This window comes from Tinamus guttatus, unplaced genomic scaffold, assembly GCF_059628265.1.
Source record: "Tinamus guttatus ecotype Peru unplaced genomic scaffold, ASM5962826v1 Tinamus_guttatus_pri_ptg000071l, whole genome shotgun sequence".
Classification (NCBI taxonomy): domain Eukaryota; kingdom Metazoa; phylum Chordata; class Aves; order Tinamiformes; family Tinamidae; genus Tinamus; species Tinamus guttatus.
Window position 1 is genome coordinate 937,670 of NW_028288605.1, and position 144,179 is coordinate 1,081,848.

General features: G+C 43.3%; 1 protein-coding gene and 1 pseudogene across 1 annotated transcript; one reads left to right on the forward strand and one right to left on the reverse strand.

Moving 5' to 3' along the window:
• Positions 1-13,024: 13,024 nt before the first annotated feature.
• On the forward strand, positions 13,025-18,308 carry LOC148595728 (uncharacterized; annotated as a pseudogene).
• Positions 18,309-32,040: 13,732 nt separating this feature from the next.
• LOC104567862 (microtubule-associated serine/threonine-protein kinase 4-like) lies at positions 32,041-111,296 on the reverse strand. The gene is given in 28 exon segments (XM_088519786.1): positions 32,041-32,382; positions 32,384-32,632; positions 32,634-36,030; positions 36,857-37,038; positions 37,701-37,837; positions 39,677-39,799; positions 41,540-41,769; positions 43,833-44,033; positions 45,757-45,989; positions 46,117-46,244; positions 47,987-48,099; positions 48,324-48,446; positions 51,234-51,335; positions 54,253-54,418; positions 55,144-55,276; positions 56,271-56,409; positions 57,111-57,319; positions 67,631-67,716; positions 69,956-70,023; positions 73,636-73,768; positions 77,940-78,041; positions 80,325-80,534; positions 81,893-81,968; positions 84,249-84,406; positions 88,028-88,106; positions 88,843-88,863; positions 90,981-91,050; positions 111,146-111,296. Coding segments are annotated over 28 exon segments (7,230 nt in total). The 3' UTR covers positions 32,041-32,171.
• Between the last annotated feature and the right edge of the window lie 32,883 nt (positions 111,297-144,179).

Here is a 144,179-nt window from a genome sequence, read left to right on the forward strand (position 1 = left end):
GTAAGCTGAGACTTCCACTGCAGAAAATGTTTTTAAGGAGAAAAGTTCTTCCACAGACGTGTCAAGTCTGCAAGAGAAACAAGCTCTGCAAGGTAAGCCGCCAGCCTGGGTGAGCTGTGCTTTGCACATATCACCACACAGGTTTCGTTTGCAGGGTACCAGTGAAGTGTCCTTTATACTTGCAGTCAGCCATGCGCCTGCACACCTGGTGAAGATGAGCGAGCTGTGGGTGACAGTGACAGCTCCCAGAGCTCGTATCCTGGCAAAAGGATGAGACCTTTAGGGCCAGGTGTTGATTAATTCCAAAACTCTCTAGCAATGGCTGAGCACCATGGCTTGGCCTGCTCCAATCCAAGAAAGACAAGAGTAGACAGTCTGTTCTATAGGCAGACTAGATTAGAAGATAAGGTCATTTCTTTCATCTCACCGTGTCTCCATATTTCTCTCCCTGCATCCACAGCACATACTATCCCATTTAACATTTTTATCAGCAAAAGGCCTATGATTTGACTGACAAGGCTTTCCATATACCACACACCCTATCCCAGCTCATCACATCAGGAAGATACAAATAGGTGTGTAAGTATGGCTGCATCTTAATCCCATCAATCAACTCGGTGGTGATGATGGAGCCAAATGAAGTCTTTCCACTCATTAGATTCCTGTGGTCTGTGATTTGCCAAGAGTTTGACCACAACTCCCTGGTGTGTGTAGATGGCTTCTGTGATTCCCAGGTGGTCTCTCATCAAAATATATCCCAGGCTTGGGTCTGTTTAGCTTTCCAGAACAGATGAGACTGATATAACCAAAAGCTCCAAAGATTTGTTTCTTGAAGAATTCACTGCTTTTGGTATAGGAATAAAGGTCAGCAAACTGCCACCAATTGTAGAGACAAAGATAAGAAGTTATAGCAACTCCAGAGATAGGAGTTTTACTACACCATTTTGTCTGGGGACAGAAAAAAGGGCAGATTTTTTGCTGTCTTTCTTTTAATGTTAGTTGAAAAGCAAGACTTTAAAAAGCAGTAATTTTCTTTATTTGGCTATAAGAGCTACTAACACATGCTCACATAGCCTTAGACTCTGCCCTGTTTTCTCACTCCTCTGTTCTGGTCAGCTCTGCTTCTACACTCCTTAGGCCCAGGTGACTGGGAATTAAGACATTAATTCTTACTGTGACAGTAAGATAAATGATTTTTTTTTATCATAAAACCATTTTCAGTGGAATTTGATACTATATTATGATTTGGTTCTGCAAGAAGTGCACCAAACTAAGCCCCGAATCAATACAGAATTCATTAAAGGATTGGTTAGCTGTGTAGGCAGAATAACAAGGTCTTCTCTTTCCCTTTGCCTATCCTTTTTATCACACTGCAAGCATAAAAGGGTATGAAACATAGTAGGAAGATCTAATAAATCAGTAGAAAGACATGTAGCTTTTTCTTTTTCTTTTTTTTTTCTAAATGGAAAGATTAAATTTAGAAAAAAGGACCACTGGAGCAAGGAGGGAGAACAGGGAAAAGGCAGCAGATGTTGCAAGAGATCTACTTTCATGTTTCCTGTGCACCAGAAATGTGCAGATGTATGTTGGCAGGGCTACAGTCAGAGTCCGCAGTGAGGCTATGTCTTACACATCTGGAAGCTATTTGGCAGTGTGCAGAGTTCAAATGTTTTCTGCTTCAGCTGGTTTCAGACATACCTTGCAATGCAGGGCTGAGCATGAGACCGCTCAGCGGACACATTTGCTAACGAAGGCGCTCACCACAGCCTCGTCGTGGTTCGCTCCAGCTGCTGCCAGGCACGAGACTGGGGGCTGCTCCCCACTTTGGCCCACGCGATGCCAGTAACACTCAGAAAATGAGCATGATAATAGAGGAACAGGAAGGAGAGCAGGGAGAAGCAAACGGCACCACAACTCAGTGCAGCCTGGCCTCCTATCAAGAAACAAAATGTACTTGGACAAAATCCAGGGTGTGAGTTAACTTGAGTGCAGAGCAAGCCATTCAGGAAATCAGAAGGTCTGCGCTGCACAGGAACATGGAGGAGTCACATCAGAGCCCTCTGACTCCTTGCAGAAATCCCTTATCCTCAAAAAAAAAAATAAAAAAAAGTTGTTGCCCTCTGCCCCAGAGGACTTGGCACCTTGAGTTGCATGGATGAGCAAGAAGCTGCACACTGGGTCTGGGCTGCCCTGGCCCTTGTGCAAAGGGAGCAACTGCCTGCGGTGCTGCCCTGTGCACAGGGATGGCTGCAGGGCCTGCATGGACACCATTTACTAGTGCCACCCTCTGCCAGCAGCCCCAGGGATGGCAAACACATGGCAGCAGCTTAACTGCAAGGTAGAGGGTGGCTTTTCCCACCTCCAGGTGCCATTCCCAGCTGGGTTGGAGCACTAGCTGGCATTTTTGCTGCTGAATGAAGATGGCTCCTGCAAAATCTCACAGAAAGGGAGGGACAAACTGCACCCTGGTGAGCAGCTCTTGGACCATCCAAGCTCCGGTTGCTCCCCTCCACATATCATCCAGTGCTCCAGACCTTAAGAGTAATATATTCCTCTTTCCATTGCTTGCTGCATTTCAAGCTTTTGGATCTGCTTAATTTAGATATAGAATATCTTATACGCCTCCACTTCTGTCTTCATCTTCTCTGTCTGGAGCCACCCTCAAATTAAAATAGAGAAGGATAAGAGGAATGGGATGAAACAGCATCTAAAAGTAGCATGCCAAGATGTTATCACTCAATATTTTTTTTCAGTTGCAGGAACATTTTTCAGCACAGCACATATCTTGTAACACTTCCACCTTCAGCTTCCCTGTCCCTCATCTCACTATTTTTGCTTGCACTCTGCACTCAAGGCACACAAGGATGCATGCACTGGGGAGTGTTTTCTTCACTCAGCTTCAAAACTTTGAGAGCAGCAAAATTTGTAAGCTCATGTAGTGGCTGAGGACACAGGCACTTGTAGGGATGATCCAGAGCATAACAGGGAGAAAAGATGGAGAGGGGGAAACCTTTGTGTGTCCCCATCGCCTCATGATGCCACTTCTAATTTCCAGTTTGGAAACTTTCTGCAGCTGGCGCTGCCAGTTGCGCATCTGCCATGAGACACAGTGGCAGTGGGAGGACCTGCCAGCTCCACCACCAATTCCTGCACTTCCAGCAGGAACCACCTAGACCAGCAGTTCCAAACATGTTCTTAATCCAACCATATCCCTCTTTTTCCATGCCCTCCCCACACAACTGGCCCACTTCTCCAAAGCAAGTGCCTGCCCACACCTCAGCACGTGGGGGGCTTGTGCCACAGCCCCATTGCCTCGTCCCTGGCCTGGCCATGGCTCTGGCATCGAGGAGCCACGATGGTTCCTTAGCTGACATAGAATGAAGGTCAGTCAGGGATGAAAAAATTTCAAGAGAAATGATGAGATGCTTTATTTCAACTTCAAATGAACAGTGAGGCAGGACTTCTTTGCTAATTCAATATGTCAAAAATACAGCCAAGACAAAAGGAAAAACTTGTAGCGGTGAACAGAAAACTGAACCCTGGAAAGCACCAGTCCTTCTGACCTTGTAAATGCAGAGAGACCATGGAAAATGGAAATTTCAGTCTAGGCTGGGGCCAGCAGCTTTGGGAAAAGGATGCAGCATGCCTTAAGAAACAGGCCATCTTTCCCAAATCCCCAAAAGCGGGAAAGGGAAGAGGTGCTCTGGGGACTAAGTCAGCCATCTTCCTCAAGAGCATTTCAGAAAACCATAACCACAGTAGACTGATGTGAGCAAACTCCCGGTCATGGTACAAGCAGAACTGAACAAATTACCACAGCTTGATAATAGCAGTGCTAGCGGCCATGGAGTTGTAATGGTCTAAGAATATAAAACAACAAGGTTTGAGGACAGAGAGTAATAGCTTTTATTAGAGCTCCTAAAAAGCTGGAAAAAAACAGACAAGCTTTCACTACACAGGGGTTCTCTCAGGTCTAAATGAAAGTGTGACATCCTAGGATGGAACCGAGACACCCACCAGAGAGCACACAACATCTGAGGAAATTATTGAGCACTGAGCGTTAGTGGATTATTTATGCATATTTGAAATATTAAGTAGTAAGATAATTGTTTACTACTCTAATGTTTGAACAGGGAAGGCGGACATCAGGCTCTCTCTGCAAGGAGCTCTCTCACAAGCCAGTTGGAAGGAGATGTGTTGTGGAAAGACTGACATTGCGCAAGGCAGGTCGTCTTGCGCCTGCCCGCTGGCCGGGCCAAGGCTACGAGCAGGGCGTACGCCAGGGATTCCCAGCCAAAGACACGGCCTGGATGAGTGTCTGGGGAGTGAGAGCCGGCACGAGGCGTGGGGTGCAGAGCCGGGGCAGGAGGGAAGATGGCAGGTATCCACCAATCTGCAGTCACAGATGTTGTGCTGTAGACAGCCCCTCACAGCCAGTGACATGCGGCAACCGCAGCAGCGCCACACACAGCCCATGTGGACAACGCGCTCACCCAGTGGCCCTCAGCAGCACCGGAAGGAAACCTGAGGAAAACCGCAAACCACGGAGCCCATTTGACATGGGTGTAATAAGGTGGGCCAGTGTCCCCTTCCTGGGGTCTACAAGGTCTCTGGAAAGCATGGCCATAGTGACATGGGGCTTTGCTCTCAGCCCTGGCTGAAGTTGTGTCTATTAGAAAAGCTGCCTCAATTGATAAGGACTGATTGATTTCCCCTACAAGGAATAGGGCCTGGGTTGTGCTAAAACTAAGCCAAGAGCCTTCCTGGGCAATGTGCAGAAATGGGACCTTTCATGAATTTTGTAGCTCTGCAAAAAAAGAGGCTTACAAGAAATAACACTTTTTTTTTTTACTAGCTGTTAACAAAACTTGCCACATCGCTAGAGTGTGTGGGAGGATATCTAAGTAACGGAGGCTACCCAATAGAAGACGGATACGATGAGCCGGACTAGGACCAAGGCGAAAAGATCATGGGAAAGTCACTAGCTGGAAGAACAGAGAAGTAGGAGAGGAAGAACCTGTAAACAAGCTTATCAGTACAGAATAGAGGACTGTGTGCAGGCCAATCATGTAAACGCGTGCCCCGATATCTACAGCCAATCTAGTACGGTAGAAGAGGCGTGGACAGTAGTATGTAAGCAATCGCAATGTAAGCATACACGTGGCTAGATGACTTAGCAGAAATGTAGTAGATAAATAGAGTGCTGTAACGCGAATAAAGCGATTTCTATTAGACTCATATTGAAGCCTTCGGGAGTCATGTCTGGCCTCCCACAGATGGTGACCCCGACATGATGCGCTTTCAGTGCATTTGAAGAGGGACACCCCGACGGGAGCACCCGGCTGGGGAATGACTCGGCGGGACCAAGGTCTGGGACGGATTGGGTGGCAATCCGTGAAGATTTGAAGATTCGTTGCACCTGGTGGAGGTGAGCAGCCGGGGCAGGAGATGGGGCAGTCAGTAACTAAGGAAGAAAGTGCAATTGTTAAGCTCCTCCTGCATATTCTCTCTAAGAGAGGAATTAAGCATGATGAACAGACCCTCTGCAAGCTTTTGATCTGGTGCAGAGAGAATGGGTTCAAAGCCGAGCCCCACCTAGCATTCAATGTGGAGACGTGGGAGGATGTAGGGCGGCAGCTCAGGGATCATATCACTGACGGGGATAAGCAGGCCAGGGACCTTGCTACTATATGGAAGCTGGTCCTGTCTACCTTATCCGATATGAAAGCAGAAAGCAAAGTGGCCGCCGGAGCCATGGCAGCCTTTGCGAGCACTTCAAGAGCGGGACCACCACGCCACCGAAAACTGCTGGTGTTTGGAGATCCGTCGCCAACCCCCCCGCCCGCGTCCTCACCTGTGCCTGCGGCGCCTGCACCGTCTGTGCCCCCACTTCCGAACCCCTCTGGCAAGCCTGAGGCACGGCCCGGCTAGGTGCAGGACTTGTTGGATCGCCTTGAAAACTTAGAGAAGGGGGCCGGGGAAGGAAAGGCGAAGGAGACCAAGGAGCCTTACATTGCTGAGGGTTTGACAAAACCCGGAGGGGTGGTGCAGGGAAAAGCGGATTGCGATCCCCAAAGTCGCTGGAGGGAGCTAAGACTATTACTAGCGGAGCAAGGAGCATTGTCAGCATTTCCTGTGATAGGGGGCCCCCGTGACAGCCAAATCAGTGGACACCTTTGCCGTTTGATTTAGTGAGAGAGGCACGTAAATCGGTACAGCAGTACGGCTTACACGGTCCACAGACTGTTTGTGAATCCGATACTGAGAAAGAGATTTGATCTGTCTTTTAAAGTGGGCATTGGAGAATTGTAATGCTTTAAGTGTGTACACAAACCATTATTAGGGCTATTCTTTCTATTTGCTATGTTCGTCTGTATTATGTGTTGTATGCGTTGTATAATGATGCTGACACGAGGTATGGTTGAAACTGCCATGAAAACGTTATCTGTTCAGGTCCTTCGCTACAATAGATTGACCTCTACAGACCACAGGGTGGCATGTATTGGAGGTGGAAATTTGTATGATCTGCAGAGTCATAAAACTATTGTGCGAAATAGAATCCAGATCTTGAGAAGGAAGATGTTTGCCTGCCTGAGCTGAGCAATAAGGAGCACGGAGGCGGCTGCTCAGCCAGGTTCACAGCCGACCTCCTCCAAAAGCAGTTGCAGGCGGCTGCTCGACCGGGCTTGTAGCCAACATAACTGCAAACATCCTCTAAACTAGTTTGGAGGTCATACACCCGAGAGGGAGGGAGATGAGAAAGGCAGGACCCTCAGACTGACGGCTGGGACCCCTTACTGGTATGAGCACCTGCGCATCCAGGAGGGAAGGTTATGTGACTGAAGGTGGAGTTTGTCTGCCCCCTGGTCTGCCTGCTGGCACGTACTGGCCTTACGTGGCAGGACGCACCAGGCATAAAAAGACAGTGCAGAGAGAGGGGGGGGGCGAGGCTCCTAACACCGAGGCCTACGTTGTCTCCGCGGGGACGCCCGCCGAGTTGGGAGCCTGTCAGCAACCCTCTAATTCGCCAACTCAAGAGAATGTTCAGTCTCAGTATCCTGCCGACAAGTATTACCTCAAGAGTAATTATTCATACTTTGCTTCTTTAATGTGCTTTCACCTGAATAGCTGTAGCCACCTTGTTTTGTGTGATTATTGCTGAATCCCAAGCACATTCGCAACCTAATTGGCGACGAGGATGGGATTCGGCAATTGAGACAGTGGAACTCACTAGCGGAGCGCACAGCTACGTGAGGTCGTGCCACTGGATAGACCTGTGTTTGCGCTGTGTGTGTGTGTGGTCTTTAGATCTTTATTGTGTAATATATATCAGCAGAGAAGGCTGAATAAGCACAACCAGAAAGCGCAGAATTTGAAAGCGGGAAAGCCAGGAATAACTCAGACCGCAGCACCCCCCGCCCACCCCCCCTACCAGTGGAGGTCTGGGAGCCATACTCTGACTTGTATCCTTGGAAAGAGACTAGGGAAATACTTCAGCATGGGAAACAAGAATGAAGCAACGGCCAAGCTCCAGTGCGACTGACACGGAAGGACCAGCAATGGTCCTTACAAATTGTAAAAGCCTCAGTTGCTACTGGAGCGGAGGCCTCCTTAATATATGGAAATCCCAAGCAATTTCTGGGGAGGAAACCAAATTGAAGCTGTGCAAACATAAATAGAAATGGAAATAGAGAACCTCCCCAAAAGACTGGGACATCTTAATGATCGATTTAAAAGATTGATTCCTTACCATACCATTGCATCCTGAGGATCATGAAAAATTTTCGTTCTCTGTACCCTCTGTTAACAAACAAGCCCCTATGCAGTGATATCATTGGGTAGTGCTTCCCCAGGGTATGAAAAATTTGCCCACCCTGTGCCAGCTCTATGTCTCATGGCCATTAACTCCCATCCGTCAGATACACCCTGAACTAATGATCTACCATTATATGGACGATGTCTTAGTAGCCGGAAAGCATCTGGAGGCAGAAAGTCTTCTGACAGAGATGGAAAAGATCCTAGGAGCGGGAGGTCTGCAGATAGCGCCAGAGAAAGTACAATGGCAGCCAGCTTGGCGGTACCTGGGCTGGGAGATTACCAGAACAGTTGTTAGGCCACAAAAGCTCTTTCTATGAGCAGAAGTCACTACCCTAAATGATGTGCAGAAGCTCCTGGGCGATATCAATTGGGTACGCTCGGTCTGCGGTATTTCCAACGCGGATATAGAACCCATCGTCCAACTCCTTGGTGGGGGAGGTGGAGTTGATGCCCCACGTGAGCTTTCCCCCAAAGCAAAACTAGCACTACAAAGGGTATCCGAAAGGGTATCAACCGCATATGCCAGTCGCTGGGACCCTGATAAACCGGTGGGTTTGCTCTTGCTAAACCACAACCACTACCCGCTGCTGCTATTAATGCAATGCTTTGAGGATAGAGATCCCCTTCATATACTCGAAATTTACACAAAATTTACAAAACATAAAATCATACACAAAAACCATACCACACAAAAATCATACACAAAATTTACTAACAAGTGCTCCGAACAAGCACAGACTCTTACAGCGTCAAAATATGCACTTTTCTTAATATTGTCATGGTAGGCAATCATTTTATATTTGAAGACAGACAGAACAGAATCTTTGTTTAGATCTGTCTCTTTGAACATGTATTTTTAAGCAGGATTGAACAAATAAACATTTTTGGTATTGATCAAGTGACACCAATAGGCTCAGGAAAATCTTCTCCCTCTGATTGTTATGTGCCAAAAATAAAGAAAATCTGGTTACATTTTAGAGGAAAGTAGCAATCCATGGCTACCCATATTTAAATAACAAAAACTTCTGAGTGAATTCTGGATGTCAGCCATGTGTTATGGTTTAATAGTTCAGTTCTGACTCACAAGCACAAAAAACTGTTATGAAACACATATGCCTGCCCATGTGCATGCACACGCACATTAGTGTGAACTACTTAAAAAAAAAAAAAAAAAACTTTTTTTGTAGCATTAGTAATGCTTGAAGAAAGTGCTTAGTTTAAGTGGAGGTGGGAAAATTAGCAAAGTCTGTCATGTGCCTTGGACCAAGGGCATGATGGTTTGCAGTTTTAAAACTTACAAAGAATGGGTTGAAATTGAGGAATAATACCCACTTCACAAGCAAGTCTAGTCCTTCCAAATCCTAAAAATCTAATCACACCCCATGTCTTGAATAATCACCAGTCTAAATCACTCATACCCTTACCATGTGAAGCTCATGGAAATCTCAAATAATTCCTATCCCAGGCCTTTCAACCAGTAATATTTATATGGCGGGTTATTAGCTCCTTTTACTGTTTTTTGTCATCTAAATAAATAGCCATGGCAGGGGTGTTTATAAATAGATAGCATGTGCCTCATCTCCCTGGCAAAGAATGGTAGGGGAGAAGTGTTCACCCTAATGGTGCTTCAGGGCCTTGCGGGGCCATCTTGCTGGGCTGCTCCAGCTCCCACTGCAGGCGCACGGCCCCGCTCGCCTTAGCTCTGCCTTGGAGAAGGGACCTGCACACAGGGGCGACCAGGCAGCTGGGCTCATGGGCTTTTCACCCATCCCTTCCTTCTGGAAGCAGCGTTCCCCGCATCACACTCCCACACGGAGCAATCCCTCCCTCCGACTGGGCAGCTCTCCTGGAGGCAGATTAAGTCAGACACTTCAGGACCTGGAACAGTTAGTTGGAAGGAATTTACACAATAGTGAAGTCCATAAGCAGTTATGGACATTTGCCCGTCCCCAGGAAACCTTCCCCATTTAAACCCAAACATGCACACACGACCACGCATTTTGGGTTTTCTTGAATGATTTGAAACATGTTTGTATTTGGACATGCAAATGGCAAGTCACTGCACCTACACAGGCACTTGCGTGTGCAAATCAGATCCAGATAGGCAAGTATGGCAACTGCACACACACAGACGAGGTGCATGGTAGCTACGTGCTAGGCATGCACAATTATGCCCACACATTTATGAAAATTAGGCCTTTAAGCCTATATTTAAAGAATCTGTATTAGCATCCCTATTACTGTCCACAAAAGAACAAGGAAAACAAGGGCAAAGCATCAGCCCAAGGAGCACTACATCAAAGAAGGTCACTTTGAGAGGGGAAGACAGATTAACAAATTTCAGCTGATGGGAAGGCAACTACAGCAATGTGCATCCCAGCAGCAGCACAACCCAACTTCTGCCTACTCCCTAGAGCTTCCTGCTTGCGTTCTTCAGTCACTGTGGGATGGTCTTAAGAGTAAATGCATTGAAATTACAGTGACTCTGTCACTGACCCTGTCTTGAAGAGACCACGGTGCTTGCAAAATGCCTACAGCATGTTAGAGATTTTGCTTGAGCCCCAGCAGTTTGTGGAAAGAGGATGACACTCTGCTTGGGAGCTATACCTCCCAGGAGGTTTTTGCCTTTCCTCTAAAGTTTCCCCTGTTATTTTCTCTGTTATAAAAGCATGGGGGGTACGGGAGGAGGGAGCTGGGGAGGAGGAGTGGGGGAAGGGCCCTTTTAAAGCGTATGGAAGAAAACTTTTAAAATGTAGGCTTTGCAAACTAAGATTTCGCATGGGAACTTGGACAGGTGCAGTGTTACCAGATCTGGCTGCGACAGCACCCTGCCCTAAATAGCTGAACCCTATTTACCTTGCTGTGATTTCCACACAGCCAATTCCTCTGGCAGTGAAAATTTAAGACCCCGCATGCCTGGGAAGCAGCAATCAGCTTTCCTGCTGTCATTGGAGCAGGGAGGAATAAGCTGCCAAACAAATTCCCCCGGTGCCTCCTCAGGAGCTAAACCTCTGCCCCACCTGCTCCACTCACCCGTTATCATGGCCGTAGCCGCTCTGAGGCAGGCGCGTGTTGCCAATGACATCCTTCTGCAAAGATAACTGCTTATCTTCTTCATACAAACAGATACATCATGTACAGAAAACACTAACTTGACAATGCCAAAGCAGCCCTCCACAGCTCACAAGACAAACAGCAAGCAAAATGTTTTCAGGTTATACTCCCTTCAAGCATTATGAATATTGCATATTATCCTGGCCCTAATTACAACAGTTTCTCTAGAAACTCCCACAATGAAAGCCATGGACCCAGCTGCTGCTGTTCACCTTCTCATGCTACGTGGTGCAGGTGGGAAAGCTGCTCAAAGGAGGGGGAACCAGGGGTTTGACTTCACCAACATGACTTGATCGAAGGCCAGCTCATGCAAAAGAGGTTCTTCAGTACTCATAATAGGAAAATACCATCTAAATGCTTTTCCTTCCACTGTGAGAATTCACAGGGAGTGGGGCCAATGAGGACAAAGCAGAAAGCGAAGGGGTGGGTGCTGGCAGCAACAAGGGATGCAGAAGTGGGAACTTCTTGCAGTTTGGACAAGGAAGCGGAGCCATCCATCAAGGGCTGGTGCATGTTGTACGTTGCCACCTGCATGCAGTGCAGGTGTGGGACACGCTGGGTTTCCCTTTGCAGCACCAGAATAACGGAGGGACAGAGCTGCCCTCCAGCACAGCATGTTGTCTGGCAAAGACCCACTGCCACCATGAGCAGGTTCAGCACTTGGTTTCCAAGGAGCCGCTTGATGAGGAGGCCTGACAAAATGCACATCATGCTCCAGGGTTTTTTTTTTTTTTTTTTGAATGCTAATTTTTCATAAAAGCCTATGCAATTTAGAAATATTGTAACGGAAATAAAATGTGTAGTAGCGTGCCATTGCCATCTCCCAGCAGTTCTACAGAAGGGCTGTGATGAAGCATGGAGTAGCGGTGTTGGAAAAGCCCCATCTCGTGGGCATCAGCTGCAGAGCAAAAGCAAAAAACACTGAAGTGGAATAAAAGCTGTAGAAAAATGTTGGCAACGCGTTTCTCATATGCATGTGCCAATTTTGGATTTGGTTCTCATCCACAGGAGTTTCATTAGTCCCTTGCCTCCCAGAGTTTCACTCTGAGTTGCAGGTTTGAATAAAATGAAAAAATCTTAGTGCAAAGCCAACGGAAACAGTACATTTTATCTGATTTTGACATATAATATTTGCACAGTTGCTGTATGGACCTGCTCAGAGCTTATGGAAAGACTTGGGGCTGGGTGGTTAAGTGCTGCTACATAGAGCTCTACTTCACCCCACCTCCAAAAGAAACTCCTTTTCCCCTCCTTCAGCTCTCTGCCTTTATCGGTTAATTTATAACTATGTTTCCATCTTACTTGGTACCTTTTAATTATCTCTATAATCTAGCTTCTCCTCATTCTACAGTTTATTTCAGGAGTGCACATACCCATTTGTGTGTGTGCTCGTAAATCACGGAGAGCAGCTGCATTCCAGCACTTAAACACGCTCCCATCTTTGCAAGGGCTTCCAGTTCAGAGAAGCAACACTTTCAGGCACAAATGTGAAACAATACATCGCATTAAATCCATGGGTTATATTTGAAAATAATTTCTTACTCCCTCTTTCCTAATACACGGTTAAATTTATCTTCCTATTAATCCAGACTCTAATTTTTACCCTTTGGCTTTGATTACATGATTTAACTTGCAAGGCTATTTAATCCACATTGTGGGAGAAAGGGGAGCTGAGAGGAGGATTTGAGCATGAAGGGCAACATCCTTTTGCTTTTATGCTACAGCCCTGTTATTACCACTTATAAGGAAAACATGAAACCTGTCAGGCTTAAGAGGACTGACAAAAATCCCATGAACCACAAAAGACATCAGCGAGCCGCTGTAGCATAGACCATTGAGCACAGATGTAGTAACCTCCTTGTGTGAAATCCCGCTCGTCCGCAAGGTGCATGGACACACAGCAGTAATGCAGCACCCAGCCCTGTAGCAAGTGGCACAGGGCAGGGACCAACCACTCCTAGCAGCCAATGACAAAATAAGGAACAAGAGCTAAAGAAGATCAAGGAAACACCATCTCACCACCACAAGCGCCAGTGAGCATGGTCAGGCAAGGGGCCCTGCTGACAGAGGAAACGCTGAGAGGAAACGCAGCATGCGCCAGGCCAGAGCTCCTAATGGCCTCGCGTTGGAGGCTGGAGCCCAGCCACCATGGGAGCTGCTCACCCCACAGATCCTTCTCCTTGAGGTGTGGCAGTGGTTGGCAGCGCAGGGAGCGTTTCCGGGCACACACACTCTGCTGGGGGCTGCTTATGGTGTCGGCACAAAGGTTGCTGATGCTGTGGAGGTGGCGCAATACGTGAGCACAAAGTTGAGCCACAGCGCCAAGCTCGGGGGCACGGCTGTCACCACCGTGGAAGGCCACTGCTGGATAAGACTCCTGCAGACACCTGATCGCTGCCCTGCAGCGAGGTACCCTGGCAGCACAGCGAGGCCTTCACCCAAAGGTCTCTGAAAGAGCTGAAAATCAACCCTGCTGCTCCGGGCCTGGGCCTGACAAACTCACCCAGCCTGGACACGCGGCGAAGCCCTGAGCTGCGTGCTCTGCTTGCTCCTTCCTCAGTGGCACACATCTCTCCAGAGCTCATACACAGTAATAAGGCAGGATCACTGGGGAGATAAGAAGCAGAGAAAAAATGAGGCACATTTCTGAAGAACAGCAAGGGAAAGTGTCGTGCCAACAGCAAATGAACATCTGCAGCAAGTGGAGCTTGGGACTGAGCAAACCCCCAACTGGAGCACTGTGGGTGTATGGAGGAGCAGGGTCCCTGCAAGGGTGAGCCACAGACCTTTATTTAGGGTTAAACGCCACTTACAGAGCTTCCACGCCCGAAGCAGCCCCCGCCCCGCCCCGCCCGGCAGCATGCGGAGCCCAGCAGGCCAACCAGCCAATCAGGCAGGTGATCCCGCGCCGACCACGTGTGAGGCCGCCCAATAAGCTGTCTGGTCACGCGCTGGCCGCGTGGCTGCAGCTCCCGCCTCTCCCGCTCAGCTCCCCCTCCCAGTCTCCGAGGAGACACTGCCCCTCACCGGCCCCAGGCTGACCCCAACAGAGCGGCGCGTACGGTACCTGTTACCTCAAACACAGCCACACTGAGGCGGGATACCTTACGTTGTTTGGCACCGGGCTGGATGCTGATCAGGAAAAGGTGCTCACCGGAAAAGGAGCAGATGTTAATATGTTTCTTTGAACTGGGGACAAAAAAGAAAGAAAATAAAGTCTTTAAAATAGAGAAGTTGAGTGGGTAAAAGAATGCAGAGATATTATTGACCATTTTCACAGAGATATTATTCACAATTTCCAACCCATCTGGCTGAACACAGCCACAGTGGTAGAGCCTTTTATTAAGCACCTTTTATTACTGATGTTGTGAGAATGCTTCTGTAAAACCCTTACAACCAAGGAAAGAATTGCCTAATGAAGATGACCAATTCAAAGAGAACCCGTGGCGATCAGACCTTAAAAGGAAATACGGGATTTTGTGTAACCGCCTTCCCCTTGCTGGTATATAAACCCTGCGCGTGACACCAGGGGGGTCCTTATGCAAGATTCCCCCTTTGAGGGTGAGCCGGGGACCCCAGCTAGCTGGTAATAAAGTTGGATCCTGCATCTATCGGCCTCTCTGCTTCTGTCACGCTTGTGGGCTGGGGAATCGGACTTAACATTTTGGGGGCTCGTCCGGGATTCCACCCTGTCGGCGGGCAAAGCCTAAGAGACGCCCAGGACAGCTTAGGGTAAGCAGGATAAGCGGGCCCGAGGGAAAGGCTGGCGAGCGCCCAGGTGGACGCACCGCAGGGTAGCCAGCCGGGTAGTGTGGGAGACGTCCCCACTACCCTGTGGTTATTAGGAAAACGGGGGTGAAAGGTAAACCCCGTGGTGAAAGGTAAAACAGGGGTGAAAGGTAAACCCCGTGGTGAAAGGTCAAGGAACGCGTGCAAAAGGAAAAGAAATTTTGGGTGTTGTGTGTGTGGAATTGTTGTCTGTCGCTTTATGTGCTTTGTGTCTGTGTTTTCCTCAATCGAATATCGCTTGAAATGGGGCAAAGACAAACTAACCCTCCTTCTTTGTTCAGCATTAATTGATCTTTTAGCAGCTGTTAAAGGTTTTATTTACAACAGAGGAGCGGGAACGGATCCTATCGGAAGCGTGGAAACTTGGACCAGGGGTGGATGGGAGACCTACCACCCAACAGAACCTGATAGAGGAAGGATTCCCGTTAATGCGACCCCCGTGGGATTTCGACTAGGCGGAAGGTAGGGAGCGTCTCCGAGTATCCCGCCAGACTCTGATGGCCAGCCTCCAGGCGGCGGCACGTAAGCCCACCAACTTGGCTAAAGTTAATGTGGTAAGGCAGGAGCCGACTGAGAGTCCAGCGGCATTTCTGGAGCGAATATTAGAGGCTTTTAGACAATATACTCCGTTAGACCCCTTGGCAGAAGAAAACAGGGCAGCCGTCATACTGGCATTTGTAAATCAGGCAGCCTCCGATATCAGGAGAAAACTGCAAAAGGTAGATCGAGTGGGGGAACAGACTATACAGGACCTATTGAAAATAGCAGAAAAGGTTTACAATAATCAAGAGACGCCCGAGGAAAGGCAGGAGAGACTGCGAAAGGAAGATAGGGAATTCCAAGCGAGGGAAAACCGGCGTAACCAGAAAGAATTAGCGAGAATCTTTTACGCCGGCAAAGGGAAAAAGGAGGCAGGGAGAGAAGTGCGGGAAGGTGGGGGAGGAGAGAGAAGGAGGCTGGAAAGAGACCAGTGTGCCATATGTAAGGGGAGGGGCCACTGGAAGAATGAGTGCCCCGAGAGAAGAAGAGGAGGGGCCGGTGGGAAGACAGGGCCTTTTAACTATAGACTCCAAACCCAGGTATTACTGGCGGGGGAGGGGGAAAGTGACTGAAGGTGTCGGGACTCGGCCCCCTTCCCCGAGTCTTGGGTAACGTTAGAAGTGGAAGGGAAACCAGTAGGATATATGGTAGATACGGGAACGGAACACTCGGTATTGAACAAGGATAGGGGGAAGCTAACAAAGAAAACCAGTTGGGTGCAGGGGGTGAATGGGATTAAATCTTATCAATGGACCACAAACCGCCGGGTGGATCTAGGTACTAAGCAGGTTACTCACTCTTTCATCTATATACCGGAATGCCCGGCACCCCTGTTGGGAAGGGGCCTATTGACCAAGCTACGGGCTAGAATATACTTTGAGGAAGGAGGGGTGAAGGTTAGCGACGGGGAGGGAAACCCGATACATGTACTGACTATGCGATTAGAGGACGAGTATCGGATATATCAGCAAAGGGGGACGGGGGAAATACCGAAAGAAATGGAAAGGTGGGTGCGGGAGATTCCAGAAGCATGGGCAGAAACGGCAGGAGTAGGAGTGGCTAGTCGCAGAGCCCCGATAGTTGTGGAACTGAAACCAGGAGCGGAACCGGTCCGAGTCTGGCAATATCCTATGACAAAAGAAGCGAGAATGGGTATAACCCCTCATACATTTTCGCTTTTGAATGGGAGGACATGCAGCAAGGGATAGCAAGACAACTCACATGGACTAGGCTACCACAAGGGTTTAAAAACTCGCCAACCCTATTTAATGAGGCTCTGAGTGAGGATCTGCAGTTGTACCGTAGCACCCACCAGGAACTAACACTGCTGCAGTATGTAGATTACATACTTCTGGCAGGAACAACCAAAGAGGAATGTGCAAGGGGCACTGAAGATTTGGTTAGGGAACTGGCTCGGCTAGGATATAGAGCCAGTGCAAAGCAGAACTCATTGCTCTAACAAGAGCCCTAGAAATGGCAGAAGGGAAAAGATTGACTGTATACATGGACAGTCGCTATGCGTATGGGACTGTGCATATACATGGGGCCATTTACAAGGAAAGGGGATTTTTAACATCGTCGGGAAAAGAGATTCGGAACAAGCAAGAGATACTTCACTTATTGGAAGTCATACATAAACCTAGGGCGATAGCCATGATCCATGTCCCAGGGCATCAAAAAGCAAGGGACCAAATCAGCAGAGGGAATCAAGCAGCAGATGAGGCTGCAAAACTGGCCGCGCGTGAACCCATCGGAAAAGAAGTAATGCGATGGCGCTAAACCTCCCTCCGCCGGGAATGGGCCAGTTGCCACCAACTCCAGTATACTCTGAAGAAGATCTGCAGTGGATAAGGCACAATGGGAACTTAAAGAAAGGAGAGGATGGGTGGTACCGAGGTTCGGATTCCACCTTGATAATACTACAGACTTTGGGGGAACAATTATTAACTCAGCTGCCCAAGTCAACCCATCTGGGAGAAAGAAAAGCAGCTAAACTCTTGGAAACGGCCAAACTGCAGTTCCACAACCAGGGGGCGGTAGGCTGTAGAATAATAGAGGAGTGCATAGTGTGTCAGGTGATGAAACCTGGAAAGAGGGCAGGACAACATCTGGGGATCGGGGAAAGGGGTTGGAGACCTGGAAGGTCGTGGGAGGTAGATTTCACCAAAATCAAGCCTGGAAAATACGGATATAAGTACTTGTTGGTTATGGTAGACACCTTTTCGGGTTGGATAGAAGCCTTTCCCACTAAGCGTGAAACTGCCCAGGTGGTAGCCAAGGTGTTGTTAGAGGAAATAATTCCATGCTATGGGGTCCCGGAGATTATAGGATCGGACACTGGACCTGCCTTTGTGGAAAGTATCATTCAGAACTTAGCCCAAATTTTGGGGACTATGTGGAAATTACATTGTGAGTATAACCCCAGAGCTCGGGGCAAGTGGAATGAACCGAACTTTAAAAGAGACTTTAACAAAGTTGGTAACAGAGACTGGCGGGGACTGGGTGACACTCCTTCCCTTTGCTATTTTCCAGGAACGAAACACACCCTATGTTCTGAATCTTGCCCCCTTCGAAATCATGTATGGGACTCCACCTCCGGTGTACCCACTAAGAGAAGGGGAAAGGAGAATTGAACCGGGAACAAAAGATAATGCTTCAGGCAGTCCAGGCCGTGTATCAAGTACATAAGGATCTATAATCAAGGAAAAGGGCCTATGGAACCCATGCATGATCTTGAACCGGGAGACTGGGTATGGGTAAAAAGGCATCACCGAAAGTCATTAGAAGCAAAGTGGAAAGGACCTTATGTTGTGGTTCTTGTAACCCCCACTGCTCTAAAGGTTGACGGAATCGGCCCGTGGGTACATCGCTTGCATGTGCGAAGGGCATCCCCTCCAGAACGAGAGGAAGCTGAGAAGTGGGAGGTCCAGCAGAATCCTAAGAACCCCCTAAAGATCCACGTCAAACGACAGAATGTGGCATCTCCTGGTCCTAGTTCTGGTGACGACTCGACTGGTAACAGGAAAGAGCCCCCATCAGCCTTATAAATGGACTCTGGCAAGGTGGGAGGATGGGCAGGTGATACAGACTAGGGTAACGGCGGGCTCCCCTAGTTTTACTGCTGATCTATGTACTCTAGCTCCCATATCCCCGTGTCAGAACCTAAGAGCGTATTATTTCTGCCCTGCTTCGAATCCGGGGAAGGGGTATTGCAATAGCCCCAATCAATATTATTGTGCATATTGGGAATGTGTGACCATTTCAGCATGGGATTACCCTTCACAGATTGATGAGTACTTAAAGGTGGAATGGGGACCAAAGGGCTGTGACCCTCCCAAATATGATTGGAGCGGGGGAGTCAGGGGTTCCGGTTATAACCATTTCATCCTCACTGCTACAAGCCCTGAGGATCCAGGATGGAGGTTGGGGAAAATATGGGGGGTTAGATATTGGGAACCAGGGACGGATAGGGGAGGCTTAATCCTTATTCGAAAGGACGAAGTTGGGTTAGAACAACTTATAGGCCCGAACAGAGTATTGAAGGGGGTCTAAGGGACAAAAGAAACGGAAACAAAAAGACGAAACAAGAGGGAAAGCGGGGTTAACCACCCGTAGCCCAGAGGGCTATGTATCCTCCCCTCGTAGGGATGACACTACCCAAGTCCCTGGGTTTGGAAAAGAAGAGACCGGTGACGACCCTCTCTGGAAATTGGTTAGGGCAGCATATGAGACCTTGAACCAAACCAACCCGAATGCCACTGCAGCGTGTTGGCTGTGTTACGACATTAGACCCCCCTTCTATGAGGCAATTGGACTCAATTCTACCTACAACCTCAGCACTCTGGATAGTCCTCCTCAGTGCAAATGGGAAAACAGGAAGGTAAAGGTATCCCGCAATAGAAAGATGCTTTGCGGGGTGGAAGTGGAAGTGATCAACAGGACAGGAGGAGAGAAATGGGCAATACCTCAAGAAGGAGGATGGTGGATATGTTCGGAAACAGGATTAACACCCCGTCTTGCCTTAACGGTGTTCAATGAGAGCAAGGAATATTGTATACAGGTTTCAGTAGTTCCTCACATATTGTATCATCAAGAAGAGAGTATGTACATTCACTGGGGGCAGGGGAAGTCAAGAATAATGAAAAGGGAACCAATAACCACACTTACCATAGCAACCTTAGTAGGGTTGGGAATAGCGGGGGCTGGAACAGGAATAGCATCCCTAACTTTACAACCTCAAAAATTGGCCTCATTACGAGCTGCTGTAGATGAGGATAATTGAAAAATCGATATCATACTTAGAGAAGTCACTGACCTCCCTGTCAGAGGTTGTCTTGCAAAACAGATGAGGGTTGGACCTTTTGTTCCTACAGCAAGGAGGGTTATGCACAACTTTGGGCGAGGAATGTTGTTTTTATGCAGACCACAAGGGGGTGGTCCGAGATTCACTGGCCAAGGTTAGGGAGGGGCTCGAAAAGCGCAAAAAGGAGCAAGAGAGCCAACAAGGATGGTTCGAAACTTGGTACAATCAATCCCCTTGGATTATCACTTTGGTATCCGCTTTACTCGGGCCGGTAATAATCCTACTCCTGATCCTGACGTTAGGACCTTGTATCCTAAATCGTGTAATAGAATTTGTAAAGGATCGGGTGGGTACTGTACAATTAATGGTGATGTGACAACAGTATCTAGATTTGGACGACCAAGATGAGAAGGAATTCTCAAAAATGAACAAGGAGAAGAGGGGAATGTGAGAATGCTTCTGTAAAACCCTTACAACCAAGGAAAGAATTGCCTAATGAAGATGACCAATCCGAAGAGAACCCGTGGCGATCAGACCTTAAAAGGAAATACCCGATTTTGTGTAACCGCCTTCCCCTTGCTGGTATATAAACCCTGCGCGCGACACCAGGGGGGTCCTTGTGCAAGATTCCCCCTTTGAGGGTGAGCCGGGGACCCCAGCTAGCTGGTAATAAAGCTGGATCCTGCATCTATCGGCCTCTCTGCTTCTGTCACGCTTGTGGGCTGGGGAACCAGACTTAACAATATGAGTATGGCATATAAAAGTAATGTATATACAGTACAAAAGTTATATGATAAGTATAATAAGGGAGTGAGAATACAGGGTATTTGGCCTGCTTATGAGAAAAATAAAAGACCATTTTTTACTTCAGTAAAAAAAAAAAAAAGAAAAAAGAAAAAAAAGAAAAATTCCATGGCTGCTTCATGCAGTAAAAGGTGGCTCCAGCACTAAGCTGCTCAAAGCATTTTCCAAAGTAGATTTTTGAAAAATCCCAGCATAGCCAGAGAGGGTAACATACAAGTGTAGCCATGCCAAAGCAGTATTTGCAGGGAGAGCGTACTGAGGCATTGCTTTGCAGATGAGCAGATGAATGCTCAAGTTTGCGTGTTCACCAATAAGGGAATTCCCCCACAGTCTGGCTGAAGAGCAGGACAAAAGGAGGGGAGAGACTGAGCGGAGCCATGAGCGAGTGGGACAAAAGAGCATCTGCCAAGAGGTGGGGGCCTTTACAAAGGAGGGAAATAAGGGAATTCCCCCACATTCTTCGGCAAGGGGGACAAAGGAGTCCGTGAGCTCAGGTGAGAGCAGATGGCAGGAGGCAGGGAGTTTGGTGTAGGCAGGCTGGGAAGGCTGTAACTACCGAGTCCCTTGGCCAATGGGGAAAAGGAGAGGGCGTCCCTCGGTCGGGAAATTAGGATAAAAGGGGGGCTGTGTCCTCCAGCAATTGGAGAGACCTCACAGCGATATGCCCCATGGATTCTCCCTTTACTTGAATCAAGTTTTAGGACTCCTCTGTCTCCTTTTTGGACATTCAGTTCTTGACAGTGAGATTTTCCACACAATTGGGGTTATTCCTGTCCTATTAAGACTATGTAAAATTCCACAACATTTATATTAATATATTTGCAAAGCAGAAAGAGGTAGGATTAGCTTAAGTCGATATCCCCATCTGATTTAAAAGTCATTCCTTGCAAAACAGCACATTTATCTTAAAACTGAATTTTCTGATATGGGTAGCTTAAGGGAGTGTTTTTACCTCCAATTCTCTGCATCCTGCCAGAAACAAGAAGCAGGGTGCAAGGGCGAGGGGAGGCAGCCAGGCTCCGACATACACCTCGGGCTGCGCTAAGGCTACATCACACTGTTTCCCACACAGGGACCCACTGCTGTGCCTGCAAGACCATTACTCAGACCTTTGAGCAGCACCATGGAAGCCCCAAGTAAAATGCAATTAGACATCTCAGGTATTTAATTGTTTGACCTTTTTGCTACCGACCTCAGGGAGAACAGGAATTTCAATAGATGTGGAATTGTCTGTAAAAATAGTATAGTGGGGTATATGGAGCTTTTCAACAGCTCATTTGGCCAACCAAGGCAGCCCCTGGGATGACACCCCTGCCCCAGCAAACCCCACACCAGCCAAGATGGCCCAGCTTGTCCTCCCCACTTCATTAACAAGGGGAGGGAGCTCCCCTGTAAAGCCCTGGAGAGGCCCTACCATAGACTTAGGAGCCTACTCTTATCCTGGAAAAAAAAAGTACAAGAAAAAGCCCACAAGTGCCTGCCTTGCAGCTCATAAGCAACATGGCTCCCCTTCAGAAGGCCGATCAGCATCAATAATCAAAATACTCGGGGAAAAGAGTTCATTTGCAGATGGAGATAACACTTTTGAGTGTTTACAGTTGCTAATGAAGAATATTTTTCAGCATAGTGATCCCTTTTACAAAAAGAAAGTTTCTTTTACCAAAAACCCAGAAGAGAAATAAGTTGCAGGACTTGTGCCTCTGCTTTAGCTGTTTTGCAGACTCTTGTGAGCTTCAGCACCAAACTAGCCAACCCAAGAGACTTTTTACTGCATTGAATTGCATGTTGGTGGAAAGCTGTATTCTCATCTCCCTCTTTTTTGCTCTGCCTCCTATTTCGCTCTCAAATAACTCCACTGCCTTTAGTGGGGAGATTTTGTCTTACATGAATGTAAAGACGAATTTCTCTCATTTTCCATGTTTTGCACCTACTCTGTCCAAGAAAAAAACATCAGTGCACAGTCATTTGACTATATTTAAAGCAAGGAAGTTCCTCTCTCACTCTGAAACTGCTATTTCTCCTGGCACCAAGCCTGGGAGGTTTGGCAAGTGCTGCTTTCTTACAGCCTGCTTTCTAACAGGCTGCTCCAGTTTGCCTCAACCTTGCTGTCCTCTTCCACTTTAAGAGAAGATATCAGAAGATCACCCCTATTAAGAATACACCTAACACTGTAACGGCTGGTTATTTATACCTGCCGGTTCTCACAGCGCTCGCCTGCGTTGGCCAGGAAGCATCCAGCGTGGCAGATATGATGTGCACCGAGGTGAGTGATGGGCACTGGTCTCTGCTGAGATAAAGGAATCTTTTATGGAGATGATCAATCTTAGAGACCTACTTGGGTGCTGACATCTGATTGTTTAAAATTGCTGAGAGGTTTTTCTCAGAGGATCTGAAAGCCTTTATCAGAGAAATAAAGTGGATGTCTTGAAATGTGCTGGGTTAAATCAGTCACTTGTGCAGGCGCTCACTTTCCCTTGCTCATTCTCACACATGTCCATGCACCATCGCTATCTCTTTTTCATCTGCCCTTTTACTTTCGAGAAAGCTTGAAAAAATGACAAAAATCTCAAAGGGATATTTATAGCAAGTATCAGAGCTAGACAGAGAACAGATATGAGGATTTTGTCTCTTATGCTATGCTCTATACAGGAATTTGTATAGGATGGGATGATGGTGCGTCTTGCTCATAAACAGGTATTTGCAGTTTAGGACTTGCTATATCACATGAAAAGAGAAAGAACAAGAAAAACCTTTTTTTTTTTTTTTTTTTTTCCCCAGGGTCAGCAGGAATGAAGCCCAGAGTAGTACTTCTATTTTTAAGATTTCTTTTTTTTTCTTCAAACTGCATGTTACAGCAGCCAGCTCCATGGGTTCTTTTTCGCTCATCAGTATTAAAAGGCCAGGCTTTTCCTGAGCCTGCCTTCAGCTTTTTCTATAGCGACATTATCTAGGTGCCTCTGGACGGGCACCCAGCCTGTGCATCACCATGAGGAGCCGGCTCTGCACCCGCTGCTGCCGTGGTAGGGACACGTGGCCCAGGGGACACGGCCCTGCCAGACCCCAACGCCCCCCAGGGAAGGGGGCAGCCAAGAAGCCTCCCCCCGATCACCTTCTTGTAAAAGCTTTTCATTCTCCAGTGGGGCTGTTTGATGAGTGCATTTCTGCCTGGTCTCCTGTCCCGCCGGAAGGCGGCAGCTCTGTTTGGTCTACAACACACCAGGCAATGCTCGTGTGGCCAGGTCTGCACGATGCACCATGCCCCAGGGCGCTGCACGCTTGCACCTAAACAAAAACGCAGTGCAGCCCCAGCACACGTCATTTGTATCTTAACATCTCTCCCTCTGCAAATGTCTCCTGTCAGCCTTGCACAGACAGGACCTTCCCTGGGCAGCCTCAGGGAAGCAGCAGATAGGGCTGCCTGGCCAGGCTCGAGCGTGCGGCTGCACATTCAGCAGAGCGTTCCAGCCACGAGTGCATAGTCCTCTCTAAGGTGGCCCTTTCAGCTGTATGCTGCCCAAGGTAACCCAAAAGCTTGCAAATTATACGTTGTGATACTGGTGCACATAGTTTAAATAATGTTTCTCTTAGCTAAGAGACGGTGAGAAAAAGAAACCCTGTGGTCATGTTAGTCAACCGTTTAACATGTGCTCAGAGCTCATACCCACTTGCACGTGAGTCAAGAGCCTCTGAGCTTCCCAGCAGGATGTTTTCAAAGCTGCTGCTGCCATCAAGCTTGTCCAGAGACCCCATCCCTCCCAGTTGGGCCTCGTGCACCAAATAATTTTGGTGGATTCAGTGGGGACAGGAGGATGCTGCTGGCGATCTCTCCTCAGTCTTGCTTGCCATGCTGCACCAGGTGTGTTAACTACTAATCACTGCTGTGCAGCCCTTGGCAACGCTCAATACATTGAGCATTCCTGTTGCCTGAAATGGCGGCACCAGGTGATTCCAGGGCTGGATTTTCGTGCATGGATCGACATCCATAGGCCCAGACTTTGATTGACTGCAGCACTATGCACCACTGTCTGGAGGCATAGGCAGGTCAGATATGTTTAATGAATTCCTCTGGTATTCAAAGAGTAGACTTTTCTATATAATAGGGCTTTTTTTTTCCACTTAAACTGAAAGTCTTCATAGAAAATTTGAAGACTTGCTGTATCAGATATTCTCAATACCCAGCATGAGCTGAGCGTTCCTACCATTCTCTTACTGCAGCATCTAACAGCAACTCAAATTCTATTAATCTGAACTTTTCTAGGCCTGCTCTTCTTCCTCCACTCTGCAAGTTTCTCATAAAATTTATTTTAGATTAAGCCATCTTACAGAATTCATGAAAATTAATATTAAAAATACTAATATACTATATATATATATACTAATATACTATATATACTAATATAATAATATTAAAAGTCTTTCTTATGGATTAATAATTCATCTAGAACAATAAACATTCTTCAAACGTGTTAACTTTGATAAGCACAATAGTATAGATGAGATGCTTCAGATTAGTGCAAGAGCTATTCAAGGCTTTCATTTTAAAAACACTCCATATAGTCCTGGGATTCTGCATTTCAAGCCTATGTTAAGATTTCACAAAGTTATGATTACTACATTTTTAAATAATTCAAAGTTCTGTTTGCTTTTTAAAGTGTGCAACTTACATAGAATCATAGAATCATAGAATGCTTAGGGTTGGAAGGGACCTCTAGAGGTCATCTAGTCCAACCCCCCTGCATACGCAGGGTCACCTAAAGCACGTGGCACAGGACTGCGTCCAAGCGGGTTTGGAAGATCTCCGGAGAAGGAGACTCCACAACCTCTCTGGGCAGCCTGTTCCAGGGCTCTGTCACCCTCACTGTTAAGAAATTTTTCCTTAAGTTCCTGTGGAACTTTTGGTGCTTCAGTTTGTGGCCTTTACCTCTAGTTCTGTCAGTGACCACCACTGAAAAGAGACCAGCACCATCCTCTGCACTCCCTCCCTTGAGGTATTTATATACACTGATTAGATCCCCTCTCAGCCTTCTCTTCTCCAGGCTGAACAGGCCCAGCTCCCTCAGCCTCTCCTCATAGGGCAGATGTTCCAGGCCCCCGATCATCCTTGTGGCCCTGCGCTGGACTCTCTCCAGCAGCTCCACATCCCTCTTATACTGTGGAGCCCAGAACTGGACACAATAAACATACATATTTATATTCAGAGTCTGTATTTCAGAGGTTCACTATGTATTTTCCACAGATTACAGTCAATAAAAGCTATAGCTGTGAAGGTTTAGGTCTGACAGAAATTCCTGAACAGCTACCTGTCACCACAGAAATACTCAACTTCAGCTTCAACTTGCTTCCTACCCTTCAGAATTCAACCTTCTCCAAGCTGAACAGTCTGTTATCCTTGGATCTAACAAGGTACAGTAGATCATTCTCACCTTCTTGTCAGGTCTTGTTGGTCAATACTCTCTGCCCTCACTCAGAGGTGAAGGCTCCCAGAGTCCACAACAGCACAGGGAAACTGGCAGTACCATTTCCAGGCAATTGCTGGTATTTTCCTGAACCAAGATTGATACAAGTGGGCAATACCTAGGCTTCTCCTCCAGTGACTGTCATTTGCTGGACAGTGGGTGAAATACACATTTTCCACACATTAAAGTTGCTAAGACTGTTCCTCCTGCCCTTGTGGCTGCCCGAGGCCATGCCGAACGCTGCACAAGCGGTACTTTGTGATGTTTCTTCTCTAGATGACTATAAACACGGCCATATTTTGGGTAGCAGGACACGTCTGGCTTTCACAAGCCTGTGTGTTGCTCATAGGCATTCCCTGCTTCTGCTGTCACTGAGGAGCAATCCACCAAAAAGCTTTTCCTGACCCTGCAAGTGCACATCGTGTTTGAACTGAAAAACTGCAGAGCATCAAAGCAGGTTGGCGCAGCTTATATCTGACATGGACTTCCTCAAAGGCTGATCTGACAAATGTCACCAAGCAAGGCACACTATCAAAAAGCTCCTCTGCTCATCTTTGAGAGCAAGACAGAAGAGCACCTGAAAACAGCCTAGAAATTCAAGGCACCTTTTCCCCTCCCTCTACAAATACAACTGGTTAAACAAGCCAACTCCAGAAATTGCGTTATCTAATAATGCAAACTGCAAAAGTGAAAACTACCTAGCAGGGCAGTTCAAGTGCTGTAAGAACTCCAACAAGTTTTTGCTTCCCAGCATTACCCTTTAACAGTCATCTAATATGAGCTCCTACGCACGTGCACGCCTCAAAACAGATGTGCTTCTCAAATGGCTTGCTTTCTTAAAGTTGTGGGTCCAAGAAAGCAATGGATAAATAGTATAGTTTAAAGGGAGTATGACAGTTTAGAGCTTGGAAACACCGCTAAAAATTGCTTCAAATTGGCAGGCAATTTGCTTCAAATTGTATATGTATGTATACACACACACATATATATATAACCTGACTATATATCTACAAATATCAGCAACTTCAGTATCAGCACAACGTTCAGTTTTCCCGTTTCTGAAGTGTCCCACTTTTCTGTCCTACTCATTCTGCTCAGCATAAGTTTGTTTGTTATATATATATATATATATATATTAAAAAAAAAAAAGAGTCATTTGTTGTCATTTTAATTTTCTCTTGAATTACTTTCAGTGTGACCAGCTCACAGCAGGATCTTGGCTTTTTCATTTGTCTGTAAAACACCAACACTTTTCAACAACAGTGCTTGAACTGTCTACACCATATATTTCAAGATGCACAAACCCTGAATATAGGAGCTGGTTATTCTGAAGGAATGTTTTGTATGACTAATATACCACAATGTCCAGATCATGTATTAAAGTTTTGCAAGGTAAAGATTTAGTCCTCTGAGATTATTTAGCCAGGGTATAAATGGAATGTGACATTAGATTTATTTTTCTTTATAGAACTTATTTACCCAATTAAGTTCTGATTTGATGCAGTCAATCGTTCTAAGACAGGACTTTGATCTCCTATTTTTCAAATAGAGCCGAGGATTCAACACACAAAGAGACCAAGTGAATTGCCCGAGATGAATGGTAGCCAACAATTAAACTTCTTACAACTATCCTGGCTTCTGGGCTACAGACACCATCAAAACTCTGGTACAATACAGATCTGAACAATGTTCTGCAAAACAGAATTCAATCTGAGTATTTGCAGAGAGAAGAAACTCAAGCAAATTTTAACTAGTAAGATACATTCCAAAGTTTAGTAAGCATCTATCTTTTTTTCAATTGTACAAAAAATTCAGAGCCAACTTCTTTCTCCAACTGTGCTGAAATATATTATCAATAAGATGCAATTCAGTTTTTGAAAAAAGATTTTATACAGGATGGTTGGTGGCAGGCCAATTCTTAAATCCATGTACTTAAAAGAACATCCTAATGTGGATGATACATCTTTAAGTACTTTCTCCTATTCACCATCTGAGTCCATATCTGCAAAAGAATGAGGTGACATCCTTTTCCAGTCACTTACTTGCACCATACCTTCCAGTCTCTTAAAAGCACAACTGAAAATCCCCCACATGTGCAGGCTATGGCCTTCTCCGGAGGCCTTCTCAAACATCCTCATGTTCCTGCATCTAGACCACACCTGCTTTTTCTGTGCGCCAGACCTTACCTTCATCTTTACCTGCTTCTCTTGTCTCATGGTAGCTCTGTCTCCTGCTTTACCATCTCTGCAACTTTCCCCACCCATCCTGATTCTCCCAACTCTTAGCAGCTTGATCTCTAACCTCTAGTGTCACAGCCTTCCCTCCATTCATTCAAACAAACAAAAAAAACCTGTTGCTAACTCCAGCCATGAACTGTGGGACACACATCCATAGTATCATCCTCTTGCCCTGTGATTTATTCTTTTAAAGCTGTATTCTCCAAAACAAAGCATGGCATCCCTTGCTAACTATAGAAGAGCATATATGGCCTAAAAGGTGTTTGGTGGAGGAGGGTCACTCACACTATATCCCTTTCACACCATGAAAGGACACCCACTCAAGGTGAGTGCAGAGCCTCTTTTCTTATGGTAGTAGAAGTGGGGTTGACAAGCCACAGCACATGAGGAATGGGTAACCTGCTGACTTTTCTCTCCTCAACAGAAATGCCTTACATTGCCCCTCTCCTCCAGCCCTGGACACTATGGATAACCATGCCGGGCATGTGGCGTTTCATATCTCCCTACACAGAGGCGATGCTGCTGCGCAGTCAGAGAGGGCACAACAGGTGAAAGGGCTGCTCAAACCCAGTGTCATTCCTCAGTGCTCGCACCTCCTTCTCACCCCCAGAACTGGTAGTCCCCACTCTCCCTCCTCCGATTCACGTCACTCCCTACCAACGCACCCATCTTGCAGGGCACCTGCTTTCTGACAGCTTCCAGTGACTCCAAGAGGTTGGCGTGACCTCCAGACCCTCCTCACCCATTGGTTTTAGGGAAAGAGCACAACAGCAGCAATCACTCTGCAACGTTTCCCCTGTACACAGCCAGCTGCAGTAGAACAGAGAAAATAATGCAAAAGCAAAGCACAAACAAAAATAACAACTCCCCAAGGCAGACACTTCCTGGCATGTGCTAAGCAGCTGTGCACAGCTCCTCTACCACCTACCAGCAACAGAACACTAAAAACCCCTATGTAATATACTATGCGCTATATTATGCAGGAGTGGAAAGATATGAATCAGGGCAGCACCAATCCTGCTGTGCTTCTCCTGCTAAAAGGATCCATGAAGCAGCCAGCAGGTGCCAAGGTCCTCTGCTCCCTCTCTCCCGTCTGGTTCACTACATCTTTCTGATCTTCTGCGATGAGAAAGAATAAAGGGAGATTTGATATTAACAGGTGGAGATTTAAAAACTGAAGAGGATGCACATAATACAAATGCTCCAGGCATTTCTTCAGGTCAGGAATTCAATAAAATCAAAGAAAAAAATGGTATTTTGAGAAGGCACTCAAAAACATGCCAGCCTACTGCAATGAATGATGATACACATTTTGGAAGAGATACTAATGCGTCACATTACGGCCTACTGCAGTTACTAGCAGATAGTCAGTAGGTGCTCAGCACCTGACAGTCCACTGCAGCCCCAGCAGACAAGGTGCTCAGCTGTTCAGACTTTCTGGAAATATTGCACAGCTTCTTCTTTTGACTGGACTACATTTTCTCATGCAACATCCTTGACCCCCATGTGCCTTCTGGGCTAACTGAGCAAAAAGGGTAAGTGCCCTCTCACCCCACCACAACATAGTAGAGACACTTCTTAAGTTCTAGCAGCAAAAAATAGTTCCAAAGAGAATGCTGACAACATGGCTTCATGCTGAAGTTTTATTTCAATATTATGCAACTGCATAAATATAAATAATTGTGTTCAATATACAACAGTTATGCCATCCATAAGGAGTTTCTTAGAGAGAAAATAAGACTGCAAACACTTTATTGCACAGACCCTAACTTTTTTTTTTTTTTTTTGTAAGCTGAGAAATCTACAGCAGGAAGTCTACAAAGGAACACATCAGATCTACAATCACAGAAAGACTGACCAAGAAGCACACAGGTAGGAGGATCTCTAACAGCTCACTGATAAGGTAAACACCAACAAACAGGTACTACATAAACACACGCTTAAGCACTGCTACACTTCCATAATGCAGAAAAAACCTTATTCGTCAGAAGTGATAAGGAACTATACAAAAATATACATAAACCTATGCTGTAAACAAATAGCTAGATGTGCTTTAAAGGAAACAAGGACAGTTTAAAAAAATCCAGAAGACTGTACACTAGGAAATACCTCCCAGACAGAAATGTTATAATACTGAAGTGCATTAGCATTCATTTGTAATAACTGCCAAAGCACAGATGAACTGTAAATGTTGAGACCATTTCTCTTAAAAACTGCTCAAAAAGTATTTTCTGTCACTCACTAGCTCCTCTGTGAACACATGAAAGGTAGTATAAATGTTCTAGTGCCACATGAAAACTCAGGACTTGTTCAGGATTTTATCTTTCTGTGACAGGCTAGTTGCAATCCAACTCAGCTAATCACTGTAATAAAGCCTTCCCCAGGGGGAAATCTGTACACCGTCAGCTATCATGCAAACCTCCAAGTCAAGATTATGCTGTGCTTTTACAAAAAAATTAATAGCTTTTGAGACAGAAAGACAATCCATAAATCCCAATGAAACAGGGAGGGGCTTAGCCCTAGTGTGGGTACAAACAACAGAAATAAGCAAAAATACCATCTTATTGATCCCGCTCATTTAAAAACACTCACCCACAAAGATATTTTGTAGCGCTCCTGTACATGTTTCAAATTTTACCTTTCATCCTTCAAAACAAACTGAATACCTCCACGCTAAAATGATCAAAGTCTACATGTTCCACAGTACACAAAATTTAAATAAGGCTTAGCAAAAGTAAAAATACAGTCACATTCTAGCACCAAATAGCTCCAACAGGTTCCTTTGTTACAAAAAAAATGCTTCTTTCTTAATTACAGTATTTATTTTTGCATGCAAATAAAAAGATTACGTTATGAAATGTATGGAGCTACTCAATGCATTTAGAAATGAATGTGAAACCCAGAATTACTTGCTAAAAACAGCAAGTTAAGTCTACAACGTAAGGCCCCAGCTATGTATTAAAATGTATCGGATGTCCTGAACTTCTCTGAGGATATGATACTGAAATTGCCTTTTTTTTCCCTCCTTTTTACCACAATTCGTAAAATAGGAAGGAAAAAAAAAAAAAAAAAAAGCCACAGCTGCATGAAGCTAGTTATGCAAGCCTGTATGTCATAATAATACACACTCTCTAAATTGACTAAAAAACAGGGATGGATAAAGTACTGCAAGTCATATGCTTATACTCATGCCTCACACTGTAAGGGCCTGAATTTAAAAAGGTCAAGGAAACCGAGAGGGTTGCAGCAGAAACTAAGCACACAGCATGTGCTCTAGAGTCTCAGCCTTGTCTGAAGTGAAGGTCACAGGACACACTCCCAACGGACAAGACGAGAACAACCATTTCACCAGAAAACACTACTCTTCCTAGGATGTGGTAATGATGGAGCGCTCCTCCCCTAGCTTTAATTATACCTATTTTAAGAGACGGGTTTTGTGCAGTAGGGAGACGCAGTTAGATCTCATGTTAGATCTGGTGAAGCAGTTAGCCAGATACAGTACTATCAAAATCTGATTATTAAAAATACATGTTACATGATTATTAAAAATACAATAAAGTCACCATATTTATTCTTTTCTAGTTTTTTTTTTTTTTGTTAACTATAGCTAGGATTTTTAGTAAGTAAAAATGTGGCATATTTTTGGTTTCCAGTCAGACCAACGTTTGTGCATGTCCATGCCAGGTCTGAGTTTTAGTAATTTCCATATTCGACTATGGCAAATAAGTGGCAAAGCAACTATCTTAAAAAAAGGGGAGAGTAAACAATGCAATCAGCAGCAAGGTATATATGCTACATTCAAATCCCAAACACATCACTAGGTATTTACAGAGGAAATCTTTTCTTTAACAGTTCTCAGCTGCAAAGGTATTTTTATACAAATACTATATGGTAACAGTTTTACCAGTTACATTTGGGAAGGCATTTTGAAAAAATGAAAAACAACAAAAAAAACCAAAACAAACAAACAAAAAACCCTCCTCTGTCCCCTTGCTTTAGTGACATGAAAGCTTTGCTGCCCAAGGACACCACACAGTGCTGGTTTGAAGGTAGTCAAAACACTGACATGCTTTCAGCTAGTGTTGAAGTCCCATCTGCCAGGTACTAGAGTCAAGAGGACTTTTTGTGAGGACTGCTCCGTAGAGCGCCCTTTCCTCACCGCTGCCGGGTCGCGTCTTTGTCGCTGGAAAGTGCATTGGGGCGGTCAGGTGTGGTTGCTGACCTGGGTAGATCTTTACCTGCGTTCTGTTTTCTTGAAGCAGAAGGCTGAGCCTGTATGGCATCTTTTCCCTTTACATCCACAGTGCTAACAGAAAAAGACTTGATTTCCAGGTTTGCCCCCAAGGTTTGAAGCAGCCTGGTGGGTTTTGACTGCAACAGCGGCACTGTGCAAGGTCATCAGTGAAATACTTTTGGTCATTCCCGTCTTACCACTTCCTACAGAAGAGGTGCTTTTCTTACTCAGTTCCTTGCAGATGCCTGCAGAAGGCTCAGGTGAGGCTGCTTTAGCCTTCGCTGAAGCTGCATCGCTCTTGGCTGAGGACAAGGCAGTTGCTTCTTGTCTGCACTCGGAAATTGGCTGAAGGAGTTGGTGGCTTTCCCGGTGCTGCAGCCACACAAGAGCTCTGCCCCGTGGCAGCCAAAGAATGCTTGGCTGCCATGTGCTTGTTCACATCCTCTGGCTGTTTTTGATTAACATGTCCTTTCCCTTTTGAATCTTGAGAGCTTTTGCTACTTGTGGTTACTTTTACTGCTCCTTTCCCTCTGGCATCACAGCTTGTGAGGCAAAGGGTAGGCTCTACTTTCCCACTGTCATGTTGAACATAAAGTGCGTCAGTGCATACTTTTCCTTTGGGGGTTTTGTCTGCCGAGATTGTCTGGTTACTAGGGCTTCTCTCTACCTCTTTGCTCAGCAGGAGAGTGTCTTTCACAGTGGAAAACTTTGGAGACACAGTTTGTTTTTCACTGAGGTGAAGATGCTTTCGATCAGCAGATTCCCCAAAGCCTGCTGGTTCTTGCCTTTGCATTAGCTTAGAACTCTCTGGGCCTGCTGGTACCTGGCCAACAGCAGACGATTTGGGTTTGATTTCAGGAGTGATACTATTCGTTGGAAGGGTGGATACTGACCCATGTTCCAAACCCAGAGGCCTTTCAACCTGAACGTGTTCATTGCTCATTTTTCTCATAGAGCCTGAAACAAAGGAAGTATCTTGCACGTTTTTACTGGCACATTTCCCATCTTTCCAGGAGCTGGCAGACACCTGAATAATGGTATCTTTTTCTTTTACAGTTAGAGTGCATGTTTTTTGTGAATAAGTCTGTTTATCTGAGTGCTTAGGCTTAGAGGAACTATTATCAGAGACAGGCTTGAATTTATTACTGCTGCTTTCCACCACACAGGCAGCAGCAGGTTTCACATGTTCTACGTGAACATCTGCAGCACAGTTTCTGCTTACAGGCTCTTTCACAGCAGGGAAGCTTGAGGCATTAAGTTGCTGCTGAGGAGCTTGGTTGGCCAGCTCTTTCTCAGCAGCCTGAAGCCAAATTTCAGTGAGCTGCTTCTGATCTTTCTTTCCCGAATCTTTGGTGGTGTCCTTCTGTATAGGAGGACACAGTGCAAGCTTCCCATTTTTAGGATCACAGTCTGTTGGAGGTTGCAGAGGCCATTTGGATGGAATGGTTTCACTCTTTGACTCTGCAATAACTTTCTTGGACTCGCTGAAAATCTTCTGCTTTATGTCCCTCTCTACAGAGCTACTTGCAATGGTGACATCATTGCCTAGCTGCTTCAGTGCATCTATGCTATCCTTAGGTTGTGCCTTGGGACCAGCTGCCTGCACTTTTCTTTGCATCTGAGGTAGAATGGCAAAGTCAACAGAATGTTTTTCCTTGGTTTTGGCATAATTTGTTGTCAGGACATTCGAGACGGACACCTTCAGAGATGACTCCCTGACCACCTCCACCTTTGCAGGGAGAGGTTCATAATTTCTCTGGGCTACTGGCTGTCTGGTAGGCAACTCTTTCAATGTTTGCTTCTCTTTTTCTACAGCTTTTTCAGGAGTGCTTTGGAGAGTAGAAAGTTTGGAACATGTTTGGGTGGTTTTAAGACTTTGATTCTGAATAGCGCAAGACTTGACCTCCACAGAATTGTCCTTTTGTTTTGAAGGGGAAGTGTCTTTCTTTTGAACAGCTTCAGTAACAGACATGTTACCTTTAGCAGCTCCACTAAAGATCTTTTTCTCTGTCACTATTTCAGCAGTGACAGAGGTAGCTGATGGATTTTGAGGACTTCTGCTTGCTTGTAGAAACTGGGGCTCCAGCATGTTGGCTTTGCTAGACCTTGAATAGCTTAACAACTTAACAATGTCCAGTTCTATGTGTCCACCACTCCCTTGGGGTACAGGGGGTTTAGGAGATGCCACATCACTGTTAGTACTCTGGCCTTCTGGCAGTACATACAAAGGTAGTTCAGACTTTGAAGCCTGTGGCCCAGAAAGTAAGGCAATGTCCAATGTTCCTTCTATCGGCTTCAAACAGGAAACAGATCTTCCATCCAGTTTATATTCTGATGGACTTTTTCTGACAGGAGACTCGGTAGAAATAAGGGTTGATTTTTCAACACTAGCTTCCACTCGGACATTCAAAGCTTTGAGAGGAATGAAAGAAACTGAGCTAATCTGAGCAGCATGTGCACTGCTGATAAATGCTCTACCATCAGCAACTGCAGTGCAATCCTGCTGTATGTTTATGGGTCTGACTGTATTAAGTTGAAAGCATTCATGAACACTTGAAGTCAGTTTGGGTTTTAGCACTGGACAAACACTGTCGTCTTTTTCTTCAAAGGACATTTTCTTTCTAAGATAATCAATATTTGCAAGTTTACCATCTAATCTTTCAAATTTGACAAATTCTTTTGCTGATGCATTTTTATCTGTGTTTTCTCCCTTTTCATTTAGCGTTCTGTCAGAGGACTGAGGTAGCACATCTTGCAGCGTACATGGAGGGGAAATTCTTTTGAAGTCATAAGAAATGTGACCGAGTTCATTAAGTGGAGACCCATGACACAACGTCTGTGCATCTAAAGCAACACAGTTATTTGATCTTAAGTTTGCATTCTTTTGAAGGGTGTCTTTGAGTATGCCACCAGCTGACTGAGTCTCCAGAGTAACAATTTTTGCTTCAAATTGGTTTGATCTTTCTAAAACCTTCTGAAACGCTTTTTTGTCCCTTTCTTCCAATCTCAAGGTATTGAGATTGGGATTTTCTGACTCACTGGTAGGTTCATGTATTGTGCTTGATTTTTCAGCAAAATCTTGCTTTTTCATAACAATCTTAACCTTCAACTTCTCTCTGTCCAACTCATCAATGGATTCTTGCCTGCCTAATTTTCGGGAGATGGGGCGTTTCAAGCAGCCCTGCTCTGCAGGTCTGACCCGTGTGAGTGACGGTACATCACATACGTTCTCCTCCAAGCTCTGAAGAATTACTTCTCTTTGGCACATCTCTCTGTTCACTTCTTCCTGAGTCACTTCTAGACTGTGTTTTTGTGAACATAACTGTTTCTTATCACTGCCATAAGAGGGCGCAAGTTTCTCTTCAGACTGGACTCTCTTTAACAGGGGAGACCTTGGTGGCTCTGCACTCTTCGGCCTAACAATATGCCTCACAATAGTTGGAGGAGAGTGCATTTTGCTAGGGAAAGTCTGAGCTATTTTTGTGTTTCCAATCGAATGCCCTAGCAGCGGTGACGGAGATCGCTGTGGCGATGTGGGCTGGGGTGTAGGCGAAGGCGTTCGCGCTAGCGGGGAGAGGGGAATGCTGCCAGCTGACTTGCGTCTTCCTGATCTGTATCTTGGCCCACCAAGCTTCGGGCCCAAGCCATGAAGAGTGCTGGGTCTTATGTGTCCTGAGCCAGCCGGAGAATTAGGAGTACTTGAACTTGGCGAGCTACTCTGGGAAGAATTGGTACCTACAAAAAGAACAAACCAAACAAGCATAAAATTAGTAAGATTCTTTGAATCTTGTCTAGTAGCTCAGTAAGAGGCAGCACTGGCACTAACTCAAAAGACATACGTGCTGTCTGCCACGACATTCCAAGACCTGGAAGATTTTGAGTGACTGGCCTGCAAAAACTCATCATTCTGATCATGCTGCTACATCTCCCCTTCCTTCTCCATACTTTCACCTCTAAACGATCATTCCCTTCTATTTCTATAGAACAGCTAAAGCTTTCTAAAACTTCAAAGCAATGATCAAGGTTTTCAAATTATTTACCTTCAATAGATTTTACAACAACATTCACACTATAACTAGTGTGTGTAGCAAGTGGCATAAGAAGGGGCAGGTGAAACACTTCTGGGAGTCAGAAAGGTGTCATTACCCCATCTTTTCTTTTCAACAATGCAGCAGGATTTGAGAGCCCACGCTAGTTCTTCCACATAGCAACTACTTCCTCAGTTTCATTCTTTTATTTATCTCTCCTAAGAAATATTTTACTTTCCACTGGTGTCTTCTAAGCCTGGATTATTTATTATGCATTTTTTAATCATTCTACTTGGTTTAAGCACTGGACCAAATCTACCAGGCAGTCTCCTAAAAAAAGTGCTTCTGTATCATGTAAATGTCTTTGATTTTGCATCAGAAATGTTTTTCCCTTTCCAGAAGGAAAACAGATGCTCAGTGATTACCTTTGTCAGAATTGACTATTCTTGACAGAGTGCAACAGATTTGGGAACTCACAAGCATATGCTTCAACTTCCAGTTATTTTCCTTTACCCCCATTTCTTCCCACTCACCAGATGGGAAATCAGGAGTGGAGCGATAGCTTGGGGTGGGTGACCTGGGAGACAAACTGTGCGTTGGAGACCCTGGTAAGCTCTCTCCTGATGAGAGCGACCGGTTCAGGCAGGAGAAACTTCTGCTGGTGTGGAGAAGAGGAGAGGGTTGCTTGGCCAGCTTTTTAAAGAGAGATCTCCTCCTAGTGTGAGGAAAAAAAAAAAAAACAGCATTATCCAGACATAACTTGTGCAAAAGATACGGTTACCACAGTCAAAGCTCTTGAGGTTGACACTGCTTCACCCTCTCATTGCTCTCAAAAAAGTAAAAATTATATCTATGTTTACATAAAAGCAAACCACACTGTATAAACAAACTTTAGAAAATGGCCCTATTTACTAATAGGGGGAAGAGATGTTGAAAATAAGTCCCTCTGTAATAAAATATATTCCCTGCATTCTAGAGGAACCTTTAGCTTCATATATATGAGTATAAAAATATATCTTGTTCTCTTAAGTTAAAAGTCCACCAAAACTTAAAGAATACAGTAATGACACTGTATTTCCAAAATACACATGCTTAGCATCAAAGAACTTATCTAATCAAATAGGGAATCCAAGTTAAGATTCAACCCTTGATACACTCACTTTCCTACCTATATCTGTGTGTGCACACCATGTAAAATTTTTAAAGGGGATTTTAAGAGAACTAATTTAGTTAAAATTGAAAGGCTGTGTTACAAATACAGTACCTCAGAGAAGATAGCAAAAAGTGTAGAAGGTAAGAAAGATTATTTTTTAATGGAATTATTATATATAGTCCTGTGTAAAGATACATATTCACCAGAACAAAAGCATTACTCACCTCTCTAAGCTCTCTTTCTTCTTGGTTTTCTTACTACGTCTCACCATTCGGCTCCTGTAGCTGTTTCTCCTGGCAGGCCCTGTCTTGATAGAAGTGTTCTCAAAGGGGGTTGTAGTAATTGACACTTTGTTACCACTCTGCCAAAACAAAGGCATGAGTAAATACAGGCCCACTTCACTATAAATTGAGGTTACATTACAAAAACAAATGCCACAAAACAGAATCCCTGCCTCAGAGAGAGTTGACTGTGGAAGGAACTCTGTGCAGAAGTTGTCTGGGTAATTTATGTTAGATTAAAAATGATGATTGGAAAATTCTTAAACTTCTGTCAAATGCCTTAAAATCCAATGGAGTCAAATTTTCAAAAAGTCTCCTCTATTTTAAGAACTAGTTTCAGGACAAAGAGAAATTCTTGTAATTGGACTGACCAAGACTGCAAGTTTCTATAGAAACATCATCTCCTTTTCCCACAAGGAAGAGTTGTTACTGTGCAGGAGTCTGTTCACTAGCCAGTCTTGTCTGCGGATACCATTAGACCCAAGCAATGGCAGAGAAAACAAGCTTTATTATCAGTCCCCCAAAATAATGAACAAATGTTTTTATCTTGTTCAAAAGATAAATGTCTAAGTCAAACCTTCCAGGACTATCTGCATGAACAGATGATATCTGTTAAACAAACTAAACCAACTGTAAATATGCATCTATGCTTGAAAAATCTGTACCTCCTGCCCAGCACTTGGCAATATTACAGTGAACTTCAGTTTTTAAAGAAATTCCAACAATTGAAATTATTTTATGATGTATCACATTTGAATAAACAATGATCTCCTGAACTGAGTCTGTTCTTGTAAATAGTGTGCAGGGTTGGCATGCCTCTTTTATGGAGGTTATGGAAAACTACAGAAATACTAATTTGACTAATAAATAGAAGAAAACAGAGCTGTTGTCTTGTTTTAGCAGCACAGCATGTGAGCACTATCCAAAAAAAACACAGCAGCACACCCAACTGCCTAAAATTACCTAACCACATCTAAGATGGGCTTCCTCCAAAACTTGGAAATTCCTATTGGTTCTGGAGGAGAAAAATAAAGAGTTAAGCACAAGTATATTCTGGGTCTTTCCTCACTTCTTTATGTTCTCTGATACTTCGTTGCCTTCCAATCCTCTTTTATAACTGACTGCTCACTTTGACAAGCAAAGCTCTGCATGTAGCACCATGAAATTGTTAATAATGTAGGAAACAGAAGTACAGCTGTCTAAAATAATTCTGATCTACTTTATTCTGTGCTGCAAAGATTACAGAGAAACTGCAATATGATAAGGTACATTTTTTTTCATATTAGAGGGGAAAAAAAAAAGTTTCTGGTAAAATAGGCCTTGGAAAATTTCACCAGAGGAAAAAAACATGAGAGATCTGTCACAGAGGTCCAACTGCAGGATCAGACTTTTGTTTAAGAGAAGATGCCTTGTGAGACATATCTGGCAATATACGATACAAGAAAGCTCTGAGCCTTAAAGATTACAGCAGACAAAATCCCATACTGAGGGGGAAATAAATTAAATATATATATATATATATATATATATATATACTGTTTCCATTTTTCCTTATTTCACCTTAAAAGGAAATGAGAGAGAAAGAACTCACGTGCAAGCAAATGGCATCATTATCAAAAGCTTAAATTACTTCATAAAGGTGTGGGATTCAAGAAAGTGCTTTTCTGCACTTTTGTTTTTAACTCCCGAGATGGGGAGCCAAAGGCAGCCTTGTGTCGGGACCCCAAATGAGCTGTAGCTGTAACCATAGAAGTGTCAGCTTCTTGCAGCAACAAAAAAATCACAGAAATAAGCTATTCTCCAGATCTGTGCAATATTAGAGTTTGTAACTGAACAATCACAAACCCCGATAACTAACATCTGAAGGAAACAAACATAATCCCTCAATCCTTTTTGTATTCAAGCTGTCCAAAAATTACCTTTAATAACAGCTCAATGACTTCTGTATGAACAAGCCCATGCACTGGCTCGCCGTTGATATGAGTAATCAGATCTCCAGCTTTTAATCCTGCTTGATATGCTGCACTTCCTTCCTCCACATTCTGGAAATCAGAACAAAAAAAGAATATACACTAAATGGACTCAGTAACCCTCGTAATTTCAAAAGTATTTTTTTGCTTGTTTATTTCTGTGCAAACTGATAGCTTTTAAAGACAATAAAGCAGCCTTACATCTAGAAACAAAAATCCACCTGGCCATTTTGCTCTCATTTACTTAATTGGACTTTATCCTTCTATGGTAGGGGCAGGAACTGCTTCAAAGCTCACTGGAAACACTGTGCTTGCTTCCACTGAGGTTAAGCTAGCTCTGGATAGCAGGGGAATTTTCATACATGATAAGGAAGAGGTTCTTCACTCTCCCATGCAAAATTTCAGATTTGAACAAAGATTTTTAACATCTGACACTAAGAAATACTTAAGCAGTTGAGGCAATACACATCACATGCAGTACCGATTATGACAGAAAATTTGCAACTCCACCAGAATGTTCAGGACTATTTATATTTGGATTCAATCTGCCAAGCTTTCCATTAGAGGAAATAATAGAGCACAAAGGTGATGAAAGACCAAAACAAATTTAATTACAAATGATTTTTAAGGTACTTGAAATAATACATTTTAAGATATGCTTTCTAAGAATTTCAAGTCACATGGCTGCTATTGCAGGTAACAGTGCCTACATAGCTTAAAAAAATGCAATGTTTTGAAAAATCCAAGGTTTCACTTCCACTGCAACATAAAATTTTTATTTTTCTTCCCTTCCTTTCACTGATGTGATACGGCACTAACAGCAAGAAGTCAGATTTTGGGATTTATTGCATTATCAGTCTCACATATATCAGCCTTCAGATTCAATGTTCCTGATGAATTAATGCATCTGAGAGGTAAACAACATGAATGACATGCTACCTCATCATCAGCACTTTTATTTCAAAACATGCCAGAGTTGGTTAAAACGAAATGTCATCTGAATCTTCAAAGGCTCTGAAATGCTTTAAAGAAAATTTTCAAAATTGTTTTCAGCTAGCTGAAGTAATTTAGAACAATACAGTTATATACACACACACACACATATATATATATATGCATATATTCACAAGTAAAGAAGTTGATCATCAATGACAGGCAAGTGCTGTTTTGTCCTTTAGCCTGTCCCATGTGGTTCAGATAACTAGTGACCAGGAGAGGAAAAATACATGATTTATTCATTATATTCAGCCCTTTTCCTACAGCATAGGATCCTCAAAGGTATCCACAATTCCAAATGACATGCACATTTCTACACAAAAGATGAGCCCTGGAAATCAGCCTACTTGCAACTAGTGAAATACACAAGTCTGTTGACTTTTATGAATCCCTTAGCTGAAGTAATTCAATAAGTCCCAGCTATATTGCAACATGTTCTGTTTACAGTCTCTTAGCTTTGCAGTCCCTGACTCTCAGCCTAAGAGGGGCTGCACTCACATCTGGCTTTTAAGCCATATCACACGTTTCTGCGCACATCAAAATAGCTGCTCACAAATACCAGACTTGCTAAAAGTGAAACTGAACTATGCACAGAATCAACATGTGTAGGTACTTCCCATTATAGGGCTTGCGTTATCCCTACAGCCAACACTAGTCTTCTGCACAGGCACAAATTTAATTCCAAGAAAGCTATTTAGCATAACATTGCCGTTTACACAGTAACTGTCAACAACAGATATCCTGTGTACGAAAGATCAAGAACAAATATCATTGCAGTCTTCTGTGGTTATAAACAGCCAACCAAAATTATCTTACCCAAACAATATGATGCACGGTGTAGACATCGCTGTTGCCCACATAAACCCTGATCGCTCGGATTGTGAAACCATACTTCTTGCCCGAGCTGTGAATTACTATCGGCCGATGAGGACTTGCAGCAGCAATTGAAGAATCACGGCTAGGAGAGGAATCTCGGGAGGATGAAGGATCTGATGATGGGGAATGAGGAGACATAGGGCTTCCCAAAGGAGAAACACTAAACACTTCTAGAAGAAAAAACAAGCAGACAAAACTGTCAAGAGTACATTCTGAGCACACAGAAACACAGACACAGAATAGTGAACCCCCTTAAAGTTTTATGACACCTTTGTGCCAAATTAATTCACTGCATTTGTATCAAGAACCTTCTCCTCACTCAGTGGGTCACAAGCTTAGCGTATCTTGGTGTATCACGAACTTGACTGACAACCAGATCTTGGAACTAAATTTCTTCCCCCACAGCTTAACCTTTTTGCTTTTTTAATGCCAGTTTTAACTCATTAGTTCCAGGATGCTTTTACCTTTCAGCTAGGACACACACTCATCAGCAACTCTGCAAGAATAATCCTTGGTCCTTTTACCAGCTAATACACTTGAAAAGAACAGCAGAGTTTGGCAATACTGTGAATATGCTATACCTCCCTGCCCACTCATATCCAGCAGCACTAAAGTAAGCATTAGTTACTTCATTTTCTGGATGCAGTTTTATATATAGTAAAAATTATTGTAATTAAACCATAACATCTAGTTAGTACATAGGACATAACTCTCAAGTTGTACCAAGCCTCAATTCCTACATTCTGCCATTTCACGTAAGCCCATGAGAATTTCTTGCAACAACAATATAAATAATTTGATTTCCTTGTTTTGAAAGCACTATGTGCTCCTGGTCATGCTAATATAAATGCAACTGCAGCAGCATAAAAAATATTTTGGTGACTGTAACAGGATGACAGTTGTTGAAATGAACACAGTCCACAGAGATTCCAAGTATGGTTTCTATGCCAAGTGATATCATGTGAGGGAAGATATGCTTTGATATGCTGGGCATTTTTTTCATTGCCAACTGATTGTCCTCCAAGAATTCAAGATGAGGCAAAACAGTCCTCTTCAATCAGGACTCAACATTTTCCTCTTGACTTATCTTACTAAAAAAAACCAAACACTCATGGCCAACTGGTGGTATTACAGTTATGAGAGAAGTCTATGCTTTTCTTTGAATTGGTAAAGAAGGGCAGAAGCCATTATCAGGTGCATCAGAAATTCTTGCAGTAATAGTCAAAAGATTGGCCTTTTACCTCCCCAAGGGCTTGAAGACATGCAGAACAGCACAGTATTTGCTGACCAAGGTATCATGGAGAGCAGACACGGTGCTACAGCACACGTGCTCTACACCCTGGACATGGGTGAAGTTTGGGAAGTCAGCTCATGAGATAGCCACAGCAGCCCTTGAACACTGAGCACAGTTTTCCCACTCACCTGAGCACCCGGCAAAGTTATGAGTGTGTGTCTTATCGAAAAGGTAAACACAACTCGCTGAAATTATTGGCAAAGCCACTCTTGAACACCTAAAGCAAATGCAGGGACATGTTATCAGACCTGTAGATACTTAAATATTACCCCAAATGTCAAAAAATAACATACGCCAGTGCACAAAGTTAAGACCTAATCCCACTTTTGAAGAACTCCCTCACAGTTTAGTGTGTTTGGACTTTCATTCTGAAACATTACAAAGTGAAGGGCCAATGGTTCACCTGGAAACATTCACCACTGCTATCATCCTCTACTTATTTACAGCAGTATCTCTGGCTTCACATTTTGAGCACTCCCTGTAGTCCAAACAGGAGCCTGCAGGCTGCTTCTTCCATCTTTGGGACACTACTGAGCACCTGACCTCAGAGGAGATGTGAAAGCACTTACCAGGCAGGGCATGCTGCTAGGACAGATTGTTGGCTTTCCAGGGAGCAGCACAACAGAGCTCCTTGGAACTGCAGTGCCAGTTCCACCAAAGGATGACCTGGGACTGAAAACATGCATGTGCTGTGCAGGCACATGGCTGAACATGAAGCAGCTCATGGCTGGGACTAAAGGCTGCCTGCAAGAGAAGGCCCCTCAACTGTGAACTGACCATTCTAGCTGACAGACGAAATGGGACCATTCAGTCGCATGCAGGAACACAAGAAAGTCTGTGACACAGAATCCATTTTGGACTCTCCAAAATCTTGAATTTACATCATAAAACATGCAGTAGGCACAAATCATAACACTTCAAACTAAGATTTCTCTGTACCTCCTGGAATCATGAGCGATAAAGCACTTGCAGAACGGGACTTGGTGACTTTTCCAGAGATGATCTTTTTCTCTGTGCTTTCTAATTGCTGACGAGCCATATGAGAAGCAACTTCACCGTGTGGCTTTGAGGAGTTGTCTGCAATGTCCACACTCTCACTTCTTCCATTTATCTGATCTAAGTGCTCTGAAAAACTGCCAACTGTACAAAGAAGGGATAAACGCATTGAGGGAAACTGGGGGTCAGGGAGGGGAAATGACAGAAAAGAAAATTCCCACCTCATAATTATATTAACAAGTCTGTAAAACAACATTGAGAGAAAAAAAAAAAAAAAAAAAAAAAGCAGTTCTTCCATGAGCTTACAGAGGGTAACAGAATGAACTGGAGCAGCAGGGACTGCAATGGCTTGTAATCACTGACTGAAGCAAAACGAAGACAAAAGCTGATGCAAGGTTGGTAGGTCAATATGCAACATTCACCTTACATGACTTAATCACTCCTAATCATTCATTCTGCATGTGACCTCCTACTAAAGATAATGAGAGGCTCCAATGTTATTTAAGATGCTATCAGCTTAATAACTTTACCTAAATCGTTAAAATATTAACTCTATTTTTAATTATCATTTTTTGCTTTTGTGCTTTGAGTGGTTTTCTATCACACCTAACCAGAGTAAGATATCTGGCACCACAAAACTCAGTATTACAACCACATTGCTGTCAGTTTACTGTAAGTAACAGTTTTCTTCAACAGTGGATGGAAGGAGGACACCACCACTGTAAACAGTTAAAAATAAATAAATAAATAAGTGGCTTGTACCACAGAAACAACCTGCAAAAGATTTCTTCAAAGATTCAATATGTCACAGGGAGGTATGAAGCAAGCACCAAGCACTTTTTAATTTGTCTTTGAGCTATGTCTAGTGCTGTTATGTTAATGCCATCATCATAATTGCAGAACTATACAGCAACACAAGGACTTTGACAAGGGTAGTCAGTACAGATGGTTCCAGTTACACAATGGGATGTGCTTGCAGAAGTTCTCCCAGAAAAAAAAGAGGAGGGAGGGGAAAAGGGGAAAGGCAGACTGGAAGTCAAATTAGATGTATGGCAATAGAAAGGAATTAAAATACAAAAGCTAAAAGAGACCACTCAATGAGATGCTTAAAAAGAAGTAAGCTAGAGACAGGTATATGTAGGAAGGATATTATCTGAACCTGTATCTGTATCTAAATTTCTGTTAGCTATCAAGTTTTCCCACAATAACACCAAAGTCTCCTCTGAAAGAACAAATACAGCATGGTACAGAGGTCCTGGATCCTCCTGAAATACACACAAATACTTGTGCTGTAGGTGTGCAAAAAAAAAAAAAAAGAAAATTATTATTTAAATAGGGAGCTGTTTACAAAACTCCTTCCTAGACTTCAATGACTCAAAGACAACCTTGCCAGTTCTAAAAGCTTAAGTCACTGAAATGTTTCAATTAAAACACACACAATGGTGTAAGCACTGAGTGCCAGAAAACAGCAGGACAGATCAGTTGGAAAGACTTTAGGATGATCAGCCAGATGAGGAAAGTTGTAAAAGTGCTGCTTTAAAAGCTCAAGGGATCTAAGTCTCCATTTCTCCACAGAAGGATCCTGCACAGAGTCACCATGTCATTTATTTGCATAGCAAAGTCTCCAGTCAGTGAAGTGACACTACCTGTTGGCATTTTCAAAGATGCCGACAACTTTCCTACAGGTATTATTACAAGACTTCATTAGTTTAAGCCGGTGCCCAAACCAAAGCCTTTTTGGGACAGTTCTCTCTAAAGCAGTACTGAAATAAATCTATTTCTTCTAAATCCTTGAATGCTAGTGCAAAACCCAGAGGAACCACAATTGCTTCTCATGTCATCAGTCAGAAGAGCCACTATAAATTACCTGAGAGCGTGGAGCTGCTGATGGTGCTTGCTGGAGTGGTTACCTCGGGTTCATCTGGCACTATTTCCTCATTCACAAACTCAGCTTTTTCCTGTTCCACCTGGGGTCCCACTAGGCAAGTGGGATCATCCTGTTCTCCTTTGGCCGATACAGCCAGTTTTGGGAGCAAACCAGAACTGTGTCGCTGCCGACCACTCTCAGTATCAGAGAGGATGGATGTGGATATTTGTTGGCTGCATTAAAAAAAAAAAAAAAAAAAAAAAAAAAAAAAAAAAACCCTCATGCAGTTTTTGAGATGCAGAAGCCAGCTAACAGACAACCAAGATGCAGACAACAGCTCCAACACTTCTTTCTACTTACATTTCAGAATATTCTGAACTCCAGCTTAAAGACTCCACAGAAGGCAATGTTATACTTTTTATTTTGTCTCCTGCATCTTCCTTTTCTTCACTTTGCGTTTGAGCGACTCGATCTGTGCTACTAAAAACCTATTACACACACGAAAAAAACCCAAACAAAAAACCCACAACTCATCACTGACATACTTGATATAAAAAGATACTCAGGAAAGGACATTGTCCCTGGTATTCTGCATGTTATAAATGCTTGTATGGTATTTAAGTCCATAAACTCCAAGTGTCTGCAGCCTTTTTAAAATTCCAAAAATTTGTGTTCTAAAAACGCTTTCCAGTTTTGCTCTCTTGACTCCTTACATACAGGGTCATCAACATCTGTTTTTTTGTTATGAATTCATGAGTGCTCTTGCCATTTCCCTGTGTGAACCATGAGCCTACAAACAAAATCCATGCCTTTGGGGTTTCCAGGTCACAGAATCAATGTACATCTTGTATTACTCCTTTACCATAAAGTCAATAAGAAAAAAAAAATCCCTAAGCTACCTAATTAATGTTTAGCAGTCGCATATGGAAAGGAAGAAAAAAAAAATGAACATGAATTGACTATGAAGATAAGAATAAAATTACTTTGCCAAAAGATGCACAAAAGATAATTTCTAATCGCTGGAAGTCTGTTGTTTAGGTAGCTGACAGAATATATACAGTAACTGTCAGCTGCATATTATACAGACGGAGTAACAGCCTGAGAAGCAATGATATAATGACATTAATATACCAAGCCATTGCTGCAGGTATGTTACTTTCGAAGGGATAGTTGATAATTCTGAAAAGGAAAATATTTATTACTTTAAATTGTTTATCTCTATTTGAGCTAGGAACATGCCACCAAGTCCAAACAGGCAGTTACCCTGAATGAGGACAATCAGATTTGCAGGTCCTGTCTCTGTTCCTCCATGCTACCTCAGATAGGTATATGCAGAGTCAGTATAGACTGTGTAGTACTGCAGTGTCAATATAAAATTCATCAATTAAAGAATTAGTCAGGATGAACAACCATATGCTTTCAAAATACCTTTTCAGCTCCTAGAGCAAGTTAGAGGCAAGGCTTATTAACAGAAAGCATTTGAAAAATCACTACTGGCTGCTCTGCAGGAGTAAAAGCAGACTCATTATAGACTTTCAACTTCTTAATTATTTCCTGCCAGTTTTCTTCCACATTATTTGAGCCATATGTATTACATGTTCATTCTGCTCTTGAGGACAAACCCTGCCCAGCAATAATTAGCTCTCAACTAATACTAGAATATCCTTCATTTTCAACACTCAAATTTATCCTCAGCCCACATAATTCAAACTACTCCCTCAAATCCACATTTCTTCTTGGCAAAATTATTGGTTTGATTTTTACTTGTAATCTACTGCCCCTTAAGATCACTTCTGCTTGAGACAGTAATATAATCTGTGCTATGCCTTTCATCACCTGCTAGATGCCACTACACACCTGGAATATCAATGAAACTATGAAGAAAACCAGGTAAGTAACATGGCTTAGTATGGCACAGTTTCTGTAAAGTTTCTCTTAAAATCATTATGTCCCTCACCTCAGAAAATATTAATCCATTTATAGAAAGGATATAATCATCTATTACCTTCTTAAGTATTTGGGGAGGGAAGGAAGGACACCCTTTCCTAAAGAATCCTCCCATGTTCTGAATTAATGGTATTAATTCTCACTGAATGCCAGTATACTCAGCTTCACGGAGAAGCAATGCCCTATACACGTCTTCCACATCTGCCATTTCCAAACTCTATAAAAATAGCAATTTTTTATTATATGCACACTGAATATCAACACTACAACAAATTTTACTTACTTTTGAAAACCTGTGTGAACATGAGGAAAACTGTCTAATTTCCAAATTAAAGTCTTCATCATTTGTATCATCTTCTTCCTCAGTTTCCATGTGGTGGTATTTCTCAGAACGAGCTACAGAAAAGAAATTTAAATTATTTCAATTTACCAGAAAGGAAGTATTAGTATTAATTAAAAGCATTATTATTTTTTTAAGATTATTTCTTAAGAAAAATTCCACAGTTGCCACTGGTTCATAAATGGTATTTTCAAAGCACAGGAAGCAAATGTAAAAGTGAAAAGACAGTGATTATTTAATAAGGCGTTCACCACATTTTTTAATACAATCTAACACCTACTGTCAAAATAACTTGTGTCATCCTCAGACTCTAGCTGGGGAATAAATTCTGCTTTCTGCCTCAGCAGACTATTCCAGTCCAGGCTGCAGAAGAACTGATGCTTCTTTACTTCATAGGCACCACCTAGGGGAGCCAGAGAAAAATGTAGACTGTTAATATTAACCACAACCACTGACATTAAAGCAGTTAAATTCATGGTCCAAAAAAATGCAGGCCTCGGAAAGGCCTCAGGGCAGGCATGACTACTGCTCATTTCAACTGGAGTGGTCCAAACTTGTTGGAGCACCTCCCCATCCCTCTTCTGCTGTTGCCATCTCTTCAACAGCAGTGTCTGTTTTTCCTTCTTTCCCCTTTTAACACTTATATTTTTCTGAGTAAGCTAATTATTAGGCATCTGCTACACATTAGTCTGAAGCAAAAGACATAGCAGGAGTAATAGCCAACATGCAAATATGCACAACAGAAAAGTAAGTAGAAGATGGGAAGTAATTAAGACTCTCTCCTTAATAGTCATTGATGACAGCACCATCACTGCATGAGAGCTCCTTTTAGCACATGTTATATACTGAAGTAATAGGCAACTTCAATGGAACTGTCTCACGATTGCCTAGTTGTTATAATTTGCTTTAAACAACTACATTATATTCAAATTAAACAAAACTGTAAAAACACAGTGAAGTACAGAAATTTTTATCTTGAGAGGCAGGTAGGGCAGCTGCTGAAAAGCGTAAAAGTAGCTCAGAAAATGAACAGACCAGCAACAGTAACAAGAGGAACTGCCTGCAAATTGCTCCAGTGCATAAACCTGCTTACTGGTTAGGCAGAGAGGGGGAGAGCCATGGAGAAAGCATCAGGTCTCCAAGACCGGCCGGTAAGTCAGGCTTGTTAACATTCCCAGGTTGCATTCTTTACTTTGATTTGTTTTCAATTTATCATGGAAAAATTCATTGAAGGCCAATCCCTCTAAATGAGAGCAAAATCCACATCTAATGGTACATAACTAGCCAAGGAGTGAGCTGTAACAATGGATTCTGCCTTTTCTGAACACTAGTGAAATAGTACAACAGAACTACTTAATTCTGGCCTAGATATCAGACATTTCAAACCCAAAGATCCCATCCAGATCCCATCTTCTATCATGAATTGGTGCTACCAAAATTTTCCTGCTACTTAAAATCACCATTTCTCCATCATTTTCATTCTTGGAAAGTAGCTGGGCATCGTTGTTTCTGCCCCTCTCTCCAATTCTCATCCTGCTCCATCAGCTAGCAAACTCTTCAGTCCTACATAGCCACATGGTGCTTTCACTAGCCAATACAGGCTCATTACACCTCATATATCTACCAGGCTCTACTTGGAATTGAACAAGCTTGGCACTGAATGAACACAGCAGAATAAGCAGCTTGTACTCCAAGTGATACCCATTTATTTCCTTAACACTCATGCTTTTGATTTGGTTCATTTCTGAATAATTCAAGTAAGCCATCACCCATCCTAGAGCAGGAAGGAATTAATTTGCCAGGTCGAAGTGCTTCTGGCAGAGTTGGTTGTGTTTCAATCCCCTTTAGTTATTTAATAATGTGTTCATGAAGGAACTCCTTCAAATGGTTAACTAGATCTTAGAGAGGTTTCTGTTCTACTCATCAGGGCAAGAAAAGAGTACATGAGAACCACACATGAATGCTACAAGATTACAATCATCATATTGTTAAGCTCCTTTTACAGACTTGAATTTGCAAAATAACTTAGAATCATAGAATCATAGAATCATAGAATGCTTAGGGTTGGAAGGGACCTCTAGAGATCATCTAGTCCAACCCCCCTGCATACGCAGGGACACCTAAAGCACGTGGCGCAGGACTGCATCCAAGCGGGTTTTGAAGATCTCCAGAGAAGGAGACTCTACAACCTCTCTGGGCAGCCTGTTCCAGTGCTCTGTCACCCTCACTGTTAAGAAATTTTTCCTTAAGTTCCTATGGAATTTTTGATGTTTCAGTTTCCGGCCATTTCCTCTAGTCCTATCAGTGGCCACCACTGAAAAGAGACCATGACCGTCCTCTGCACTCCCTCCCTTGAGGTATTTATATACACTGATTAGATCCCCTCTCAGCCTTCTCTTCTCCAGGCTGAACAGGCCCAGCTCCCTCAGCCTCTCCTCATAGGGCAGATGTTCCAGGCCCCTGATCATCCTTGTAGCCCTGCGCTGGACTCTCTCCAGCAGCTCCACATCCCTCTTGTACTGTGGAGCCCAGAACTGGACACAATACTCCAGATGCGGCCTCACCAGGGCTGAGTAGAGGGGCAGGATCACCTCCCTCGACCTGCTGGAGACGCTCTTCTTAATGCACCCCAGGATCCCATTGGCCTTTTTGGCCACGAGGGCACACTGCTGCCTCATGGTCAACTTGTCGTCCACCATGACACCCAGGTCTTTCTCTGCAGAGCTGCTCTCCACAAGGTCGGTCCCCAGCCTGTACTGGTGTCTGGGGTTATTCCTCCCCAGGTGCAGGACCTTGCACTTGGCCTTGTTGAATTGCATGAGGTTTTTCACTGCCCAGTTGTCCAGTCTGTCCAGGTCCCTCTGGATGGCAGCACAGCCCTCTGGGGTATCGGCTACTCCTCCCAGTTTGGTATCATCAGCAAACTTGCTGAGGGAGCACTCTGTGCCTTCATCCAGGTCATTGATGAATAAATTGAACAGGACTGGACCAAGGACTGACCCCTGGGGGACCCCACTAGCCACAGGCCTCCAACTAGACTCTGCAACTTCTGCTATAACCACGTGCTGCCAAGTGAACACACTGACAAATGCTTTCCTGGCAAAAAAAATACAAGAACAAAAGGCCCAGCATGCTGAATACAGAAGCTATTTCTAGTATACTGATAAAATATAAAATAACGCCACCTAACCTGTTCCCAGTCTTTCCAAAGGATTTTGTCTGAGCAGCAGGGTAATCAGATCCTGGGCATCTGGAGGTGGCGCTTCATCCTTTTCAGGCCAGTTGATTTCATCTAATAAGAAAGAATGTCATTTGTTATTATTAAAGTTTGGTCCCAACATCTATCAAGAGCTATATGAAAGCTGTCATACCAAGTTAGCAGTAGTTGGAGTTAAGACATCTCCTCAGTAGTTTTCTGTTGCGTACTATTTTTGACTTTAATACACTCTATGCCTTCTCTATACATCTATTTTTATGTCCCCATTTTCCTTGCAGGTATCCTTTAATCCAAAACAGTTTTTCACAGTAGAATATAGCATATGCTTGGCTCATGGAAAACCCTCGCAAAACACTAGTGACTTGTATAATGTCCCTCCTGCCCTGGAAGAGCAACATGGTTTAAATGCAAGCTCTGTTCCTGGAAACTGGTGATAAAATGGACACAGCTGACCTGACCCAGCACTCATTGCTCATATTTATAATCTTTCTCTAATGTTAGTAGCTTCATTGAAGTCATTCCTCCCACGACTAAGAGTAGAGGTGTGGGACTCTGTGGTCTGGAAAGATCCATGCCAATGTAGCTTTTTTTCCAAATCTCCTGTACTTTAGAGAAAAAAAACTCACTCTGACTCCTACATTAGCAAGGTCTTTTGAAGTGCATACCAAGTTACATCTAAATCCTGCAGCCAAATTATTACACCCTACAGGTAAGGCTGAATAGAAATTCTGCCAAATCTTTGTTTACATTAAATGATGGAAAATTGTGCCAGTTTCAATATAAACATGCACATCATAGCAATGCACACAACATTTTTTGTATGACTTTTAGCAGAAGTTGCCTCCACAAATGTAATATATCGCAGGTTCAGACAAGACTCTACATGAGTTATTTGGGATTTTGGCATCAGAGAACCAGAGTATTAGGATCAACTGCAGGAGATGCAGAAGACTTAAGGATATGATCTATATTTTTTCCTTTAAAATGATCATCACTGGAGAAAACATGATCAAAGGTTAAACATGAATTCCACCTTTGCATTACAAAGTTTGAAGAAAGATACTGAAATAAATAGGTGTGACCTGTTTCTGGAGGGTTATTTTTAGCCTGAATCATTTTAGGCATTTAGTTTATACTTAGGCCTCCCACATTTATATTAATGCAACGTGGGGAGAAGGAATGGCAACCTACAACACAGAAGAAAGGAGCTGAAATGAGGAAGCAAGAATTGTAGGCAGATTTTCATGTAGAATGTAGATTTTACTCACAGAAGTTGCATTCTGTAGTAAGTTTTCTACAGATGAATATAAAGGGACCTGACATTTTAGCATCGGAAACTTTTACATGGTAAGAGTTCTCTTGTAGAGACTGACAGAAAGAATAACTTCAGTAAATAGAGATATTTAAAAGGAAAGAAAAAACTGGTAAGTCAAAAGTGAAACCAAGCTGACCAACAGTGTTGAGGGCATAGGTGGAAACGAATCAGGTTTATAAACACTCCTACAAATAATTTCTGCAAGGTAAATAGTACATTCAAACAGATGAAGTTATTTACATAAGTATCAATGAAACTAACACATGACCATGTAGTTTATAAAAAGTAAAATTAATGTGACATGAAATACAAAATCTAAAGTGCAAATTTTGTCATTAATTTTGGACTATTCCTTCCCTCCTCCCAGTCAAAGGGCAGCCAAACGATATAAACCCAAAAGCATGCATGTCTGGAAATGCAATAAAAACATGAGTTATTTCCCTGTTTGCCTGTCTACAGCTTCTCCTGCAGTTTAAATCTGATTTGGAATATAAAGCATGAATATGCATCGCAGCCGCAAGGCATCAGCAATGAAGCAGCATTTGCTGCTTGTGTTAAACAAACAGCTGATTCTCCTTGCCACTGAGGCCTTGGTATCTCACAGCAGCAAAGAGCCCAGTTACACATCCAGAAACAGCTAATACATTGTATAAGAGGTTATATAACAGATGGCAGTGACAAGTCCACTAAAGTTCACAAACACGCCCGGCTTGCAATGTTAGAGATGCAGAAGTGTGAGATAGTGACAGAATGTCTCTCTAAGCACAAAAGTAGATTTCCTGACTCTTCAGAGAACAAGGAGAGGGAGATTCAGTTAGTTTGGAGGGAAGGGGGATGTTGGTGATAGTTTGTGGTTATTGGTATTAGCTAGTGGACCTTTTACACAAACCATAAAACACTGGGAAATACTCACTAACAGAGATGCCATTCTGTTAAACTTTTGGCATAAGCAGAGCCCTTCCACGTCTATGCATCTAGGAAATTTATGGAAACAGCAGGTAGGATAGTAAGTGAGTCTGTTTAATTATCATTTAGTTTTGCCACAAGCTGCATAACAATAGTTAGGTTCAGCTTGCAGCTTAAGATCTAAAAGGTTATTGAATTTTAAATGAAAGAAGAACAGATATTACAGAAATAACATTACACTACAACAACTGCCAATGAAATCATTAACAATCCGTGAATTGAATTTGTTTCATTCTCTTTCTCATTATTTATTATTTGGGAGACATTTGTTTTAGGGCTTTATTACGTCTCTTAATTTCTTCTTTGTGCCATGAGGCATTTTCCCAACAATGCAAATTAATTTTAATCTTTTCTTCCCCGGTATAATTTCTTTACTAAAGACTGAAAACACTGTGTCATAGTAGCATTATTTACCTGCTAATACTGCCTTTTTAAAAATTTTCTCCTCCAGACAGTGCAACTCAACCACTGTCTTCTATATCAGTCCATTTCTATACTCACCAGCAATATAAATTCAGTTTTTATTCCAAATTTTTTTCTTATCGCTTTAACAGAAAATTGCACATTACAGTATTACAAAATAGTGACTTTTTGGACCAACACTAGTTTTTCAAGCTTGTTTATCAGTGAAGTTTTAAATGGTTTTACTATTAACTAACTAAAATATTTCAGAGCAAGTTGAGAAATGAGTTTCTTTCTAATGATCCTCACCACTGATTACTTGTCCAAACAGCTCCTCTGGGGTATCTCCAAAGAATGGCACACACCCAACAAGAAATTCATAGAGGATGATTCCCATAGCCCACCAGTCCACTGGCTTTCCATAACCCTGCCTCAGTATGACTTCAGGAGCTATGTATTCAGGGGTACCACAGACCTAAAAACAAGAAACAAACATGATGGTAAAAATCAGTGTAATAATACTAATTAAGTCATGTTATTCACACATCTAATTCTTGAAATGTAAAATAATGTAAATGTGAAATACAGAGATATGAAATTCAGTAGGTTTTAGGCTTTTGAGCTTGCATAAATCTAATTGTTTAAATTGTTTACTTTTTTGACATCAATCATTTACATGTCTGTCATGCAAAGGATAGCTTCTTTTGTCGTTTGCTTTAATATGTGGGAGCTCATCCCAGGAAATATTTTAACTTAAACATATCTTTATATTTGCACAAAAGCTATGATGGTTTTATCTTAAGTAACTTCTACAGGGAACAGCTTGTGAGCCACGGTAATGAGGCACGCTTCAAGGCAAATGGGCCATTGCAAGGATTTTAGCACCCGTGGTTGTATGATGCATGTGCTCCACAAGTACTTTGCTGAGACTTCTGCATTCCTTCCTTACAAAAACAGCTTTCCATTTGTCTCTCTCACAGACTCACTGGAACACAATTAGGTCGTTCATCTTACTAACAGATGCTAATGCAGAAAGGAAAAATAATCCTAGAACAATCCACAGGACAGCAGTAAAAGTAACTGACATATACAACAGGAACACCAATGCAGAAATAAAAAACAGTTTATACATACATCCTGCTGGCAACACATGACTTAATTCAAACACTCAATGTAGAAAGGAAAACAGTTGCGTCTTACTTGTTTGTCCATGAATTCTCTGGCATCCTTCTCAATGTGCCCCTCATACAGATTGGTAGTCAAACTCATTAGCCCCACCTTAGACAGGCCAAAGTCTGTAAGCTTTATATGGCCCATAGATGTTACCAATAAACTGAAAATTAGAATGATCTCACATTACTGTGATATAATTCAACATTATGCACTATTACAGCAAGAGAAAAATGTTTCATCGGCACCACAGAAATACAAAGACAATTTAACAAGTAATTGTAGCAGGTAGACAACAAAGGTTGAAAATCTGATACTGTCATACATTTGTTACTGCTTTTACTAGATGCAAGCAAACTATTTTTATACCCAATTGAACATCATCTTAAAGGACGACATGTGTGGAAATAGTTAAATACATGTAGGTTTATAACATAAAATGTCTTGAACAAAACGAAACAGACATCCTTCTGAAAGATCCTGGACTTATGTAGTTTTTGAAATGAGGCAGGCATTTGCTAGCTAACTTTTTGAAAACAAACAAAAACAAAAAAAAACATATAGTAGGTTAGCTGCTAACTAATATTACAGTGACAGGAAGTATTATGCTATGAAGGTGTTTTTGGTCAGCAGACATGATCCCAATTATTTTTTTAATATGGGACAGAGAGAAGATTAATGGAGACACAGCAATTACACCAATCTCTACAGCTCCTTGCTGTAATGTTATTTACACATACAGAAGAGAGACTCTATTTCTAAACTTTGCAAAAAACATGCAGCAAGAACCATTTCCCATCAGATTGAGCTGTTCTTTATCTAAGATATCTAAGTTGATGGCATTTTGTATTAAGCAGCATTCTAAGAATATTTTAAAAGATTTTTTTTTTCTTAATGGATAAAAATGTATTTCCCTTCATTCCAACTATTTTTTTCTGTACCTACTCTGATACCTTTCCCATCTTAAAGGACTTTAAAAGAACACTTTTGGAAAAACACATTCTCTGTAACTGCAAGTAATGAAAATTCCTAAGTTGTGCAGAAATTGTGAATTTATATAGCATTCACAGTGAAAAACTCTGCATTTTACATAACAAAACGATACTCCTTATTTAACAATTTCCAAGTTTTCTTATGGTTGTATTCCTTATACGTACTTGTCTGGTTTCAAATCCCTGTGTACAATTCCATAATTATGAAGGTATTCCAAGGCCAGAACAGTCTCTGCAAAGTACATCCTTGCCATGTCCACAGGTAAGGGACCCATATTCTTCATCAAAGTAGCACAGTCTCCACCTGTGGACAAACATGCCAGACTGTGCTATAAATGGAGGTGATCAACACAACCCGTACGTGCTGCAGAAGCAGGCATGCATGTCATTAACGCTTATTTTTCAGCCAGATCATTTCCACGATCCAGTTTTCTATGTAGCCACACCAACCTTGTACTGACAAAAGGTGGGAGTGACTGGTACAAGGTTCAGCTAGAAATCAATTAAGCCTGCAGTGCCACTGAAAAATAACCACAAAACCCAAACAACCACAGCTTGGGTATTTCATCTCCCACTTTCTCTGTGCTCTCCTTCAACAGTAGCACCTTTTCAAATCGTTTCAACTTTTCTCTTTTAAAAATCACTTATTGTAAATACCCAAAGACTCACTGATGAAAATTTGAAATCCAGAAAGGCAAACAGCATTTTCACATGAACTTCAAATGCTGGGACACTTATGATTATATTCTATATCAACCTTATTGAAGGAGCAGTTGCTTCCCATTATAGTTGTAGCATAAGTGTTTTTTACGAGCTCCCACCAGTAGATAACAACTGGGTAGAAAGTCATCCTGGTTTTGTTTTGGATTTAGATCCTAAACCAGTATCACCAGAGCACAGATGACACACAGGAGGCCCTTCTAGATGCAAATATCATCTGCATTATTTTTTTCATGGTGTTAGAAAGCCCTGTTCTTCCACATTAAATGAAAACACATACTTTACCTTCTACATATTCCATGACCATACATAAATGGCGTCTTGTTTCAAAGGAGCAATACATGCTGACAACAAATGGATTTTCTGCAAATGTCAAGATATCCCGCTCAACGAAAGCCTGTTGGATCTGGTTTCGGAGGATGAGATTCTGCTTGTTAATTTTCTTCATGGCAAATCTTTGTCTGGTTTCCTTATGTCTCACAAAATAAACAGCACTGAAGAAGATCAAATTGGGGTGAGTAACTATTAAAAACTTATTTTAAAATAATTTGTAAAAATAGGCATATATATCTTAAGATGCTGTATAGCTATTATATAAAAAAGGCTTTAGTTTAACACAGCTGACAAGTATTTTGCTTATGAGAATAGCTCAAGACTTCATTTTGTTTCATCACCAAGATAATTCTCAGTCAACACCTTAGCACATGAGTTAATAACAAACAATCCCCAAACAAAACCAACAAAAAAAGAAGAAATAAAAAGCTCTGAACAAACATTGCACATGCTCTCAGCCCATATAGATTCTGGGCGTCTCCGCCAACAAAGGATTATGTACAAGAAGAAAGGTCTATGACAATGTTATAAATCATGCTGACAAACACTCATTCTGCAAGTATGGTATCATATAATTATGATTCAGACACTACCCAGGGGATTTTAACATTTGTCACAGGCTTCTCCTGCAGGTTTCATCTGCAACCTCATAAGTTGCTCAACGGGTGACTCCTTTATTGCCAGGTGCAAAAGGCATCATCCTCTGTACTTGTTCAGGCCTCGGCACCAGCATCGAACTGTACTGGGGCAGGTCACCACTAGGTAATTTGAAATAAAGATTGCTGCATTAACTACACAGCAACATGTTATGCTGCATCTTGATACGCAGAACTTCCTCTGGGAAATCAGGAATAAAGTTTTCTACAAGCTTGGTTAGATCAGGTCAAGGCAATGGAGGAAAAAGGGTGGAAGAAAGCCTCACACAACCTTTACTTGCCATGCTCAGGAAAAGAAGTCACCCTGCCACAAAACATTGACCCAGGACATGACTGCTGCATTTCTCACAACCCCTCAAAGCAAATCCTGAAAATGCCTGTCTTGCTCAAAATCTACTTTGCATCATTTAATGCTTGCAGCAGCTCCAGTAGATGATTACCACAGTAGTGTTTGTGGAAAGAGAGAAAATTGGGAGGAAAAAAATGGGACTCAATTATGTAGTTTTAAAATTCAATCCGTTGTTCCCATGAGGTCCAGTTATCAGCATACAGTTACTTAAATGAAAAAGGGGATTCTTGCCTTAAAGATTTTTATGAAGATCTCCACACAGCTGCCATTACAGCTGCTGAAAGAAAAAAAAAAAGAAAAGAAAAAAAGGAAAAAAAAGAAAAGGAAATAAAGAAAAAAAAAAAACACAAGATCTTCTGTTTGTCTGCATGAAGTACTTTCCTTGACGAGAAAAGTTCTCTAATTGAGTCCATAGGCTTTCATTAATCCCTTTCTCTTATCTGAGAGTAGGGCAGGTGACAGGCATTACACATTATGAAACTAGGGGAAAAACACCTTGGGCAAAACCCAAGACAAAGCCCACCCTCAGCACCTCTTACATAGCCTGGCTCCCTCACATCCCTCCCAAGCTCAAGAAAAAAAAAAACCTAGTTAATGAACTCAGCAGTTAAGCTCTCCTCCCTGCTGGCTCCAAGCCTTCTGCCTGCACCTCTTCTCACCCCTTCCCTCCCATGCATCTCTCTCCTCCATCCCTTTCTTACAACGCTTTTCCTTTGCTTTCCTGCATATTCCATACTTACACTTTCTTTCATTGGTCTCTCCCCTGCCAGTCACTCACAGCTTCTTAATTTCTTGAAATTTTGTCTTCTCCCTAGTCATGGCTCTTGGCTTGCTCTTGAAATATAGAGGAGTGAGCCTTTTGGGTGTCTAAAGCCTTGATCCATCAAAAAATGTTTTATGAACCCACTGAACTTAGCAGATTTCTGGGCAAGCAGCTCCCTGGCAGCCTAGGGCTCTGAGTGCACAGATTTCTCCAAGCTTTAATTTGGACATCATGTCAAGATGAACTTTTGAAAGACAGCTATTAGCAAGTGCATATCAATACTGCATCTTTATAATTCCTTTGTCATTACTACCATATTCCATGATGAACCACCAGTAAGGCTGAACTATTCAACCATTCCCTACATATACGTGTTAGTCATGTCTCTCCAGGTCTCTAAAATGCATTCCTCAGTCTCTTAATCATGGGAAGATAACTGTATATATTTACACCAGAATTCAGCAATCCACAAAACCTCAGGAAAAGAAAAAGAAAAAAAAAGTGCATCAGAATCACAAGAAGATGTCATCATCTTTCTCACACATGTATATGTACATACACAGCTTATCCTGGACAAAATTATTTTAAATTTATTTACCCTCAACAGAGTTAAGTCTATAGCATTATAGCATTTCTTATTTGCATTCTTCTCTGTGTACTGCAAAGCAAAGAAGATTTATGCTTTACAGAGAAAACTGCCCAAGACAGCAGCACATGACTCCTGCTGAAGCCTTCCGTTCTTTCAAGAACATCCTCCAACTTCACAGCACTTAAGCCATTCCCCCAACCTACCAGTACTCTAAGCAAATCGTAATAACTGCATCCTGTATTTACTGAGCACAAGTGCCTGGTAATACTGGGAACAGTCCTCACACAAAAAGAAAGCTCAGTGAAGGGCGTTTGTTAGTTTTCAGTGGTTCTGTCCAGCTATTTTGGAAAGAGATGCCATCTCACTTTCTACTTCCTTGCTAATTCCTTCCACCTTCTCAAAAGGTCAGAGATGTGATTGGCAATATCAATGAAACTAAATGAAACTAATGAAACTAAGGCAGCATCGAGGAAAACCCGCTGTCCAAGCCCTTTGCTTTGCAAAGAGTGTCCAGAGCACAGGCAAACCTCACTCAGCTTCTCCGCCTTGGTCACTAATTGCTCAGCTCACGACTCTCAGTGTATTATAAAGACAACTGTAATTCCAGGAATCCTTTAACACAAAAACAATATGTTCTTCCCAGGACACTGAATTACCCTGTCAAACCCATTCAATCACAGCAATCCAGCGCCTTTGCCTGTGAAACTGCAGAGCAGCTCTGTACTGGCCTCCTGTTTTCTAACAAATGATTTGCTTTCTCAGCTCACCCTCGCTATTTACATAAAACGGCTAAGAGATTTCTAAAACCATTCCTGCAAGTTCCCTGTACAGGCCTCAACACGTACACTAATATCCTCACATTTATTGATCTCATATTTCATCACGAACTTACATTTCAAGTGAAATCCATTCATAAACTCTGGTATTGTCCAAATACGGCTTCCTTTCATAGAATCATAGAATCATTAAGGTTGGAAGGGACCTCTAGAGATCACCTAGTCCAACCCCCCTGCACACGCAGGGTCACCTAGAGCACGTGGCACAGGACTGCATCCAAGTGGGTTTGGAAGATCTCCAGAGAAGAAGACTCCACAACCTCTATGGGCAGCCTGTTCCAGGGCTCTGTCACCCTCACTGTTAAAAAAATTTTCCTTAAGTTCCTCTGGAACTTTTGGTGCTTCAGTTTGTGGCCATTACCTCTAGTCCTGTCAGTGGCCATCCCTGAAAAGAGACCAGCACCATCCTCTGCACTCCCTCCCTTGAGGTACTTATAGACACAGATCAGGTCCCCTCTCAGCCTTCTCTTCTCCAGGCTGAACAGGCCCAGCTCCCTCAGCCTCTCCTCATAGGGCAGATATTCCAGGCCCCTGATCATCCTCGTAGCCCTGCGCTGGACTCTCTCCAGCAGCTCCACATCCCTCCTGTACTGGGGAGCCCAGAACTGGACACAGCACTCTAGATGTGGCCTCACCAGGGCTGAGTAGAGGGGCAGGATCCTCTCCCTTGACCTGCTGGAGACGCTTTCCTTAACGCACCCCAGGATCCCATTGGCCTTCTTGGCCACAAGGGCACACTGCTGCCTCATGGTCACCTTGTCGTCCACCATGACACCCAGGTCCCTCTCTGCAGAGCTGCTCTCCAGAAGGTCAGTCCCCAGCCTGTACTGGTGTCTGGGGTTATTCCTCCCCAGGTGCAGGACCTTGCACTTGGCCTTGTGGAATTTCATGAGGTTTTTCACCGCCCAGTTGTCCAGTCTGTCCAGGTCCCTCTGGATGGCAGCACAGCCCTCTAAGGTATCGGCTACTCCTCCCAGTTTGGTATCATCAGCAAACTTTCTGAGGGAGCACTCTGTGCCTTCATCTGGGTCATCGATAAATAAATTGAACAGGACTGGACCAAGGACTGACCCCTGGGGGACACCGCTAACTACAGGCCTCCAACTGGATTCTGCACTGCTGATCACCACCCTCTGGGCTCTGCCATCCAGGAAGTTGTTAATCCACCTCAGCATCCACTCATCTATCCCACACTTCTGGAGCTTGCCCAGGAGGACGCTGTTGAGGGACGGTGTCAAAAGCCTTGCTGAAATCCAGATAGATGACATCTACCCAGCTGGTCATTCCATCATAGAAGGCTATCAGGTTAGTCAAGCAAGTTTTCCCCTTGGTGAATCCATGCCGACTACTCTTGAGCAACCTTCTTGTCCTCCATGTGCCTGGAGAGAATGGCCAGCATGAGCCGTTCCATCACTTTTCCGGGGACGGAGGTGAGGCTGACTGGCCTGTAGTTGCCTGGGTCCTCCTTCTTGCCTTTTTTGAAGACTGGCGTGACATTGGCCTTCTTCCGGTCCTCCGGCACCTCCCCCGTTCTCCAGGACCTCTCGAAGATGATGGAGAGCGGCTGAACAATAACATCCGTCAGCTCCCGCAGCACTCTGGAGTGCATCCCATCAGGGCCCATGGATTTGTGGATGTCAACTTTCCCTAGGTGCTCTCTGGCCCAATCTTCCTCTACCCAGGGCAAGTCTTCCTCTCTCCAGGCACCTTCTCTGGTTTCTAGGGTTTGGGTTTCCAGAGGGTTGCCCTTGGTAAACACTGAAGCGAAGAAGGCATTCAGTGGCTCTGCTTTTTCTGTGTTATTCGTAACCAGGGTACCCATCCCGTTCACCAGCAGACCCATGTTTTGCCTAAACTTCCTTTTACCATTGATATATTTGAAAAAGCTCTTCTTGTTATTTTTAACATCCCTTGCCAGATTTAATTCCACTTGTGCCTTAGCTTTCCTTGTCACAACCCTGCATTCCCTGACTACGTTCCCGTATTTCTCCCAGGGGGCCTGTCCTTTTTTCCACATTCTGTATACTGCCTTCTTCTGCTTGAGTTTTGCCAGCAGCTCCTTGCTCATCCACGCAGGCCTCCTGCCCCCTCTGCCTGACTTCTTACACACAGGGATGCACTGTTGCTGTACGTGGAGGAAGTGCCGCTTGAAAACTAACCAGCTCTCTTGGGCCCCCCTTCCTTCTAGGGCTCTAGCCCATGGGATTCTTCTGAGGAGGTCTCTGAAGAGGCCAAAGTTGGCCCTCCTGAAGTCCATGGTTGCAAGGCTACTTACAGCCCTGCCACCTCCTTGTTGGATCCTTAACTCCACCAACTCATGATCACTGCAGCTGAGGCTACCCCCCACCTTCACATCTCCTACAAGTCCCTCTCTATTTGTTAGCACGAGGTCCAATAGCCCACCTCTCCTCGTCGGCTCCTCCACAACCTGCATCAAAAAGTTATCGTCGATACTCTGCAGAAACCTCCAGGACTGTTTGTGCCTGGCTGTGTTGTCCTTCCAGTTGATGTCAGGGTGGTTGAAGTCCCCCATGAGAACCAGGGCTTGTGACTGTGAGGCAATATCCAGCTGACTATAGAAGGCCTCATCAACTTCCTCATCCTGGTCAGGTGGCCTGTAGCAGACACCCACCACAGTGTCTCCCACATTAGCCTGCCCTTTAACCCTTACCCACAAGCTCTCAACTTGCTCATCATCTGTAGGGGGACGTTGTACAGGGGGGTGTCTTTGACCATCCTTAACCCGGACTGAAAAGGCTGACGTGCAGAATCACTGAGTTTCGGTAAACATCTTTTAAGGAAGTACCTCCTGTACTTGAAGAAGTTCCTAGGGCTGAGATACTGTTTTTAATCTTGCGGTTAGGCGCTTGGATACCGGCATGGCAACCTATCAGCTCCATCAACGTCAATACAGGTCAGTGCGGATAACCAATCATATTGTTACATGATGCTCTGTTGCTATGGCTTGGGCTATATATTCTGCTAATTAAAAGCTAATAAACGAGATCAGATGCAGCTTTCATTAAGTTTTGAGTCTGATTCTCCACACCGCTCTAAGTTTCCACGGCACCAGGAGAACACCCTGCGTAGGGATTCCCTACAATCATCCACTCCCAGGTTGAGCTCCATGCATTCCAGTTGCTCTCTCACATAAAGAGCAACTCCACCACCTCGCCTTCCCAGCCTGTCCTTCCTGAAAAGCACATAGCCTTTCACTTGTAACAAAAATCTTCTTCTTCAGGTTGAAAACAAAACAAAACAAACTCTTTAAAATACCTTTTGCTAGGCACAAATGTAAAACATGGATACATGTTTCCGAGGTGACAAGAGAAATGACGACTGGGTTCTTGAATTGCCCCAACTTAAATCTTACAACACAGATATCTATTTTTCCTTAAATTATTTATAAGCTTCAGACTTATTTTATATTTTCTTCAGTAGCCTCAATTTCTAGTCCTATTGCATAATCTTGTCTACATTCACTGCTTTAGGCTCACACAGCTGTATCATGTTGCAGCTTGGAGCGGGTCAGGAATGCCAGACAACAACTTCATAGAAGCTGGAACTGACTTCGTTTATTAGCTTTTCATGCAGTACATTTATATGATTCTTAACAATTAGTGATGTAATTACACAGGCTCCTAATTGGTAGACAATGATCTAACTCAGACCCTTACAGCCCCCCTTACTTGTTTAGCTCATCCTTTTAGTTCAACAGCTCTTTTATTCCCTCTGACCTTGGTCTACTTTCTTATCTCCTAGTTAGCACTCCCTTTGTTCTTTCACTGAAACCTGAAGGCTGGAATTGAGCAGGCCTGCTGGGCAGCCATGTACGCGGCTCTCTAGCCATCCCTCTACAGTATCACTTGCTTTGCTCTGATTCTCTAATCTCTTAAAGCACCTTGAAATCCTTGTGGATGCACAGGTACCATTTGCTACATTTGCTGTTTAAAACTATAGCAAACCAAGAACTATGCTTCATTTTCATAAGCGATATCCCCACTGTTACATTTTGCATTATCCTGGAGTTAGTCTGATTTGTCTCCAGCCTGGGGAGCACCTGTAAGTAGGACAGTATGATGTTTCAACCCTTCACGTAGATCCTGGTGCATAAATGCACCTCTCCATATCTAACGATAGCAATGTCTGCTATCTTGATAGCAGCTAGTTAACATAGGTGCAAAATGGTGAAACTACTGCTCAGATCTCCTGAGCAAGCTCATCAAGAGCTGGTCTATATTTGCAGAAATGCTCAGGAAACCGAGTTCTTCAATCTGCTGCACACCCAGGAAGCTGGCAATTCAAGACACTCAGCACGGTAACCTTCTTTCTCTGCCACTGGAGAGAACAGCAGTAGCTCCTACTCACATACAGATTAGCTGCAGAGGAAGATAAGGTATATGGCCTACAATACGCTGGAAAGGGACACTCACTTGGAGCAGACCCCCCCAGTTCAAAGTTCACCATTTTGGGTAAGTCTGCAATGAATGATGAATATAAGAGCCCCCACAGCACAAAAATCCCTACTCTCTGCTTTCTAAGGTGCACTGTAGAGCTAGAGGCTTCTAGTGAGCAAAGCCTTTTACTCTGTACATAATAACGATAACTTTTATTTCAACTGCTTATACTTGTAATAAACTGCAATAAACACCTATGGGTTAGTTTATTGCTTTGTATTAGCAGAGAGAATAGATATTGTACAATTATTCTCCATTTTATTGACAGGTTAGAAGGAGTTCAGGTAATAGTGATGTTACATGATGTTGCTCTTTAAATCTGATCACAGGTTTTCAGTAATCAACTACCAGGTGTATGGCATTAATGAAAAAAATGCTTAACACTTACACCAAAAAAAGTCACCAGATATAACTGTCCCTCTTATCTGATATACTAGAAATCTTCAAGCATATAGATACTTTTGAGAAAATGGTATTCTAGAGGCTTTAAGAGCTCAAGCCTTCTTAGCTATTAGCACTGTAAGTGACTTGCTGCTAAAGTCTGCATGCTAAAAAGATTTCAAACTTTTTAGTAAGTATTTTAAAATAAGTTTATATTCACACATTTCACTGAATGCCTTCCTTATGCTCTACACTAGTCACTAGTGGGTTACATCTTTCTTTCTAGTTCTTGTTTTTCTTTTTGTTTCATTCAATTGTTCATTCTTTTTTGTTGTTTAAAAAACACAATGAAATTCACATGATGCATGGAACAGTATCCCATTGAAATGGATGATATTTTCCATTTCTAATATTATCACAGTATAAACCACAGCACAGTATAAAACACAGTCAGAAGTCAGCCTACCCATTTTCAGTTTTGATAGAAGGACAATAGCGATGCAAATAGAATCTAGACACATTCCAAATTTGTTCAGCCTAAATTAAATCTTTCCTCACAAATTTATCAGGGTGCCATTCAACTTTTACTGCACTTACGTTGCCGATTTTATAAGTTAGGTTCATTAAGGTTTGTCACATAACAGATACTGGTTTTCCCCTCCATAAACAAAGATTTCACAGGAAGACTGATCTTGCACGTCTACATCACACGCGCCATAGTAAGCCTTGATTTTTCTTCTTTTCTTTTCCAGCTTCTCAAATTCTTACTTGTCCTGTTGTTTCAAATGCACAGTTGTCTCCAGCCTATGTTTCTTGATGACCTACCTAGGCTCCTTCCAACTGAAAATCTAAGCAACAAGAGTCACAGACCTATGGAGCCTATGCCTTCAAGCAGCAAGCTTCACATCTCTGGTCTCAACATGCTCTTCTGCATCCATTCCCTCCTTCCCCGCCCCCTATCCTAAAACTACTTGCAAGTTGGGCGGGTCCAGTGACTCAGACCTCCGTTTCCTCCTACACATGCCAGCCGCACACAGCTCTTCTCATCCTCCTCCAGTACAGCCAAGAGGGACTGGGTAGCAGATGAAAGGGGGGAAGGAGGGGATGAAGCAGTTGCCAACCGAAGGAGAGGGGGATGTAGCCAGTGAGAGGAGCAGCAATCACCACAAACTGCTGGAGTTTTGGAGAGTAAATAGCATACAGGAATGAGTTTGCCTAAGGAGAAATCCTGAGGGGATCAATCCTGGAGACGTTAGAGAGAAGTTGTATTTGGATATTTATGTAATGTTAAACTATGCTTTCTTCTTCCAACTTGCTGAAGCACTAGATACAAGCCTCTATACACGCTGTCATGACCAATAGTACTAAGAATGCTAAATGTTTCTTGTCCCATCAGGGCATCCTATTCAATCAGGAACACTTAAGATTCAGTCTTATTGAGCTGCTGCCAGAGAGAAGCATGGCTGCAATTTTTAGTATAAAAAAGCCTATTTTTAGTACAAAAAAGCACTGTTTTTTAATAATTTGTATCCCTAGAGATTAAGTCACATTCTGTTTCACATGTGCAAAAACAGATCGTTTCCAGTATTAAAATGGTGACTTTAAACCAGTCTTTTGATTTGTTCAGATTTTTTCTTTAGCATTACATGATGACAATTTCTGAAAAATTTTTGTGATGTGACATTTTTAGTACTTTAATTCACTGCAGTGCACAGCAATTCATTATTGCCTAGCAGGCTTTCCAAAAATTCTCTTGGGAACATTAAATATTAGCAGCAAAACAGGCAAACAGAACTAAGAACAGAGCACCAGAAAAAACGAGCTCCCTAACCTAAATATCCTTGCAATAAGAAATAATTGGAAGTTTCCAAAATGAAATGCAATAGAACTGTTACCCGCATCTGGAGGATTGTGTCCAGTTCTGGGCCCCACAGGACAAGAGGGATGTGGAGCTGCTGGAGAGAGTCCAGCGCAGGGCTACAAGGATGATCAGGGGCCTGGAACATCTGCCCTATGAGGAGAGGCTGAGGGAGCTGGGCCTGTTCAGCCTGGAGAAGAGAAGGCTGAGAGGGGACCTGATCAGTGTCTATAAGTACCTCAAGGGAGGCAGTGAAGAGGATGGTGCTGGCCTCTTTTCAGGGATGGCCACTGACAGGACTAGAGGTAATGGCCACAAACTGAAGCACCAAAAGTTCCACAGGAACTTAAGGAAAAATTTTTTAACAGTGAGGGTGACAGAGCACTGGAACAGGCTGCCCAGAGAGGTTGTGGAGTCTCCTTCTCTGGAGATCTTCAAAACCCACTTGGATGCAGTCCTGTGCCACGTGCTCTAGGTGACCCTGCGTGTGCAGGGGGTTGGACTAGATGACCTCTAGAGGTCCCTTCCAACCTTAAGCATTCTATGATTCTATAATTCTATGTTACACTCATAGATTACTCACCCATAAGCTCCATTACTAATCAGCTTAATTGTTTCAAAATCACTTTCCCGAGGTCTTCTCCGCAGCTTCAGTGAGGTATTAGAGCTCTGCAAAGTAAAAGAGGCCAAGGAGCGAAGTTAATATAGTGTATTTTTCCAATACCAGAGAACAAACAAATCAAACATCCCTGAGCTGCCTACCCCAGTGACCCAGCCAGCTGCACCGGTAGCAAAGTGAGGGAGCAAAAGGAGGCCTAAAACAGAAAGGTAGCTGTGGTCCTGCAGCTGTCTGCCCTGCACACCAGGGTTACAGCAGAGGGGCCTGAAGCCAGAAGGGCAAAGTATCGGCAATTCCCTGTCTGGAGGGACACGCTCCTGTGAACCCGGCTAAGTGCTCGCTGGCTGTTGCCTTCCTGTCTTAGTCAATCTAATTCTGGTGGTAACCATGTGTAGATGAGCGCTTGTTTACACAAACCTGTACGTAATTCTAGTTAGTGTGCTCTGAAATCATTTAGGATGCAGAGAGACATTCACAAAATGAAAAATATGGGAGAAAAAAAAATGCAGTAATGAGAACCACTACTGAGCTCAGTTATCGTAACTACTGCACCCACCTTTTCTCTAGATGTATTTTTTAAAAAAATTATCTGGTCTTGAAGGTGGAAAAGTAAATTAGAAATACGGGGAGAGGGGAGGAAGGTTTCCAAAATAATTCCACATTCCAAACCCACAAGATCTTTTTCAGGATGTTTTCCAAATTTCTGAAAAGTTCTATGATCTCTATCTAAGCAGTTGAGCTCAAATTAGATTTGTTTGGAACATTTTCAATTAAATACTTTTTGAAGAAACAATTCAGTGCAAGAAGATTAGTATGTTAATAGAATGAACTATACAACAACAGAAAAAAGATCATTTAAACTGTTTAGACCCTTTGCACAACAGTACACAATTCTTCCTAATTTCACATTTATGATTTTGAATGATCCTATGCGTCACTTTTCTGAGTAATATTACCTGCCTCTTCCTATGTGTATTTATTCCATAAATATATAAACCTATGTTTATTGCACAAAAACACTTTCAGAAAACATTTCTAAATATTCATTCTGTATTTTTCTTTCCTGATTTCACTTCATCACCCCCAAGTTATATTCCTTCATTACTTGCACTGCATTATCCTTCCTTTAACTTCAATATTTGTATTTACACAACACAGCTTCTTAGCCATTGCTGAGCTGGTTTGCACGTAGCTGCTCTCCAGTTTGCACTTTTACATTCCCCTTGTTAAGTCAACACTTCCCTTAAATATTTTTGTTATTGCTTACTGACTTTTTTTCCAACTTGTCAGTATTCTTCCACAATGCAATGGACAGGTCTACCAATGGTCCTTTAAGCACTGTGAAAATGAACCAGAGCAATAGAGATAAGGAACCACCATAGCTCTGGAAGCCTTTAAAGGTAGCATTTTGCCCTAAAAATCAGAAATTATCTCAAGGTGGTAAGACATCTAGCACAGAACAATGTCTTCTCTGTAGCATATCAGAACTAGCCTATCGGGTATCTCATGACAGTATTTTAAACTACAAATGCCAGTTAAGTACCACTGAGCTTCCTATACATGGGTTCCTTCTTTCTATGAAATTGCAATAAAAATCTATGCTAAACTGCTTTTGCAAGATTTACTCTGTTGACTAACATCCAAGGTATAAGAGCAGGGTTTCTTTAAAATAAAAATTTAAACCATACTAACCCACTCAATTCCACCAACCTGTTTTCCCTTGGTTTCCCCAAACAAGCATCTGACATATTAGAGACTCACTATTTTGTTAAAATATTTCCAGACACAGATTCAGATGAACAGTGCACAATCTTCCCCATTCCAAACTGGCTTTCTCCATCAAGACTACTCGTTAACTAGCTCACTTTTTGCTTTTCTCTCCCCTGGACCTGTACAGGCTCTCGTAACAACTTGATAATTACCTGCCTCTGTGAAAAATCTGTTTGAAATGCTTTGTTTTTAGGAAAGGACTTGGAAGTCCTTCCCAAAAGGAAAGTAAATACATTAAACAGAAATAAAGGAAGCAGCAGCAAAATAGAAACAAGCTCAGCACCATGAACACAGAATAACTTGATGGACACTACAGATACTGCTATATCTAGAAAAATAGGTAGAAATTTCTCTGTTGCTAACTTTCTACCTGCTGTGCATCATGGTGCTAGTCTGAGCACTGCTCTGTTCTCCTTAACATTCACAGACAGAAAATTCAGGCGGGGGCAAAGGAACAACATGTGTTTATTTTTCTCTACTCAGCTTCAGTGAAAGCAGAACTGTAACAGGAAAACTTACACTCATCAATTCATCTGTTTCTGGAGTTTCTGCTGTTCCATTGTCATAGTTAGCTAGCTGAGCTATTTCTAAAAAGAAAAAGATTAGAAGCTTCATTGTAATATGCGTTAATTACAAAACTGAATTAAGCAGAAAACCAAAACCTGACAAGTGTCCCTTTCTAGACTAGTTAATAAACATGCTGTCCTATCTGTAGCACTTGCTACATAACTTTTAAAGTGTCTTGCAATATTAACAGAATAAATCCCACCTGGTAAACAAAGATCTGCTACTCCCCCTCTATTTCATCTATGAAATCTTCCATCAAAGAATTCAAACAGCTACACAGTAATGAAGAGCAATATTGTTATGGCTGCTGAAATAAAGGAATTTTAGGTGATCTGTGTGATGTGAACATTAGGGGATAGACAGCACTAATTTGCTAAAACTTTACAGTCACTAAAGCTTTGCTAAAGCTTCATAGTTACAGTTAAAATGCTTTAAAAAGTAAGAACTCTGTGGTTTGCACAGAAATTGAATCATCTTTTTTTTTTTTTTTTTAAAAAGCTTATTACTTACGTCGTCCCCAAAACAGTCTACTACTCCAGGAGATGTTAGGATTTTGGGGGTACACAAGTTGTCTTGTTATCCTATCCACTCTTTGCCTCTGCTGCAGAGTTGTTAAGTCCGTTCTGCTCGCAGTGGATCCAATAAAATAAGGATTCCTTGGCATAATAAAAGCTAAATTGGACAGCTGCTAGCTAAAACACTCTTGGAAGCTTAGTATCATTTTAATTATGTACATAGTTAATTACATAGTCTACAGAGCCAAAGATACCCATCAATTCATAATTATGTGCTTGGGATCAGAGGCAGGACTGCCTGAAATTTGTAAGGTGAATTTTTATTGTTAGTACTGCTAACTGAATTTATGAATACAAAAATAACTGAGTATTCAAATAAAATATCTGAATGGGATTTTTCTATATAATAAGTGACTATGAGAAGTGAAATTCTAGGCAGCAATCTGCACAGTATTTACTATACTCATTAAGAGTAAATTAACCACACATAACCACACAGGTAATTTTGTGTTGGAATAGTCAAAATAGTATAAAATAATTCACATATGTACACATTATGCAAAATACAAAGTTTGCAATGTGTAAGAAACTGAAGCACCCAAAATGTTTCTTTGAAAAAACAAAACAAACGTGGTTTAAGAGTTATAGAAGCTAAAAATATTGAAGAATTTGAATAAACAAATAAAAGAGAACCCAAGCAAAAACTATGCAGGCTAAGTTGTGAGTTGCAGCAAATTTTACTGTCAAATCACAGTTCTGTGAACATAGAGCTTTTAAAATAGAAGTGTTGATGAAGCCTTTATTGTATGGGTGAAAATCAAGCAAGTCAGAATAATACACTTTGACAGCCTTCTCAACTGAAATTATTTTCATAAATAGTGAATTAAAATGAGCCATTTTAAAAGAGAATCTCTGCAAAATAACCACTATCTGAAAAATATGTATTATGTGCAAACAGTAGGTAGTGATGGAATAGAACCAAGAGTCAGCTTTTGAAACACAGAGCTGAGGAACCATTTTGCAATGCCTGAAGAGATTTTTAAAACTCATATAAACATTAAACATCTGCCCCTTTTCTTTCATTGATTTAAACCATTTCTGAAGACTCATGATTCAAAAAGGTAACGATGGCCATTTAAAAACCATGGGGAAAAATTCCTCCATGGGGAACTTTTGAGAAACGCAGCCACCAGTCTCTGCTAAGTGATGAATCTGTTGTGGTATCACTTTCAGCACAATATAAATTTATCTGGCATTACCTCCAAGTAAACCACGCACCACTTCACTCGGAGAAAGGACACTGCAGCCAAGGCAGCAAACAAAGGAGGAAAGTAGAGAAGAGTCTAAAGCAGGAGATGGGTTTTCTCCGCAGAGGAAGTGAGAGACCTTGCACGAACATTTACAGCAACTGCAGGCATAATTTAGCAGCTTGTTTGGAAATCCATTTCAGTGCTTCAGGACATCCACAGTTTTTGAGATTTTTTTTTTTTTTGGTGAAAAAGATCTGGTTCTTACTGCTATTCAATTATTTTCCATACAAGGAATTCAAAGATCTCTCACAAAAATGATCTCCATGTATTTAAATACAGATATTTTTTAAAATCCAAGGGATTTTGGTGTTTTCAAATATTTCATTTTCTGGATGATTAATTTGAGGGCATAAACTAATAACACTCTTCTTATTTCTGCGTATGAAATGTCCTTTCATATAGAGTTGTCAATCTAAAAGCAGAATGGATCACCAGAGAAAAAAAAATCATAGTGATTTATACTGTTTGTGAATGTCATTATTTTTTTGTGAGGAGGCAGGAAAATATTAATATGAATTATATGGCCTGAATTATTTGAATACAAATCTACATATACATTAACCTTTAAAATGATACACAAAATGTAATTGCCCTAAACCTCAATTGAGCCAGAAGTCAGTAATCTATACTACACTCCTCTGTAAAAAGCACATAGCCTGTTTTTCTCACTGGAAAAAATATTTCAATTATCCTGGAATGTTTTAAAGTTATATTTATCAATATTTAACTTATGAAAAGCATTTATAAGATGTGCTCTAGATAAAATAGATATATAAAGTAAATACTGTTTCAGTGAACAGTATCATTTATTATTTATATGTAATATTTGTACCCAGACCTCACTCACAATAAACTATTTAAAAAGATTCAGAGAAGATAGATTTTTTACTCATGCTCAGGAGCCCTTTTATCCAAGTGGTCATAAAGATTTTAATCAGTAAGATACAGTTCAAGTAGCAGAATCAGGGTCAATAACACTAACCCCTCAACTTAGACTCCAAATTCTCTCTTGCATACTTGATCAGGGAAAAACTTATGGACTGTGCTTCTAGACCAGATGAACAGGTCTTCAAATCCAGCAGACACCACTTTATCCGGCAGAGAATTAATCTAATTCTTTATCCTTCCCAGTAACATTGAGAAAATATATATAGAAATTGTTTTCTATATATGTCCTGCCTTCTTGCTGTGTTCTGAATCCAAGCAGAAAGTGCTACTACTGCTCTAATGCATTTTTTACACTAAAAAAAATATAATTTTGGGTGAGGACATTCTGTTGCAGAGACAGGAAGAGGACTAATAATAGAATTGCATTTTTCTTTTAGATCTTTTAATATAACACAAGCATTGTCTGTAACAATAGCCAGTGTAACTGAATTAGATCTAACTAATTTCCTGGCAGCACTAACTACACATGCTGCCCAAGTTGAACAGAAATGCCTTCTAACACTGAAGGGAGCACTGAAGGGCTGATAAGGGTTCATCTCCTTTTCTTTTATACTTATGTTTGGATAACAGTGACCATCGAATTAGTACATCAAATTTCAGCCATACCCAAAACCCCGAAGTTACCTTGCCTGGTTTCAGCAACACTGCAACAACGCATTTATGAAGGATACTCGCACCAGAAAATCTGAGGCAGGCTCTCTAATCCCTTGGAGCTTGTGAATAAACTGTGAAGGTTAATGAATTACTTGTTCTACTACTGACTTTTCTTTGACTTTTTGAGATACAAAGAGAGTATCAGAAGGATCAAACTCACTGAGATCATCTGGGAGTTGATAGCTGGATCAGGAGGAGTACTTACCTTCCAGTGGATCTTTATTTAAGCCCAGCTGGCTAATAATATATCGAGGAATGTCTGTTTTAATACCTTGCCCCTCTTTAGCATGGCCTTCAGCTGCTTCCAGAAGATAGTAAAACTCTTCAGGATCAAATTCCTAGAAGGAAAACAATCAATCCCCATCAGTCTCCTTGCAGAAGCTGAAGCCCCAAAACCCAATATAAAACTTTTATTTGTTACTTCTATGGCAAACATTTGATATTTCCCCAAAAAACCCCACCACATTATTCTGTTACTAGTAACTTAATATTCTTTTTACAATTGCTAAACAATGTAACATGCTGTAAAGTAATCAAATTTCAAATTGTTATTACAGAGCATTATTTAGAGGTGTAGGAAGTTCTCTGCCCTCAAAACTTCAGAATGAAATGACCTATAACCAGCAATGTGACATTCGAAGATAAAATTCCACCTACAGAATACTTCTCCCTGCTGCCACTTGCATATAAAAATATATTATTGAAATAAACTGTGTAAATATATTGCTCTCTGCTTTTACTTCTAAAAAATGTTTTGAGATTTTTAAAATCAATATACATGTACTTTGTTTTATGAAAAATACAATTAAATAAATCGTTAGTTTTAGAACCAAGCTGAAATAAAAAGTTGCTGAAAACAGTATTTGAATTCCGCTGATCCAGTAGTTCCAAATTGGGAAACAAAACATCCTCCTTCAAAGACCAAATATATTGTTATAATCATTTATCCCTTGCCTAAAAGGCAAGCCTTAAACAGTCTCTCCCGAAGAGAGGGGAAAAAAAAAAAACCCACCAAACAAACAAACAAAAAACCTAAAACCTTGCCTCTCAAGTCCCCTGCAGTTTATTTTACTACCTTAATATATGATAAAAATGGAAACAATTGGAATAAACTAAGAAAAGAGGATTTTTTAAAAAATTATTTTTAAATAAACTCTCACTAACATCCTATCTCTTTCTCTTAATTTGTAATTAAACATATAAAATAAAAACTCTCACAAAGCCCTTACACTCTTGACAAGATGTTATAGTCTACCATAAACCATGACAGGCTCAATGCTTATAGAGCAAGAGTCAGAAGTGATTTCTCCGGGGAAGGTGGCTTAAATCATGAAGCACTGGGACTTTTAGCTGTTCCAGGCTGCCCACCATCCTGTCAGCTCTGTCACAACCTCCCACAGACACCTGGTGGGACCTTGTGCGGGTTGCGTGCCAGGACTGCCTGGGCTTGGGCTGGCCTGCCGGCTCACAGGGCTCCCAGCCTTGCCCCAAACCCCTACAGCCCTTGGGAAATGCAACAGCCCAACCCCAAAGACAGCTTGGGAAATGAGGGATCATCTTTCAGTTTGGAAGCGTCCAAACTACCAGGAGGAGACAATTAACCGAAATGAAGTACATCGGAATTTTCAGTCTTGTGAAAACAATCTGGTTCTGTTTGTTATTTCATTTTCTATGAAACAATCTTCATCTCCAGCCCTATTCCACCAGATTTTCATAAATGCATAAAATGCCAAAACTCTCTTTATTAGCTTAAAGTCTCAAGAAGTTGCTAAACTGCATGGAAACCTGAACGGAGTACTAAACATTAAACGCTACTCTAGCTTTACTTGCCTCATCTGACATGTTGTTGCATTCCCCAACCGAACCACTTACACCTACACCCCAGCACCGAAGAACTCTGCAATGTTTGCCAAGAGTTCTCTTCTACCCTCATCAAGATTTTTTTCTTCTCCTTACCTGCATCATTGGCTGAAATATTTGTAAAGCTTCTCCTCCACTTGCTAGTTAAGTCAGACTAATTACAAAACAGATGCTCTCATCACATGAAAATACACATACACACATGTTTAGAAGCACGAAATTTATCTCTCACTCTCTATTTTTACTTTTGCATTTCATTCTCATGTACACTCGGTATTTCAAATGGAAGAAATTTTTCTAGATTTGTCAGTATTTGGCACAAACCAAACAAGCAAAAGCTTTACTCACATGATTAACAAATGAACACAAATAGGTGCTCACATACCATGCACATGTGAGCTAAGAGCACTAAGCAAATTGATAGCACTAACTTAAGGTATTTTTGTAAGTTCTTGTGATAAAACCACTGAATTTATTTCTTATAGTGTCACAAACTTGCTTAGAGAGGCTGAAGTTTTCTTTACCTAGTATCTATTTCAGACAAACTTTCTAAAGTATCAGTCAATGATTAAAAAGTTTCTAGCGGGATACTATGAAAAAAACAACTGTTTTTTTCCAAGATTAAAACTATTCCAGTGACATTTATGGGGTAGGGTTTAGCACTTCCTTGCATTAGAAATGTGGGGATTTCGACAGTCTACCCACCTCTGAAGAAACACTGAAGACTCTGAAGCAGTCTCTCTGCAGAGACTTGTTTCATTGCAGCTAAAATCTCCTAAAGATCTCATCCAAAATAATAATACTCTGAGGGAGGGAGCTGTGCTGGCTTTCTCTGCAGCTGCTCTCTGCGAAGCTGAACAGCTGGATGCAGTAGGCACCAGACGCAGGGAAGGAGCCCAGCTCCTGGCCTCTCATGCCTGCCCTTCTGGGTCAGGTCAACGGGCCCAGCAAAAGGAGGCAGAGGACAAGCAGCAGCTCTGCTGGAAGCACGATAAGGCGAAGGAAGCAAGCTAGGATCAAATCCCAGCAGAAACTGGGGACTAAGGGCACAGAGAATGGGACTAGTCAGCTATAAAACTTAGCATTTTGAGGGAATGAACTATGGACAAGAAGGTCCCTAGGAGAGAACCTGAATTAAAAGGCTAAAAGACAATGAAGTCAGGGTCAGGACTCGTAGAGAACAAATGAGCACTGGAGACAGAGACAATGTGTCACAGGGAACACAGGTCTCTGAGCCACAGGGCAGGTAATACGTTTGAGGATATTTCCACATACGTGACAATAGAGAAAGGCAGGGACAAGGAAGAAGATGAGACAGATCTTATGAGAAATTGGGGAAAAGTCTGAAGAAAAATTGTGTGACCCCTGAGAACAATATGTTTGAAGGTACAGGGCAAAGGAACAATGCTTGTGGCTCGGATTCAACAGCAAAAGCAGTACATGCTAAAGTCTCTTCTCTCCTCGAGGACCTGAAACTCTTTTTTTTTCCAATCACTTGTCTGCTGATTAGGAGCATACACCTTATTTTAGATTTCTTCTGATCTTTAAGTCATGAATGAATTGCAACTGGGAATACTGAGACATGATGTTTCTGAAACAAACCGGAGTCAGCTCTCACCCACAGCTGAGCTATCTAGGTCATGGATTAACTGTGCCACAGTTAAGGAGCCGCAGCACAGAGCCAGACCGGGCTGGAAAGACTGACTAGCTCTGAGTCAGCGCCATGCCAACACAGTTAGGCCGCTTCCAGGCATCGTCTGAGTCCAGCAGCAGGTTAGCAGCTCTCTTCCCGAGCAGAGCCAGGCCAGCCTCAAACAGCTACATGCAGCGTCAACACCACGAGCCTGGCACCGGCAAGTGCACTGCCTCAACTAAGGCAGCTTGGGCCTCGCACCAGGCCCCTTGGACTCATATTGGTACTTACATGGTATTTGGATGTCTAAACATTCTCCCAAGCACACTGTGTTCTGTGTGGACTTATTAGTTCCACCAAACTATTCCAGCACGTTGGCTCAGTGCGTGAGCAGCTTCCCACACCTCAGCCACGCAGATAGCGCAACACAGGGAGGCAAGGCACCAACACTCCCATGTGATCTCACGCGACTCACCCAGTCTAGCAACCTCAGCGCTATGCTCACGTCTAAGTTAACCCTCATATAGTCCTCAGTGTAACTCAGAGCAGCTGTACATCCACGTACTCTAACTCCCCTGACATGCCCCACTGTCAGTCAGGTGTTACAGAGCTCACTGCGAGCTGCTTATAGCCCAGGCAGCAGCTGCCGAGTGAAACAGAACTCACAAACTGGTACAAGCAATGATCACAAGGGAAAAAACACCAAGTAAATACGATTCTGAATGCAGTTCACAACACAACCAACAGAAAAACCCAACTGGACTTTGGTATATAAAGTATTACATTTGCAACAGAAGGAACTAAACACAGCTGCAGGAGGACCCTGACAGTCCCTTGTTTCTGAGTAAAAACCAAAAAGTCCCACCAACAGTGAAACTGTGTCCTGTAGTGTTTGGACGCTTAAAAAACAAAAACAAAACAAACAAAACAATGTAAATGGCCTTCAATGCTAACTGATGAAATGTCCCATAGCAGCAAGTAAGAAACCTACGTAGAGCAAGCAAGGATCACCTTACCAGACATTCCAATAAGCGAGCAGGACGAGCAATAATTATTAGGATCTTTTGAACTAGCTGCTTGATAAATGCCAGTTCTTCACTCTCTGATCGCTCTTGAGCCTAAAAGACAAGAAGAAAGGGATAATTATTCACTACTCAGAAAAGTAGGATCATGGGAAATTTGGGACACCTTTTGCAGTTTTTGAAGCATGCACTTCAAACAGTAACTCATTTTCAAAATGCCTGCTGAAATAACAAGGATTTGAGCAAAAAGCAACATTATCATTTCAAACTGAAGTCATTCCCTATGTACAATTCTAACAGTTAAATAAAAAAGGTTACAATTCCAAATGGAAAATTCCATTTGAAATGCAATTTCATATTTCAAGTATCTCCAAGTCTTAACTTAATATTAACAATTTGGGATAAGAAGTACTGTAATTTGAATACCCCCTCCCACATACACACAGAACAAGTCTAGAACTCTGCAATAGGTATTAGAAGAACCTTAATCAGACATAAGTATATTGATTCCATACACTATATCCAAAGAGAACTCTCTTGTATACAAAATACCTGCCTATTTTAATCACGAGCAAAATTTAAAGCAACTTCGTATGCCTTTTTAGATGCTTCGGTGTGTATATGAAGAGAAGACAGAATACATGTTAAAAAAGCGTGAAAGAAATAAAGCTTTCAGATCCCCCGACCTTAGAATTAAAAAAAAAATGTCAGCTGAACAAAACTGCTCAGGCCTCAGGGGAGTCTCTCCCCGGTTATGTAAAATGATCACAGCATGTCAAGTAGTGGCAGGAGATGCAGCTTTCTGCTGAATGTCACAGCTGGGAACTGATAACAAATACATCACAAGAATCCAAGAAAGCCCAGTTCCCATAACAGAGTTGTGCAAAGAACAAGTTCTTATAGTCATGTTAAGCTATTGACCGATATTCAAAATCTACTTTGAATAATTTAAGGAATCTAATTGTTATGAAGCACGAAACTTGTATATCATACAAAAACTGCATTACATAATATGACAGGAATGATGTGCTTTGATTGATGTTTTACTGTTTTACTGTTTTTGATGGATGTTTTACTGTTTTTCCAAGCTGTTTTACATACAGCTTGGAAAATAACTCACTAGACATTTTTTTTAACTCATTGAGCCAACTTACACTCTAAGCTCTGCTTACTGCACAGCCATTTTAAACACATATAATACACTTTTGCTAACACTACCCAGTGAATCTTAACTTTCAAAACACGTTTCTTTACATTATGACACTGACACTAGGACAACATAATTCATAGTCAGATATCTCCCACGTATCTTGGCCAACTCTGCCTGCACTTTGGCATCATAAAAATGAGTGTTTCACAAAAGGGTCACTAGTTCAAATTTCTTTTTGATTAGGTAGGAAAGTGCCATGAATTTTTCCCGCTTGAAAAACAGAGTTTCAATAATCCAGAAATACTTCATTGATGTGTCAATTTTGGAACTGCTTTATGAAGGGGAAAAGTTCAAAATTCAGAATTTGTAGCTATTTGCTAAATAGAAGTTAACAAAAAAGGAGAAGACAGAAAGAATCAAGCAAAACCTTCAGAAATTGCTCCCGCATTTCAAAGAAAGCAGAAGAAAAGACTTAACTTAGGACAGGCAGGAGAGTTTAACATCTCACTTGACAAATTTCAAGTCAATATCAAATCTGCTGCTCTGTCACAAACTCTGGGTCATGCTGCACTGTCAATCACTGTGTGCGAATCCCACACAAACAGGAGTAGAGCATCTAACATAATCCTTGCTTTAAAGGATTTATTATGTATTTATAAATTAAAGTGACTTATGCCATAGTACATTCCATTCCCTTACTTAAGTTCCAAGTTTTTCTTATCCATTCAGCTGACTAATTTAAGGAATTTTTTAGATGCTTTTAAGATTTTTTTTTTGTTAATAAGCTAATTAATTATGAAAGAAATATTAAGAAATTTTTTTAAGAATAGCCTTCAGCTAATGGAAAGCTAAGGATTGCTATGTGCTATCTCGACACAGCAGGCAATTAGTAGGGTTGATAAAGTGGAAAGAGTATGTGTTTCCTAATTTATCCATAACAAATAGAACTGTGAGTCTTCTCATTTAAGGCTTATGCACACACTTCCCTAAGCAATTTATAACTTGCAATGCATAACATAATGCTACTGTTCCTGAAATCTTTATCTCCCAGAGTAATTCACTAGGATGCCTTATAGTCCTTCTAGTGGTCATTATGCAAACTAAAATTGCTATGAATACCACTTGGACAATTATCAATTATTTGAGTGCAACAGTCATGATTATTTCTTAGGCAAACAGATTTAAACATTTTTTTCAACCAAAGATAAGACTAATCTCATGGCTCATACCTCCTGGAGTAATGTGTCTAATTTCTGCTGTAATTCAAGAAAGTATCGTGATGTGATGAGCCCCTGGTGGGATTTATCCAAGCAGTCTCGAGCCAGTTCTATGATCTGATGGTGGGTAAAACTGAGCACTCCATCTGCCAGGGGAAGGACGTTATCTGGAGAATGGTTTGTTACGATATCCTGAAGCCGTTCTTCCATCTGAGCTGTGGCCTACATACAAATACATACATGATACAAAAAAAAAAAAAAAGAATCAGCCTTTCCTGGAATTGTAACATCAAAAGCAAAAAAAAGCAAAAGCAAAAAGCAAAAAAGCAAAAAAAAAAAAAAAAAAAAAAAAGCAAATGCAAAAAAGAAAAATTCAAAAGAGAAAGAGGAAGCAGACAGGCAAAATGACAGATGGTATTTCCCCACATTACTGGTGCAAAAAGCAATAGCTAAGCACATCTTCCCTGATGTCTGCCTCTTAGGATATACTGCACAACAATCTTGTAATGTTCACAAAGCAGAGCTAGAATAATACCCGTGACAGGAAATCCTTAATTTCAAGTCAAAATAGTAAAAAGGAGAACTTACAGAGGTCTCCTCTGTTTTGCTAAAACTTTAGGTATTACAAACCAGAGCATCTTCCTTCCTTTCAAACGAGTTTAACCATGAAACTACTTCCCTGGGCAGGGTGTGAAAGAATATTAACCAACAAAAATGTAGACTCACAGATTCTGCAATACATGCACAGAGGTTACTAAAAGTGTCTGCTTTATAGAATCAAATGTCTCTTTCTCACAGAATTGCAGATACTTACTGAAGACATTTCAATATTTTTCTTATTAAATAGTAACCTAAAACCTTTTAGTTAGTATCTCACCCATTGAAACAAGTCAGCCATTTCACACTTCAGATTAGTGCTCAGCGACTCTGCAAATCCACACAAACATCTCTTTATATTTCAGGTTTTCTATTTTGTAGGTACTTTTTGAACTGTATCAGCTTTAATTTTTATTATTTATTAGAAAACATCAAACTCCTAGGAGCAAGAGAGAAGTGCTCCTGGCAACACGCCTACACCTTGGAATTCATCTGTACATTAGATCTCTGGACTTGACAGCAACCTTTTCTTATTTGGTATCTTGTAGTGAAACCCTCATAACCCTGTATTGATCTTCACTATTAAAATAAGTAAATAGAGAATATTAAGGAAATAGGAGAAAGACCACTGAAGAAAGGAATTTGAAGGTTTTTCAGTTAATGCTGCACAATATTGAGCAACAGAAATGTACTCTAATGTATACTTATTGCAATTTTACACCATCTATTGAAATCAAATTTATCACAGCTTTCTAAACATCAGAATATATTACCGGTGTGATTCATTTCAGAACCAGTTCGGCTGCTGTGTCAACTCAATGTCCAGCAGGGTTTTTCTTCATTGTGACAATAAGACCTTGGCGATGCTTTATGAAAGCCATTACAGGCTTGGATCATTAGTTCCCATAACAAAAACACCAGTTACTTAAAGCCTATATTGCCTACTAGTTTAGATACAGGGTACCTTAAATATAATTCATTACCTTTGGGAACCTTTCTTTGTAGACATGGTTCATCATTATTATTTCCTTGTCACAGCAGGCAGGAGAACGTCCAGGGCTGCAAGCAAAACAAATTATCCCTTTTTAACTTGTCTCACCATGAATTAGAATCTTTTATATTTCCATACCGTTTATTTGCACCAAAAGGTGGCATAGACTTCACTGGAAAGTTACATTCTTCAGTCAACTGCATGCACAAGTAGTCCTTTTCTTCTATTTTTGACCAGGCATTTAAGATTATTTCATGTGCTGGACCTCTAATTGTCAACATTCTCCTACATTATAACTTCACTTCAGGATACAGGCCGTTTTGCACATTTGTGACATTACGTTTTGTGACATTACATTTTTCTCTAAGGGGACATTGAGATACATATAACTTGTGAAAGCACTTATGTATATATCCATCCATTTGAAGGCAACACATAATCAAAACAGTATAACCTGACCAAAATGCAAACTGTGAGTTAGAAGGGTTGAAAAGAATCCAAAAGTCTTATTCTATTATTGAAAAAAAAATCTAAAAAAAAAAAAGACACAATCTACTTCATCTACTTCCAATCTGACTTGCAAAAAAAAAAAGCAGCAACTTCCATGAACAGAACAACACACACACATAGATTCCATCAATACCAGGAGCACTGTGCCTGAAAAAAAGCACGAGACTTGCAGGAAAACAATTCATAAAAGGTACCCATGGCCTTGCCTAACATAGTCAGTTATCACCTCTTTTAAAAAGCTCCATCTCGTCTTCCCGGGCTGGTGATGCTGGCATTTAGCCTGGTCTAAAAAGCGCAGAGTAAGAATCACAGAACAGTTGAGGTCGGAAGGGACCTCTGAAGATCATCTAGTTCAAGTCCCTGCTCAAGCAGGGTCACCTAGAACACAGGATCATGTCCAGGTAGGCTCTGGATACCTTCAGGGAAGGAGACTCCACAACCTCTCTGGGCAAGCTGTACAGGGCTCAGTCACCCTCACAGTAACCAAGTTTTTCGTCATGTGCAGACGGAACTGCCTGTGTTTCAGTTTGTGCTCGCTGCTTCTTACTCTCTTGCTGGGCATCACCAAATACAGTCTTGACTGCCCCATCCTCTCGACACCCTCCCTTCAGATACTTATACACATTGATAAGATCCTCTCTGTCTTCCCTTCTCTAGGCTGCACAGATCCAACTCTCAGCCTTCCCTCACACGAGAGGCTCAAGTCCCTTAACCATCTTAGTGGCCCTCCATGAATGTGCTCCTGATGCTCCTCCAGAATGTGTTCCTTGTACTGGGGAGCCCAGCACTGGACACAGTACTCCACATGCAGCCTCCTCAGGGCTGAGTAAATGGGAAGGATCATCTCCCTCGACGTGCTGGCAACACTTTACATAACGCAGCCCAGGATACCACTGGCCTTCTTTGCCACGAGGCCACGTTGGTGGCTCTTGGTCAACTTGCTCTCCACCAGGACCCCAGATTTTTCTCTGCAGAGACTGTCTCCAGCTGGTCAGACCCTGGCTTGTACTAATGCTGTTATTCGGACTTTACACTTCCCTTTACTGAACTTGGAGAAACTTTTTACATGTGTAATCTAATGAAGAAGCATCTTTTTTTCTCAGTAACTATTGTTTCACATATATAACATTCTGCTTCACAACTTCATTTATCATAAATTTAACACAGAGTTTTAAATAAAGTAAAACTCAAGAAACAGTTAAAATATATTACAATAAAATGGTGAATCCTGTATTTTTATATACCTGTAGAGCTATTTTAAAAATTCTGAATAAATCAACAAAACAATTACAACTCTAATACTTCCTTTTCTTTCTCTCCGGTTCTTCAAAACTCATCTGTACATCTTTTCTGTGTTTTCCACATACCACCTAAAGACAGTCAACGCATTCGTTCCTCCCACCGCTTCACTCTTTACCCCATTTCTTTCTAAATGGGCCTAAATTATAAATAAGTTTAAAATGGCTTCTCCAAAGAAAGGCTCTGTTTTGTAAATACTTTGAACTCTGGAAGCAGATCAGAGCTACAGCCAGATCAGTAATGATTAGCTCAACAAGACAGCTCACATGGATGGAAGTTATTAGATCCCTCCTTAAAACCATATAATACAATATTAACCATTGAAATAAATAAACAATGATCGAAACAACAATTTAAGTATTATTGAGCAACAATTTTAAGAGGACTATTGTTCAGCCTCAGCTTCCTTACTACTTGCATTATATTACAGAAATTTTGAAAATAGCAATAATCAGTGAAGAGCCCCAATATACAAAAGCATGATGCAGCGCAAATGTATAAATTTAGACTCAACCACTATTTCCAGACAGACAACTCACCTGAGGCTTCTGGACCGAGGACGCAATGGAGTGGTCCTGCATCTGCTATCACTGGAAATGCTTTCAGTGGTACAGAAATGTTTAGATAAAAAATGTAGTTCATCAGGTGTTGGCTGATATGGTAACTGGTGTAGCTTCTCTTGAGAGGAACAGGATGACTACAAGAGCAGAGAAGAACAGAAGTTTCCAGAATTTGTTCACTGCTCATGAACAAAGACATTTAATTTATAAAGGATAACTTTTTCTCATGCTTGACTACCAGTTTAAAGAAGCAAATAATTAATCTTGACTAATAATAAAACTAGGTTAGCCTCAGAAAGACATTAAATTTCAAATGTTTAAATTCCCCCAATTTAAGGCAAAGACCACATCTGGTGTCAGTAAAACACACCAACATCTAAGGAACATTTCAAAAAGGACCTACCGAAAATTAATTTTTTAAGCAGGATAGAATAAATATGATGGCAGTAGAGTACAATTTACAGCCACAACACATATTGCCATTCTAAATACTGAAGTATTTGATTGTCTAAATTTGCTTTTAAGACACTATAAATGCTTTATTAAAAAAAAAATCCAAATTCTTGCTGAAATTATTCACACACTTTTTTAAACTAAAAACCTAAAGCAAAGCAAAAGAACTTAATACATGTATCAAGATAGACTCTAAATTGCATACAAACCATCTACCACCGAGTTCAAGAAGGCAAGATACAAATGCTTACAAGATTGGAAGTTTTACCACAATAACTAGCCTTGCAAAATTGCAAATAAACAACGACATACTATTAAAAGCTATCTTATAATGATAATGCTATCATATTTTCCCATCTGTTAGGCAGCACTGGTACCTGAGCCACACACAACGCCAGGTGGTGAGTTCTGAAACTCTACAGAGCCTGCGTTTGATGTCCTCATGAAGGACACGTACACAGTGCAACACATTTACAAACAAGTTTGCTAATAAGGATTTAACTAGTGAAAAGAGAGCAAGATGCTGTTTCTGGTATCAAAACCAGTTTCCAAGATGGCTTGATCATAGCTATCTTTTTATCACTATACCATGAGTGGTGCCATGGCATGGAAGACAACCTTCTTTCCTGCAGCTTTTTCAACAAAATGAGATTCTTGTATATGCCAGTCTTCATGCTGTGCAAACTACCCTTCTTATCTGGCTTCTCATGAAGGGCACCAAACCTGGCTGTGCTTTTATTTGCAGCAGCACAATAACCACCTCCTCAGAGCTGCATCACAAGTGAAGGTAATCAATGCGCTCTGATACTCTATAGCTCTTGCCCTACATGGCTAAGGTCAGCACGTAATACCCAGCCTGTTAAGACAGAAACTAGGCAGTCTTCATAATTTCCTAGACACTAATGTGGTAAAAACTGAACCTATCCAAAATCCTGGGAAGAAAAAATTAATCATGACACTAGACCTCATGAAGTCTTTTTTCTTTTTTTTTTAATAATAAAAAAAGAAAAAAAACAAAACAGAAGAGCTGCCACTATGGCAGCTAGATGGAGCTAACCTTACGGCATATGTCCTAAAGCCACACTCAATAAGTCAAAAGATATTCTAGCCCAACATAACTATCCAGTAGAGACCATCACACAGGCCTATTTCTGTAAAAATCCATTTCTCTCTCTTAGACTTCAAGGCATTCTGGGAAGTAGAGAGGACAATAACCTACATCCTGTTTTGCCTCATATAAGGTGTCAGAGAACCTAGATGCAATGGGATTAAAGAAAAAAAATCTTTCTTTCACTAAGGTTGCCCAGTTGCCTCAAGGTCATCACAGGCACAGACCATGTTTTCTTGAGGGTTTGAATTCAGACCTCTTATTTAGCTCTTATAACATTAATAGCAGCCCCTTCAAATATTACTTTAGTATATATTTAAAATACATAATCTCAGTGCATCATAAAAAGTCAGCTTGCTCAGACAACAGGACAAACACAGAGACAGTATCACCTAATGCAGCCCCAAACATGAGGGTTCAACAAGCAATCTAGTCAATCTAGATTGCTTAAATTCCAATCAAGTTTGGAAACAGCATAAAACTATTCCATGGTCCAGTGTACAAGCAATAGTTGGTAAAACTAAGTGGGTGCCAAGAAATAAATGCAGGGCAGACAGACAGTGAAGGAAAGCTCTATGCCCATAGCTTGGAAATTAAAATTGTGTTCTGCTATATTTCCAACACATAGCTTTTCATTTCCATTCCAGCAAAGTCTGTTTCTTATAGCAAGGATGAGGTTGCTATAGCAATTACTTATTATCTAACATAACCCCTTTTATGTCAATAGATTTCAAGTGAAGAGTACCGTATATTTGATCTAGTTCCAATGAGAGATATCTACACAGGCACTGCAGGGACTAGCTAGGGAATTAATGTGAAATCAGGTAATTTGCTTGGCAAAAGCAAGTTCTAACCAAAAAGGAAAGTAGAGGTCAAAAATCAGCATTGCTGAGCAAGTTGTTAAGATACACAAAATCCCCCAACTTGAAGTCAGCAAGACAAAGAACTGGCTAAAAGAAACGTCTGTGCATAAAAAATGAGAGTTGATCATAATATAAAACAGTCCAGTTTTATCAGTGTACAGGATGTGGAGCTCATCATCTGCACAAGAAATACAGAACACACCCAAGGAAAGAAAAGGCTTACTTAAATTGTAAAAGCAGCATTTAAAAAAAGAAATCACATAAAATGTCTCCAAAAATATTACGTGCATAAAGCAGTACTTTTGCTAAAGATGCGAGCCTGCAAGTACAAAATAAAGCTAAAAAACAAAACTAATAATTTTTGAAGAGTGGTAGTTGGATCTACTTGACAAAGTCCCCTGCTGCAGCAATACAGTGTCAAAATGCCCACTATTCGCCATTTCTGAAGCAGTTTCATGCCCAGCTGCACCACCAGTCTCTCAGACGTGACTGTCACAAGGGAGTGCTTAGCCTCAGACTGCAACGTGACCCCATAGCTCCTCACCAGCAGAGATGCGTGTGATGTGCAGGAGCACAGATTCACACTTCTCTGGCTGCCTAGCTGCTAAGCAGCAAAGTAGAACCGCACCTACTGCCATCACGCATTTCACAATGTAGATGGTGCCTGTACAGGTGGGGATGGGTGGTAGGGCAGCCCAAAATGAGATCAGTTTTAACACAAAAAGATTGATCTAACTGGAGGGAGGAGAGGGAGAAGAAGAAAAAAAAAAAAGAGATTTATCCTATTGTGTAACTTCCTAATGGATTCACCTTTTCTAATTATAGCCTTCCCAAACCCTAATATCTCAACCAACTCATCCAATATTATGTGCTAACATCTAAACATTGTCAAAGTAGAGAGACTGGAAATGACTGATTCATCCCATCTTAAGATAAAGAGTCTAAGGTAGGACAGATGAATCATGTTGCAGGGTGCTCTCTTTCCTTTCATTATCAAGGGAGCCTCATTTAGACTGGATACCTAACTAGTAGATAGTTAGGTAAAAATAATAAGGCAATATGACTCCCCTCATAATGATCAACACATCAAAAGGGGGCAGTTTAATACTGTTTCCCTTCCAGAAAGATAGATCTCTAGGCAAAGCATATGTTCCCTTAAGTTTTTCTCTGATTCTAGAATTGTAAAAGTTACATTTTCTAAGTTGATTCCAAGCACTGTTGATTCCATCAACGGTAAACAATCTTGCATTATCTTCTGCATGAAGCAAGCTACATTCAAGAAGATACAGTTTATAGTACAAATCTATGTGCACAGCAGTAAAGTAGGTACTTACAGAAACAGTTGAGCTGGGTGTATTTGTACCATAGCCAGAAGAAGGGAGGGAAGCCAGAGACCAGCGGCGACCATCGGTCCTGTTGTGAAAGGGAAGTTAGCAAATGCATACTGCAGTATCCTTGCACAGAAACATCTGTGAACATGTTATTGTGTAAAACTGCATTCCAGAAGCATGATACAAGCAGGGTTTTTAATAGAGAGTAAACTTTCACAGGGGATCACAATAAACAAACATTAGGCAAGCATGACTGGTTTGGGGATTTTCAGGGTACATTTTGTTTTTCTAGCTAAAATCTATGAGATGAAACAACTAGAAAGCAAAGGAACGGACCAACGGCACTTATCTCTCACAAACATGCATTAAAAATTGACACAGGGAGTCTTCATAACTCTCTGGTCCATTAGATGCAAATTAATGAGAAGCAAGCTGAAAACTTGGGAATAAACACAATCCACAAGGCTCTAATCCACAGAACAGCCACTGCAGTCTGCTAGAAACATGAGGGTAAGTCTCTACAGTGCGACCCCAGCACAGGATACCAGCAAACCAGCAAGCTAACATCACGTAACTGGGATGGTGAGGTTTGAACTTTAACTTATTAAAAGATACATGGAGATCAAGTAAAAAACAAATTATTTTTCTGCTAAAAAACATGCTTTCTTAGGATAAAAAAAAAATCTAGCCAAACACAATTTCTATTGTTCATAACTTCAGGTGATCTACACACAGACATGGGATTTAAAAATTCAGAGAGACAAATCAAAAATCAACTATGGGATTGGTATTTGGATTTTTGAGGAGGTAACGTTTACCTGTCATTTCGGTGCCCATGACTGGAGCACAATTGTATCAAATATGTTAAAGAGAAAAGGCAAAATAATACACATGTAAATAACAAAATTTGATTTGCTTTTAGAAATATAATATAATAGTGTGGGAAAAGATAGGAGAATTCAAGCTCTGTTTCACAGCCAGTACAAAAATCGAATCTCAAATCTGATCTTGCTCAAGAAATACAATTCAATTGAAGAGAATTAAAGTAGTGTCAAATCAGGAGCCCAAACTTTTTGATTCAACTTCTCTACCCTTCAAGATAACAAAAAAGGTCTGCATCTGTCTCTTCTAAGGCCTTCCTACTTCCATTTGTACATGCTCCAACTCAGTCTCTAGGTCCTCTAGGACTTTGAAGAAATAAAGCCTGAAAAAAGGGCAAGAATTACATCTGAATTTTGTCAATGACATAATACAGTATACAATGTTGCTGCACATTAAAAAGGCCATGCTAAATAAAAAAAAAAAAAGAGCATGTGGAAGAGGGCCTGCTGACTGAACTCTCAAAGAACCTCTCTCTCTCTATATATATACACACACATATCTGTGCATATATGTTAATATACATACCTGTATATGTATCTGTGTGTATATATATATGTGTGTGTGTGTGTGTGTATATCTATTATTCTATTCATTACTTTTCCTTCTTTACTCTTCTTCCTCAGGTATGAACAACCATCTTCCTGATGCATGAAAAATTTCAAAATTATTTTTTTTTTTTTTGGCTCAGCTGCACAAGCTAATTTTGTTCACAGTTGATAGAAAAAAACAACCTGGAAGGTATTTAAACATGGCTGAGACCTGTATATTCTGCAGCTGTAAGACTTCCTTACTACATAATTTAGACAACAGGGTTCCTGCATCCACACAGCAATTCCCAAGGGCCATGGGAGATGGGAATGGGTTATCACCAAATGTATGCGGGAAACAGAGGACAGAAAATAACACCTGAGCCAGCACTGCAACTCCCTTCTGCCACTGCTTGCTTACTTGCACTTACTTACACCACCACTTTTCCTTATTTAAAATTATTTAAAACTTTTCATTTTGAACATAGTAACACTGCAATGCCCTTAGAAAACTCTCAAAAGTCAAAATGAAACCCTAATAGACAAATTCATTTTTTCCTTCTGAATTTTAAGGTTCACAGAAGCATGATGATTTCAGCTTTCTGTTCATTACTGATGGTACAGGAAAACTACTTCCCATCTGCTGTATTTCTAAATAATGTTCAGTCTTTCACATCTTTTTCCATTATAAGCTATTTCAGGGCTTTATGAATCTTTACCAAAAATATGTTCACAAAGAAACATAATCTAAAAAGATTACGCTGCATACCTGGCAATAGGCAAAAACAGTCGCAGCATTCCAATTTTACCTATAGATTGAGTCAACATACAAAATGTACCAACTCTCCCAGGCTTGGAGTGAATGAACGCATTACTCGAGGCAGGCTGACAAGGTGCTAGGTGATACAGAAGCACACTGGCATGACTAAGCAGTCTCCTGTGACATGCTATATCAGCTTGGGCTACGGTTCATTTAATAATAATAATTTACTTCATATAACACTTCAAATTCACTTTCTACCTTGAAAAATTCTACCAACGTTAATTAATCCTCACAGCCCTCCTGCAGGAGGGACGAGAACCTCAGCAGCAGAGGTAGCGATGCGGGTCGAGGTCAGATGGGACATGGGGCGGCTGCCAGGAGCACTGGCCCGTGGCAGGAGTCCCCCCACTCCACAGTGTCCTCGGCCGTGCTCCCCACCTTGCACCTGGGCCTGGGTGCTCTGGCTGTACCTGAAGAATCCTCCAGAGTTCAGTAGATGAGATGATGACAACTAAATTTATAGTATCTGACTCCAATCCATTGCAATTAAAAGTCCATTAACTTTTTTCTTTTAATTAGAAAGATATGATTGCATCATGCATCTAGTACAATTTTGTTGCAACTGAGGTTTAAGAGAGTTTACATAACAGAGCTAGAGTTACTCATTCTCAGTGACTAACCTGACAGATGCAGCTACTTATTAGCAGCCATCATTTAATATCTGGGTTCAACAACATTTCCTCTATGCAAAATACAGGCTACTTATTACAAAAAAAAGTCTTACCTTCGTGCAAAAGAAAAGTGGGCTGAGGCACTGGGAGAGAAGTTTCTAGGGCTATCTTGAGGACTGTTTCCTGTTTTAGGGAAGAGGATGACACAAATAAATATATGTAGTTTGTAAATATACAAATAAACAGACAAAAAGAAAATACCATTCAGACCTGCTCATCCTAGCGTTTTCAGACAGCTTAGAAACCTGTTTTGGAATTGTTCTTCTCCAAGAAACTAAAATTCAGAAGTCTGATCTTATTTCAAACTATTTCTCATTTATATTTGATTTTTAGCAATTAGATTCTACAATTTATTTTATAATTCTCTTTTCAAAGTAATTAAACTTTACAAAACAGTATTTTAGCTTGAAAGAAATATTTTGAATGCTGGGAACATAGTTTTCTTGTTGTTGTTGAATCACAAAAATATTTGACAGTTATAAAATCCAGAACACAATTAGCACAATGCAGTCCTTACATAAAGTGTCTATAACATTTTGTCCAACAGCTATGTTGTGAGATTGTCATTATTTGCAGTAGCTCTGAACTCCTGAGCGAATAAACAGGCAGAACACACAGAATGAAAGTTTCTGTCGCCCTTTGCTAGCTCCAGGCATGGAAAGGTGACCCCCACTCCCGAAGGGGTGAGCAGTTCCCTGCCCACAGAACAGGCAGAACCTCAGGGGCTGCCACTGCTTCCTAGCAGAGCATGGGAGCTCACAGGAGCAGGAGGCAGCAGCCGAGGACAGGGCCTCCTGTCACCCCCACTGCTCTGCAGCTACAGAGGAAATAGTGTCTAGAGAAGAAATGCAGGGGACACCTGTATAAAATCCAGCAGCCTGCAGTATTTGTTTTAAAGCAGCATAGGCTATTGCACATACTTAAGTAACAGACTGTATTAACAACAAATTAAAGAAAAAAGAAATGTATGCATTGTAAGTTGTTTGGGGGGGGGCATAAATGAGACTGCAATTGCAATTAAGCAGATAGAAAAGCTTCTATGTATACACTCAGAATTGACATCTAGCTTTGAGAAGAAAATTACCATTTCTGAAAAGAAAAGCCTGGTGCAATTCCTTGAAGACCTCATGTAGCCTTGATTTCTACTCACTGAGCGGAATGCTCAAGTTTCTGTATTCATCAATAAGGGGATTTCCCCACAGTCTGGCTGAAGAGCAGGACAAAGGGAGGGGGAAGACTGAGCAGAGTCATGAGCGAGTGGGACAAAAGAGCATCTGCCAAAGGTGGGGGCCTTTACAAAGGAGGGAAATAGGGGAATTCCCCCACATTCTTCAGCAAGGGGGACAAAGGAGTCAGGTGAGCTCAGGTGAGAACAGATGGCGGGAGGCAGGAGTTCGGTGTAGGTGGGCCGGGAAGGCTGTAACTTCTGAGTACCTTGGCCAATGGGGAAAAGGAGAGGGCGTCCCTCGGTCGGGAAATTAGGATAAAAGGGGGGCTGCGTCCCCCAGCAATTTGAGAGACCCCACAGGGATATGCCCGGTGGACTCTCCCTTTATTTGAATAAAGTTTTAGGACTCCTCTGTCTCCTTTTTGGACATTCAGTTCTTGACAGCGAGATTTTCCACACACACTTTTAAATCAACATTGTGTATATCACAGTGATGTCCTTAGCAGACCCTCATTTACTTCGCAAAATCATGAAGCTATTTAGATAGCAAACCCAGAAGAAACATTTTGGGGGGGGGGGAGGGGCAAGAGGGCGTCAGAAGGAGATGGAAAATACACCCCCCTCCCCCCAAGAACCCACTTCATCACTCCCCAGACATTTCCCAAGGTCTGGATGATTTCAAGGCAGCCAGGACTTTTGTTCCCTGAGGGGCTTGAGGGTGGGATCCAAAGCTGCACATGTGGCACAGATTTCGATCTTTATTTGGGGACCAACACAATTTATTCTTGTCCTGCATGAACTGCAAGCAAATACCACATTACCAAGAGCAATGGTTTGTTTAATTTAACAGCTAACTGGATTTCTTTTGTTTGTACAAAACCTTATTTAATAAAGACAAGCTAAAAAATGGTTAACACTGTCCAGATAAAATATGGTTACAAACTCTAGCTACTGCACTAGAAAGAATGAGCTATAATTAGGAATATGTCATGGATTTAGATAAGAGAGAGAAAAAAAAGCGAAACGTCTACTTTAAAGTCTGGCAGAAGAGTAGAGAATTAGTTTTAAAGAAAAAAAAAAAGCTATGGACATAAACACTTTCTGATAGGAATTAATTTGACAAATGAACAGGTAGGGTTATCTATGAACTCTTTTTTACTGATATCTATTTAGAAGCTTTATCTGGATATCAACAGCATAACTAATCAATGGACAGTTGTGTATTAGAACATATGCTTAACCTTTACATGGAAACAAAAACATAGCAAAAGATTTTTTTTAATAACTATTACAGGGGATTCAACAAGATTCAACAGTGCAAGCTACTTCACTGTGAACAAAGATCACTTAATTACAGCCAAAACACGAAACAAACTCTTATTCAGCAGAAGCATCAGATCTTATTAACATGAAAATCAGTTTTCGAGCACTGTTTTTAATAGAAAATAAGCTTTTAGAGTAACAAATTTGGAAAAGCTGTATAATAATGATTTTTCAATTCTGCACGTTTATCTGCATGTCCGAGCAACAACTTGTACAAGCGTGGGAACAGAGTGAAAAATCCAAACTTGAAATAACTGTGGAAGTAACTACTGCTATTAGAGGTTTAAGGTGTGGTGTCCAGAAAAGCCAAATAGGTTAGAAGCAGAGTCCAGAGTATGTGACCTTCATCCATTACAGCAGGGGTGCTCAAACTACGGCCCGCGGGCCGGATACGGCCCCCCAGGGTCCTCAATCCGGCCCGCCGGTATTTACAGAACCCCTCCGCCTCCCCCCGCCGGGGGTTGGGGGGGAAACCAAGCAGCCGCAGATGACTTCCTGCCACTTAATCCGCGCGCCGCCTCCGCAGACCCCAAGCACCCGCCGGGACTGGGCTGAAACCAGCGCCTCGTCCTCGACCTGACCTCCCCAGCGGGCGCCTCTCGGCTACAAACCGCGCCGCCGCCGCCCCGTCCTCCTCCTCCTCCGCGATGCGCGGCAGGCGAGAGGCGCGGGCATCTCCTCTGCCGGGCAAGCTCATTCGGCAGCCTCTGCACTGCGAGCTCCAGACAACTCGGGCGAATCGCCAGAGCCCCGGCGCGGCAAAGTCCTTCAGTCCCTTCTGGCCACCCTTTCCGGACTGCGCGGCCGGCCGAGGAGGGGGGCGGCGGCATCAGCGAGGGGGGCGGCTCCCCCGTCTCTCCCTCCCTCCCTCCCTCCCTCCAGCTCCCAGGCAGGACAAGCAAGCCAGCACCAGTGGGAAGCGCGCGCACCATCATGTCAAAAAAAAGAAACATTGACTCCGAGTGCAGGGTATTCCAAGAAAAGTGGACTTCTGATTATTTTTTCACGGAGTACAAAGAAAGAGCCGTTTGTCTGATATGCCAGAATTCAGTGTCTGTGTTCAAGGAATACAATTTGCGTCGACACTACGAAACTCAACATAAAGATAAATATGATGCTTTGGTCGGACAAGTGAGAAAAGATAAAATATTAAGACTGAAACATGGATTGACAACTCAGCAAAATACTTCTGTGAAGCAAAAGCTCAATATATCATCAGCTCAATACATCATCACTTCAAGCAAGCTATCAAGTTGCCAAGCTCATAGTGCGCACTTGCAGAGCATTCCTAGAGGGAGAATTTGTTAAAGAATGCCTTCTTTCTGTTGCCAGAGATGTGTCCAGAGAAGGCGGATTTATTTAGTACAGTGAGTTTTTCGGGAGCTACAATTACATGAAGGATTGAAGAAATGGGGGAAAATTTGAATCTGCAGTTGCAAAACTCCTCAAAAAAACTTTGCTATTTCTCATTGGCACTCGACGAAAGCAATGATGTTCGTGATTCTGCACAACTTCTAATTTTCATTCGTGGGACAAATGATTCTTTCAAAGTCACAGAGGAGCTTGCTGCACTGAAAAGCATCAAAGGAACAACTACAGGAGAGGATATCTATGAGAAAGTTTGCCAAACTATGAATGATTTGGAGCTGGACTGGGGTAAACTATTCAGTGTGACAACTGATGGTGCTCCTAGCATGATGGGGTCCATGAAAGGAGTGGTTGCACGCATTAACAGAGAGATGGACAAACGCAACCATTCACATTCAATAGCCATGCACTGCATCATCCACCAACAAGCACTATGTTGTAAATCACTGAAGCTGGACTCTGTCATGAAAATTGTAGTTTCTTGTGTTAACTTCATTAGAGCTCATGCACTCAACCACAGACAGTTTCAGGAATTTCTGTCTGAGCTAAATGTTGCCTATGAAGATATTCTGTACCACACAGAAGTCCATTGGCTGAGTCGAGGGAGTTTTGAAACGATTTTATGACTTACTTCCACAGGTTTATGATTTTATGCTTTCTAAAAACAAAGAAGTACCAGAGCTCAAAGATGCAGAATGGAAATGGCACCTTGCGTTTCTGACAGATGTAACAGAGCTACTCAACAATTTCAATGTCCAACGTCAAGGAAAGGGGAAGCTCATCTGTGATATGTATTCACATGTGAAAGCATTTCAAGTCAAATTAGACCTGCTCATTAACCAAGTAAAGGAGGAAAACTTCTGCCATCTCCCCACAACTCAAAACCTGCCTGCAGAAAAACCAGCAGTTGCATTCCCAAACAAAACATGTATGGATGTACTAGAAATGTTGCAAAAGGAGTTTCAAAATTAGATTTATGTTGCAGCTTGGAGCGGGTCAGGAATGCCAGACAGCAACTTCATAGAAGCTGGAACTGACTTTGTTTATTTTGCGTTACGTATCACAATATATAGCAATTCGCATAGCAACATCTCGGTAGAGCATCGGTAATTGGTTACAAGCATTAACGTGCTAACATATCATAGGTTGCTAAGCCGTATCCAAGCGCCTAACCGCAATGGCCACACTGACATCTCAAGGCAGCTGTACTTCCTCAAAGTTGTCTTTCACAACGAGTAACTTCCTCATTTCCCGCCAACTTAGCCCAGTCAAGGACTGGTCAAGGACACCCCCATGTCCTTGTCCTCCACAGATTTAAAGAGCTTCGTCTCCATGAACAGGACATACAGCTTTTCCGGAACCCATTTTCTGTTGACATTGAAACTGTTGATCCGATTTACCAAATGGAATTGGCCGAACTACAGACTTGTGACTCGCTGAAAGATGCATTCAAATCAAGCAGCCTTACTAATTTCTATGCATATCTCCCCTCAGAGACATATCATAATCTCAGGAACCATGCACTCAAAATTGCAACCATCTTTGGCAGCACCTATGTCTGTGAGCAGACTTTTTCCCCAAATGAAACATCTGAAATCTCCAATCAGATCCAGACTAACTGATGAACACTTGCATCACTTGCTATGACTAGCAGTGACAAACATGGAACCTAACATTGACCATCTCATTAGCCAAAAGCAGGCCCATAGTTCACATTGAAATATTATTTGTTTTTGTTGATTACAGTTGTTCTTCATTTTAAATATTGCATTCTTTTTCCTGTTTTTTTGTGCACTACTATAAATAAAATATGTGCAGTGTGCATAGGAATTTGTTCATTTTTTTCCAAACTATAGTCCGGCTCCCGACAGTGTCTGAGGGACAGTGAACCGGCCCCCTGTTTAAAAAGTTTGAGGACCCCTGCATTACAGTGTTCATCCTCCCATCTGCAGGTCAATACCTGAGAGACTTCCAAAGGAAGAAACAGCACCAGTTAATTCTCTGCCCATATGCGCAGCACTTGCTTATTACTCAAATCCTGCTGTTCTTTGGGAGCTTCTGCCCGTTGTTTTAGTCTTTGAGTATCTCCAGGCTGCTGGGATTACTGCTGATGCTTCTGACCCAGCAAAATAAACCTGACTGGTGGCCAGCCACTAGGCCTGTAATTAGCTCTGTGCTCCTCTGGGATGCAGAGCGCAGCGGACAGAACCACCCTTGGCCTAGTAACAACACAAGGGGCCTCATTTCGCAAGCAGCTATTGCTGAGAAAGCCATACCTGGGCTAATTAACCATGCCCCTGTTTTGCAATTAGCTTTGAGAAGTCCTGTGTCTTTGCCACAGAAGGAAAATGCAGCGAGTCTTTTAAAAGGAAGATGTTACTTTCACCATATACTATTAATGCATTTTAGTAGCTGTCTGCTTACAAAATAAGAGTTTCTGATGCAAAGACTTTCTGATAGTACGGAGGGAATAAGAAATTAATGATAATTGCTATCCCAAACTCCCAATGGATCAAAGTCAGCTCCACTTTAAAGACTTGGTGTCATTCTTGGATGGTCTTTTTATATGCATTTTCATCATAATATATGAACACCATAGTACAATATATCCACAGGACACATTCTTCTGTGTCAGTGTATCTGGTGGCAAACCCACGCTGTAAAATGAACAATACGCAAGAAACCAGGCGCAGTTACAGGTCTCATTTTCATGCTGTAACAAACCGGGCAAGTCCGCAGAAGGCACAGCTGGGCAGCAGGATCATTTCAAATATGTCCGCAGGTGCCTGCCACAGAGATCTGCTCAAAGGGGAGAGCTCAAGCTATTTCTGAAGCTGGATTAATGATGTTTCACAACATAAAATGACTTTCCCCTGTTTGTATTGGACATGGAAATGTCTGTGATCCGTAGAGTCATAACAATCTCCCATGGGAAGCAGAGGCCAGACCTTGAGAAAGATGTTTGCCTGCCTGGGCTGAGCAATAAGGAGCACGGAGGCAGCTGCTCAGCCCAGTTCACAGGCAGCCCCCTCCAAAAACCTGTTGAAGGCGGCCGCTCGGCAGGGCTTGTAGCCAACATAACCGCAGACGTCCTCCAAACTAGCTTTGGAGGCCAAATACCCGGAAATGAGGAAGAAGAGGAGGAAGGCAGGACCCTCGAATTGAGGGCTGGGACTCCCGAGTGTTGTGCGTGCCTGCACACCCCGAGGGGAGAGTTGCGCAGATGAAGGAGGAGTTTGTCCGCCCCCCGGCCTGCCTCCTGGGTCGTACTGACCCTACCTGCCAGGATGCACTGGGCATAGAGAGGACAGTGCGGAGAGAGCGGGCGGAGGGAGAAGAAACTCCAAACTCTGAGGCCTGCGCTGTCTCCGCGGGAGCCGGTCAGCAACTCTCTCTCTCTGGTCTGCCAGCTTGAGAGGATGTTCGGGTCCAGATTGGCAGGTATCACCTCGTGAGTAGTTATCCATACTTTGCTGCTTTTATGTGCTTTCACCTGAATAAATGCTCGATGTAGTCACCTCGTTCTGAGTGATTATTGCCGAATCCTGAGCCCATCCAGAACACCATTAGAGCAGGGAACACTTGTAAGGTCTTTAAGTCTGTTTGCCAGGATTTCTCCATCCAGACTTTTTGCTAAATAACTTTGTTACTGTTGGCAGCTGGCTTATTTTAAGGACATCTCTTACTCCCCTTCTGGATGTCACTGAAACCTGGCATGCTCAGTAGTGCTTGCTTCTAGGAAACATTAATATTAGCTAGACATTAAGGGGTAGGAGACCTTCGGCAGAATTCTGTCTCTATGTCTGTGTTATTCTCATTTCTCCTAATTGGAATTAACTGTCCAGCCTATGTCCAGAGAAATCTGAAATTTCCCCTTAAAAGACATGGCACGGTTGTCGAGGGTCACTCTCGCACCAAGTGCCAGGGCCCTCTCCACAAGCCAGAGCAAACAACACCTCCACACAGAGTGAGGTCAACTCCACCCTGCTGTTGTCTGTAGCAGGGCTTTATACCGGTGCAGGTGGGCATGCGCTGAGGAGCAGCCCTCATTGGCTACAGGCTCCCAGCTGATTGGTTCTCCTCCAGGTGTTCGGTTGCTAGGCGTCGGTCCAGTTCTGCACAAACTCCACTTTCCTATATATTCTTACTAAGGCCCCAACATCTCCCCCTCTTTTTTCCAAAAAAGAAAAATTAGCAATAAACATTGCAACATTTACAAAAAACAAATTAACATAGCTGTAATCCTCAGCATTTCCCCTCTTTTTACAAAAAACAAAAATTGGCAATATCATGCATCAAATTATTATGAACAAAAACAAAGTAACATAGTTGCAAGCATAAATATAACCATTCTGGTTACGCATAAGTGTAACAATTTCTATAATTCATGGTCCATTAATTGTTTCTGTCCTTTCGCAACCACGGTCGTACCCACTTGGCTGGTACCCAGGTCGCTCCGTCTCTTCCAAGTATGCACGCATATCCTCGTCCCCATGTAACTAACTCAACTGGACCTTCCCAGATTTGTTTCTGTGGACAAAAGACTTCCACCTGTACTTTCTTTCCCGAAAGGTCAGCTGAATTTTTTGAAAAATGAGTGAAAATGGGTACGTTATCATCATTTCTAGGGTTGAGCCAATTCAAAACGTAGCATGCTTTACTTGTTAACTCATAGGGACCCATCTCCCCCTCTTTTTTCAAAACAGACAGTAATTGTTTTAAATTTCGATGGTGTCGCTCGATGATGGCCTGACCACCCGAATTATATGGGATACCCATCTGATGGGTTATTCCCCATTGCTGAAAAAAGTTTTTACAGATGTTGCTCTTATACGCCGGTGCATTATCTGTTTTTATGATGTCCGGTTTTCCTAAAACAGCAATTACCTGAGCCCAGTGTTTGCAGGCTGACTTAGCGTTTGTAGAAGTGGCTGGGGTCGCCCAGAGAGCCTTTGAGCAGGTATCCACCGTAACATGTAGATATTTTAGTCGGCCAAAGGGAGTGAATTCCGTAACATCTGTTTGCCATATCTGCCTCGGTTGTAGTCCTCTTGGATTGGTACCCATTTCCTGTAAAGGGGTCAGTCTTGCGCAATCCGGACAGGCAGCAATGATAGCACGAGCTGCCGCTCGGGAAATTTTAAATTCACGTTGTAACGCTCGAGCAGATTGATGAAAGAATGAATGAGACGTTGATGCCTGTTGTTCCGCCGAACAAGAAATACCCGCTGCTGATACGGCACTGTCTATGACTGCATTACCTTCTGTTAAAGGGCCCGGTAATGCAGTATGACTACGAATATGCGATACCCAAAAGGCATGCTTTCTTTGTTGAATGATGTTCCACAGCTGGACGAACAAAGCTTGGAGATTATGGTTATTTACATGTCCTATAATTGCCCTATGAATTCTTTGAACGATGCCTACTACATATAGTGAGTCAATAACTATATTCATGGGCCGATCATGAAAAGTTAGAAATGCCCAAATTACCGCTTTTAATTCTAGAACCTGCACGGATGCAGTTTCCCGTCGAATCTGAGTTTTCCAACGATCTGACTCCCGGAAAGCGTACCCATATTTCCCGGTTTTGCTGCTAGCATCTGTGAATACAGTAATTGCATTTGATAATGGTCTTAAACTCTGGATTTCTCGTTCTTCCAGCTCCAAAGAGGTGTGGAAGAGAGGATGCTTGGGATAATGATTGTCCACTTTAATGCCCTGAATAGCTAGAGCAAATTCTGCACTTTTTAAACACCATTCTTCAACTAACTCCAGAGTCTTTAGAGGCAGGATAATACTATCAGGCTCTCTGCCGGCAATTGTTCGTACGCGTTGCCGGGCTTTCAAAATTCCCATTCCAATTGCTTCATGCCTTTGAGTTAGGGTACGTCGCAAGTGGCTTGGGAGAAAAACCCATTCCAGTACAAACAGGATTCCTTTTTCATCTATCTGGGCGATAATTATCGCCACCTCCCTTTCCCGATTATAGACCACCAGGGATATTGGTAACCTTTCCTGGAACCTGTAGGCCGCTGTTTCTGCTATCTTTTCCTCGATTCGTTCTAAGGCTGCGACAGCCTTTGGGGTTAAGCTCCGCTTTTCTGCAGGCTCTTTAGCTCCCCTAAGCAGTTGAAGCAACGGTTCCATTTCCGCATTTGTAATGCCGCAAAAATTTCTAATCCATTGGATGTCTCCCACCAATTTTTGTACACAGTTAACGGTGTCAATTTTCGTCTGCAATTTAAGCTTCTGGGGTCTAATTCTGGCTTCTGTGATGACCATACCCAGATAATTCCAAGGAGCTTGCCTTTGAATCTTTTCAGGGGCAATGACCAGGCCAAATTCCTTTAGACAGTTAATTAGCTCCTCTTCCTGCTCAGCTGGCAAAACTTCAGGGCTTGCTATTAAAATGTCATCCATATAGTGGTATGTGATCAAGTCGGGGTGCTTTTCCCTCCAGGGTTTTAGGGCCAAACTCACAAACCATTGACAGATGGTTGGTGAATTTTTCATTCCTTGGGGAAGAACTACCCATTGGTATCGCTCCGATGGGCCTTCCCTGTTAATTGTAGGCACCGTAAATGCAAATTTTTCACTGTCTTCTGGGTCAAGCGGTATATTAAAGAAACAATCTTTTAGATCGATTACCAGCAAACTCCATGCCTGTGGGAGCATAACAGGTGAGGGCAACCCTGGTTGTAGAGCTCCCATGTTTTCCATGCATGCATTAACGGCTCTGAGATCCTGTAACAACCTCCACTTTCCAGATTTTTTCCTGATGGTGAAAATAGGAGTGTTCCAGGGACTCGTTGACGGCTTAATATGACCCTGATCTAGCTGTTCTTTAACTAATTCCCTTAGATGATGCAGCTTTTCCTCCGGTAGCGGCCATTGGTCCACCCATACAGGGTCCTTTGTAATCCATTTTAGCTTTAAAGTAGGGCGGAAGCTGCCCCCAATGGCCGCTAGGGAAAATGTGACTGCAAAGTGACACCCCACTGGGCTAAAACATCCCTGCCCAGCAACCACAGTGAGGTACACATCACATACGGTTTTACCTTGGCCCTGTTTCCTTCGTCATCTATAACCGTCACGAAATATTGACTAACCTGCGTAGGAGATTGCCCCCCGATCCCTGTCACAGGGGTGTCAATCTCCTGCAGATCCCATTGTGGTGGCCATGCGAATTTAGGGATGATAGTAATGTCAGAACCGGTATCAAGCATCATGGCCACATTGGTAAGACGAGTGCCGTCTGGTCCTTCCATGCTCACAATTTTTGTCGGCCGCTGAGCAGTTATCTTTTCGCAGAAAGCAACCTGAGGGGGTCCGGAAGATCCAAAGCCCTTATCTCCCCGTCGGGCCTTTCCAGGATTGGGGATTGCAGCTCGAAAAGGTATTAGTTGAGCTATCCTGCTCAATGCCGGAATAGTGACGGGAGGATTAAATATTTTCACCATTATGCCAATATTGCCGGAATAATCAGCATCAATGCACCCTGGCAACACAAAAATACCCATTTTTGAGGCTGATGAACGGCCAATTATCAGAGCGGATAGGCCCTTCCCCAAAGGACCAGTGCATGTTGATTCTAAAATATGCACGTCAGAATCTCTAATCACTGTGGATTTTGCCACATAGAGGTCGACTCCTGCACTTCCTCGGGTTGCGGCGGAGAGTTCGTGGAGGCAGCCATTGTCTGGGGATACTTGTTCGCCGCATCCCTCACAACGCGGCGGCTCCCGTTTCCCTGTATCGGCGTGCCATTTTTGCGGAACCGTGATCGGCACTCCGCTGCCTTATGCCCGAACCTTTGACATCTCGTACAGGTCCCATTAAATCCTCTCGGGGCCATATCCTCCATCCTGAATCTGTTGGGACACTTCCTCCTCATGTGTCCTAATCGACCACATAGGAAACATGTCCCATGGAATCTCCTGTCTTCCTTTCTAGACATTCTTTCTCCTTTAATTGCTGCGGCCAAAGCCGCACCATGTATTTTTGCTTTTTGTTCTTCCTCCATCAATGGCGCTCGGGCACAGGTCTCTATCATTTGGACAATTGAAGCTCCTGGTGGCAAAGTAGCTAACAGTTGCTTGCAAGTTTGGTTTGCGTTTTGAACTGCAAGATCCTTTGCCAATATTGCTTTCATTTCCGCAGGCACATTAGGTGCCATATCCAAGGCTTCCTTCAGTCGATCAACAAAGTTGAAAAAGGACTCATTCGGTTTTTGTGTTATTTTGGTGTATGGCAACTGTGGCGTTCCTATTTGTGGTAGGGCAAGGAAAGTGGCTAGCGCTGCATTTTTCGATTGCTGTAGTATCCTGGGGTGGAGCGCTGCCTGGGCCTCGGTTGCCCGGTAACGCCCAGTGCCCATCAGTTGATCAAGGGTGGCAACCCTTAATGGATCGTCCATACTGCGATTTAGATTCTCCAACTGTTTTTCCTCTAATCTTTCCTGCCATTTTGCTAACCAAAGCATGTAAGCGGTAGAGGAAAGCAGGAGCTCCATTATCGCTCTGCTATCCGCAGGCACCATATGGGAATATTTAAACAGGGCGGAGACCTGATTTCTCACCAACTTATTGTCGTGCCCATACTGCATTACTGTTTTTTGTATGCCTTGAACAAATTTCCAATCGAGAGGTTCCCACCTGGGGCCCTGGGCTCCCGTTACTACAGGAGCTGCTAGTGGTGTTAGTACAAATTCTCCTTGTAACTGAGCATTCTCTATGAGCCCTTTATACCGTGCTCCCGCATTAAATGTTGGATTAACAGGTGGCATTTCCTCATCATTACTTCCACCTGCAGTGGAAGTGGCTGGGAGCTCCGGCAACAATCCTTCTTCAGCTGGGTCACTTGCTCCAGCTGCTTTCTTTTGAATCTTAGGGGCATCTTTTCGTGCCTCCCACTGCTCTAATTGTTTGTCTACATTTTCCAACCCTTCGACTATAGCCCTATGGGCAGCCTTATAGGCTGCCTTCACATCTCTGGCCTTGGACCCACCGTCTAGTCGCCGCATTTGTTCTAATAATTCTGTCATTTTCTCTGCCTGTCCCCGAAGTTCTTGTCGCATTTTTTGAACCACGGCATTATCATCGTCCGATCCATCTGGGATCGGTACTTTAACTGGGTCCACTTCCATTTCGGGCGCTGTGGGGGTTGGTCGCTTTTCCCCCTCCCATTCGGGCGCTGTGGGAGGTGGTCGCTTCTCCCATTCGGGTGCTGTGGGAGGTGGTCGCTCCTCCCCCTCCCACGGGGGGAGATACTCATCCACTCCCCCCCATACTTCTTGTTCGGCCAAAGTTACCGGACATGCCTGTTTAGGTGAGGTTACCTTTCTCTTATTATCTATTTTCTTACACTGAATTGGCTCAGTATTGTTGGTACATTCAGAACTTTCAGACCCGTTTTCCTTTTCTTCTCCATGGAGCGCTTCCCAAAACGCAATAGCAACTAACCGCTCAAACATAGGCCATATTAGACAAAATGTCTTTGTGAGGCGCCACGCTTCCTCCGAGCCTAATTGTACACCATCCCATAGTTCTCTTCCTACTCGCTCCCATGATTCAAATTTATATGCTTGGGAAGCTTCTTCTATGATTTTTTCTCTTCTTACAAAATAGTAATAAATCAGTTAGCTCGGTTTTCGAGACCTCAATCTTAGTTTTTTGAGCAAGCCTTACGAAGCGTTCAACAGTATCATGTTCCATTGCTGTTGCAGCAACTTCCACTCTAGATGCGCCAATTCCCATTCTGACTCACCAGGTCGTGATCACAATCCGCTTCCAGTAAGATCCCTCGCGTTCTCGCACGATCACGTCGGGGTCACCAGATGTCGAGGGTCACTCTCGCACCAAGTGCCAGGGCCCTCTCCACAAGCCAGAGCAAACAACACCTCCACACAGAGTGAAGTCAACTCCACCCTGCTGTTGTCTGTAGCAGGGCTTTATACCGGTGCAGGTGGGCATGCGCTGAGGAGCAGCCCTCATTGGCTACAGGCTCCCAGCTGATTGGTTCTCCTCCAGGTGTTCGGTTGCTAGGCGTCGGTCCAGTTCTCCACAAACTCCACTTTCCTATATATTCTTACTAAGGCCCCAACACACGGTCCCTAGCAAAATTATATTTGGATCAGTCACTGAAACTGAATGCAATTTGCTACTTGCTCTTTGCTCTATACATTATTCCCCAACACTAGGTCCTCCAAAATAGACTAATTTCACGTTGTCCAAGGGTTAGACTGATTAAAAAGTCCAGTTTCAGCAAAACAGTTTCTATTATTCTACATGCAACAGCAGCCAGAAAAGTTGCAAATGTCTTTTGTAGTATTGTCTTTTCCTTAAACATCAGTTTTCTTTTAAAAACAGACACAGAGCCCTACCTTAGCTTTGTCTTTTAGCACACTCCTGTATTTCACCATGAGAAAAGTACAATCTTTTACTGTTCTTCTAGCATGGGCATGCTAGAGAGGTCAGTTTTACTATGGAACAATTTTTTAAACCTAACTGAAAAGCCTACCCTCAAAGTAAAAGTCAGCGACATGTTTACAAAGAGCATTACAGAATGGAGGTAGGACCTCTTTGGCCATGAAATTTTGCTTTAGGCAAATTCATGTAATCCCATTCATAAATTTACTGACTCCAAGAAGTTGGAACAGGAACAGGCTGCTTGCCAATGCCATACTTACTGGAAGATCCTTCAGGCATCCTCACATTCAGCTAGTTAGAATCAGTTAGATTATTATTTTATATATATATATATATATATATATATATATATATAAAGTATACATGGCCAGCATGCACTTTCACGCCCTGCAGAAAATCTCTGGTTGATTTAGATGACAGCACAAGCTTTTCAGTCTCACTTTTGTTAGGCCAAACAAGCCTCAATCTTTTAGTCTTCTAGGAAAAGCTCTCCCATTCTGTTCTATGAGCTTTTCTCCTCATGTGATCCCACCTGGACACGTATAACCAAAATAGCAGCAGTATCGCAGATGAAAACTGAGACATTATTCAGTGGCATGAAATCTTCCCAGACTCAATTGAAAATAGCTTCCCTCATGGGAAGAGAGGATTTGATTTTGATGGCTATACAATATTAGTCCTTGCAAACAACATTTGATGTAAAAATTCAGTCAGATCCTTCCCTAAATTTCTTCTAATGGACAAGTCCAGAGCTGACAGTTGTTACCAGCACTCAGGAAAAAAGTTTGCATCTTGCTATGTAATATTATACTTTTGAAACGCAATACACAGAATCAGTCACCTCAACCCAATTTTCCAATGCTTCTCCGTATTGGATACATTCCAATTTTGATAAAATATAGCTGATGCACATCACTTATGAAAAGATTGAACAGGTTTGGACACAAAAGCAAGAACTGAGGACCCTACTTTGTACATTTTTTTAATACCAACTTCTATCTTCTCCCCTTTAACGTGTATATTTACTTGGCCTGCAATTCTTGTCCTAGTACCTGTTCTTGCACTTTACTAGGATACAGACCAGTAAGATCTACAGCATTTTTCCCAACAGTCAGGTCCTGTTCCTACAGCAGCCACAGCTGAGCAGCAACACAGGTGACTATGAATCGTTAGGGTTCCCAAAAGACACTGTCCGAGCTGATACTGCAGCCCTTCACCTCACACATCCGAATGTTCCCACTCTTCCTACAGAATCCTTCAGGAAGTTTAACAGCTGCCAGCCCACACACTGAAGGTTAAGAGTGTTCAAACTAACTCAAGACAGTTATTAATAACAATAAAGGTTTGAAACCAAAGAAATGACACTGGCATATATTTGTTCTCTGTCTTCATATAGAAGAGAAAGATTTTAAAAGCCAAGATTATTCTTGAAGATTTTAATGGCCTTTACAGACATGCATAAGGTGTAACAGGAGACACTGGCTGCAAAATAAAAGCTGTTCTTCCATCAAAATCTATTATCTCTGCAGCTAGTTTCAAGTCCTGCACAGATGAAAAGGGCATTATTAAATTTACTGTCTTAGTATTTAATGCATGTGTCAGAGAGATATTTGCTGCATATATTATCTTCTGCTTTTCCTCTTTTTTTTTTTTTAAAAAAAAAAAAACCCTCAGACTCAGGTCCCTTAAACTTCATCATCATCTCTCTAACTTCAAACTACTTAGTGATCTCATAACTTTTTATTATAGCCCATGATGAGCCTTCACAGACAGTGAGGGCAAATGAATCTGTCTCTGCTTTTGCTGCTGCTACTCATGCAGTATTGAAGCCTGCATAGCGTATTTGCTCTACCAATGTGCTGATCTCCCACTTGCTCTCTCCCCATCCTACCACATGAATGTGAGAATGGCTGAAACAGTAAGGCCATCAATTAAAACAAACTTCCTCCTATCGTAAAAAAATCAGTGTTTGTCTAATTGAGCTAGCATCAGTAAAAGTTAAAATAAATTCCTTTGTGGGAACAATCTTGCACTATGTTCAGAGCAAATAATATAAAAGGGGGAGAGGGGATCCCAGGTGGATACTCACAAACTGGAACCAAACCAAGAACTCAGCACAAAGGAGCTCTTTAGCGCTGACAAGCATTTCTTAGGAGCTGCCGAAACAAAGCAGCGACTCATCAGTAGTAAAATTCACTGAGATATCTACGCGTCTTTTTTTTTTTTTTTTTTTTTTTTTTTATTGGGCAGTTAGGACCATCCTAAGTTTGGGCCACTGGTCCTCCTCAGACATTCTCTCCTTTATTTATACTGGAGGTCCCACTGCACCTTTAGCACCAATTCCAACTGTGAGAAAAAAGGACTACAAGGAAGAGGGTGGGTGTTGATCACACACCTGGAATAAGCACCTTGAAGAATCCCAATCCTGCTCAAGCAAGTTCCTCCTCTACAGCCGAGCCATACTGCTCCCATCCCATCTCCATTTTGCACAATGCCCGTCACAACTCCCATGGCTGTGATTACGTAGGAGCACGCTGATGGATTCTGCAGCAGGTCTAAAGTGATGGCAGCAAATTATTTACAGAGGTGCGATCCGACCTCTAAATCACTACTCTAGATATCAAAGATAAAAACGTTCTTGAGAGAAGCCACAGAGGTTGGCATGAGTGCTGATGCAGCGTGCTCTGACTAATAGAGCTCCACCTTGTTAGATTCATAACATGCCCTCACACACCTTGTTTGACACACAGGATGTGCGTAGCATTTCCTCTGCCTTCACATACATGACATCTTGGGGAAAAAAAAAAAAGCAGGTGGCTTAAACTATAGTTTAGAAAAATCTTTTCTGCAGTAGGATCTCTCCAACACCCCCTGTCCTTTGCATAGTATCACTAGGACAGATTTCCCAAATATGTATGCAGTTATGACACTTCAACTGAGGACAGCTCAATGAGCAAGCCTTTGTCCAGGGAATGTCAGCACTGATCTTCTCCTTAATATTTAGCTTGCCCATCTTCCTCTAGGGCTGGAAACTATGTCTTTTTTTTTTTCCCTCCCCCTTCTTTGTTTCCTCCTCTAACCGCAACCACTAATAAGAAAGATGTGAAGATGTTAAAGATGTCTGCCTTTGCTTACAGTAAAAAAGCCTTTAGAGACTGCAGGGTGCCAAGAAATAGTGCTCTGATTTAGGCAACTTTTCCAGAAGAATCTTCTTATGTTCAACTAATTTGCAGAGGTAGTCCAAAAAGTCCTTAAAATAATTCAGCGAGATGGCAGATATACCAGGTTCTCTCAGTGAAGTCAAGGAAGACCTGGAGCTATCCCTCCCAGCCAAGGAATGCCAGGAAAAATAAATCCAGCTAGCTATAGAAGGTGCTGTCCCTTGCCAGGTCTCTCTGCTGTGCTTAGCTGCAAGGGAGAGCAGGAAGCAGAGCTGAGCACCAGTGTAGGTGGGACCTGGTGGCTCCGGCATCATGGCTAAAAACCCACACCCTCTCATAAGTCCCTGTAGGTTACCAGGGATTTATGTGCATTAAACACTCATCACAACTCCTATTGTGGATGTAAGAGATGAAAGTTTGCACTAATGGGGCTTCTCTGTGCTTTTAAACAAAACATCTACATCTTTGTTTTAATTAGGATGACATTTCCACTGGCCAAATTTTAGGAATTTATTTTGGCTGACAAATCAACTCAAGGCAGTATCTAACCAATCACTAGAAGAAGAACCACCCCTTTCAAGGGTGATTGTGAGCTTGCTCTAACTTCAAACTATGCCTCAGAGTCTAGTCTAGGCACACTAGCCAGCTAAACAAGGAGTCCATGACTGTGGGAATATTTACTGTAAATAACTACATGCAGGGGAAAACTAATAACAGAGAGGTACACACAGCACGTACTGCTCAGTTTAAGGAAAAAAACAGCTACACTTGACCTGTCTTAATCCTTATACCATCCTTTTTGCACCTTCGAAGCAGCTTGTCAACAGCGTTATGACCTCAGCATTACTACTCCCCTTTCATGGCTTGAGGAATTGACTCCAAAAGATGAAGCAACTTGCTGAAGGCACCTGTGTCCCTGCCAAACAGGAATTCTTTGGCCTCTCTCAAGTTCACAACTTCTATTTAGGCCCACAGATCATATGTGTTGCTCACTCAAGACTTCTGAGGCCTGCTGTGGAGAGCTGACCTGTGCCATGAGTTTGCAAAGCGTGGTACCACTGCCGAGAGCTGTGCACACACTGATGCGTGCAGCACGAGCTGCTACTGCTCTTGCCACAGCAGCACAGCATGACTCCTGCTATGGCATTGAGAGATGCTCTGTTCTAGAGGGGCACCACAACACAGGGACTTTCTTTTTTTCTTAAAAAAATGAATAAAAAAGCTGACATTCTGCATTTTCTCTTCTATCATCTATTTGAAAGCAGTATCCAAGGGCAGCAATGTATTCACTGCTATTGCCTACACATGTATTGATGATGCAGGGCTTTAATTCTGGCATGTAATTACAGTCAATGCCCAGAAAACATAAGAGGAAATCTTTGATGAAATGTGTTTTGATATACTAAAAATGTTCCTTTTCAAAATGAACATAAACAACCATATCAATAAACTCGCTTATTTAGGGACAGACATTCAATCTCAAAATGCTCTACAAATGAAACAAAATGATCAATAATTTAATGTTGCAGAAATCAAACCACAGAGTGTAGGGATTAAAGAGTTAATATAGAGTGCACTAATAAGCTAGTCAATACTTAGTCTCAAAGTGCAGGAATTCTTGATAAATGGCAGGTCAGGACGTTCTGCATGGAGGGGTTGCCTATCTACAAAGACTCCTGATATATGGCAAGACGGGATGGTCTGCATGGAGGGGTTGCTTATCCAGAGGTGTCCCAGTCGGCAATAAAATATAGATAACATTGACATGAAAGCAGAACAGGAGAACGGGAGGGGGAACATTTTCGGGGTAAGAACGGTATAAAAGAGGGACGACCAAAGTGGTCGGGGTCCGTGATGTGACCCCTGCGTGGGAAAGCCCGGACCCCAGCTAGCTGGTAATACTTATTATCTTTCTCCTATTATTAAAAGCACAAAATATCGATGGTGTTTGCCTCTTTCTCTATCAATTCGAAAACCGGACCTAACAAGAGGTTCCCAGAAACTTGCCTATTGCCTAACATCAAACACCCTAAGGAGCAAGGGCATTAGGTGTTGGGGTCAGCCTGGGGCCGGTGAGGGGCAGTGTCTCCTCGCAGACGGGGAAGGGGAGCTGAGCGGGAGAGGCGGGAGCTGCAGCCACGCGGCCAGCGCGTGACCAGACAGCTTATTGGGCAGCCTCGCACGTGGTCGGCGCGGGATCACCTGCCTGATTGGCTGGTTGGCCTGCTGGGCTCTGCGTGCTGCCGGGCGGGGCGGGGGCTGCTTCGGGCGTGGAAGCTCTGTAAGTGGCGTTTAACCCTAAATAAAGGTCTGTGGCTCACCCTCGCAGGAACCCTGTTCCTCCATACGCCCACAGTTAGAAACAGAATGGAGTGCCCTATTCCCTAGCTCTGTGCTACTGCAAACTGGATACAGTTTTGCTGAGCCCAAAGAACAAACTGAAATTGGGCAGGGAGAGACCGGAAACAATCTGTCAGAACAAAGAAGGGGCGGGGAGTGGGGCGGAATATTGCTGTGATCTGTTAGATACTTCTATCTAGTCTGCTTCTCACTATAACCTAGGGATTATGGATTTAAACTGACCAGAGATTTGAGTTTTACACAGCAGTGACATGCATATTCTTGCTCTAATCGACAATGGAGACTAAAGTAGTGCAGTAGAAAATTTGGCTATTTTCTTCTCCTCATATAGACTAAAAAAAAATAAAAAAAGAAAAAAGGAAATAAAAACAGATAATATGGCTGTATGATAGATGAAAATGAATCACCTGCATGAGCTGAGAGAGGTGAATGAGGTCGAGGCAGAGCTGGAGACTGGCCATTGCCCATCAAACTCTTCCTGTTGCTTGTTCTACAGCTGTGGGGAGAAGAAAAGAAAAAAACTACATTAGCATCAGAAATAATGAATGTACTGCACATGGATATCTTTACTTGCAGCTACTTTGTTGCTTCACTTCCCAGCCTCCTTTTAGAAAACAGGGCTATTGTTTTAGGAGTGGCCAAGAAGCCTAGAAGCAACCTGGATAATGCCAAAAAGAGCAACATCCATAGCAAACACACTAGGGAGGATTTTCAGGTTTGCACATTCACTGCTCTGTGTAAGGATGAGCATGTTGCTGTAGACTACACAGTGCTTTTCCTTGTCCACAGCTCATTTCTCTGCCATAAACTTCCTTTTTACAATATATAAGAAAATATACAAACATAATCTGAAAAAGTCTCAGTTTAGAATCAACACTCAATTATTAAACCTATTTGTGTTACATTAACTGTGGCTCCAAATCATTTGCCATGAAAAGCAATCATTTATCAATGTGAGAATGATACAATAATTATAAATTAATTATTGAGATAAATTTCACATCTGTACCTTTGTCAATGGAAGAGATGATGCCCAAGATGATGAATGTATTTTTTGTTTGTTTATACATTTTTCACTATAAAGCCATTAATTTCCTGTATTACAAGATCATTAGGCAGCATAAATATTGAATTAATACAACTACTAAATTTCGGAAAGAGATATTTTCCTTCAATATACCTTACCCTTTAAGCAGAGATGCTTTTCTCTTACAATTAGAACCTATATTCTCACAAACACAAACCCCGCAACATTGCAAACATTTATCCACAAGTTAAATAAGATCTTGAAGTCAAAGATATTCTAACTTGTTAACACACAACGTTCTGTGCACACATAAGTTGTTACAAAACTTGCAATCAGAAATTGTCGACAAAGCTTCAGAAAAACTCAAAACTACTAAAAAAAGAAAAAATCACATCATTTTTTTTTCAGCACAGTCCAATAAATTCTGATTCAGATCATATCGGAATGGTCTCTGAAGACGAACTTTGTAACATAAGGTCCCTATATAAAAGCCAGAAAGCAAGATTTAGTCTTGACATGGTATGAGTTGAATAAAATGCAAAAGGATAGATGGAATTTAAACAGCAAAAACAGATTAAATAAAACACATTCTAAAGCACACTTAAGTACTACTGAAAACAAGGAAACAAAGAGAACAGCAAAACTACCTTTAGGATATTAAAACAGTATAAAGGATATTTGCAATTATATTACAAAAAAAGGTCCAAAAACAGAGTACTTGTGAAAAATCTTTTACCAAGCAGCAACTGTACCCTTCCCAACTGTTTAATGAGTTAACGTAGGGTCACTTGAATAAATTGGGGAATGGATTCAAGGAGGACAAGGTGGATATGGCAGATTAAGAACTGGCTGCGCTGCTAGGCTTGGCAACAGGGGACTCTGTTTTATGACCACCAGCTAGTAGGGAATGATGGGATCCATCTCAGCAAGAGGGACACACGTCTCTGCCAAAAGGCTGGCCAACCTGGTTAGGAGGGCTTTAAACTAGACAAGAAGGGGGAAGGGGAGTGTCACACAGACACGGCAAACAGTACCACGCAGCCTAGGTCAGATGACGTCCAGCGGGAGTATGGTAGTGGGGAAGTGAGGATAGGAGATGATCACAGAGGGTCCTCTTTCACCCTTCCTGGGGAACCTGCAGGCTCGATTACTTCCCTGAAATGCCTGTACACCAATGTGCAAAGCATGGGGAATAAGCAGGACGAACTGGAGATCTGTGTGTGGTCCCAGCGTCATGATCTCATTGGAATCACAGAGACGTAGTGGGATAGTTCACACGACTGGAGTGCTTTCATGGAAGGCTATGTGCTCTTGTTCCGGATGGGCTCGGGATTCGGCAATAATCACGCAGAACGAGGTGACTACATCGACCATTTATTTAGGTGAAAGCACATAAAAGAAGCAAAGTATGGATAACTACTCATGAGGTGATACCTGCCGATCTGGACCTGAACATCCTCTCGAGCTGGCAGACCAGAGAGAGTTGCTGAACAGCTCCCGCGGAGACAGCGTAGGCCTCAAAGTCAGGAGTTTCTTCTCCCCGCCCCCCCACTGTCCACTTTTATGCCCGGTGCATCCTGGCACGAAGGGTCAGTACTGGAGGAGGCAGGCCGGGGGGCGGAAAAACTCCACGTCTACTTGCGCAACTCTCCCCCTCCCACTGGGTGCGCAGGGGCGCACAGCAGTCAGGGGTCCCAGCCCTCAATTCGAGGGTCCTGCCTTCCTTCTCTTCTTCCGCATTTCCGGGCGTTTGATCTCCAAAGCCAGTTTGGAGGACGTCTGCGGTTATGTTGGCTACAAGCCTAGCCGAACGGCTTGCTTCAACAGGTTTCCAGGGAAGGGCTGCCTGTGAACCGGGCTGAGCAGCTGCATCTGTGCTCCTTATCGCTCAACCTAGGCAGGGAAACATCTTCTTTCTCAAGGTCTGGCCTCTGCTTCTCACAGGAGATTTTTATGACTCTACAGATCACAGAAATTTCCGTCTCCAATAAAGCTCTTTAGGAAGGACAGGCTGGCAAGGCGAGGTGGTGGAGTTGCTCTTTATGTGAGAGAGCAACTGGAATGCATGGAGCTCAACCTGGGGGTGGATGAGGAGAGAGTTGAGAGCTTGTGGGTAAGGGTTAAAGGGCAGGCTAATGGGGGAGACACTGTGGTGGGTGTCTGCTACAGGCCACCTGACCAGGATGAGGAAGTTGATGAGGCCTTCTATAGTCAGCTGGATGTTGCCTCACAGTCACAAGCCCTGGTTCTCATGGGGGACATCAACTGGAAGGACAACACAGCCAGGCACAAAGTCCTGGAGGTTCCTGCACTGTGTTGATGATAACTTTTTGACGCAGGTTGTGGAGGAGCCAACGAGGAGACGTGGGCTACTGGACCTCGTGCTATCAAATAGGGAGGGACTTGGAGATGTGAAGGTGGGGGGTAGCCTCGGCTGCAGTGACCATGAGTCGTTGGAGTTCAGGATCCAACGAGGAGGTGGCAGGGCTGTAAGTAGCCTTGCAACCATTGACTTCAGGAGGGCCAACTTTGGCCTCTTCAGAGACCTCCTCAGAAGAATCCCATGGGCTAGAGCCCTAGAAGGAAGGGGGGCCCAAGAGAGCTGGTTAGTTTTCAAGCGGCACTTCCTCCATGCGCAGCAACAGTGCATCCCTGTGTGTAAGAAGTCAGGCAGAGGGGGCAGGAGACCTGCGTGGATGAGCAAGGAGCTTGTGGCAATGCTCAAGCAGAAGAAGGTGGTATACAGAATGAGGAAAAAAAGGACAGGCCCCCTGGGAGAAATACAGGAACGTAGTCAGGGAATGCAGAGATGCGACAAGGAAAGCTAAGGCACGTCTGGAACGCAATCTGGCAAGGGGTGTTAAAATAACAAGAAAAACTTCAAATATATTAACAGCAAAAGGAAGATCAGGGAAAAGGTGGGTCCACTGGTGAACGGGGTGGGCACCCTGGTTACGAATAACACAGAAAAAGCAGAGTTGCTGAATGCCTTCTTTGCTTCGGTGTTTACCAAGGGCAGCCCTTTAGAGCCCCAGGCCCTAGGGACAAGAGAAGAAGCCTGGAGAGAGGAAAACCTGCCTTGGGTAGAGAAAGAGAGCACCTAAGGAAACTCGATACCCACAAATCCATGGGCCCTGATGGGATGCACCCCAGAGTACTGCGGGAGCTCGCAGATGTCATAGCTAAGCCGCTCTCTATCATCTTCGAGAGGTCCTGGAGAACGGGGGAGGTGCTGGAGGACTGGAAGAAGGCCAATGTCACGTCAGTCAGGCAAGAAGGAGGACCCAGGCAACTACAGGCCAGTCAGCCTCACCTCCGTCCCCGGAAAAGTGATGGAACGGCTCATACTGGCTGTTGTCTCCGGGCACATGGAGGACAAGAAGATGCTCAAGAGTAATCAGCATGGATTCACCAAGGGGAAATCTTGCTTGACTAACCTGATAGCCTTCTATGATGGAATGACAAGCTGGGTAGATGAGGGGAGAGCGGTGGATGTCATCTATCTCGCCTTCATCAAGGCTTTTGACACCATCCCTCACAACATCCTCCTGGGCAAGCTCCATAAGTGTGGGATAGATGAGTGCACAGTGAGGTGGATTAGGAATTGGCTGGATGGCAGAGCTCAGAGGGTGGTGATCAGTAGTGCAGAGTCCAGTTGGAGGCCTGTAGCTAGTGGTGTCCCCCAGGGATCAGTCCTCGGTCCAGCCCTGTTCAATTTATTCATCAATGACCTGGATGAAGGCACAGAGTGCTCCCTCAGCAAGTTTCCTGATGACACAAAACTGGGAGGAGTAGCCGATACCCCAGAGGGCTGTGATGCCATCCAGAGGGACCTGGACAGACTGGACAACTGGGCGGTGAAAAACCTCATGAAATTCAACAAGGCCAAGTGCAAGGTCCTGCACCTGGGGAGGAATAACCCCAGACACCAGTACAGGCTGGGGACCGACCTTCTGGAGAGCAGCTCTGCAGAGAGGGACCTGGGTGTCATGGTGGACGACAAGGTGACCATGAGGCAGCAGTGTGCCCTCGTGGCCAAGAAGGCCAATGGGATCCTGGGGTGTGTTAAGGAAAGCGTCTCCAGCAGGTCAAGGGAGAGGATCCTGCCCCTCTACTCAGCCCTGGTGAGGCCACATCTAGAGTGCTGTGTCCAGTTCTGGGCCCCCCAATACAAGAGGGATGTGGAGCTGCTGGAGAGAGTCCAGCGCAGGGCTACGAGGATGATCAGGGGCCTGGAACATCTGCCCTATGAGGAGAGACTGAGGGAGCTGGGCCTGTTCAGCCTGGAGAAGAGAAGGCAGAGAGGGGACCTGATCTGTGTCTATAAGTACCTCAAGGGAGGCAGTGAGGAGGATGGTGCTGGCCTCTTTTCCCTGGTGGCCACCGACAGAACTAGAGGTAATGGCCACAAACTGAAGCATCAAAAGTTCCACAGGAACTTAAGGAAAAATTTCTTAACAGTGAGGGTGACAGAGCGCTGGAACAGGCTGCCCAGAGAGGTTGTGGAGTCTCCTTCTCTCGAGATCTTCAAAACCCGCTTGGATGTGGTCCCTGTGCCACGTGCTCTAGGTGACCCTACGTGTGCAGGGTGGTTGGACTAGATGACCTCTAGAGGTCCCTTCCAACCTTAAGCATTCTATGATTTTATAATGATTTGCTGTATCACTTTTTGTTATAATCAATTAAAGAATGAGTTAACTCCTAAATATACATTCATCATTACTACAGTCTATGCAAAAACAGAAAGCAAGATATAGAAGATTCATGTTCAAAGCACAGGGGAAGGAAAAGCCAAATAAAACTCATCTTTGTAAATGTGAAACAAACACACATATATGCATATGGAGATATATATATATGTGTGTGTGTGTGTGTAGGACCCTGTGCAAAGAGGGGCCATACAAGAAGTTAATAAGGTTGAGGTGACTAGGTACCTAATTTCGCTATTTGCTTCTGTGAACATAGCTTGCTACTTATGCTGAGCCACCCTGCTCTTGCTGCAACCATGAGATAAGATATCAGCTGTGAAGAACTGGTAACTGCAAATAACGTATGCAGGAGTTGCAGCTGTCTATAAAAACACAAACTTTTCCCAAGACGGCACGGATCTCAGGCAAACTGTAAGAGGTCCGCCGCCGGCCGGCTAATAAAAGCTTGCTTTTCAACCCACCAGGTTGAGCGTGCGGGTGATTATTGAGACTACGGACTAACATTTTGGGGGGTCGTCCGGGATCTCAGTAATCGCCAGGCCCTCCCTGGTTGGGAAGGGCCGCCCGACTTCGCCGGGGGAACGCTTCCAGGGGGAGCGCTACCTGATGACGTTCCAGGTCCCCGGATCTTGAAAAACCTCGAGGTAAGGTATCGTACGATTCAGGAGGTTAAGGGGAGCCCTGATTTCTGGTGTGGTGGACTGTGGGAGGTCTGACGAGACAATAACTCCCCGCCACCGGCACGCGTGGGACGCCACTGCGTTGCCCTGGGTAAAAGGTTGGAATAGGTTGGAACATTCCGCAAGTAGTATCATGGTCATTGTTATTTGTGTCGGTTGTCGTGCTAATTGTTATTTGTGTCATTTGTGTTGTGTTCTAAATCACTTTGATCCAGACGGAATGGGACAATCGAGTTCTGTTCCCGAAGGACCCCTTGATTGTTTTTTGTCAAATTTTCAGAATTTTAGGAGATGGACCCTCCTAAATTATGGGTTTAATATTAAGGCAGATAAATTGAAAACCTTTTGTAAAAGTGAATGGCTAACTTTTGGAGTGGGTTGGCCTCCCGAGGAGTCTTTCGACCCCGACGTAGTCCGAAGAATACTTTTTATCATTATGGGGGATCCTGGCCACCCCGATCAGATTCCTTATATCGTTCCGTGGAATGATATCCTAAAAGAACCCCCCATTTGGCTACAAATGTGTATGGTAGAATGTGGAAATGGGCACAAAGTACTAGCAATGAGAATGGGGGGGGAGAGAAGCCCCCCTTTCCATCTGCGCCATCCGCGCCAAAATTTCCTGTCCTCCAGGAGCCACCCGAAGATCCGATTTTACCACCCTATAGCCGCCAAGAAGCACCAAGCCTCTCTGTGGTGCCGGATCAACACGGTGGTCCTGCCCAGGACGACCCTTTATCACCATCCACACCAGAAGGGGTCAAAGTTATGGCCCTGTAGGAACTGGTGAAGCCATCTCTCCTGACTCCACCAGCTCCCTGGTATCAGTTTTACCGCTAAGGCAGGTCCCTGGAGGAAGTGGGAGCGCGCCCTTCTCCACCACGGACCTGTATAACTGGAAGCAACAAAACCCTCCCTTCTCAAAAGATGGTGGGAGCATGATATCCCTTCTTAAATTTGTAATGTATAGTTACCAACCCACATGGGATGATTGTCAGCAGCTCCTCCATGCTCTATTTACATTGAAAGAGAGGGAGAGAATATTAAGAGGAGCTAGAGAATCGATACCGGGTATAGAAGACCTGACCGAACATGGTCGTAGAAACGTTCAAGATGAACGTATGCCCCTCCAACGGCCGGAGTGGGATTACCATACAGTGGATGGGTGAAGGTACACTGAGTTGTACTGGCAGTTTCTGACACAAGGGCTTCAGAAGAAAAAAAAAACAACAAAAAAAACCAAAACAAAACAAAAAAACCCTACCAGCCAGAAAACCTACGAATTTGTCAAAAGTAGCAGAAGTTAAACAGGGATCCTCTGAATCTCCAACTGCATTCTTGGAACACCTGCTAGAGGCATATCGAATTTATACCCCTAATGATCCAGAGGACCCTGCAAACCAAAAAGCTATAAATCTGGCCTTTGTATCTCAACCAACCCCAGACACAAGAAAAAAGATACAAAAACAAGATGGGTTTGCAGGAAAAAAAAATAACTGAACTAGTAGAAATTGCTTAGAAAAAACATCACCAAGGCAACAATAGCGACAGTGGCAGCTCTACAAGCCACTCCACCCCGTCATCCTAGATAGGAAGTTTCCCCAAGGAAGGGAAAGAGGGGATAATATGGGGAACCCCTTCCCTCCCAGACGATCCATTCCTGACCGAGATCAGTGCGCAATTTGTAAAAAGAAAGGACATTGGAAAAATGAGTGTCCTTACCGAAATGTGCCACCAAACTCGCGAGAAATTCTATTTATGAAAAAAAGAAAACGACTGATGGGGCCGGGGCTCTGACAGCCCCAAGAGCCCAGGGTAACTTTGAAGGTTCGGGGGCAACCTGTGTCGTTCGTTATTGGCACCGGAGCGTCACACTCAGTACTTAAAGAACCATTAGGCACCCTGTCCCAAGAAACAACTAGGGTACAGGGTGCCACCGGACGGATGGCAGCAGTTATGTAAAAGATGGAGTCCGGTATGCAGGGGCCGCAGTGGGGACACAAGAAGGCCGAGTAATATGGGCCCAATCGTTGCCACGTGGTAGTTCGGCACAAAGAGCTGAACTCATTGCTCTGACACGAGCGCTACGATGGGCAAAAGGAAAGGTGGTAAACATCTATACTGATAGCTGGTATGTCTTTGCCACTGCCCATGTGCATGGGCAGATATACAAAGAAAGGGGACTATTAACATGAGAAGGAAAAGGCATAGAAAAATAAAGAAGAGATCTCAGCCCTACTGGAAGCTGTGTGGGCCCCCCGAGCAGTAGCTATTATCCATTGGCTAGCACACCAAAAGGGAAATAGTCCCCAGATACAGGGCAAAGCTCTAGCCGACAGAGAAGCAAAACAGGTGGCTCAATGGTCAGTGGGGCCACTACAAATATTAACATTAATGCCTCAGACCCAGTGGCCTGAAATGCCCCCCCGAATATACTGAAGCTGAGAAAGATTTATATAAAGGACCATCAAGGGGAAGAGGGAGATGCAGGATGGTGGTAGCTGCCAGGAGGAATACTGTGTTTACCTGAACAGAGGGCAGAAACCTGGCTACGAGACTTCCACTCCAGCATGCACCTCTCCCCTAAAAAGGCACTTGAGTTGGTATGACCTCACCTCTGGACGTCAGGTCTACGTCAGAAGCTGGAGAGGATCTCTGCCCGATGTGCTACATGTGCTCAAGTGAACCCAAAAATATCTTCACCAAACCAGGGGACTAAAGAAGTGGGGGACGCACCGGGGGTTTACTGGGAACTAGACTTTACCGAGATAAAACCCGGAAAGTTAGGATATACGTATCTACTGGTATTCGTGGACACATACTCGGGATGGGTGGAGGCTTACCCAACAAAAGCAGAAACCGCCGCTATAACTGCGAAAAAGCTCATGCAAGAAATAATTCCTCGGTTTGGTTTACTACACAGTTAGTAGCAAAAGCCTTGGAAATCACCTGGAAATTGAGGTGTATCTACCACCCCCAGAGCTCAGGAAAGGTAGAAAGAATCAACTGTACCTTAAAGGAAACACTTTCTAAATGGAATATTGAAACAGGGGCTAACTGGGTCGATTTACTCCCAATGGCGCTTTTACGAGCACAGTGCACCCCATATAAGATAGGACTATCCCCCTATGAAATACTCTGTGGGAGACCCCCACCTTTGTTCCCCAAAACCATGAGCATTACTAACAGCTCTCCAGTGTTCCTCCAGGCATTACAAAAGGTACGAGAGCAGATACACCCAGGCTTGCGAGACCACTACGAGAGCCAGAAGCCTATACAAGAGCCAGCTCACCCATACCAACCAGAGGACTTGGTGTACATCAAAAGGTTCTGAACAGCATCAATGGAACCTTGGTGGACAGGGCCACACCAAGTGATACTTCACACTCCAACAGCGGTAAAGGTCGCCGGAAAAACTGCGTGGATTCATCACTCCCATGTGAAACCAACTCCTCCTCAACTGAATCCAGATTCAGATAAGTGGACTATTTCCAAGGACCCTAGTAACCCACTAAGGGTCACAATATGGAAAAAATGAGTAGACAGATATGGGGAGCCTGGTTAATTTTAACAGTGTGTATGCAAACTTTGGGATTAAGATATGAGCACAGTCCTTATCGCCCCGTTAACGGGAAATGGGAAATTAGGGATACTGTAAACAGGAAGCACAATCCAGTCAATGAGCACTAGTGACGCCCCTGAAATAACAATTGATTTATGCAAAATAGGGATACCCATACGACGAGCCTCGGCAACAGGAGGAACAGGGCACCAAACAGGGGGTCATGGGCAGCAGCGGCTCAGGGATGTGGTCCCCATTGTGGGGGAGGAATTACTACAGGAGGTACAATACTACGTAAGTCCTGCTACAGGAAATCCTGGGTGTCAAGGGGATGGCCAGTTTCACTGTGGCCAATGGAGTTGTGAAACAGAATCCTCCTGGGGGCATCACGACCCTTTCATAAGAATAGAGTGGGGTCTGAAGGGTAAATGCAGTATACCCGGAACCTGCAAACCAATCCTTTTTAAACCCCAGTATTGGGGCCGATACGGAACAACCTGCGATACGGGCAGGACGTGGGGACTACGGCTGTATGTCTGTGGGCCTGACCCAGGGGTCTCCATAACAATACAGAGGCATTTCCCTACTTTTGAGAAAGATTGCTGGCTATGCCTAGATCCGAGACCCCCTTACTATATAGGCGTAGCTACTGAAGGAGCATCTACTCTCAGGAAGCACTCAGACAAGTGTACATGGGATCACCCCAGATTGACCCTTAGGGATGTGCAGGGAGCAGGACTATGCTTGATCGCTGCAGGGCGAGAGATACCCCCCTTGTACCAGAAAAATTGTAACTGAACATTAAGAGTTAATGTTACGAGAACCAGGTATTATGAGGCCCCAACAGGGGCGTGGTGGGCCTGTGAGCGGAATGCTCAAGTTTATGTATTCATCAATAAGGGGGTTTCTCCACAGTCTGGCTGAAGAGCAGGACAAAAGGAGGGGAGAGACTGAGCGGAGCCATGAGCGAGTGGGACCAAAAGAGCCATCTGCAAGGAGATGGGGGCCTTTACAAAGGAGGGAAATAGGGCAATTCCCCCACATTCTTCAGCAAGGGGGACAAAGGAGTCAGGTGACCTTAGGTGAGAACAGATGGCGGGAGGCAGGAGTTTGGTGTAGGCGGGCCGGGAAGGCTGTAACTTCTGAGTACCTTGGCCAATGGGGAAAAGGAGAGGGTGTCCCTCGGTCGGGAAATTAGGATAAAAGGGGGGCTGCATCCTCCAGCAATTGGAGAGACCCCACAGGGATATGCCCCATGGACTCTCCCTTTACTTGAATCAAGTTTTAGGACTCCTCTGTCTCCTTTTTGGACATTCAGTTCTTGACAGCGAGATTTTCCGCACAATTGGGGGCTTGTCCGAGATCCTTCCACCTTCTGGGAACGGCAGACAGCGATTGGAGTCGACAGCACGCCTCACCATAGCTTTTGGTGATCGACTCCCTTCGACGGCAGCCTGCACTGGACGACTGATTGGGTTCCTGAGACTGTCCGGAGACAGACGAGAAGCAGATCAGGGGGATCCGCAGGCAGGACCGGGAGGGGGTCCTCAAGGGGTCCGACGGAAAGGACTAGGTCTGACGGAAGGGACCTCCGGGTAGCGCTAAGTCCAACGGAAAGGGCTAGGTCTGACAGAAAGGACCTCCGGGTAGCGCTAAGTCTGACAGAAAGGACCAGGTCTGACAGAAAGGACCATTGAAATCTCACTGGTGAGTACTATGGGACAGTGGGGAACAAAAGGGGTGATGACCCCGACATGGACATGCAGGGAGAGCAGCAAAGGGAAGCCAAAAGAGGGTGCTGGGAAAAGGAATGATGACCTCGACTTATCCCCATATAGTCCCTTGCGGAGACTTTTGAGGGTTTGGGATAACCTGCGCATTCCCCCAGAAATAACCAAGGAACTAACGATAAAATATTGTTGTTTTGTTTGGCCAGAATATAGGTTACCAGGGGGATTTAGGTGGTCCCCTGTAGGGTCGGACAACGATCCTAGTCTTTGTCAGGTTTTGTGCCAGTATCTCAGTGATACTGAGAAGGGTCTCATTGAGAAAGAATGTGCGTAAATATGGTTAAGGGCAACATCTAGAGGAATCTATGTAACAAAAGAGAGAGGAGAAAAAGGGAAGCAGGAATCTGAAGAAAGTGGGAAAAAAAAAAAAACAGATAGGGAGGTGTGGGATGTCCTCCAGTACCTTCCCCCATCTTATCACCAAAATTCATCAGGAGCCACAGCTCCTGTCCCCTCTCCACCTCCTGCTTATCTGCTGAGGGGTTGGAGTTGATGGCTGGATTGGGAATGTCAATTGATATTGTGGGGGATGATAAAGAAGTTAGCACTACTGTAACTTTGTGCAAAGTGTCTGATAAAGCTAGGCTGAAGTGAACTCAGAAGTGTGGGCAGTTCCAGGAAAAATGATAAAACAGCAATTGACAATCCTCCTGCAAGGATACACCAAGGCATCGGTCCTATTTGGACAAGCCTTGCAGAAAATACTGAAGGAATTTATCCCACCCCCAGGAGCCAGGTTATTGCAGTATGACTTGCCCCTATCAGGGGAACAAGAGAGGGTGGTGAAGGAAACTGCTGTGAAGTTACTCAATTTCTTGGCCCAAAAAGGGCTTAGGGTGTTGGGAAATTTGGGGCATATTTTGGCTGGAGGTTTAACCCAAAACAGCCCCAATGTTGTGGTATGGACATGAGAAGGAGAACAGAGCTTTAGAAAATTAGAAGATAAATTGACCAAGTCTTTGGCTTTAGCTCATCAGGACACAGAGAAAGAATTTGAATTATATGTGGATGTCAAACAGGGCCACGCCAAGGGAATTTTAGTGCAAAAGCATGGAGGCATGCCAATACCAATAGCTTATTTTTCTAAAATGTTAGACCCAGTGGCTAAGGGGTGGCCTTATTGTCTGCAGAATTGTGCAGGTATGGCCCTAATGGTAACTGAGGTCCAAAAACTGACCACAGGGGGATCCCATGTTGTCAAGGTCCCATACCTGGTCAGGGCCTTGCTACCTGAAGGGGCTTCTGAATGGATGACGAGATTTAAAATTAAGAAGTGGGGGAGGGTTTAACCCAGCTTCTTGCCTGACTGGCCCCAAGGGAGAAGCACGGAGGGTGGCGGATCTCCAGACTCAGGCTAGGAAAGATTTGAGAGATATTCCTTGGCCAGATGGGGACAATGTGTTTATTGATGGATCTTCAAGAGTAACAGAAGGGAAACGGGCCACAGGATATGCTATCATTAAGGGAAGGGAGCTGCTAGAAAGAGGAAAGCTGCCGTCTACCTGGTCAGCCCAAACCGCAGAACTGTATTCTCTAATAAGAGCCTGTGAATTACATCAAGGCAAGCTATTGAATATCTTTACAGATTTTAAAATATTCATATGGGGTGACACATATGTTTGGAAAACTGTGGGAAGAAAGAGGTTTATTAACTTGCTGAGGAAAGGCATTGGTGCATAAGGAGCTCAAAAAGCAGCACTCCTACCAAAAGTATCTAAGATCCTCCCTCTCCCACCGGTAGTCCAGCCATTACCAGAAAAGATGTCTTTTCCACCAGAAGAATTAAGTATCTTCTGGTAATAGTATGTCAGTTGACAGGATGGCCCGAGGCATTTCCAACTGCCTCAGCAACAACTGGATCTGTAATTAAGGTTTTCTTAGAACAAATAATTCCAAGATATGGGTTGGTAGATGCCATAGCTTCAGAGGCACTCATTTTACAGGAAAGGTCCTTCAAGGTGTCATGACTGCCCTAGGGATTCAATGGGACTTGCATACCCCTTGGCATCTTCAGAGTTCTGGTAGAGTGGAAAGGATGAACGGGAACATTAAAAAGCATCTTTTGAAATTGGTGTTAGAAACTAAGATGCCGTGGACACGACTTCTCCCATTAGCTTTAGCAAGAATAAGAGCAAAACCAAGGGGAGACATTCAGCTGTCCCCCTTTGAAATAATGTTTGGGATTCCCTATCCTGCTAACACCCAACCTGGCAAGGGGGTGGAGATAAGTGATATATATATTTAAAGCAATATGTGGCCAGAATACATTCTCTTGTGAAGTCTCTCCGACAGGAAGCCCAGCTCACACAGACCCTCCCCTTGGACTTTGCAGTCCATGATATCCAACCAGGGGATTGGGTCTTGGTCAAAGAATGGAAAGAAGCACCACTGCTAGCAAAGTGGCGAGGACCTTATCAGGTATTACTAACCACAGAAACATCAATCAAGACAGGTGAGCATGGATGGACTCATCATACCAGAGTTAAGATTTCCAAGACTCCCGAAATCTGGACTTCTCAGTTGAAGGAAGAGGATGGAAAGCCCCAGCTGACTCTCCGTAGATCTGTACCGCTGGCTGGGAGTGGGTCTGGAAAATAAACTCTGGGCTGCTGGGTCTGTGGGAGTCCAGGAGGATATGGAGACTACTCATGGGTAGTAGACATACTGAACGCAGGTTGTTAGTTAATAACCTAGTTCTTAAAAACAAATATTGTCCAAAGGAGGAAAAAAAAAAAAAGAGGAGGGATTGAGCGGAATGCTCAAGTTCCTGTATTCATCAATAAGGGGGTTTCTCCACAGTTTGGCTGAAGAGCAGGACAAAGGGAGGGGAGACTGAGTGGAGCCATGAGCCGAGTGGGACAAAAAGAGCCATCTGCAAGGAGATGGGGCCTTTACAAAGGAGGGAAATAGGGCAATTCCCCCACATTCTTCAGCAAGGGGGACAAAGGAGTCAGGTGACCTTAGGTGAGAATAGATGGCGGGAGGCCGGAGTTTGGTGTAGGTGGGCCGGGAAGGCTGTAACTTCTGAGTACCTTGGCCAATGGGGAAAAGGAGAGGGTGTCCCTCGGTCGGGAAATTAGGATAAAAGGGGGGCTGCGTCCCCCAGCAATTGGAGAGACCCCACAGGGATATGCCCGGTGGACTCTCCCTTTATTCGAATAAAGTTTTAGGACTCCTCTGTCTCCTTTTGGACATTCAGTTCTTGACAACGAGATTTTCCGCACATAAGGAAGCTTTAAGTCCATTTTATAACTCAACAGCTTGGCCGAACACTGCAACCAAAAGGAAAACAAACTATCTAAAGTTCTTTACTTCGTAGTACCTCAGCAGAGAGAAATAAATACCTATGCCAAGTATGTCTGTACAAAGACACAGAGTTCTTGGTGAACACAGAAGACAATTCTTATCATGCCCAAAGTCAGAAAGAGGTTCACGGAAAGCATGTGGTCTGAGAGACCCCAAGAATTCTGGTAGTACAGTTAAATGTAACGGAACTGATAAGATAAGTAAAGCTAAAACATGTTAATGCATAACTGAAGCACTAAGTTAATGCTCTTGCATTAGCAAGGAGAACCAGAGCCAACTGTGGCTACAACCTGAAAGGCCAATAAATGTGTCTCTAAGTTTCGTGAAGAATCAAGGCTCATCATTAGCTGGGCAGTAGCTCATAGGCGGTGTCACTATCAAGAAACCAAAAACAAACAAACAAACCCAAGTCCAAACAAAAGCAAAAGCCCTTCTCAGGAGTCAGTGGACCCAAATCATTCAATTAAACAGCCAGCACACCCAGACCACAGGAACTGGACTTCCTTCAAACTGACTCATACCTTTTAAAGTGCCGGGAAAGCAACGCAAAACACCCATGCTTACCACTAGCTCCAGCACTCGTCTGGAAAGGACGAGCGGTGCTGTGGCCTGTGCCTGGCCACCCTGCCAGTCTTCTCCGCAACGGCAAGGCCTGTCACAGACTGGGCCTTTAAAGGCAGTCCAGGACACGTAGACTGAACCGGCACATTTTTAGGTAGCTAAAGCCCATTTCTGCACAACTAGGAGGACCTGAACTTTGTGCACAGCTTCATGTCGCCATGCAGTTTCACCACGCTGGTCTACACCACCTGCGTTGACGGAAGGGCCAGGACAGCAGGGCTGGTGCGGCACCACAGCGCCCTTCTCCAAAGGCCACACACAGACCAGTGTTCAGTGTAGTTTTGCAGACAGCAGCTCATTCCATTTCACCAATGCACTTGGTTCATCTCCAAGGCAAACAGAAGAGGGGGGAAGAGCGCTACAAACACCCACAAACTTTTTTTTACTTGTGGCAGAGGCATGTACTTAACTGCAGGGACACCGTGGCACAAGAGAATGGCCAAAATGTCAATGTTTGCCTGTCTTTTGTCCATTAATAGCAAAATCCCAAGCTTTTACTTAGCATTTGCTATTTTCAGCCCTTTTTCCCTCCTTCCGTCAAGAATGGAAATGCTACAAAACTGAAAAGGCCATTAATATTATTAATAAATGTCAACTACCCAGGAAAAGCAAAGTTGCACAGCCTTGTCTCTTTAAGAGCACGGTGTGAAACTGGCTATCTCGGCTTGTCCATATAAAGTCTATCTGCTCCTGATAAGAGATATGGATTGCCGAGCAAAAGTCTTGAAGGGAGAGAAAGAGAAAATAAGAGGCTAAAGCAACAGTGCATTAGCACAGCCGGAGCAGCAGTGCACACTGTAGGGCGGCGTGGCAGCGGCTCCACTCCAGTCTTACCTCTGCGTGCGGCGCAGGCAGCTGCTGCTCCTCAGGTGCGGCAGCGTGAAGTTGGAGAGCACCGTCCACAAGTTGGGGTCCGACATGTCCATGTCCCTGCGCGCCGCCCCTACAAGACACGCGCCATCACACGCGAGGCAGGAGGAAGCAGCCTGGCCGCCGGACGACTCCTGAAGAAGGGGAGAGCAGGAACCGCCGCGAGAAGCACCGGATCGGCGGCAGGAGCAGCTCGCACCGGCGCCGCCCCCCGCCCGCCACCATTGGCGGCGCCACGGGGGCGGCCGCTGCTCCCGCCCCGCGAGCGCCGAGGCCGCGGGAACCCCGCACCAGGAGGCCCCGTTAGACGTGGTGCTGCAGGAGCTTTTCTGCTCAAAATGGTGGCCTAGCTGCCAGGTACTTCGAGTTACTGCCTCCTCATCTTTCTCATAACTTTCCCCCTCTCTTCTCACTGTTCCCTCAACTCCAGCCACCTCTCCGTTTCGCTATTTGGCCTTACTGCTTTCTCGCCATCCTTCCACCTTCACTTTCCTTCTCCTTTGAGCGCCATGTGTTCTGGCTCCCGTGCTGGCTTCACTCCCAGTTCCAGCACCACCTTCGCGCTCGCTCCTTTCTCCCTCCAGAGCTCCACCCAGACAAGCCCTTTTCCCACATCTCCACAGTATACAAATATACACAGTTTCTAACATGTACTGCTACAGCACAGTGCCTTTCAGGAACGCCAAACACCAGCGTTCCAGAAGAACAGCAGTCATGTACAGAAAAACATTTGTTGTGGCTCAAAAGTGGTTAGGGTGGTTTTAACATGTCTGGGATCTCCACTGGCCTTTTAGTTTAAGGGTCACATTTACAGTTATGGAGAGAAGCCAGCAAATTTTGTGCTGAGTGTTCACTTACCTAATAAAAGCAAGATTACCACGTAATCTTAAAACTTCAGGAGCTGTGGCTTAGAAAAACACTAACTTCCATAGGAGCCAGGCACACTGCTTGCTCTGAGAGAAACTAGGTAACACTGTGGTTAAATCATGAGAGTCACCTGGAATAGGCTATTAAAACTGCGGGAAACAAAGGAAAACACAGAGGTAAATAGGGACTGGTGTGTCTGTCACTGGTGAAAGAGCAGAGCTGGGATGAACTGGAGGGGCTCATGATGCATGAGGCAGCTCTGAGGAGAGCAGCAAGGCAGGTAATGCAGCAGCTAATTTTGAGTCACAGCATCACATTTTGAAAAGCCTCCAGAAGTGCTCATTGCAAAGAAGGTGCTACAATGTGCTCTAACAAATTTAAACATTATTATTTCTAGGTCACACAAAAACACCTTTTTGGGTTATGGTTTTGTTAGTCACACATACGAACTTTGTGGGAAACTGTGAGAAACTGTGGGAACGGTGAAAGTTAGGAGTGAGAAACTGTGAAAGTTAGGAATAACAGATTGGCAGATAGAGAAACCCAAAACACAGGCCAGGTGCACCGATCTCTGGTTGGTTACCTGTTGTCTGTTAGCAGGATTGGACCCAGATAGCAATAGAGTCAAGGAATTGGCTGGAGGCAGGGGGAGGGGGCGCATGGACAGCGCGGGGACAGTGCATGCTCACGTACTTGGAGAATATATAAGTTTGGTCTGATGCTCAATAAAAGGGCTTCTGGCTTCTGGTCCTAAACCTTAAGCCCCTGCTCCTTCAATGCTCCCGCAAAACTTCATCCTAGTTACAGAATGCAGAGGAATACAATAAAACAAAACAAAAAATAACCACCAGTACACACTTCCAACACAACAAAATGGAAGATAAGCAGGGCTGGAAGATAGGGTAAGAAAGAAAATGCTTAAAATGGGTTTAGATAATCACTTAAGCACTATCACTGATCGTGCACAAGATAGATGATCACTGGTAAGCACTATCACCCCTCAGAGGCACGGGTACAAACCACCAGCAGACACGTGCCACCATAGCCAAGCTCAGTCTGACACAGACCACACAGCAGAGAATTATCTAATACTTCTCTACAGGCACCTTAATTTAGACAAATATCATGTATGGGAAGGAGGGAAAACAGCCACCATCTCGTTCCTAGGTCAGATTTTCTTGTTCATACTGTAGTGTATGAGCAACCAAAATAGCTGCAGAAGCCAATAACTGGGCCAAGTACCTGCACTCGTGTCCCCTCTGCAAGGGCTGGGCATGAGTGCCCTCCTCACCCAGTCTGTGGGCCTGCTCTTCCTACATGGCTTTGTTTTAACAGAGCGGTAGCTACCCTAGGGCAGCCAGGAACACAGTGTGAAGTTTTACAAGTGCCTATGAAGGCAGGGAATGCTTGGGAATGTCATTCTTGAGGCCCCGACTGCTTCAAGAGGGAATTTCCAGGGCTCTGCAGAAGCACGGAGACGCTTCTCCTCCGCACACTGCGCTGCTCACCTTCCCTACCCAGAAGGAAACCTTCTGTCAATTCACGTTTGTAGAAGGAACTGCATGCAAAGACAATGAGGCAACTGTAAATGTTTGATTCTGTGACAGCACTGGGTAAAGAGTAACAATGAAGTCATGAAGGAAAAGCTTCAGTGTCCCCATCTCCCAGCAAACTCCCTCCCATCCTCATCCCTCCCAGAGGCACCTGGAGCACTGACCATCTTCCCTATTAGTAACAGCAACAGTTGAGTTTCCATAGCTCATCACGCTCTGCTAAATGCACCACATGAGGTGGTGACAGTGTAACATAGAGCTCAAAATTCATTTCATAAGGCCAAATACTAACAGTCCTCCCTCCTGCAAGGCTAGGTGGTAATTCATCTGAGGATTTCTTTGCAAAAGTCACTACCACTTTATTAACTATGATCTGAGGCATCCAATCCCCAAACCTACCGTAAACATTTTCAAAAATGAAGCAGGACTACCATTCTGTGGGCAAAGACCCACCCACAAAGATGAATTGCTGCTTGCCTTTAGACAAATTCTGATAGCAAAAGAAGTTATACATAGAAGGCTATGTATAACTGAGCAGATGTCCTTAAAGCAACTTCACAGACCTAGCTAAAGCAGCAAGTGATAAAGATCATTGTTTTCCCTTTTATATTTACTTAAAGATAAAAATGTCACTCAAAGCAGAAAAAAGTGCGACTAATCCACCCTTGTTTTGAAGAAAATGAAATTTCCAAAAACAAACTTATAAAAGTCATTCTTTCTCTACAAAAGATTCCCTTTCAATATACAAGCAAAAAGATTTCAAAATGTCAACGTTTATTTCCAATGATTAACAGGAATAAAAATTCTTCCCCCAAAATATTTTAATGTGTAATATTGCTATGTAAAAGTATTTTAGGTATCACCAAGAAATATTTAGGAAGTTGATACGTCTTTAAAGTCAAAATACAGTATCAATACAAATTAAGATTTTGCATATAATACCTCAATGGCTTCCTTCACTCTAATAATTAACTCAATACACATTACAATATTTAAAGTATATAGCAAGATTGTTCTGGACATGTCGCCCCAAAGCATTACAAAAGCATTAAAGACTGCTCAGATTCACAGAAGACATACACTGGAGGAAGTCTGCTAGCAATGCTACAGATAATAAAGAGCTCCTACCTAAAGCATGCTGCAAAATCTTAACAATCACACAGGGCAGTGGTACTGATAAAAGAGGTAAATATGTAAATAATGGAGGGAAAAAAGGGTGACAATAGCTGTTGCCTTAGCATTTCTTTACCCATAAGAAAGTGAGATTATATCATCACACCTTCAAGTGACAAATACTTCTTAGTCTAGCAATAACTTGAAAGGAGGGGAGCGTTAGGTGATTTTTTTTTTAAGTCAGAAAATTATTTTCCAAATTACAATAAAGGACCTGGCCACAACACTCATCCAGCTCTTGCTATTCAAAATGTTTTGGAATACCTGGAAATTCTACAACGTTAAAACGAAGCCATCATGTCATGGCCACACTTCGACAGAATGAGCATCACCACCGGCAATGAATTCAGGTACAGGCAATGAATTCAGCATATTGAGTGTCACTAAACACAGTTTTACACGTAAGCCAGTCTGCCTAAACAAACATCATTTTTTAAACGAGATTTCAAGTCTGGTTACTAAACCTCTAGGTTTACAATACAGGGAGACATTTGTAAAATGTTTAACCTAAGACTGCATCATGTTTAAATAAGATAATCAGCACAATGGAAAAACTTATGCAACTTACAAGACACAGTAAAATTCACTAATAGAAAGATTTCAAGAAGTAACCACAGATGAAATATTTCCAGTGGATCATACTAGGCTACGTTCTTGGTTTAATACAATTAGTACTGCTATCAGTGACCTAGAAGAAAATATAGTGCCCTTTTTAGGGTAGTAAAAAAAAAAAGGGGGGTGAATAACAACAGGAACAGAAGAGTTTGGCATTGGATAAAGCTGTCTTGGTTGAACATCCATCCTCCATCCAAACACTGCCAGAGACAGTGTCAAACACGAAAAAACCATACAGAGCCAGCAGCCAGGGGCCAGGAGACTGCAGGTACTGCTGGAGAGAAGCAGCTGAACATGAGCACTGCATGGGATGTCATAGCCGAAGGAACAACACCCCACCACGAGCAGGAAAACCTCTCCTGGGAGCAACATGGTACAACTACTACACTAAGCTGAAAATTATTTTGGCCTTACCCACTGGAACACAGTGGATTTCCCATCGTTAGGAATCTTAAAATTAGATACCCTTCTACCGTAAAAAAATATGTACAGTTCAAAAAGGAGTTACAGGATAGACATAAAAATTAGTAAACAAGGCTCTACATCCTATTTCATATAGGAAGTTAGACTGCAGGATGCTACTGGTCTATGTACTAATTATTTTTATATCATTCTTAATTACAATAACTGAAATCTTGCTCCACCTAGTGGTTGATGTTTCTGTTTATGACATTCTACTGAACGCACACGTTTTTCACTGAGTGACGTGCAGCCTGAAAGCAAGTTGCAGAAATCACTGAATAGAAAGAAGTGTTTTGGGGGTGTACAAGGTATATCTGACAGATTCCCAACGTAGAAACATTCATAAATGCGTGCAAACATTATTATTCTAGCCAGTTATAAGGCAATGTGCAATATTCAAATTAACCTCCCACTGCTGTGATATATTACAGTTAATTTAAAATAAATGCATTTAGGGGAGGGGGAAAAAAAAGAAAAAAAAAAAAACAATGGCCACTGGCTCTGGTCCCATTCATAAAAAAAGATGCACAGTATTAATTGGAATTTATATATATATATTGTGCAGCCACCCACATCAGCCATGTAAGTGTGAAACAGGCATTAATCCAGCATTCTGCATCTATAGTGGAAAAAAAAAACTGTGTTAATAACTAGGTCACCACACATTTGCTCTGGTCTCAGAGGTTACCTTATCAAGCAGAGCTAATGTAACAAACAAACAGGCAAATTAAAGAACAATTATGAAAGCACAATTTGCAATTTTTATCACTAAATTTACATCTATCCAAACAAATTGAGAAAGCACTCAAACAGTTCAGAAGGGCTACTTTGCGATAAGCAACTGTAGTAAAACAGAAAACGTCTGTGAAAAATTTCATTGTTTTTCCAGGTACCCTGATCCTTACCTTGACTTCCTATCACACATGCCAGAGGAAAAAGTTTATATATATATATATATATATATATATATATATGAGAAAGAGAGAGAGAATATTACTTATCCTGCTTTGCTTTTCCTCAACTGTCTTTTTTTTCCTCTGTTAACCAATAATTTGTCATTTTAATGACTAAAGTATCAGTGCTATAAATCTAGATAGATAAATATGTATCAGCAGAACAACATATCTAAAGATAGATCTTTAGACATCTGTCGTCCAGCAGATATGCAAAGAGCTGTAATGAGGCTTTTCACACTTTTGTGCCCTTCACGAGGCATTCACGCACTTCAGAGGCTTAATTCACTGTGCTGGCCCAGGCCCTTTTACATAGGGAGACCTTCTCCTGCTTTCACACATGCAGACACATCTTCCCTTGCATCTTTTAAAAATCAAGGGCCACAACCTATGGCGTGATAGCCTTAGGCTAAAGGTGAAACTTCCTAAATAGTTTCTTAAAAAATGCACAAATACAATTATCCTCCTAAAATAATATGCACTTAGCTATTGTTATATAGCCTGCATAATCATTGCATTCAGCTAAGATGTATTTTGTGAGAAAAATACATAACTATAGAATAAAAATCACATTCTTAAAAACAGACCTGCATTTAAAAATTGTTTCTTCAAGAAACAGCAGACCATATCAACATTCTATAGATCATATATTCTTCGTGTTTTTAACATGCAAATATTCATATTGGACCTTTTCTGTCTTTACTAGAGAAAACATACTATTTGAAAGCCACTTTATTTTGAACAAACGTATAAAGTAACTGTTCAGCAATGCAAAGGTTTTGCAGGTTTTAGCTTTTTTCCCTGTATGTTAACAAGCTATTAAAAACACAAACCCCAGCACTGCAGAGGGAAGGACAGCTGAAGTAAATGCAGTGGTTTCTTATGCGACCCCGGAATTTTGGTTGAAGAATCCCAAACAACGTACCCCTATCTGAGGCTTGCTGCTTATTAAAGAGACATTTTCTTGTATTCAGCTCTGCCCTGGCCACCCCCCCAGCCATATTCCACCATTCATAACAACAGACTTAGGGGATTTCTCTGTGCAAAAGCCAAAAAAACTGCAGAAAGAAACCCAGCGTAATTGATGTTTGAGATCATTCAGCCCTGATATGTTTGGGAAGTTTGCCACCATGAGTTGTAACTTTTTGTATTTTTAAAATACCTTTCACAGGGAGGCAGCGTGCTGGAGGTCAGCACAGAAACCCTCCGCACACGTGAGAAGCACTCATGCCTGTCAAAATCTAAATAGATTGATTTAAGTTATATTGAAATTAGCAGCAGCTATTCAGTATAAATGCTGTCTGCAGTGAGACAGAGAAGTACATCAGCTAATACACTTGCATACTGATTGTCCTAAACTAATTGCCAAGCCAGCACAGCCTGATGGCTACAGATCTGTTAAGTATCTCTCAGAGCAAAGACATTAAAATACACTCCTCCCCAACATTACAAGTACTAAGCTTATTTCAGGTATTTTAAATGCACAGATTATTTTCAAATCCTGATTTATACTGCAGTGAGTAAAGATAAGGTGCTAGGAATGCAGAGCTTGGCTGCATCCGTACCAGTGCAGCGGCATTTCCTGAGCATCCCCGCGCTCCTGCAGCTCCGTGCTCCTACTGATGTGAGTGCTGGGTCTGTTGCCAGCAGCGCCCTGTGACAGAGCACCCCGTGCAGCGCGAGCTGCCAGTGGGAATGTGGGCACAGGGCAAGGGAGAAGGGGAGGCATTACGCTTAAAGAATACTATGTGGACTACCGGTTAACATTACCTGGGGTATTTGAGGCAATGAGCATGCAGCTTGGCAAGCTGATGGCATCTTTAAATCTCTTTACACATCATCCTTAATGATCTCCTGCTCAAAAGGGGGAAAAAAAATCCTGTTCTAGCACACACACTGCAGTTTCAGGCTGAAATTCTGTATAAACCTAATTACACTGAAATAAGGAGAACCTGGACCTTCCAGACTCCAACTGAAACAACGGAAGGCGAACCTTGACACCTTCGGCCTGTACCGCTTTCTGAACTACATAGGAACCCTCTGTCACAAAGATCTGTAGCTGAATACTCCAAATTCCCTATGTAGATGAACCAGTTGTTGAAACATAGGCTACTGGAAATGGTGGCATTCACTATGTAGAAAGAAGGTAATTTTTTTTCAGAAATAAAATGGAAACCAAGCATCTAGAAGTACAAAAGATGTTAACAAGCTTTTAGTTGTTTAAGCCTATCAAAATGTGAAAGAATACCCTTGAAATGAAGGACAAAATACTGAAAGTGACCTTATTGCTAAAGTGCCTCAGGCTTTAAGACTGGGTGTTATCTAGTTATTTAATCTCTGTGCTTCAGTTCTCCATCTGTAAAGCAAAGATAATAACGTGTTACTACTCCCCAGGAGTGCAATGAAGCTAATTCCACAAATATTTGCACGAAATGCTCATATACTAAAAGAGGCATAAAGAAAAGGAGCATAAAATAGCAGGGAGATCTTCAGGCTGACCAGTGTAGAAATTCAGAGGTACTAAATTTTTTCTACACTACCCTCCTTGCTACAAGCAAAGGCTGCACAAGCACAGGTTGAGCAGGACTAAGAAGAACTAAAGAGTTTTAAACCTCAATCCCACGCGCATCAGAGAAAAACAAGAATCAGGGAGAATGACGTGACAAGTCTCAGACTTGCACCTTGCTCACCGCCAGAGAGGAGCGCCCAGATTTCTGTCTAGCTTTATAGGATTGAGCGCGCCCAGCAGCCTCCTGTCCTGTACAAACTGGAGCCAGCACCTCCACCAGAACCCTGCCCAAGCAACGTAAGGAAATGTGCGCAAGACCGGCATGATTCATCAGCTCGGAATACTTCCAGCATCCAGGAAAACTCTATCAGTCACTATCTAATCTACCTAATGAGAAAATTAGCTGTTCATCATTCATATAGCCATTCAAGCTGATAGTCTGATAGCCCTAATTTCACTGATACCACACAAGGTGATTGTTTGATTCATACAACTGCAGAGGATGATTGTTTCCTGGGATATCTACATCCTGATACAGAAGGGACTTGAATCATTTATCACTGCAAATGTGCATCCTTTATGTGCCAGCAGTAAAATAAACTCAACTTCAAGACACCGCACCTTTAAAAGGGCCTCCCCTTTAGCCATCTTCAACCATATGTGAACATGGCTGACATTAGATTTTAATGAACCTAGACTACCTGCATAAAAATATATGCTTGTTTCTCTTACATCAGCATATTCATTTATATTTGTATTTTGAATTATTTGTAAGTGGGGGCGGTTCTCTTTCAGAAATAATTTATTACTTAAAACTTGCAATGTTTAAAGGAATAAACAGAGCTCGATATTGACAAAGGATTATCCCAAGATATTCCACTGTATCCTCATAAACACTGTTAACAATGCGATTTGACTCAATCATAAATGCTACTACTCTCCAATGCATTTTTGTTGTTTTAATTCACCCACCAGCCAAAGGAATATTCTATTCTCCCCCTTGCGCACAAGTGCGCATGCACCAGAAGACAAGGCTTCAGCAACTCAGCGACAGACAAGGAAAGCAATAAAAGTGCTTCATGGAAGAGGGCAGGAACAACATACCAGATTGCTCATTTTAGGGTGGTGATCAGCGGTGCAGAGTCCAGTTGGAGGCCTGTAGCTAGTGGTGTCCCCCAGGGGTCAGTCCTCGGTCCAGTCCTGTTCAATTTATTCATCAATGACCTGGATGAAGGCACAGAGTGCTCCCTCAGCAAGTTTGCTGATGATACGAAACTGGGAGGAGTAGCTGATACCCCAGAGGGCTGCACTGCCATCCAGAGGGACCTGGGCAGACTGGACAACTGGGCGGTGAAAAACCTCATGAAATTCAACAAGGCCAAGTGCAAGGTCCTGCACCTGGGGAGGAATAACCCCAGACACCAGTACAGGCTGGGGACCGACCTTGTGGAGAGCAGCTCTGCAGAGAAAGACCTGGGTGTCATGGTGGACGACAAGGTGACCATGAGGCAGCAGTGTGCCCTCGTGGCCAAGAAGGCCAATGGGATCCTGGGGTGCATTAAGAAGAGCATCTCCAGCAGGTCGATGGAGGTGATCCTGCCCCTCTACTCAGCCCTGGTGAGGCCGCATCTGGAGTATTGTGTCTAGTTCTGGGCTCCCCAGTACAAGAGGGATGTGGAGCTGCTGGAGAGAGTCCAGCGCAGGGCTACGAGGATGATCAGGGGCCTGGAGCATCTGCCTATGAGGGAGCTGGGCCTGTTCAGCCTGGAGAAGAGAAGGCTGAGAGGGGACCTGATCAGTGTCTATAAGTACCTCAAGGGAGGCAGTGAGGAGGATGGTGCTGGCCTCTTTTCAGGGGTGGCCACCGACAGAACTAGAGGTAATGGCCACAAACTGAAGCATCAAAAGTTCCACATGAACTTAAGGAAAAATTTCTTAACAGTGAGGGTGACAGAGCACTGGAACAGGCTGCCCAGAGAGGTTGTGGAGTCTCCTTCTCTGGAGATCTTCCAAACCCGCTTGGACGCAGTCCTGTGCCACGTGCTCTAGGTGACCCTGCGTGTGCAGGGGGGTTGGACTAGATGACCTCTAGAGGTCCCTTCCAACCTTAAGCATTCTATGATTCTATGATTTTGAGAGCAGACTAGCTTGAGCTGACATGTATCACCAGCACACACCATCACCATCCCTTCCTCTCAAGGGCTACATCTATTCTTAGAGTTATTTCCAGGTTTTATCAGTCAGGGTGGTCACACAACATTAAATGCTTTCTCAAACTCAGCTGGATGTTTTCCAATGTACTTGCCAACAGAACTACATCAGTCAGAGTGCAACCTCAGAAATGTGACAAGAACTTCTTCTAGCCTGTTGTTAGCATACTTCAGAGCCCATGAACTTGTTTTTTAGTGTTTTATTGTGTGAAAGTTTTAGGCTCCTTAGTAGTCCCTGCATAATTCTGTATCAAATGGCCAATTTGCCTTCCTGGACACAAAGCATCATGGCATTTCCCACTTAAGAAGCACTCTTGGAGCACTCCTTCCAAGGCACATCCTTGGGACCGAAATGTGCTGCTGCGCAGCTCTGAGGCACCAGCTTCCGCCAGCTTTACTCAGTGAAGTGTTGCAGTGCCAGCAACTGTGAGTCGCTACCTCTCCTAGCCCCACTACCATGGCAGCCGCTGCTCCAAGTCCTGAAGACTGGAGGTGGCAGCAGCCCGTACTCCCAGTGACCAGGGCGAGGAGGAACCATGGCTTTGCTCTATGACAGCAGCTTTTTTCCTGCCAGGAAAGCATTCTGCAGGCCTGGCTCGTTTCCTCCCATAGTCTCCAGAGCAAACAGACACCATCTCTGAACACGCTATCGAAGGGAGCACTTGACTGCTCTAGTATGAGCCCAGAAAGCCACAGTGTTCAAAGCCACCCAGCACAACATACACCCAGGCCAATGTGGCATCGCTGACAGCACTAACAGGGAAAGCTGTCCACGCACTGACAAGCATGCAAGCTTCCTTACCCTGGTGTTCCTGGGATGGGGGCAAGGACGTGCTGAAGGGAGCACCACTGCAAGCCTTAGGCCTCTCAGCCCTCCGCTTCCTTCCAGGCACTGTGCTCTAGCCCAACCATGGGCCGTTTTCTTCTGAAGTGCTAACTGGCAAAGCCAAAGGAGCAATAAAAAGCAATAAAATTTCTGAAATACAAAGGGACTGAGAACTTATGGGGTGGGGTGGGGGAAGCAGAGCTTTCTGCTTGTTTGTTTGAAGTATTCAGCTGGAAATGTCTTATACTACTTACATTCCTATTTGCCACTTGGTTTCATTTTTTAAAGTGTCATTAGAAATTGCGGCTGTGAGATAATCACTTTAATAGCATTCAAGAATAAGTTGAAACCAAAGCAAGACACCTTCTCTAGGGGAGCACCAACATTCACTGCAAAGCAATTCGGCCTACGCATAATGAAAACAAGCTGTATCCTGCACAGCAGAAATGCCAAAGCCTCCAGAAGAGAGGCAGAGCGGGGAAAGCCGCGGCCTTGCACCGCCTGGGGCCCGGTGAGCCTCATGGCCTCGCTCACCTCAGCAGCTGCTTCAGCAGCTTGCAGCGCTGTGCGGAGGAAAGGCTGCTGTTGGCAGGGCTGGCTTCTGTCCTGCATCTATTTTTATCAAGGTGCAACCAAGTGCTGCAGTGTTGGCAGGGAGTGCCGCCCAGGAGTCCCAGCTTAAGAATTCACCTCCAGGGTTGTTTCCCTGCAGACCAGTTGAAATTGCTGCAGAAACGTCATAGGATTTCTGAATTTGGGATAACAGGAGTGGAATTAACTCAGGGAGTATCTTCCCTGGGAAAAACAAGCTGTTGACGCTCCTATCAGACCAAACTTTTACAATAACAGTGACTGACAACAAGCAGGTTTAGCCAGTGCTTTCTCCATATCTATAAGAACTGATTGGCAACAAAACAGAGCACAAGTTGCTGCCTCATTTGGAGAATAAACTGATCTTAAATTCAGGATACTTTAAATGCTATCCCATTTAACTCAAATGAAGCCAGATATGAAACCCTAGCACAGAGCCTGAGCACTACGTGCACACTGAAACAGCAGAGCCGCAGGACACTGGAAATCAGCGCTAATAGACACGTGCCCCTTGCACAAGCCGAGCCTCTAGGTCAGCAGGTCAAGGCTCCCAGACTCGACGACGGCTGGTAGCAGCACACCGGCATGTACTGGAACCTCGTGGCATGACAGAGAAGACCCAAGAGACGGCCCATGTCCGAGCACGCGGCAGGAGCTGCCGGGGTTACTCGCACATGGGACAACGCGGCTCTGCACAAGCTCCGTTTCTCCAACACTCACAACCTCCTTGGCCTGGAGCCAGTTCTGACAGCTGCATGTGCACAAGTCACCTACATGTCACAGGGGCCCAAATAAGTCCTATTAACTCTCCCCCACTTACTCCAATTTCTAATTTGGATGTGACATATTTTTATGATTTCTAAGTACTACTTTTTGTTGTTTTTTAAAACAAAAACCCCAAAAGTTTATTTTCTCCAGATATCTTCACGTTTTGCTTTCACTTCACTCTTTCATCTTTGAAACAAGACAGCTTGGACCAGTTCAATGTTATGGTATTGCTTATAACAGTTAAGAGAAAACAGAACTTGACCCAAAAGTAAAAAAAAAAATGCCCCCAAAGTAACACCATGTTCTCTTTTCAAAAGCAAAATATACCAGGTCATTTGTTTTTAATAACTGTAAGGCAAAAGTATTCACAGATTAAGCCAGCAAGCACTCTAATATGTTGAGATACAAAAATCATAGAAATCTAATCTAATCAGCACATGAAATTACAGTAGCAATTAAAATTATGAAGGTGCATCTCCATGGAAAATACTCGTGGAAGACTTTAATTCTCTATTTTGCTTTAAAGATTAGTAAAGCTGCTCAAGAAATCTTTATTCAGATCATTTCCATGACTCTGCAACATCAGAAGACTTTAGAATTAAAATTAGAATTAGAAAGAAACCCTCCAGTCCCCCAGAACCACTCCACAATTACTGCAATTTGCAAGTATTTTTTTCTCATTAGCAGTATAAATGAAATTTGAAATGTAAACAAAGCGTATGAAAATCTGATCAGATCCATAGATGAAAAAGCAGCAACAAAAAATAAAAGGATTGTTAAATGCGTAGAGTTGTATAGTTAGTATTTTGATAAGTAGAACTCAAAGTTTTGTCTATTGTCTACATTGTTACTGAGCTTGAGTAATGCAAATTCAGATACTGACTTTGGTTGTGCCTTGTATTGATTACCTTAGCTTTATTTCTCTAGTGCTTTTGAGCTGTTTGGTTTTTAAAGCTTGTGCATTTGCTGTCTTTTATTTCTTCTCCTGCTAGTAATTTATTGAAAAGGTATTAGGATAAGAATTTAGTAAAATGTCTACAGAGTAAGCTCTGTTGCTACTTCACAAAAAAACATTATGACTGTATGGTTATTACTGTCCTTGGATAACCTCGTGTTAATACAACAACATAGTGTCATATTAACATTGTGTGTATGTGAGCCCAAACTCTTGTGCAAAAGGCCAGTTACTTGATTTTATGCTTATATATTTATTTTCAACTTGATCTGTGGGTAAAGATGAGGTTTGAGTTGACGAGTTACTCTACTCATTTTTCCCTTCTCCTCCCCTTATCCAAACTCATCCCCTACCTGCTGCAGCCGCAGGTAGAAAGGAAGGAGGGCCGCATGGGGAAAGAACTTACCATGTTCTTGCTTGTGGCTCAGCTTGGGAATACACATGACTTAAACAGCCAGAATGCAAAGTATTTGATCTTTCTTGATCTATCGCTTGGCTTTGAAATAAGACTGAAAGTTAAAAGCGTGGCGGCACCAGAAGTCAAGGGAGAATCTAGAGAAGTTGGAAAAGATGTGGGGTAGAGAAGAGGTCTTTTCTGTCCTCAGTGTTCCCTGTGTGCAATGGCACCAGGGTTTGCATAGACACAGGCACAGCTACCTTCAGGTGGCTTCTTGAGTGTGTTAGACTGTGCAGCTGGACAAATGTTGTGCTGACAAATGTGTAGGGTGACATGGAGGCTGGGGGAGTGGCAGGGGACCGTCTCTCGGGCTGTCTGCAGCAGCAGAGCTGACTTCATTCAAGCTCAACTTGATTGTAAAGCTGAGGTTGTTGCTATCCTCTTTGCAACTCCTGAGCTGGAAGTTATGTGGGCATTCTCTACTGCAGTGTAAACTTAAAAATGTATTTCTATGCACTGTCACTACAGGGATGGAATATTTATACATTACTATGGTGTTTTTTTCTTCTTTCCACAACTTTCTGCACTTGAGGCAGGCACTTACATGTGTGCTTCTGGCCAAGTCCAAAAGTAAAGGTTTAATTAGGTACAGTTAAATGTTACTAACATGTTTTGCACTTGTATATGAAGGATGCAAGTACTCTGAACCAGGCAATGCCTCTTGGCATCTAAAAATACCCCTCCTTTATACATGTAGCGTGTAGCTAGCTAGAGTGAGCACGAGGGATGATCTGTTGATGCTGTGTGTTAAGCAGGTAAGTTTCCATCCATGTACTCAGGGCATGGGCATGCCCTTCCCTCTCCCATCTCTTTTCCTCACCCATGGAGTACAGCAAAATAAGAGCTACAGAGAGACACAGCACGAGCTCTCAGGTTGCGGTACAAAACCTCAGTTTTAGGTAAATGTGTTCTAGTTGGAAAATAGAATCCCAGAATGGTTCAGGTTGGAAGGGACCTCTAGAGATCATCTAGTCCAACCCCCCTGCTCCAGCAGGGATACCCAGAGCACGTGGCACAGGGTGGCGTCCGGGCGGGTTTGAAGATCTCCAGGGAAGGAGACTCCGCAGCCTCTCTGGGCAGCCTGGTCCAGGGCTCTGGCACCCTCACAGGAAAGAAGTTCTTCTTCACATGGAGGTGGAACTGCCTGTGTTTCAACTTGCACCCGTTACCCCTCGTCCTGTCACTGGCCACCATGGAGAAGAGCCTGGCCCCATCCTCCCTACAATCACCCCTCAGGTACTTGAACATGTTGATCAAGTCTCCTCTCAGCCTTCTCTTCTCCAGACTAAACAGGCCCAGCTCGCTCAGTCTTTCCTCATACGATAGATGCTCCAGTCCCTTAATCATCTTTGTGACTCTACGCTGGACCCCCTCTAGAAGCTCCACGTCCCTCTTGTCCTGGGGAGCCCAGAACTGCCCCCACTACTCCAGGTGCGGCCTCACCAGAGCTGAGCAGAGGGGCAGGATCCCCTCCCTCACCCTGCTGGCAACGCTCCTCCTGATGCAGGCCAGGAGCCCATTGGCCTTCCTGGCCACGAGGGCACATTGCTGCCTCATGGGTAACCTGTTGTCAGCCAGGGCTCCCAAATCCCTCTCCGCGGAGCTGCTTTCCAGCAGCTCAACCCCTGGTCTGTTCTGGTGCCTGGGGTTACTCCTCCCCAGGTGCAGGACCCTGCACTCGTCCTTGTTGAACCTCATGAGGTTCCTCTCTGCCCAACTCTCCATCCTGTCCAGGTCCCTCTGAATGGCAGCACAGCCCTCGGGAGTGTCGGCCACTCCTCCCAGGTTGGTGTCATCTGCAAACTTGCTGAGGGTGCACTCTGTGCCCTCGTCCAAGTCGTTGAAGAGCACCGGGCCCAGTACTGACCCCTGTGGGACACCACTGGCCACAGGCCTCCAACCAGACTCGGCCCCATTTATCGCCACCCTCTGGGCGCTGCCATCCAGCCAGTCCTCAATCCACCTCACTGTCCACTCGTCCAGTCCACACTTCCCGAGCTTCCCCATGAGGATGTTATGGGAGACGGTGTTGAAAGCCTTGCTGAAGTCGAGGTAGACAACGTCCACGGCTCTCCCATCGTCCATCCAGCCGGTCACCTCATCGTAGAAGGCTATCAGGTTCGTCAGGCACGACTTCCCCTAACTCTAATTCCAAACAGGCCTTGGCCTTCCTCAATGCATCCCTGCATTCTCTGACAATGTTCCTATATTCTTCCCATGTGGCCTGGCCCTTCTTCCACAGTACGTACGTGCTCTTTTTCTCATTAAGTTTACCCAACAGCTCCTTGTCCATCCACGCAGGTCTCCTGCCCGCCTTGCTCGACTTCTTTCCTGTAGGAATGCACCGATCCTGAGCTTGGAGGAAGTGGTGTTTGAATATTAGCCAACTCTCCTGGACCCCCTTTCCTTCTAGGACCCTTGCCCAGGGGATTCCTCCAAGGAGCTCCCTGAAGAGGTCAAAGTTAGCTCTCTTGAAGTCCAGGGTTGCAATCCTACTTCTTGTCCATCTTCCTCCTCGCAGGATCGTGAATTCCATCATCTCGTGGTCACTGCAGCCAAGGCTGCCCCCAACTGTCACATTTCCCACTAGACCATCTCTGTTTGTTAGTATCAGGTCTGGCAGCGCCCCTCGCCTTGTTGGCTCATCAACCACCTGCATCAAGAAGTTATCTGCAATGTTCTGCAGGAACCTCCTGGACTGTCTGCTCCTAGCTGTGTGATTATCCCAGCAGACATCAGGGTGGTTGAAGTCCCCCATAAGGGCCAGGCCTTGGGATTGTGAGGCTTCTTGCAGCTGCCTGTAGAAGGCCTCATCCACTTCCTCTCCCTGATCAGGTGGCCTGTATTAAACTCCCACGACCGTGTCGCTCCTGTTGGCCTGCCCTTTAATCCTCACCCACAGGCTCTCGACCCGCGCTTCGTCCTCCCCTATGCTGA